Source organism: Argiope bruennichi, chromosome X2 (assembly GCF_947563725.1).
Source record: "Argiope bruennichi chromosome X2, qqArgBrue1.1, whole genome shotgun sequence".
Classification (NCBI taxonomy): Eukaryota; Metazoa; Arthropoda; class Arachnida; order Araneae; family Araneidae; genus Argiope; species Argiope bruennichi.
The window spans coordinates 51,338,078-51,481,380 of record NC_079163.1 but is presented as its reverse complement, the minus strand read 5'-3'; the positions used below and the strand labels follow the sequence as shown (position 1 = coordinate 51,481,380).

The 143,303-nt window shown below is 28.3% G+C and overlaps 1 protein-coding gene across 2 annotated transcripts; it reads right to left on the bottom strand.

Annotated features, from left to right (window-relative positions):
* Positions 1-23,363: 23,363 nt before the first annotated feature.
* LOC129960877 (uncharacterized) lies at positions 23,364-140,317 on the bottom strand. Of its 2 annotated transcripts, none has more exons than XM_056074587.1 (4): positions 139,929-140,317; positions 100,847-102,842; positions 47,089-47,164; positions 23,364-25,665 (listed from the first exon to the last, which is right to left on the bottom strand). In XM_056074587.1, the coding sequence occupies exons 2-4, from the start codon at positions 102,794-102,796 to the stop codon at positions 25,532-25,534; spliced, it is 2,160 nt and encodes a 719-aa protein (XP_055930562.1). In that variant the 5' UTR covers positions 102,797-102,842; positions 139,929-140,317; the 3' UTR covers positions 23,364-25,531. The 2 variants fall into 2 exon arrangements, with proteins under 2 accessions (XP_055930562.1, XP_055930561.1); XM_056074586.1 differs by lacking the exon at positions 139,929-140,317 and adding an exon at positions 119,995-120,179.
* Between the last annotated feature and the right edge of the window lie 2,986 nt (positions 140,318-143,303).

Sequence of the window (143,303 nt, the reverse complement as noted above, 5' to 3'; positions counted from 1 at the left end):
CATCACGATTGTTCTGTTAAAATATCAAGTCATTCTTACCAGTAGTTTTAAAATTATCGATTTTTGAAATTGCAACTTTAATTATAATCACCCTGTATTTTGAGAATCTGAGTAGCTTACAACCTTTTCAAGCAAAAAGGGCGTTGATTAAACGTATATATTATTAAAAATATATTAATTTGAAGGCAACATTTTGCGAGTACCAATTATTAACCACTCGCAGGGAGTTCTATAAAATTCCCATGTGTTATTGCAAGGAAACAAAAACAATATGAAAATAATAATAAAAAAGGACCACAAAAAATGGGAAAGGCATTTTAAGAAAGTGTTGAATGGAAAATGACGAAGATGACATGAAATGCGTAATGTATTACAATATTTGTTCAATATGGGATTCTCCAAGTCCTATCAAATGCTGTAGACGCAAGACAGCGTGATCCACAGTAGCACCTAATGTTTCCTGCTGATTTTCTAGGACATGTCTAGTAATGCTGCTTTTTAAAGCAACAACAGAGTTAGGTTTGTCCTTGTAACCGATCTTTTAAATATCCCCACAGCCAGAAATCGCAAGGATTCAAATCAGGTGAACATCTGCAAACTATACAATCCTCACTAAAAGTTCGGTGAAGCAGTTGTGTAACACAATGAACAACGTGAGGTGGTGCTCCATCTTGCATGAATGTTGTTGAATCGAGGCAGTTTCTGCCTTGCATCACATTACTCTCTAAAATTTGAGTATAACTAGTGCCTGTTGCGGTGCAGGGAACTAGCCTTCTTGGTGTAAGATTTTCGAAAAAAATAGAACAATAATAAAGTCAGCAGTCATACCACACCAAACTGTAACGAACGTTGAATGCAAGGGTTTCCCAAAAACAGTATGCGGGTTGGATTATCTCCATATTCTACGGTTATGGGTGCTGACTTGTCAGGATAAAGTAAATTGCGCTTCAACAGTCCACAAAATCTTTCGAATCCGTGATTCATCTTCATCAATTTTGGCAAGAATGAAGTTGGCAAAATCAATTCTTTGTTGTTAATCGCCTGGTTGCAAGTGCTGCAAAATTTTCATTTTATACGGATAGCGTCTTAAAATGTAGCTCAAGACTTTGCGTACGGTCGCCCATGGTTTTGATAAAGTTCTTGCTACACTCCTAGCGCTTACAGGTCGTTGATGCACTAACCCTGAATCAATTGCTTCCCTAATCTCTTCCACAACTTCCTGATTCACAGATCTTCTTCCTCTAGTTCCAGAGAGCACTCCGAGTTCTCCTGTAGATTCAAATTTATTAATCATTTTCTTTAAGCCATTCACAGACATCGGTCCTTTTCTCAAATGCTTCAGACGGTAATATTCTTTCAAAGCAGCACAATAATTGCTATTCTTTTGGTAATAACATTTTACTAACAGTACGTTCTACCTTTGACAAAGTCATGGCTATAGCTTAAAGGTACATGACCTTTATCATCATAATGATTTTAAAATTGAAGTGGTATTCATTTTGGCATAGTACAGAGCAAAAACAAAGTTTTAATAATCTACAGCACCATCCATCTATTGCAAAAAAATGAACTAATATTTTTTTGTGTGTAATTCATTTCCCCATGGCGTAAATAAACATATACCAAATTTCTTCAACATACGCCACGTAGTTTTTCTTTTACAGTCCTTCAAACACTTGCACTTTAATTATAACCACCCTGTATATACTTCTGCATTTTGAATTATTTACTTTTTTATGCAAGTATGTTACCTTATATTTGAATCAATTTTTTAAAGCTCTCTATTTTAAAAAGGTTATTTACGAAAAAAAAAAGAAAAAAAAAAGTGAGAAAAACATAAAATATCCTAGAGTGCATTTCTGTTATTGTTGGAAGCCAGTTTAAAAGTTGTGGAATTGGGGGGGGGGGTGAGGAAGAAGAAGATGCTATCGTTTTGATAGTATGATGTAAACAATTTCTGGAGAAATATGATAAATAATGTAAATAATTTTTATTTCATTTTCATGGTTTTATTGAAAAAAAAAAACTGTCTAACTGTATATATATATATATGAAAGAAGTTTTAACCTTTTGAGGAGCAATGCGAGATGTTAAAGTTTGAAAAATAATGAATAAAATAAGTAATTAACATTCCATTAAATTATTAATTGATTATAAATAATAAAAAAAGCTAAATAATCAAACGATATGCCTGATTGAATTTTGATCTTATTTTTTATATAGATTTAATGCCTAATTTTTTTTCATTAATGTTAAGCATTTTTGTTTTGGAAAATTAAAAAAAAAGCCTCTAAAGTCTGTTCCAATTTCATGAAAGCTTTCTGGAACTGTGGCGTAACTTGCATGGAATAGGCAAGGCAAATGCCCTATTCGTTATTACCAGAATCCGTGAAATTAAGGAACTAACTGGTTGCATATCAAGAAATATACGTGCTTTTTAAAGCTCTTATTCCACAGATTCTGAAAATGCTTTCAATCAAATGTCAGAGAATAGACGATCCTTTTTACAACTAGATAATCATTTGAAGCTATTTACCTCACACAAAATAATGTGCTTTTATGTCAAAAAGAGTTGATGACTTAAATGAAATTTATTTAGGGAAAAGTTCATTAAAACACTTTTTAAAGATTTCTGTCTCACTGGGGAAGGTGGATATATTTAAAAATCTGCAGATATTTTTAGAGAAAGGAAGATGATATACATGTTAACTCCATAGGTTACCTAAGAATTTTTTAATGGTATACATGGAGATAAAATGCTATAGCTTCCATATTAATACTGATTGGACATTGGCTACTTCTGAAATTCGTGACAAATAATAAGGAATTAAGTATTATTCCTATCATAGTGAGTACATGCAACTTAACTCACAAAGAGTAGGTAATAAAAATTGTTTTCGCTTAGAAAAAAAATTTTTATTTATGGAGTTACATTTTACTTTTATTAAGTAGAATTTTACTTTTTAATTGCCATTTGGAGAAATATATTTTTGTAGAAATAAAAAAGAATTATATTAAAGCGTTAGAATATTCTCTTCTTGTTAATATATGCTTCCAATAGATGACCTGGAGGTGAGTTAAAAAGATAACCTTTTGATATGAAGTCAGATCAGAAGATTGCTCCCATGTTCCAATGAGCTACCAAGTTTCAAGTTTACCATTGAGCCAAGTTTAAAAGAGCAAGGTACCGAAGGTAATGTTTTTTATTTGATAGAATGTAAAGAGTATCCATTCCAAATTATCAGTATTTAGCATTTCTGTATATAAAAGGGTAAAACATATCAGTTTTGTCATTATTATTGATATTTTGTATTTTTTCAATTAATTAAACCCTTTCGATGGTTTAGTTCAATTTTTTTTAAGTACGAGATCAATGGAAGACTTATTTGTTTTTGTTTTTTTCTAATAAATCAAATTTTTGCGAACATATTTTCATGAATTTCTTATTTTAACCCTTTTTTAAATGGTTAAAGTAATAGTGTACCACATTTTCTGAGCAAGCTGAGAACAATTTTATTTAAAATTGTTCTCAGTCTGTTCTAGCGGTCTGTTTTAATTTTTTTAAAAATTTTTTAATACATCCTTATGATGAATTTTAGATGGAAGAGTTGTCCTTATTTAATGCTTATTATGTAATCATCACAACTAATATTAAAAATGCTGCTTATTTTGTCGCTTGCTTTCCGTTGGCACATTACAGAGAAGACCTTTTGACTTAAAGTTTCCAAATTTGTCTTAAATATACTTTATAGGGCGAAATTGCGCATCCCGAAGCTATTTTTTGGAGGCTTAATTAAAATTTTAAAGAATTAAAAAATAAGCAAAATTTCGGAGGAGTTTTCATTAATAACTTCAGAAAATATTATCGCATGAAATTAATTTCTTACCATATTAAAACTCCAAAAACTATCTTTTTAATGATATAAATCTAATTCTTATATAATTTTACAGCAATTTTAACAAATTTTTAAAAATATTTTTTGATATGATTTGAAATTACAGTTTTCATAGCTGAAATTTAAATCAAATTTATTTCATTGTTTCATTAAATAATTAAAGCTCTTTCTTTTCTTCTGTTGCAAAAGATATTTATATTCTAAGCAACTTTTTTATTCAAGAATTTTGCTTTACTTTCAAGCTATGAAAATAAGAAAAGTGACTTTGTAGCTTACGAATAGTAAGATGTTTTTCACATTCTCTGTAGGATTTTAAAGGTAAAGTAATTTTCATTTTGAATTAAATTTGCTATCATTGCATTATTTAATAGATATTCATAGTTTCTAAAGCTATAGATATTTTTATCGCTACACTTTTATCAGAAAATGGCAATTCTCTTTAGTTTGTGAAGTAAAAGCTATATGTAGTTATTCATTTATGTTATTTATTTATAACATATAATTAGATTAAATATGAGATCAATTAATAAATACAGTTCCTGTAATAATCATTAGAATTATGCATCACTTTAATGGCTAAAAATCAATAGTTTATACAGATAAATTTTTTCGTCAAGAATTTAACTTTTTTAGATATTTTGCAAATTATTACAATACAATAATAGATATATAACAAAAATTGGATAACAATTTTTAAAAATTTGAGAACCTCTATTGTAGCTTCTTAATTTAGAGTCTGAAGAGGAGAAACCATAATGTGATATCAAACTTGATATATCCCTCAAAATGCTATATTTTAGAAAATTCAGCGAGGAAGTAATAAGTATTTGGAAGAGCCTAATAGATATTTCGTATTGCTATAAAATAAACTAAGTGAGAAGATGTCAGAACAGATTTCTTTTCTTAAAAAAAGAAATAGCTTGATATATCCCTCAAAATGCTATATTTTAGAAAATTCAGCGAGGAAGTAATAAGTATTTGGAAGAGCCTAATAGATATTTCGTATTGCTATAAAATAAACTAAGTGAGAAGATGTCAGAACAGATTTCTTTTCTTAAAAAAAGAAATAGCTACCTTAGGAAGGGGGTATGAGCAACAAAAATTGTGTTGTGATAAAAGATGAGGCGGATATAATTATTAGCAGTTACCCTAATAAATTTTTACTAATTCTTGAGGCTGAAATCAGCTTATTTTGTTGTATATTAGTATCATTAAAAATAAATAAACACGGAGAAAGAAACAGTGACAATTTTTTTGAATGCTTCCATTAAAAAAATATCAGCACTGCATTTATAAATGAATTTTTCGCTAATAATATAGTTCTGTATTAAGAGCAATTCAATTTGAGATTTTATAATCAGAAATATAAAATTAATATAATGTGCCATTTAATTGTTGTACAGTATTTGGTCATAAATAATTAATTATAAACTGTGTATTTTTGACAAGGAATGAAAGTTTATAAATTACATAGGAATTCGAAATATTTTTATGTACTGAAGTTTAGCATCCGTTTCTTAGTTTCTTTTTTAAAAAAGTAAGCATTATAACCTAATTTCAAAATGCTATTTTTGATTTTTTTTTATTATTTATTATTCATAAAGTTTTTTGTTAGTGCCCCATTTTTATATTTTAATCTTTGCAATGATTGTGATATTCATTCCTGAATTACTTCTGTAGATTTAATTCAATAAAAAAAACACCAATTAAAAATAAACTTGAATTTTATATCCAATTGCTGGCTTCAAATTTCATTTAAAAAATCAATGTTTATTGTTTTAAAAGTAAGCTCTTGAAATAGATTTTCCTATTCTTCAGTTTCATATGTTTCCATTTTTAAGATTAAGATCAAAGAGAGATCAAATCAAAAATTATCTTTTTCCTTTATTGAAAATATTTTCTGAAATCTGATGTTTGAGAAATATTTCTGTGATCAAAAAGTATTCGGAGTGCTTCATTTAAAATACATCTATAATATACATAGTCTTCAATCTTTTATCAAACATTTTACGACTTCTATAAACATCTGCTGACATTAAAAAATTTATTTCATTTTAATGTCTGAAACTAAATTTGTTTTTATTAATTAGTTATTTGTTTTTATTGATTAGTTAATTATTTTTACTATTTTATTTATTTTTATGTCTCTATTTTTTTATATTTGCAATTAGAGGCATTAACGAACAAGTTTCTTTGTGGAAAATGTCGTAAACAAACTATGGAAGAAAAGCTCAAGGAATTTGATGGATGATGAGGCAGTTTTTCAAAGCACTAATACTATTAGGAAATTTTTGAAAAAAAAAAAAAATCAAATATGGCTCTACAAGCTTCGTATTCATCTGACCTGGCGTTGTATGATTTTTCCTTTTCTCCGTAGTTGAAATTAACTCTTCGTTGCAACCGTTTTAAGTCTATTAATCAGGTTAAAAAAAAAAAAAATGGCTACGCACTCTGAAAGGGCTTCACAAAAACCACTTTAAGGCATATTTTGAAGATTGGAGAAAACGTTGGTTGAAGTGCATTGCAGTTGGAGGAGATTACTTTAAAGGAAATGTAATAAGTTTTGATCAATAAATTGATACTTTTCGTTTTATTCCAGTTTTCCGGGTACTTTTCTATCATGGCAGTATTTCTTTATCTAAATTTAAATTTTTTGATATATTTCTATTTACAAAATTCCTAAAACAATATGCCAGGAAAAAAAAAATTAAATTATTCGGATTTTTATTTGTAATTCATAAATAAGGCATCATTTAGCAACAATTTTTTCCAGGGTTCGATAGTAGTCATTAAAAAAATTAAACAAAATGGCATGAACACGTTATTTTATTACAAGTAGTACACGCCGTTGATATTGTAAGATGATATACATTACAATACTTATATAAATATTTATAAATCCAAATTGTACATATTCATTTGAAGTTATTGAATTCAGAGCATCTTGATGCTCAAAGAAACTAATTATGAAAAATAAATAGTACTTTAATTATAAAATTCAGTTATCTATACTTATAATAAAGCTCAATGTGTGTGTGTGTGTGTGTTGGAGCTCTACAGGCCAGGTCATTTGACATAAGCTATCAAATTTGGTACATGTATACCTTAGAGGTCGGGAATGTGCACCTGGGGTCCCTTTTTTTGAAATTTTAATTATTAATTAAAAACTAACTTTCTCGCCAAAAAAATCTTCCATTTTCCCCACCGCCAACTTTTCCGCCAAAAAAATCTTCCATTTTCCCCACCGCCAAATGAGTAAGGCTTCAATTTTTTTTTCTCCCAACAGTAATGAGGCTAGGGTTAACATTTTTCGGCGGATTATTTCAAACGATTCTGTTTATTTTCTTAATGTTTGATGCATTTAAAATTAAACATTGTTAATTAATCCATGTTTCAGATTCATTCTGAAGTACTTTTGAAGTAAAATAACACAGAATAAAGGAAATTAAAAATGTCTAATCTGCATAGCGTTACCCCAACTGGCGTAGAAAAATTCACGCATTTGCGTTACCGGAGCTGGCGAAGAAAATTCACGCATGCGCATTCTGATTGTTGCCATGACAACCGTTATCAACGGATGATTTAAATTATTTTTAGGTGAGTTGCATGCTTTTGTAAGTAAATTGTATTTATGTTGGTTATATTTTTTTTTTTTTGTATATGCTTATAGTTTTAAGTACACCGTTTTTTAAGTAGTTTTTTAAACCTGTTTTCGACCGATTATTTTAAACGATTCATTTTATTTTCTTAAAGTTTGATGCATTTAAAATTAAACATTGTTAATGAATCGATCTGTTCATGATGAATCTGAGAAAATTACGTTGACAAATTCTTGAGATATTACATAACTTAAGAAAGATATTCTTTAGTGCCCATAAAGTTTAAACGCTCAGTGACTCTATTATCAGTAATCATATTATTAAAAAGAATGCTTTGTTTCAGTAAAAAATATTATTATATTAATTGCAGTTTAGTCATTTCCATTTTAATTTTAAGCATAAATTCTACCGGAACTAACAGAAAATTAGAGAGATACATATTATGTTATGGCTGAAGGACTTTATATTATTATGAGTGAATTACATGACTATCAAAATTTGAAGCTTTAAAATATTTGATGAAGAAGCTATTAAAGTAGGAATTACATAAAATATTTAATTATTAAAATTTTAACGAGCATTGAGATTGGCAAACCGGCTGGTCGCCAAAGGCGGCTAGTTATTAATAAAATTTAATTAAAATGTACAAAAGAATTCGAAATTATGTTTAAAACTTAATGTCTGACAAATTGAAATGAGTATATATATGATATATACTGATTTCATAGGGTTCCAACTAGTTTAATTCGTTTCTGGATATTATAATTTTTTTCTCTGTTAGTGTTATTATGAGTATATGACAATTTACATTTCAGAATGATATATATGATATTTTTATTATAAGTAGATGAATAGAGAGTTATAATGACGTTTTTTAATTTGCTGAATATATTTAGTATTTCATAAGATACTAATTTCTCATTTTCAAAATAAAAGATCTTACAGTAATTTATTTGTTATTCAGCGATGTGTTGCAGTTGTTTAAACACTTTTTTCATAATTAGCTAAGTAAGATGCGCTATAATTTACATTAAGTTCATGCTTGAACGAAATGATTAATAATTTTAGTTAAATCTCATATTTTTAGTCAGCCATTTGGTTTGGTTTTAGTAGTTAAATATATAGGCTTAAATCATTATCTTCTTTAGTACAATTCGATGCATATTCATTCCCTTTATACATACAAATTTATTTCAAAGAGTGGCACATTTTTTTTTATCATCGTTTTTTTTTCTCTTTATTTTCAATTTATTTCTTCGTTATTTGTAGCAATTAATGCTTTCAGTGTACCAAAAATTTAATACGTTTAATTGTCATTACGAAATTGATAAAAATAATTTTATCGCTGAACCAACCTGTCATCGAAAGCGGCAAGATCCAATTAATTCAAGAATATTTTATAGATTAATGATTACTTTTTATTGCAGTTTTAATCACAGCTGCAGCTGTTGCAATATCCTATCTATAGTTTAATCAATTATGTTACCATAAATTACAAATCTAAATTGACTTCTGAGCTTAGCATGTTCTAACTATCCAAAGTACAAATTTAGTTCGTAGGTGATCTATTGGTAAGGTCTGTGTTTTTAACAGAAAAAAAGTACGGTTAATATTGTCGACTAACTGTACTCACCGTATGAATCAACGTTGAATCTGTTATTGTGGGTCATACGTTTTAAAGTTCGTGCGTTCCAGAAATTTTCAAGATGAACAAAGACTCAGAAGTTGCTCTTATCATTTCATCATGATTTAAAATTACAAAATCTATCCCGAAATAGCTCTCTTGTAGGCTCAAAATGGGACGTTATTAATTCAACTTAATTAAACCAAAGCATAAATAATCCAGCATTAAACAATCTTAATTTTACACAAACGAATGAAAACATAATTTAAACTAACTCTAAAGATGTAATCCGCTGTTATTTATACATAAAATTTTTTGTTTATACGTGCAAGAATTAAAAACAGTTACCTCTCTCTGTCCTATGATTTCAACAGTACCTGATTGATGTTTCCAATGTAAGAAATGTAAAAATTTATCAAAAGGGTATAAATGCAATAAAAAGTGAAAATATATTTCGTTAACTCAAAAATAAAAAATAAAGGAAATTCTGTAGTCCGAAATCGTAGCATGATAATGTTTTTGGCTTGATTCCTCGGTATTTATGTTATTTTTTAAAAATTCATCAGAATTTCAATAACCGAATCACACACGTAGAAAAATGCATTTAATATCGTTGCGTATCATATTGTATAAACGTAGGAATTAAAACAAAGACATGCATTGTTGTAAATTGTACTTAAATTAAAACATAAATTTTAGTAAAAGTTTTTAAAAAGTTTAATATTTTGATTAATTTTAATTAAAAATCTAATTAAAATTTTGAAAAATCCTTTCTTCGAAAGTTCTTACTGCTCAATAAATAAATACATACCGAATCTGGTAGCTTTAAAACAAAAGTTTGCCTTGTAAAATGATTTGAACAATTTTTTCCTCATGCATTTACCATTACGCAAGTCACAGATAATATACAGTCTATTTCGTGATTATCTAAATAAGTTTTAGAAATTCAGGAGAAGTGTATTTCAAAAAATAATAGAATAGTTATAGTCGTAAATGTAGAAACTATATTATCAAGCCAATAAAAATCTGATAAACCTGGTCTTTGAGATTCTATAACCAGAAATGATATGAAGTGAATTCAGGTTAACGAAAAGACCAATCTGTTACGAAATAACGGCTGCTCAACAGTTTTTCTCTGAAAATGAGTCTTAACTAAATCGGGGGGGGGGGACGCTATATATCCGAAGGCCCCATCCCACTATCTGATTTCGATCCTAATTAGTCGCTAATTGGCCAAAACACTAAATTATACGAATATTATCAACGTAACCTTATTCTAGAAATTCCCTTAAAACATTGTACACAATAAGTTTATTAGTACTTATTTTTGTTATTTAATTTATTAATGATTCTTCGTGTGATTAAATATTTACTTTATAAAAAAGTAATTTAAGTATTTGCCAGTATATCATTTATTCTTTAAATCCTTAGTAGATCAATCTGTGTAATATAATGAATATTAAAATGTGATGAATTATTTTTTCATGTATGACATTTGTTGCAAGATTCCGAAAATCGACCTTGTCCCAGGCTCCACCATTTTTCAGGTCAGCTGTAATCGTAACAAATATCGACCAACCCGAGTTACATGAAAAAGTGTACTATCTTGCATGATTATTGTATCTTGAATGCAAAGACATTCTTGAAATTCTGAGATCACAAAAAATGTTAGCATGTCACAATATCATTGCCCGCTAACAAATCAACTTTGAATCCTTGAAGAAGCAATTTACTCAAAGCGAAAACAAAAAAAAAAAAAAAAAAAAAAAAATCAAATTTTCCACAGTTTTTTTAAGCTATTTAAGGGTTTTTTCATTCTCGATTATCTGTCGAATCATTTGAATCTTTTGTTCATAAATTTGCTTTACTTTTTTTTAATATTTTCTTTTTTATGTTAATATTTTCTCGAATTTTATACGATTTTTCAGTTTAACCCTTTGCACACGGATGACTCCTCTCAAGCTTCATTCAAGATGGTGCATCATTTTAATGTTTTAATTATTTGGCTTTAAATTTTTATTGTTAAAAATATCTATAGAGTGGTAAGAAGATGCAGATTAATTTTTCGGGGAAATTCACTTTAAAACAATTATATATATTTATTTCCTGGAGCAATAAACAAGTTCTTGTATTAAGTGAATAATTACGCATCAAATTGTTTTTCCGAGTGCAGAGGGTTAATAAATACTCTTCAAATATTTGTTGTTCGAAATTCTTTCCATTTGGACCTATAGAATTTTTTACATAAGTCATTTGAGGTGGCGAAGTTTAATTTAAGCAACTAATATTTCATAAATATGAATTTAATTAAAAATATTTGGAATATGAGGAAATATAATCAAGAAATGAAATTATTTCTAAAAGCGAATTGCTGAGAAGTTAAGTGAAAAATCTATGCGTACATCAAATGGAATCTGTAATGATTATATTATTACTTAAAATGCTATAATTTGAAGCACTTCTAGACAGTTAAATGGTTAAAATATTTCATTAAAAATCTTCCCCCTTTTCATTTTATGTTTTCATGCATTTTTCTAAGGTCTGTTCAAGTCCTCTTTTCTTCACCCGACACAAACTAAACTACCTTGTCTCTGAGGGGTTACCGTGGCTGTCGGGTGTTGACCCTAATTCGCAGGGGTCATTTCCTGTACGACGCGGGAAGGGAAGACAAAGTGCTTGCTGATCTCTTCCAGTCTTCCGCGGACAGAAAACTCCACGAGATTAAATTTCCTGCTCTTACGCAGCCCATTCATTTTTTCGCCTCCCAAGAGAAACGCTGGGGAGCGTAAAATGGGGAGAAAAAAAAAATCTGCATTTTTCCAAGGTTTCTTTATCTGTTGTTATCTTGTGATGCGTGAATAACGGGAGTACAACATTTGGCAGAGTGAGCTCGTCTGGCGTTTGTACTTGGCGGTTTTAACCAGCAAAAAGGAAACTGGAAAGCAAGATAATTTTCTTTTTTCTGCGCTTGAGTCTTTTTTAGTTAAAATTTCTTTCTTTTCCCCATTTACGTACAAAACATTTCCGCAAGATGCCAAGTGTACAAATAAATAGGGAAAAAAAAAAGATCAATCATTATTTTTAATGAGGAAAATACTAATGATTTTTTTAACGAAGTTTCTAAAAGGTTTGACTCTCAGAATTATTTGGCTTTTCAATAGCAAAAACACTGGCAAAAGCTCACGTTTCCATTTAATCTGCAACCAAAATATAGTTGTAAGAAACAATCTTTGGAGTTGAAGCCCATATTTAATAACATTTATAGGCTCTTAGTATTAAATTTTTAATTTAATCCTTTGCATTCTGAAAAGTAATTCAATGCATAATTATCCACCTAATACAAAAACTTGCTTATTGCTCCAAAAAATAAATATATATAATTGTTTTAAGTTCAATTTGCAGGAAAAATTAATCTTAATCTTCTTACCACTCTGTTGGTATTTTAAACAATAATTAAAAATAAAATGGGGCACCTTCTTGAATGGTACCCCAAAGGAGATATTCAGATGAAAAGGGTTAATAAAAATAGTAAATCCTCATACCTTAAAAGCATTAAGATAGGAAAAGTATCTCGCATTTGAAGCCGGCTACTTTCCTTTAGTTTCTGGCCTACATATTTAAAATACAACGCAGCTATGCTTGTTATTTGTTTGTTAGAAAAATGAGCTTTATTTACTTTCAAATGAGAAATTAAAAGAAAATTATCTACAGCAAAATTCATCTTTCCGAGAAATCACTGTTAGGACCTAACTAAAGTAAATTCGAGATAGTTTACAAATAAGCTGCAGATCATACTATTTTGCAATTGGAATTGAAAGTTGTACCCACTAATGTGTGACGAAGTTTGATGATGGTGTCAGTCAGGTATCTTCATCTAACTACTTCTCAAAATTACGAAACTGTGTGCATTTTGTAGATAAATTAAACGGGATTTAATGTCTTGTACATTTTAAGTGTGGTATAACTACATGCACAATTAACCCCTTCACTGTTATGCATTCTTTAATTAGCAAATTTGATAACATCTTCCGTTTCGGGAATGTTTGCTCTACTGATTCAATTAAATATCTATACTATAGAATGTTTGAAGTTGTTTGTAAATCGTTTAATTTTTATATTGAATTAATACATCATTGAGCGATTTAATATCGGCTTATATTTTCGAGTAACGATAATTCGATGCCATTACGATGCATGGGAACGATGATTAAGAGATTCAAGAAAAAAACATAACAACATGTTTTATCATTATATTTTTGTTGAAAATAAAATATTCTGTTAAATGCTGCAAATGTATGGGTTGTTGTCATTTAAAATAAAACCAGTTTTTATCGGATCATTTCCTATTTTGAAATCTGTCACCTTTCATCGCAATTTATTTAAATCGATGCACCAATGTGTCTAGAAATCTGGAATATTTTGGATCTCCCTTTCAACTTATGAGTTTTAATAATTCTTTACTGATTGCAGTTAAAACTAAATGACGAGACATTACTGCTATTGAAATTCAATTTATAAAGTGACCGTTCTGAACCATTTCTTCACATCATTCAACAACTGTAAAATTTTCCAAGAAGCTTTCAGCAAAAAGCAAATAGAAGCTGTTCAGTTACGTAAGGCATTAAGTATTATTACTTGAAATTTTGAATATAAGTAAAGATGCAGAAAACTTGCAAATAGGAGTAAAATCAATACATTGCTATACTTCATTAGAAAAGAGAAATTGAATTTCATTGCCTCAAGAAAATAAATTCTTTTGTCTTTTCTTTTTTCTGATTTTACCTAATTGAATCACGGTGGTAAAAATTGCCTCCTAAAAGAGGAATCCTGTCCCAAGCAGCATGTATACCTTGTCATATTTCATTGTTTGTTTAAAGAAACATATCTGAGAGAATACCAGTTTGAATTCAACCTACAAATACTTAAATCAAATTGGTAATTTTTTGTCAGAAAAATACTTCTAATAAGAAGTTATCTGTTGACTACTCATGAATTGGATGTGTATTGTTATAGTCACGTGAGCGAAATTTATCATGACAGTTTTATTTTACTTCGTTTTGTAGATGGGTAAGCATGATTACGCTACTAAAGCAACGTTCACACTAGACCAGCTATTGTGCGCAATAGAAGGACACGCCTACCTAAGAAAAGTCACGTGATCACAATGGGACAACGGCAAATAGTTGCCCTGATGAGACAACTACTTTCAAATGTCCCATTGGGGTCACGTGATGTTCTTGAGGTAGGCGTGACCTTCCATTGCTCGCAATAGTTGGCGTTGTGTGAACGTATGCAGTAAGGAGGAACTGCAAACAGCCTTCTCTTTTCTCTGGTTGGAAGGTGTTGATTTATCAGAGGTTTTCGATACAATACGGAATCCATGCACTGTAAAGTGTTATAATGGTCTGCAGGCATGAACGAGAAATCTTACTGGCAAGCTTCCTGGTAAAAATTGACGAAATCACTTAATCCATCATAGATCCAACTATGTCATCACTCACGATGAGCTGTATTTCTATAAAAGCTCTGCTTAACGAGAAAATTGTTTACCTTAGAGCATAAAAGCAATCATGTTGTGATTTTCCAATGTTTATTCTACCCCTGCCACTACCAAATACTCTTTGCGAGAAGGAAAACCAAAATGTGAGAACTCGCATCTTAATGAGACAGTTCACTGTTTTGCTTTTGATTTTCTAGCTTGAGGCTGAGGTTTTTCGTCTTCTGTTAATTCCATAATACTCTGGTGAAATGTGTTTAATATAATCATAAAATTATGACTAAATTGTTGCCGACATCTACAACTCTTGTCAGTCTCTATTTCTGAAACTGATTGATAATTTTAGTGTTTAGAAGTTTTGACGAGGTCTGTTATTCAAGTGCAAGAAACCTCGGTAACCATTTCACGTTCTTTCACTACATGTGTCTGAAGAATCTTATGCGCACATGTATAGGGTCTTCGCATTGACGTTTGAAACCAATCGTTTTTATAGCCTTTTATTTGAATATAGATACTTTTGAATTTGAACCCATTTCCTCGAGTTGGCACTATTGTGATCTGATTACGTTTAATTATGGCATCCTTTTATCAAGCAAGTGAACTTATTTTTTGAGAGTTGTGTAGTTTAATTCTGTTCTCTATCATGGATTTCAGCATTTGACATCAATTTCTACTTTTGAGCATTTTATAGGATTTTAAAAGACCTTAAAGAAATTTGGACTTATTTTGGTTTCTCAAAACGTACGCTGTTGGTTTCTACATTATTTATTCCGAATCTGATTGTCTTCTTCATGGTAAGTGATTTTTATTGAAATATTTAAGTCTTTATTATTATTGAACTTTTGTATTATTGTAGCACTGCTAATATTATATATAAATATAAAATGTCACAAATAAAGTATCCAATAAAATATTTAGTAACAAAGTTAGGGAGGGCCTGAAAGATGACTGTTATGATGTTTTAAAATATAAGACAAAACGTGGATGATTACTGCATTGTTAAATATGGGAAAACGTTTTGATTGCAGTTCCAGTTGGATATGATCAGGTTTACTTTACTTCTTATTAGACGATATTACTGAACAATACAACATTGGTAACAACTAAGATTGTAAATTTAAAAGACCAAATCTCGATGAGGACATTATTACTCTGGATTTAAAAATTAGGATTTGGAGCTCGAAAATGCTTCCCCCGAGGAAAAAATGGCAGAAATGAAAAGATTATTGATTTTATAGAGATGAAGAGGAAAAAATCTCAAAATATTGTAAATCAAGCTTTATCTATACCTGTAAAATTAGCCCTTACTTTCTCGAAGTTAGTCACTCTGGTTGAGAGTAAGCCTCGAAAATGAAACAGATAAAAATCCGTATTGGCTTAACTGTTCCTCATGTGAATCATACCAACCATGTAATATTGGTTTTTGTAAATAAGGTTTATTTTTGTAATTTGCTCCAGGGAGCAAAAAATCGCAATTTTTATTAATGATATCAAACATATAGCATATTTTTTATCTTTACCTTTTGTTTAATACTCTTTACAAATAAGTCACATTTGTTTTGCTTCTGACTCTTTCTTTTCCTGAACTTGCATTATCTTTAATTTCTGGACATGAGTATATAATACATGTAAACAATAAAAGGGAAAGCACTCTGAACGCTTCTCTGAGGGATTCCTTGGGTAAGATGTAACATTTTTCCAAGAGGCAAAAAAAAATTTTTTATTAATAAAATTATATATCCATTTGGGTTACCTCGGAAAAAAAAATCAATCTATATCAAAAGTCTGAATTTTTTTTTCAACAATGAACTTTTCATTTCGCTTTGTTTTTCTGATAGTCTGATCTAGATAATAAGTCAGTAAAAAGTAAATAAGAGACCTTCTCTGCTGATTTGAAAATGCAGAAACTAAGTTATCAATGAATAAATTAAACATAATGCAACCGCTTAATGCACCTTTGGAGGACTCTTTTGCAGACTAATATCTGAAATAGTCATTTCCATTTTTCTAAGCTTGCTTACACGATAAACTAGGGATTCTATTTACTTTATCATATTGCCACGCAGCCAAATAGCTTTTGATGCAATTTTTGATTCCCTTTCAAATTATAAACATCTTTAAAATTAATATAAAATGTTATTATCTTCAGTATTAATAATTCAGCCTATTAATAATTAGTCTTTCCATAAACCTTTTCTAGTGAGAAAGTAGAAAATATTGTTAGTAATTATAAAGATATTTCGGATTTTTTAATGGCATATATTCTCAGCTCTTTTAAGACTATGAAGACTCAAATCCCATTGAAGACACATAAAATGATTTTCTTAATTGTTTCACGTCTGTGTTTCAAAGTCTCCACATAAATATTTTCCTGCAATTGAGGTTTATTCATTTTAATACACTCGATTCCAAATTCACTTTTTAAAATTAAATTTTGGAAACATTGAAACTATTTAAATTAAATTGAGCGTGCCTGTATTCTTTTTTCTCCTGTTTCTATATTTTTCGAACAAAAAAGTCGATTTCTCTGCTTTTTATTCACATCTGACTAAAAGCAACTGCTCTTGTTTTATTTGATGCTAAATTTCTGCCATTAAATCGACTCTCTTGGAACTAGTTCATTTTATTAATTTATTTTGTTGACAAAAATTTATAAGGTCTTAAACTGTCATTTATGTAATTAATATTAGAGAAAAAAATTAACCTTTTTTTCCCTTCGATTATCCTGAAGAAAGCACCTTTCAGCACTGTTCAGGAAATATTAAAAATTTATTGTAAAGCTATGTTTGTTTCGCAAAAACTATATTATTCGCGTTGTCTGCTTGAATAAGCGCCATCTGTCGTTTGTAAACACTATTACAAGTGCGGTGTTTTCTCTCGCACAATTCATTTTTACGGATTATAATTTACTACGGATTATTTTGTTTGTCATAAAGTTTAATTACATCCCTTCGTCAGAATTTGAGTAAATATAGCTTCAATACTACTATGAGAGTTTTTTTAAATGTTATTTCGACTTTTATGCTTATTTCGCTCTTCATTATTAAAGATCAATTCACATGAAACACATTCACATGATCAATTCACATTTATTGTACTACTCAGTCTTCTTAAATGGATAACATGAAATCTGTACAGTCGGATAGAATACGAATGATCGGACAGCCGGATTACTAAACTGGCAACCTAGACAATTGCCTATAGGACTTTCAACTTTTGGGGGGTATTCCGAAGCCCCTAGACTTTAGACTGTAGAAGCCTCTAGAGCAGTATTTTCAGAATAATTTAATTTCGTACTTCTATTGAATTTACAGAGCCTTTGCACTCGAACTTATTGTAATTAAAATCAAGTATCATTTAAATTGTGGAACATTATTCCAAGATCATTTCTAATTAAATGATCTTTTGTAAATCTTATACTAAGTTACTTTGTAATTCTAAAGGGTATATTCTTTATAATTAAAAAAAAATGCCTGATCCTATTATTAGATAGAATTTAGACTGTGTTAACGAGTGTTGTTGTCTTTCAATGTTTTTTTTATAACTTTAAAAATTATTTGTGTGATATCTGAAACCAAATCTTTTGAAAGTGATCCATAATTTATTGTTTTACTATTTCATTTTATCAAAGTTTTCTGTTTAAAACTACTTATATAGAGATTAAACCAAAGTCATTATATATGACCTTGAAAGTTTGGAAGGGGAAAAGGGGCCTCAAGACTTTTGTTGCCTTAAAGTCCATAGAATCCGGTCTCGTTGATCAGTACTAGATTGACATTAAAAAATATAAGCAGAATTATTTAAGTTTCCTTTTTCTGAATAATATTCTTTGAAGATTATTGTATTGTAGAAATTTAATTACAAATTATTTGAATTTTTGATGATGATAACCGAAAGTAATATCGCACAAAAATTATTCATAAGCATCTCCAAATTTGCGCAGTTACATTTTCAATCATTTTATTTTAAATGACATGCAATTCTCTTCCTTCAATTTTAACAAATTTTTAAAATTATTTTTGAACATGATTTACAACAATGCTTTCTATTGTTTTAATAAGTCTAACCTAATTCATTGTTTCATCGAATTTTTTAAATGCTTTTTTTTTCTCTGTTAAATCCGATAAATATATCTCAAATAATTTTTAAAATTAAGAATTTTAATTTTCGTTGAAGCTTACGTTTGTAATTTCCAATTTCTTTTTTCGAGCCTTTTGAGGTCGTTCGTGCCTCCAGCTTACCAAAAATTAAATACATTTCACAAATAAATTATATGATAGGCAAACATCTGGCTGCCAATGACTGCAAGTTTTACTATCAGAATTAATTTCACTTAAATTCCAGACATCAATGAAATCTCTATTTCATTATTCAAAACTTTATAAATATCAATACAGTATTGTATTGGTGCCAAAAATATTACCTTTACGAAATAAACTAAGTAAAAAACATTGTATGAGTTTAAATCAGTGATAAACTTCATGATGATTCTGTTACACATTTACAGAGCATCTGGTCTTTCCTACAAAAAAGAAAAATTATATGTCACCTCAAAACAGTTTTATGATGGAAAATTCTACCATGCAAATAGATAGATGATTTTGAAAAAATAGATAGAAAAACGATAGGTTGATGGCGCTAATTCCAGATTTCATGATGAAAGTAATGTTACTTTTTATCCAAACTACAATAATTTTTTACGAGTTTCTGAAATTTATTATCCTGCACATGTTAAAGAAAATAAGATTCTAAAATGATTTGCCAGTTCAGGTAATTTTTCTTTAATTATTTCCAATTAAATTCACTATTTTTATAAAATCTATATTTGAATTGGTCACTTGAGGTCCGAAAGCAACTGAAACCATCTATACATTAGTAATTCCATCAAACTAATGGCATTACTGTCTTTTGGAGGAGCTCGGTTTTCGAGCGGGATATATGCTGAGTTAATACATTTAAACGTGAATCTTTGCAATTAATGTGATTTCAATTTTGTCGGTTGATTAATCCATTTTTCAAGATTAGTTATTATTTACTTCAGAAATAGATATATTGTAAAAGTTGAGATCCTGTGATTATTGAATTTTTAAAAATTAATGTGAAACTGAAATATCGAGTCTTTTAAAAGTTCCTGTTTTTGCAAAAGCCTGTTGATGGATAATATAAACTTGCGGTCCTATCGCTAATATCCTGATTATTTGAGTCGGTATACTATACTACTACTATCATCAGCTTGAGGTGATTGACCAAAATGTTGAGCTTTTTTTAATTAAAACTCAACAGAAAGAAATTTAGCTAACCATTCCCCACAAGTGAATTATATTAAGTATCAATGCCATAAAATATTTGTTTAAACCATCAGCAAGTTTTTTTCTTAATGGAAAAAAAATGATTTTAATACGGAGTTCCAAGGAAAAGTTTCAACACCATGCATGCAATTTGAATTGAATTAACTTAAATGGAAATTCAAATTGCGCATTGCATATGTGAAGGTCAAACGTCCTTCTTTTGCTATAATGTGGATGTTGGACGGAATGTCTATCATGTCATTTTACCACAATTCGAATTTACGAGGATTATCTCGAAACTCTACTCGCGTAACTTCAGAATATAGTATTTGTCTAGCTAAAATAAAAATATTTACAATTGGATACCTTTCCCTAAAAGAAATAGGTCAATAACATTTGAAATTTCAATTATACTTCTTTCGAATTCCCCTCCTTTCTGAGCATTGCTTATTTACGAATCACTGCCATTAATGAACTTTTGTTTTTGTTTAAAGTTCCTGCTCGAGTGAATAATGTTCAGTTTCCCTTGGGGAAAAAAGAGCGGTGGAAAGTATTTTTTTTTCTTCCATCTTTTCTTTTATGTCTGTTTCTTTTAAAATAGAGACAATTTAAGCGTGACGCTTACAAACAGTCGGCTGACACCTGAAGCTCCATCTAGGTTTTTTGAAGGATGTGCACTAAATTCCTCACTCAGCATGTCTGCTTGATACTCCCTCTCTTTTTAAAATCGAAGGCGCTTGAATGAAACACAAACTGTTTTCTGTGGCTTTCAGCCAAGTCTTCTTTCAGGTTTTTAACTAACCGTCTCTGTCAACTTCGCACAGTTTTGATGTGATGACTGACAAGAAATACAGGTCATAGGGTTCATGGAGGCGATAGATATTCTTCAAAAAACTCTCTAATAAAAAAAAAGGACTTGAGACTTCAAAGGAAAAGAAAAATGATCATTTGTCACCTAATTATTTTAACTCTCATTAATGAGACTGGTAAATAAAAACCTTTGAAATCAACGTCACTGTCAAGTTTCAAATTTCAATTATCACTTTGAAAGCACACGAAATGAAGAATAAATGAAAAAAAAATACGTTTGTAAAAGATGGAGATAGTTTCTTTTATTTGTTTGCCCAGAAAATTTGAATTAATGGAATGCGATGATTTTTTTTTTTAAATCTTTTAGTGCCACTACTCTTACTTCTAAATATTAGATGTCTTTTCGAGTTTCAGTGTTCATGACACATTTCACTTTGAAGTGCACAAATATTTACATTAAAGACATCGTCACTGGCAATCAAATTACATTAGATGAAAAAAATTGAAGCTTTCAAGTATGAGCTTCAACTTATTGGCAAGGTCAAGAGAAGTTAGTAGAATTTAAGCAAAATTATAAAAACAGACGATGATTTATTGTTTTTACTCTAATGAGATTTAACTGTCCTTTTTCTTTTACTTAAAATTTTTTTTCAAATTTTTATATATTTATCACCATTTTATTTTTATAACAATAATTAAAAGAAAAAAATAAATTAACTGGCTGCTGCACCAAATATGTAAGATAACAATGCTCCATAAACTAATTTTCTTGAAAAATTTCCCAAGCTTTGGAAAGTATATATATGTTTTCTAGTTTCTTTTTAATTATCATTTAGAAGATTCATCGGGTAAATTTAATTAAACAAAAATAAAAGTATTATAAAAATACAAAGGAATTCTTTAAAAAAAATGTTGTCTTCATAACATGATATTTTCCTACTTTAATGCAGTATTTTCTCAAACTGAGGGTTGCAGTCCTATTAAGGAATACTTAAAAAAAGTTAGGTTTGAAAGATTTCAGTTGGAGGAATGTTCAATAAGTAAAATTAATTCACAAATGAGGCGTAATTTAAAAGATCACATTACAGTTTTATGAATAATAATGAATTGAATTTTGCATTCAGCAACCAGCAGTTAATATATATAATAATATAATATGCAATATACAGTGCTGCGAATGGGAAAAGTTTCAGGAGATCGGCTTTAATCCATATCATTGTGCCTCGTTTTATAAGATTGGCACAGCTTGGCCAGTATTGGCCCTTGCGCCATAAAGAAGTAATCAATCAATCAGTTGTTTTATAAGAAACAGGACCTTCTTATTCAGTGGACTGTAGCATATATAATGGCGCCGTTGATCCAAGAACGCCTATAAATTTATTATACTGTTATTATTATAATTTTGCAAAAAAAAAATTATTTCATTATAATTTTAAATATGTTAGAAATAAAAATATGAACAGGACTTGTATTGGACAACCATAAATTTTATAATGTTACTTAAATATGTCTATCAGTTCAAAAAAAAATATTTATACAGAGTCAATTAGAAAATTCTAAACCATGTGGGTAAAAAAATCATCTGCATATCAATTTTATATGATTAATGATAAAGCAGAAAACTATATGCTGATAAACAATATTATAAAGTGTTAAATTTAGTTTTTAAATCATATGCAGAGCGTTTCATTAAAGAATTATACTTTATAACTGCTAATCATGTATACGATCACTAGTGGTGGAAGGTGGTTTGCAAAATCGTATTTTGAAAACAGCAGGTTTGTACAATTGTGACGTTATTCAGAGAACTGCCAAATTACACAGTTTGCCAAGAGCACTCACATTTGTTGACTGCCTTGATGTCAAGAGTTCTTGGGGTTTTGCGTATATACAAAAAAATAAACGCTAGTCATGATTATAATAGCGTATCTCTAATGTTTAGGATACGCAAAATACTATAAAAGGCAGGACCTTGTTGTTTACAAAATTTTGTCTGGATTATTATTGTTGAAGTAATGAACTCAGTTATTTATCTACTGAGATTTTAGCTTATCTATGCCGTTCTATTTGTATATATGTCATTTTGCATTGTGTATGCCATAATTTTCGCCATTACAATATTTGCATGTATATATAATATAGCGACGCCAACTCTACATTTATACTACATGAATTAAAATAGAAATATGATTCCACATTATTACTAATTAAATTTTGATTAAATGTTTTAAATTTGGATTTTTAAAACTATTTTTTGTAAAATACTGTTGACAGTAGGAAATGTGACTTCTATTACGAATTTTTCTGCATGGTCTCATTTCGAGCTGCAATCCATATTCGAAAAATTATACATTTCACAAAAATGGAACAACATTTCACAGTTACAATGTTGCAGTATTTTGTTTAAAAAGATATTGTGAGAGAGAAGGGATATATAGTCAAGATATATTCTTTATTGATTCCATAATAGTATCACGAAACGTATGCTTTTTTACAGCAAAATATTTTACTTGTGTTAAAGACATACAAACATAATGAATCGTTAGTATATTTTAGTAAAACAAAAAAAAATTTCTTACTACGCAATTTTTGAAACATTAATCCCATTACACCACATTTGATAATACAATAATGATAACAATATATACATATAAAAATGTTTAAGAAAAACACAAAATAGTTGCGAATAGAAATAAATGATATTTATAATATAAACAATTACATGTGCTCGTACATTTTATTTATAGCACATTTACGTTAAATACAATAATCATTTCAAAAGATTCTCAATCATGAAAAAAATAAAATTTTTTAGTTCAAAGTTCTAAGAATTATATATTGTAAAAAGATATTTTTCAATCATTAATAGCATATCTCAACAACACTTAGTGCATTCGGAGTTCATTTATAGCAATCTAGACAAATCCTTGATACAATCAAATGATGAGATATATTCAGAGTGTCTTATTAAAGGTGTTGTTTACATCTTAAAAGGTGCGGTTTATACAATTGCTGTTTACATCTGCAGTTTCAAACATATACATAAACAGTTTCTAAAATAGATGTTTATACATTTATTTCAAAAAAATATAATCAATTTTTAGGTTAATTGTGTAAATACTATTAACCTCGTAGCATTAAAATACGTATAATCAATGAATTGCCATATAAAATATATCTTTACAAACCATTTATCAACATTGCACATAAGTTTTTATAAGTGTATTATAAGCTCGATCTTGAAATTGATAAAGTACATTTCGAAATTGTTTTTATACAAAGTCATATTTTGTGTATGTATGCGAATATGTTTATTTATGTAAGTCTTTATTTTCTAAAAATCAACTGATATAATTCTTAATTGGAAATCTGCATTACGGACCGGTGTTTTTGTTATTTAAAAACCAATTGCACAGAAAGCATTTCAGTGGAACGTGTTTTTTTTTTTTTTTGGGGGGGGGGAGGGTTTTTTTTTAAAAAAAAGGTGAGCATATTTCTTCACATTAAAAATGGAAAATTACTAAATTGAAATTTTTTTTAAAAAATTTTGTTGCAATTTTGCAACTCAATGATAAACTGTGTATTGTCTGAAAATATTTTTTTTTCTGATTATAAGGTCTAAATATTAAATAGATTGAAGGAATGAAAATTTTGCATAATACTTCTGATAAAAATTACATTGATTTGAAATTTCAAAGAATTAAGAATGGAGGGAAAAGGAAAGAAATTCCTAATTCTGTCATCGTTTTATGAACTTTCAGCTTCAAATATTGTATTTTCGTAAATCATTTTTATACCATTTTCTTATTAAGAATATTTGCTCGAAACAAAAATAGGATATTTGAATTGGTTTTTAAATTCTGCTGCTTACACAAAAAAATTTGGTATATACCTTGCTTGATTCCGAGAAACTGAAATTTTCTATAATAATTGAATCTAGTATAGAAAAACTACAGTAGAGTAAACTATAGTTTTAGGTACAATGTATTTCTGGAAATATTCTTGGAAATTTCATAGTTTTATTTTATTGGTGTCTTTCTAATTTGCTATATATCTTAGCGTAAAAATGTAGGTAACATGATTAACTGAGAGCAAGGCATTTTGCTCTGACTGTGATGTTATCAGCAGCTGTCAGTTTTTATTTTATATTACATCTGATTATTATGCGCTACTCCTTTCTTTTTTTTTACCACAAACAATGTACAAATCATGCTATACGATAGTAGTTTTATGAAGTGCAGTAATTGAATGGATCAGATATTGCATGGATAATACACATACCCAGTAATTTCTACTTCACCAATTAAATTGTTTTCATACTACTTTACTATCTTACATGTCTTTTAACAGCATTCATTACTTAAACATCTCGACAGTATTTAATAAGCTACGTATGATCGCGTCACCGACGACTGACAAATTAAGTGCTTCTAAGCATCTTGGGATTATAAAAAGAACTCAATGAAATGAAACATTTCAAATATTTAAAATAAAACTTTGTTACGCAGAGTGCAAGTTTCTGCTGAGAAAAGCTAAATGCTTGTCAAACATGTCAATAACATTTTTTTAAAAAATTAAGGAAAATATACCAAATTATTTAACTGTTGCTTGTGATACATTGCAGAACTTTCTTAATTAACTCACCTTGTTCCTGACTATAGTGTTCATGGGCTTTGTGCTACATACTTCAAAGCTATAAAGGAACTGGCAAAATATAATATCAACAAAATTTGCTTATTTTCGAGTATTCTGTTTAATTTATAACTTATTTCAAAATATTCATTTTAGATGTTTTATTATTATAAATTTAAGAATTATTATTCTAAATTAGAGGCATCCGCATCCATAGTGACAGCAGACAGAAGAGAACTAGTATCTGGGTTGATGCTCTGGACAATTAGTGAAAGGCAATCTAAACTGGAGACATTTGTTGTGGATGTATCCGAAGTCTCTGAAAAATAAATCAATAAATAAGTAAATAAATAATTGAAATTTTGTTTTACTAATACCAAAGAAATTGAGATTTTTAGTTTGAGACTATATACATACTAACAATATAATCGAGACGAATATATTTTAGCGCACTTTTCTAAACCCAAAATAGAAATTATTTTTTATAGCAGTAATTTTATAGTTCACATAATAATAAGTAGTGTTGGTATAAATGATAAATCTGAAAGTTGTACTAATATTTATTTATTTATTTTCTCTTTGAAATTAGAAAAAATACAATTTCATCCCTGTAAAACTGCTCGCAGTCTGAAAAAATTATGCTTTGTAGAAAGTTCTTTGTTTAAAAAGTAAGCCAAAAAAATGTATTAATTGAATGCTGTAAAATTAATAGAACAAATTAATTTATTTCCTGCTGCCTTTTTTCAACACTATTGCTCTTAAAATATGATTTTTAATTGCCTACAATTCTGATTTGAAAATTAACAAATTCGATTGCAAGTACTTAGCTAAAAATTGTTTACATTTCTATTACTTTTTAGCATTTTATTCTCTTATAATAAAGAATTTGCTTACAAAAAAAGAGACCTTCTTTAATTATTCTATATTAAAAACCAACTTATTTTTTTTTATGTTTCAAAAATGAAATAAAACTTATTCTTATGGTTAGATATGGCGAAAAGGACTGATTCAAAGTTAGGATATTCGAGTACTTCATTAGATGCCTGAAATTAACGAAGAATTCCTGAAAAACAAAAGTTAAAAAAAAAAAAAAACTATTTCTGTTGCTAACAACAGCGACTTCTAGAAAAGTGAAAAGTCCGACTTCCAAAATTACTACTTATGACTTAAATGTATTATAGAGTAGAAATCAATTGGAGGTGATTTCAGAGATCGTAGACACAAGATGGCAACCATTTTCACCTTCCCTTATTGACATCTTGTTCTTCTTTCCCCGACAACCGACTTATACCAATTATGCTTTTTTCTTTTGCAATGCGCAACAAATCATGGCATATATATATTTTTTTTACTTTGCATAAAGAATTATTATGTAGTAGTTAAAGATTTACTAAAGAAAAACGGAAAATATAGAATTGGCATAACGAGAACAGTTGGAACTCTTTTATTTTTGCTACAGTCATGCCTAGATGGGTGCGAAACGTTTGAGAATCCCCCAATCCCTCTTCTTCCCTCGTCGGAACCCTCCAGTCGTGACCTCCGAGAGATAGTTCTAGTTCCCTCAACCATTTTGTCTGAGATGGGGGTGGGGATTGTTGTGAGTCTAGATGGATAAAGGTATACATCATCTTTGAATCTTGATGAAGACAGATATACTGAATTGCTTTTTGAAATTTCTCTGGTCAGTGTTTCATAGTTGGGCATTATTTCACCCTAAAAAACGGAGTTAGTTACGTTTCAGCCAAAACCAAAATATTTCCCATTAAATAAAGTCGAAACATATTGATAATTATAATGCTATTTAGAAAGAATAAAAATAAATGCGAACATGGTTGATTTTCAGAGTAGTTAGTCACAGGAATCCGTAATCTCCAACCTTAATGCTGTTTTAAAATGAATTTATAGGTTTGGTTTTAATAAGTACGATGTCTCGTGTCACTAGATTTTTTTTTTAAATTACTATTTGAAATTTATTGTAGTCGAATGATTATTATTAAGTGTAAACGGACTTTGAAAAGATAAGTTATCATTATTTGATCTCATTTATTTAATTCAATAAAAAATGGATTTAAAATATTAAATTCTTATTTTTGATTTAAACCATAAAATGTGGTGTTTTAATGATGACACGTGCAGTTGACATACTTTGAAAAAAGTATGCAAAAGGGGATGGATTTGATTACTGAATAAATGAAAGTTTTTTTTCTCTATTTTTTTCTTATTTACTTTTAAAAAAAACAAGCATAAAAAACTATGATGAGCAGTTATTTTAAAAGACATTTTAAATAATATAATAATATTTAGAGGGGATACAAATTCTGAAATTATTTTTGTGATTTTTTTTTTTTAAGAAGCTCATAAAATTTCATACTGGAAAAACATTTCGACATTTATTATAGATCATTCCCCACAAGAATCATTCCATTTAATTATAAGAACTAATGCGATTTTTGGAAAAGAAAAAAAAAATAATTCTGCAATAGATTAACCTGATAAATGTGATGTCCGAGCACAGTTCAAGCATTAAATAACCATATTCCTGAACTAATAAGCAGACGAATTGATAGAATCAACGTAGGTAAATTAAATCATTCGCAAATGTTATAATTCAATCCAAAAATTACATGGAATCCACAAACATTAAATGCTCCATGGAGTCTTCATTGAATCAATACATCAACATACTTAACAACTCAAAGATGTCATCTAATTAGATAGCAAACTCCGCAGTTAAGGTGTTAACTGACATAATTATAAAGAATTTAAATATTGGTTACTGATAATGATGCGCGTTTTTAAACGTATAAGTTCTGTAGTTCAATATACAAAATAAATGATCAGAACTAATTTTGATGATCAATAATTCTTCTCGGGGTGTCTAATTTTCTAACGTCATGGCTTCGGAATGGAAAAATATGCCGAGAGATCCGATATGCCTAAAGAACTACTGAGTATGTGGGAGTAAAGCACGTCACATTTTAGACTGTGGGAGGATGAAGTATTAAATTCTATCAAAACAGATATTCTGGCGAAGATACACATAAGTGTTTTTTCCCTTTTCAAGACATCAGGAGATGAGACCCCTGATTCTTTGAGCCCACACATAAGGTAACCTATTTTGGTCTCTTCTAATTTATTTAGCCGCCCCATGAGAACACAATGCCGCTAGGAAGTTAAACTACCTGAAGGAATTACGCATTTGTTCAGAAAAAAGGGAAATCCCAATGATTTTTTTTTTTTTTTTGGAAAAAAATTTGTTAGTATTACTGTAAGGTCGACAGAAATATGTTAAATTCGTCGCACAGAGTAAAATATTCTTATGCTGATGTGGCGAGGAAGTTTGAAAAAGGGGATGCCTGCTAATATGTCATCTGACCACAATTCAAAAGTGCGAATTATGTCCCAAAATATCCTTAATGTGGCTTCCAAAAGGGACATGCATCTAATAAAGATAAGCGCAACATTATGATGTATGTTATGAATATTAAACGTAATCAATGAATATTTTTGAAACTATTTAAATAGATTTGTGACAATTATATATGGTTTCAAATAGTTCTCTGCTTGCGCTGTGTGTTAGATGTTTAGTAAGTGTAGTTTTCACTTTGAATCATTTTATGAATAGATAAAATGTTTCAATGAATAAATTAAAGCTAGCTGTGATCTAAATGTTAAAAGCTTTTATACAGATCGCGTCGAATTGAATGTAATCTCCATATAATCAAGCATATTCTTTTACTAAATCCCTGTTTTGGATTAAATTTTATAATCAGCCGAACTACTTCAAGCTGCAGTATGCTGCTGCATTAATTTATGATATACAAATTCTGGAAAGTGAAAATTATTTCAGGAGGTAAATATTTATCTGTTTTTGTATATAACTTAGATTATTTGCATTTCCTTAGCTACTTATTGAAGCATGAAAATATCATTGTTACCTTGACTCTCGAACATTTACATCTATTGCCCAAGTGATACATATGTTTGATTTATGTATTTATTTACTTTGGTATCTCTGACTTCGGGCACACCGATCCAATTTTCGATGCAATATATTATTAAAAGAGTTCTTTAAATATTTAGCAGTCCGTTGAAGATATTATTTAACATTTTAAGTCTTTTTCTGATTGTTACGAATTGTAAATACCAAATTTGATATCTACTTCAGTGGATTAGGATATTCTTTTCTAAAAGCAGCCCCCCCCTTTTTTATATATAAAGTGTGGCTACTATAATTGCTTTATCACTTTTTCTGGTGATACACCAATTGCGAATCACTTCTTCTTTCGGTTTGAATTTGAATTAGATGCCGTCTGTCAAAAAATTAATCGATTGAATAAACTTTCTGCCTAAAAGAAAATGCGATTAAGAAAGACTAGAATTGGCCGTCTTTTGTCCAAAAACTAGAACTTTCCAACCGAAATTTTAGCAGAATGATTTCGTTATTTCTTAAAAGGAAAAGTTAGTGTATTATTTTATGTATCAACAAGAAAAAAAAATCTTCTCTATACATTGAAAATGTTGTTCAATGTAGACATAAAACTGAAATCTGTCATAGTAATACTTAAGTAAAATATTATTTAATCGCACTAAAGGCCGTAATGATTTATTAACTAATCTCGGTTTCGGGATCATATGATTGTAGGCTCTAAAATGTTATGAAATTCCGTCGTGTTTTTATATCTGATGAACATTGAAAATACCGATATGTTTCAAATAGCTTCACGTTGCTTGTGATATAAACATTTCAAGAATTAAGTAAAAGCTGAAGGGTTATTAGGTAACGGTTAAGAAGTCAGATCTGTTTCCAAATAACCATCGTGAAGTTTCAGAAAAAAACAGGAACATTAATTCAGCAAATCATATTAATAGAACTAAAAGGGTTACATTGTTTAGTTTTCAATTAACTTCAAATTTCCTCGGAGCATAATAAGTATCTAAGAAAATCAATTTCCTTAAAGGGTTCTTAGTTCTTAAATTGGGTAAAATGTGAAAGTTCCTCAAAATATTCATGTGAAAATGAAAGTTGTGTTTTCCAGTACGATGTTATTCATAAAGATTAAAAAGATATTTTCTGATTTTTAAAATATTAAAAGGAGAATATTTTTCGTTGATATATTTGTACGAAAAATTTAAAATATTTAGTATGCCTCTCGTATAAAAAAAATACAAATTATTTTACTTCCTTGTATAAATTATATTGCCAGCATTCCTCAAAAATTTCGGAAAATTTAGACTAGTTTGGAAGATTGTAGTAGTATTTGCATAGAAATATTCCATAGAGGATTTTTCTAAAATTGAAAAACAGTTTTGCTTTAAACATTAATAAAAATTACCTTTCTGATTTCATTCCTCTTAAATCGTGCTTTGAACGTTTTTAAAGAAAATTAAAATGAAGGAGAATTTAAACAAATTCCTGTGAAATTAACAACACTGCAGTTATTCAAAATAAGTATTGTTATTAACTAATATCTTCTATTTTAATAGAAACTTTTATCATTTTAAATTTAATATTTCATTTATTATTTTACGCCAATAAATGAAGAGAAAATCTTTTATCAGTCAAAGTGAAAACAAAAATGGTTCACTTTACTAAGCCATGAAAGAACCTGCTTCATTAAAAATGGCCTCAAATGGAAATTTCAAATGTATAGAACATTTAGTTTCGAGAGAAAATAGCGCCTATGTTTTGTTCAGAATATTTCGTAAATGAAAAGTGACGCTCCAAGGATTAATGTGAATAACTGAAGGGCATAGTTGGAATAGTTGCGAGTAACTAAGCGAGACGCCTACAACGGCACTGATGCAAAGATAGATCCAAAAGTTCCGATGCCACCGTTTCTTATAGAGGTGTGGGGGGCTATGTGAGGGAAAAGACAGCACTGCCTTCAAAGCTTGCCGTCAGTTATGATGCGAAAATGCATGACGCTTCCACACAAGGAGCTCTATCAAGAGTACAAGGAACTACGGTTAATATAGAGTAAAACTTTTGAATTATGTCTTTCTAGATGGGGAAAAAAAAAAAAAAAAAAAACTGCCCCAAAGTTCTGGATAATATAATAATCTTAGAAAAAGTAATGCCGTATTCTTTGGCGAAACAAATGAATTTACCTCATAAGAGAAAACATATGTTTAATTCGCTTTCACAAATGTTCCGCACAAAATAAAGCGTTTTATTATGTCCTGTAATGGGGAACTTGGCCTTTCCAAATCCAGCCCAGATAATATTAGTACTTTTCCATTGTTCAGCACTACGCATTATGTATGTTTTTAATACTTTAGCCGTATAAAGAATTCATATTTTCCCTCTGTTTATCCGAGATCGTTCTTTTCTCTTTTTGCAAATTTGTACTTTTTGGAACTGTTCAGTTATACTGTAATTTAATAGGTACAATTAGCATCTTATTTGCTTAGATATCCATTTAAAGTATTTCCTTTCACCGTTTATGTTATGTTTCATGCATTTTTATATATTTTGAAAATCATTTACACATATATACTTTTTCATTTATACATATCTATACACATATGTACTTTCTATAAGTTTTCGGATATATTCTACTATAGTTTTAATGCATGCACTTGGTATCTATTTTGCTTAGATATTCAGTTCGAGTATTCCTCTTCATTATTCTTGTACTCAGTACACTCTCGCCGACCTTTCATCTCAAGCCCAAACGGATGCAATTATTAGGAAAATTTTTCAAAATGCTATTCCGCTACAGGCACATGCCTATTCTTCATCCCCAAATCCAAGAATATTCTACAAACAAGAATTTCTTAAATCTTTCCACTGTCGACCTTTTATAGAGTAGTACACATTTTCGCTACCTCTTTTCTGTAAAATATAACCTTGAACCAAAAGTTCAAAAACGACGAGATGGTGCTGATGAACGGTAATTATAAAATAATTATTTGAAAAACTATAAAGAAATCTGTCATAGTGATATCAAGTCTTTAACTGTTTTTGCATACAAATTTCGAAGAATTTGCAAGAAAATACAGTGTATTAACACCCAATTTCACTCCTATAATGCTTCGTGAGAATGTAGAATTAGTTACGTCAGTCCATTTCATTGATAATTCTTCAAAAATGCTACTTTCTTTTTATCTATTCGACGATAATATTCACAGCATTAAGAAGTATTTTTTTTTTCTTTTTTGTTAAACTTTATCTTTACATGACGATTTACATGAATATAAAATTCAAAATGTAATCAATGTAAATAGATATTTTTATACAATAATTGATCTAGATATTTGATATTAGGATAAAATTAGTTGAAAAATAGTTATTGGTTTAATTTATTTTTCATGATCTTCGTGCTTTCAATTTTAGATTAATGTTTGGCTATGTATGACAGTTATGCCTTATTAAAGGCTTTCTATAGATTTTGGATTTCGTGACGTTTCGTTGCAACACGTAAATTTATAATATTAATAAAACATTTTCTAGATGACAAATTTTCTCAAATACGTTAGTACATTTATGGGAGCAGAAATTGCACCTTTTGTTATACTTATATGTTAATAAATTATTTATTTTATAGTAAAATGTTCTTACTGAAATAAAAGGGAAAATTATTTACAAAGGAAATTCTACATAGAGTTAAGTATTTTACTTTTGCATAACAAAAAATTGCATTATTCATCATGTGTTCAAAACCAATTCTTTTCAGTTCAGAACCGCTCAAGTACGCCATGAAAAGGAAATTCACAAAAAATAAATGCAGAGAACATAATACGATAATGATTTTTATTATTTATTTATGCATATGGTTAAATAAATTCTATAGGAGCTGCAAAAATTATAGATATACTATGATTCATTATAAGAATATATAAATATAACAAGAAGAATATACACTTGATCAATGTAAATGTTAAAAAATACCCCCCCCCCATATTTTTGATGTCATACTTTTACCTTTTTTTCGCGCATTAGCAATTTTGCAAGTAGTAATTTTCTGCTGTAGCATTGAAGGGAATTTTAATGTAACCAAAACACAAATAAAAAATTTTTGTCGAGATATAGAAAAGTTAGAACAAATGAAAAGGCAAACATAATGAAATGATGAACAGTGGTGCCATCTCTATTTTCTTTATCGAGTGCATATCTTCTATTTTCATTGTTAATTAGTGAATGCAAAAATTACGCAGTAAATATATGATCCTCTTCTCCCCCTTTCATTAAGTCATAATTTTTGAGATGGCCTTTTTTTTTATAAAAAAAATTGAGGTAATCTTTTATAAACGGGGACTCAAATGCATAACATGGAGCGCTCAAGATGAAGGAGTTAAGTTTTGTGTGATAATTGGATAAAAAACAGATTTAAAAAACAAATACCCAATACTTCAAAAAATATTAAAATCAATCATCGCACAAAATGTATTTAAAGAGAAAACACTATTTTTTTTTTGTCAATTTATTTCTGTATAATTTTTTAAGGTGATGAAACACTTTAAAAATTAAATGTTTCTGTTATTATTTTACAAATACTTAGCATCAAAGATTTTCAAATCCCTCGATAAGCAAAATAAAGTATAATGAAATTAATTATAAAAAACAAAAAGAGACTCATTTGTATAACCTGATGTGTTAACTGACTCCACACATGTGCTTTCATATGTTTTATTATTTAAGGTCATTTGAAACTACGGAAAACTCTTAAAAAGCTGAAAATAATCAAACTACGAAGCAAACTTTAAAGATAATTACAGCCCATCATGATCCATTTACGAAAAGTTTGAATAAATGCTATAGATATTTTTCAAAAGAAGTTTAGGAAAGATCACAATGCAACGTAAAAAAAACTATTTGATTTTTTTTTTTTTTTTTTTGCTTTAAACTATGAAGAATTATTACAAAAAAGTTCGTTCATAGATTAAGTAGTTAAAATTCTGATTTTTTGTGAGTTAAAAAGAAGTAAAACAAATACATACTTTCAAATCATTCAAGCAGAAAAAAACTGCCAGATAAAACTTGATATTTAAGTATGAATCGAGAAAAAGCTGAGAAGACACTCAAACAAAAGAAAACATTATTAAGTTGTCACGAAGCATTGATTAAATGTTAATATGAAAAAAACAGATTAATAAATACAAAATGTACGTATATTTAACAAAACAAATGGAACTTTAAAATATTTTCTAAATTCAACTAAAGTTTTATATTATAAAAAGTGTATTTGAAATAACGTTCTCAAAAACCTCTGACATCAAAATATATGAAACGGAACCAGCAAATTTTGAATAACTGAAATTTCTTATAATAAGCGTCTGTACCAGTCGATGAAAGCATTCAATGAATGGTCAGCATACATTCTTTATTATAATCAATGATTGTATGTTCTTTGTTTTTTTACATGTTTGGAACTTCTAAAATAGATATTAAAAACTTATAAGAGGCGTTTTAAAAAAAAGAAGGGATAATATTTTAGAGATTTATACTTTTTTTTCCCATGCTATTTTCAAACCCTCCTGTATTAGCTACCACCTTAATATCTTATTATGTATTTAAAGACAAAGAACTCAAACTGTCACCAAGCTTTTAACCCTTATCGTGGCAAGATTGCTTTTTTGAAGGAAAAAAAAATGTATATAGGTAGCTTCTTTACGCTATAAAAAACATAAAAAAAATTTTAAAAATTAAAAAAAAATCATGTAATAAAATTAAGTTAAAAATTATTTTATAGTGGTAGTATATTTTTATAAAGTTGTATGTATGGTATACTATACAAAATGAACATAAGGGTTAACAACGATTCTCAAATCAAAGTGCAAAGAACGGCTTTTAAAGGTAGAACATATGATTCCAGGATTTACAATATCTATTTATCACTGAATATTTCTTTGCTTTTTTCACCGAATAAATTACATATTTTGTTTTTCAAAGATGTTCATTTTATTAGTGAAATTTAAATTTATGCATAAAGATTAACTAAAAATAATTTATGTTCGTGGATATGCACCTAGACAAATTTTGCTCAAATTGCATGATCAATTTGGAAGAGAAAGGGATTAAAAACTTTAAAACATGATCAATTTAGAAAGTCGATATGTGTGGTGTGATGTGATGTATTTTTTTTACTTTATTTGGAATTACTTTTATTCATTTTAAATGTGTATAATTGAAAACTACTGGTCTTAAGTAACAAGTAAACATTGAACAGAATATTTAAAAAAAAGAATATCTGAAAGGTTCATTTGTAAGAAATTTCATCACATGCAATAAAAATAATCCCAAACACTCGTTTCATCTAATTTCAAAAAGCATCTGAAGGTTACACATTAAATGAATTAATTATGAGGATGAAACTTTGAGAAGACACATCTAAGTCTAGACATACAAAATTCTTTAAAGCTGTAATTAATATGTTTAATTAATTGAAGTGCGATTTATGGATCAGAAGTATGGACTGTAAAACATGGCAAGTGCTGTCTGGGTTACATTAACTATTAGAGTCAAAACATGTTTATGTCTGGTTTTTCGAAACCCCGAATGAACTTCACGCCCTTTTGATGGTAGGTTTAACTAGGCGCTAACTTTAATATTTCTTCGCATTTCAATATGCACATGGGACATAATTCAACTATTAAAATTCTGACATCTTTGGAACATCAAAACCGGTGTAAAAAAAAAACCTTGGAATGCTAAGCTGGATTTTGCTTTGATAATTCATTCGAAAGTATATGCTCAATTTGAATATTATTATTATCTTGTCGTTTAAATGCTGATGCTATTATTGAGAGAATTGGAAAAAAATTTACAGCAGATTTTAAAAAAATTTACAGCAGATTTGATTAACAACATAATAATAGTAATAATTATACAACTAAAATCCACTTAAAATGTAGTTTACTTTTTGGAATTGATATGATTAAGCGATATATTACTAGTTTCAGACATCTTGGTTATTTTGTTTGCTTTCTTTTACTTTTATAAAATGGTAATTGAAATAAAGATGGTTGGATATTGCACTCAAAATTATTTGATATATAATTGGTCATGAGTAAATAAATTAAGACGAACATATTTCCTGTAAATGTTACGAACATATGAAGAATGATAAAGACAAAATACAGATATTTTTTAAAGATATTGATTTTTTCTAAAAACGAAGGAAATGGTTATTTATTAAAAAATTGCAGTCATAAAACTCGAAGCACCACACACACACAAGTCTATATGTTGATATTATTTGCAATACTTTAATGATTTTGTATTTTAGTTGAAACAAGGTAGACATACTTTAGAATAAATTTTATGAAGGAGAATTTCTCAAATTAATTTTTGCTAAATTGTAAACAATATAATTAATCTTTTTTCCTAATCTAATTATTTCAATCTTTTACATAAAAATTGAGGAGGGGGGGAATGGGACAATCCGACACATTTTGTTCAAAAATTAAGATAATTAGTGAAAAGCCAGGATTGTTCCAGTTAATCTAGAGCCTTTGTTCTGTTTAGTTAATTAGGATAGAGTATCAAAAGTAAATTATTTTTATTCATACCCTTTCGTTATAAGTATTTAATGATGATCAGTGTGAGAAGTGAGAAAGGGCTGGAAAAATATTATAGTGTCTAGTTTTGGATCTTACTGTCTATCTAAAGGGCAATGATGGTCTCTTCCTGAATATTAATATTTTTTAACGGCTCAAAGAATATTTATCTTATAAAGATAAGATATTTCGGAAAGTAAACAGGTATAATAGCCACTAGCAATGTTGCAAAATAATGTGCCGTCAAATTTTTGGGATGGATTTCCTTACCGACTTGGCTATTCCACATTTTCTCACGCGTTCCCTCAGAAGATAACTCTCAGTCGGTTCCCGGGAATGGAACACTTCCCCTTTATCTTTGCCGAAAATGGGGATTACGGTCTTGCAACGCGTGCACTTCCAGTCCCCCTCAGAAAACACACATTCCCTCCCCTCTCACCTCCGCCTTTTTTTTTTCCACTCCGCCCCCTTGTCACTTCCTTAACGATGTACTGACAGTGGTTCTAAAAGTATCAACAAATCTTGTCCCTCTTTGGTGACATTTGTTAATCCAAATTACATGAAGAGTTTGCAGTTATTAGGAAACAATCATATTGCGACAATGAAAATAAAAAAAAATCACATTCATTTTATCATATATATTGAAATGAAGTGGAAAAGAATACTTGGCATGCTTTAGTTGGAATGCACTTTTAAACATTTTCAATATATGCAAGCAAGGAAAACGAGTTTTAAGTTCTAGTGGATATCGACTTACCTATTCCGTCATATAGTATGTTGATCTAAAGTTTTAAGATATATATTTGATGATGGTGATGATGCTATTAAAAAAAATTATAAACGAAGGATGGAGTTTTATTCCGATCCAAAATCTGTTATCGGAATTTATGTGAGCTGGAATTTGAAGTTTAAGAGCGTTAGTAATTTTATTAAAAATTTAAAGTTAACTTAATTCACTCACTTAATTCAAGTAATAAAACCAAATAAAGTAAATGATGAATAAACATTAGGGTCCAAATAAAGAATAAGCGGATTAGAGCTACGAGAGCATCGAAAATCCATAGTACATGTTGAGCTGAAGTACATTAAAAATTGTTTTCGAAGTCCAAACGTTCTCACGTTTATATGGTATAAGGCACGAAATCAAATATCACCTTGTCATATAATCATAACTCAAAATTAAGAGGTCTATTCCGGAATAGTTCTTGTACGTCTTCAAAATGGAATGACAATCTAACAAACCAGATGAAAAATTAAGTTTTTTTTAACCTGAATTTTGTTTATACTATTACATTAAAATAAGCAAGAAATATAAAATGATAAAGGCAAGGTAAAAGTAAGTTAAACAAATTTACGAATAGATTTAATTAAAAATTCTTTTAAAGGCAATTTAATGAAGACAATTCTTAAAAACACTTTTATTAGTGTGCTACGAAGTAAATTTTTCTAATTGTTTTCTACTTTTAGTCTTTAATTTATAATCTTTATTACCAACTCAAAACTAGTCAGTGACAAAAACTAGTTATAATAAATGAAAGTGCATAAAAAGAAATTGCATCAAATTTTAGCGTTACCTGAACTGTAAAATAATATTTAAGGTACATAAATTATGTATATTATTTCGATGATAATGTTCTATTTTTGTTTCAGATATTTAAATTTTTGTTTAATTTTTCATAAGTATTTGGGGCTTTTTAACGGAGGCTCCTTGCAATATGTTAAAACTTTTGGGGAAAATAATTTTACTGTGATAATATTGGTATTTTATCAAAATTAACTACTTTAAATCTTGCAGAAAAAAATTCCAAAGTGTTACATATTAGATATTCATAAATATTATATTTATGTGTTACATTACAGTCCAATTACATATTCATAAAATATTGCTTTTCGTTAAACTTCCATTTCATATTTAACTATTGCTTTATGATTTTTTAAGATAATTGGATAAAAATTTGTAGTGGCCGCTCGCTCATGCAACTTTTTCGTGATTCATACATTGTTAGAAGTACTTCAAACGTTATCATCTTCAACGACACTGGTGCATATGCCTAAAAGTTCTATAAATTAGAATTTTTTACACAGAAAAAAAATATTTTCGTAAAAAATTTGGGTGAATTAGTTTAATTTTTTCCTCCCCTAAATATTGCTGTAAAGTGATAAGCAAAATACATACAATCCAGCAAATAAACAAATAATAAAAGTTTTCATTTTAAAAATATTTTTGCCTGAGGTGGCTTGCATTTGAGACTTTGTATATATGGATAGCTTCGGACATATATTTTGCTCTTTTCATGCAAACGAAGAAGGCATTCTTATTAGAGTATATGAATTAATTTAGGAGAAAACAAATAAAATGCAAGACCAACGTCATGAAATATGATATAGACCAGCCGTTATCATCTTGTCGCAAACCAATAACAAAAAAAAAAGTCAGCAAAGAAGCGTTTCAAAGATATTTACGAACTAAACTCCATTAATAATTATTTTAAGCTAGAATCGTTTTTAGTAATTTATCATATAATTTAAGATTTTTTTGAAGCAGAATATTCATTTCAGTACAGAGACTAGGAAAGGTGCTTTATCTTTAAAGCAGTTTTCAGTCTTATTTTACTTTCAGAAAAACTCAAATTTCATATGAAATCAAGCGCATAATATGCGGATTGTTAAAAATTATTTAAGAATGAGCATTCCAGAATGTTTTTAATTGGGTAGCTAGCTGTATGGTAATCAAGGAAAAAATCTTTTTTCGTAACAGTAGATTAAAATAAAAGTGCAGAATTAGATGGTTTAAAATAAGAATAAATGATTGCCAAGAAACAAATGGGGACTGAAAATCACTATTGTAGTGGAAATTATATATATAAAAAAGAAATTTTTCAGATAATCCCAAGCTTTAAAAAAATGTGTAGATAAAAAATTTAATTTTTTTTTTTTTTTTTGTGATTTCGTAAAATACATGGTGACTTTGTTGTACACTTCATGCTAAATTATTTCGCACTCTAGCAGCGATACGAGATGCAGCTAGAATTAAACTGTGAAATTATATATAATCAACAGATTCTTTGTGTGTGTGTGTGTGTGTGTTGATTTAAAAAACTCGAATCAAGTGAGATTCTTTGCATTTTGCTTCTGATTCATGTTTTATTTTATTGTAACCTGAATATAGTGTTATTAACTGCATTGATATTTTAAGGAGAAAAAAATTCATATAAACTACTTTAACATAACAAGCACCCTCAAGAATATTACCCGAGATAAAAAGTTGAATTTCGACATTAGGAAATATCATCTAAATAAATTACAGAAATGTTGTAATTCAGAGGATTAAAATATCATGTGCCGTACGTTATCCGAAATGGAAAATAACCCATTAGACTTAACATTGGTATTTTGTTCTCTGTTTCTTCCCCGCATCCACGTAAGACAATTCTGATACACTAGCTCTTTGCTGTTATTTACTTTTTCAATAGAAAAGATCAATTCTAAGAAAGTTCAAGGACTCTTGTGAGTATTTTCTACATTCAAATAGAAATTGAATTTTCTCAATTGTCTCATGATGCCAAACAAATCAAATGACTAATTGTTTTCCGAACTATGATAATGAAACGTTATTCATGATATCCTCTGACCTGTGATCCTGCTGTTTTCAAGGGTTCAACTAGAAGAGCGGATCTAAAGCATATATCTAAAGATGACATAGGGATTCAACTGAAGAATCCTACCATTGTTCAAAAGTACGCAGACCCTTCAGCAACCTGTAAATAAATGAAATGCTTCCATTGCTGTAAGGTCGCAAGAGGATGAGATAAAGACAAATTGGATATTAATCTCTTCCTTAAAGAAGGATCTGACGTTATTAATAGTGTTCTCTACGGCGGAGTGACAAAGAAGTAGCGAAAGATGCCAAAGGTACTTTAAGGGCGCTTTGATACCGGCAGGATTGGCAACCTCCCAGTGGTACAGAGATTTTTCTTCTTCTTTTCCTTCATCTCTTCTTTTTTTCCCCCTCCTACTCTTTTTTTTCTCTCTCTCTCTCTCTTTCACCCGGGCTTAGCGCATCCTACAAGACGGCACATGAAAGTTAATGACAAAGCTTGAAATTCCAAGATTCGGTTGATGTTCACAACCCCATCTTTCGGTCCCTTTTCGTTAAGGGAGCTGCTTAACAGTAAACAAATCTATTAATTTGAAGAATATATCAATCTGACGAGAATAGCGTGCTTCGAATCACAAACAGGATTTTTCAAAATCAAATGTAGGTTTGTTTATTTAAGATGTTTATTTGAAGCTCGTTCCATGTTCATTCGTTTTCGAAAAAAACAACATTGATGCATTGATGAAAAATGGTGCCTGGAGTTTATGGTGCAAAAGGAAAGCATAAATAGCTGTCCAAAAGGCGTTTTGTGGATGAAAGTTGTCAGCATTGCGTTAAAGAGGCGTTTAGGTTTTTAAAAGGATGTTTATCTCTGTATTTAAGAAAAGCAAGAATTGTAATATTTTCTTATGAAATAATAACTTGAAAAGTATATTTATTTGGAACATAAAGTAAAGTAGTTTATAGCAGATGCTTAATTCTACCTAAAGGTTGTTTGTTCTTCTCTCAAGGGAAAGAAACTGTGTATTTTAATGAAACAGAAACATAATTATATTGTGACTTAACAAAACTGAAAGAAGATACATTTTATTAAGCGTCACTAAATTCTGAAGGTAACATCTTACGAAAATATAAGATAGAAAATAAAATGACAGACATTCTATCATTTAATGTTTATTTAAATTTATCTGGTCTGTTACAAATTTAAGATTAAACTGTTGTGCTTCCTTAAGATTAAAGTAGATACCTCTTATTAAATAGCTTTTAGGGATAACTAGTTTTATTTTCTGGCTAAAATTAGATTTTCCTCAATTTGTATCTGTCAATTAATATTTTTATCACAAGCTCAAAGTGGCAGTATTTGGATAGATTTGATATATTTTGCACTTACAAATACTATATGAATCATTGTTTAAATATGGAATGACAAACGGTAATTCTTAATAGATGTTGATCCTCTTCAGTGAATTGGAAAAAAAGTGCGATATATATGTTTCCTTTATATAAAGTAGTCTGTGGTAGAAATAAAGATTGGCACACTGTCTGATTCATCTGTTTAATTACAGCTTCTTAAACTAGGGATCCTAAGCAGGCGACCACTTATACGAATTTTGGGGTAGCAGAAATATTATTAGTCAAATTCTTCAATAATATTTAACAAAAATAATTCAGAAAGTCGCACTGATTGAAAGAAAGAATTCTGTATTTAAGAAATGCAAGAATTGTAATATTTTTCGCATTTAAATAAAACTTACATATGATATATTTAAAACTTACACATGATATATTTAAAGAAGATTAGTTCTTTTTTAATCCATGTTTCAACATGTTTTTATTTCTGCGCATACCTGGGATCAGAACAAATTTCAAACTGATAAAAAGATAGATACTATTCTACGAAGCATCTTGTTTAACAGTTGTAAAAATAGTTACAATATATAATAGGACTAAAGATCCAGTTCATTAAGGCTATAATCAATTTCTATTAATCAAAGTCTGTTCACTTGTAGAAAGAAAGGTACTCACCGAAATAGCATAATCGCTGTTGCATGCAAGAGAAAAACAATTAATTCAGATCAAAAGAAAAAAAAAGGATACCTTCAACAAAATCATTTATTTCTCGGAAAAAAATTAGCAGAAGCATTTGTTTCTATTTTAGTAATACAGGAAAAAAAGAAGTTGGTGGTATAAAGATAGTTGACCAAAGCACTGAGCTCCAGGAACTTCGTTTTAAATTTAAAAAAGAAAAGTATCTAATGAAAGCAGATTCATCACCTTCGCACTGCATCTGTTGTACGAGAAAAATTAGATTTTCAGCCTTCATAAAATAACGAATGAAAAATCTTGTCTGGAGAGGAAAGTCTTCCCGATTTTTAACACTATTCATCTTCCGCTTTAAAAGTTAATCTGGATCGCTAACATGCTTAGGGAAACATTAGATGTTTAAAAGAAGAAGAAAAAAAAAAAAAACATAGCAAAATGAAATGAGTTGATGAAAATGCAGAGCAAGAGCCAAATGTTTCAATTTACCCAGCTACCCTTTTCTCCGCATTTTAAGTAATTCAACATGTTTTAAAAATAAGGAAGTTATTGGATATGAAGATATGTATGTGTAAAGCGAGAGATACAAAGAGATCATATAGTTCTCTCTATTCTAAAGGAAGAATGAGTTTAAATATTATTAAGCGATCTGAGACATTAAATTAAATTCAACGAATGTAACATTTATTCTTGTATACTGGTATTTAATGCTTCATGCTTGGAATTTTGTATTTGATTTTTAACAAGTTTCCTGATGAGCTAGAAATTTGGAATTTTGTACATTTATGTATTCTCGATGATATTAGACTATTTAAATATTTTCAGAATTAACTCTTTAGTTAATCGACCAATTTAATTAAATTTTGATATCACAGCAATAATAGTGAATTTGAGAAAAATTGAAACTGAAATAATTTTCAAAATAGACAACTTTTTTTCCGATACTAAAAAAAAATCTATAAAATTATATTAATTATCGAAACCAAATAAACATAATAATGAATAAATGGATATCTTCCTCAGTTGTTTAATGTAGTTTCGGAAGTTACTTTTAGAGATTTTATCTCTTTTTTTAATTTTACCCGTTAAATTTTAAATTAATTAATTTTACCCTTTTTATTTTTATTTCTAATAATAATTGAGCGAATGTTTGCGTGTGTGTAATTCCATCTGGTGGAAAACTTCACAACAGACCGTTGAGTTTAGAAATATCACATTAAGTACGTGCATACTTTTGAGTCTGACAATGTGCAACTTTCATTAATTTAGAATTAAGCAGAATTTTTGATTATAGAATCAAGCATTTCTCTGGAGGAGGTGACACCTGAATATATCCTCACAAGAAAAATACTATAACAGCATCTTGAAATTGAGAATTTTACCACACAGGCATTATTGTATTACTTTCATGAAGAAGAAGAAGCAAGCTATTGTTCTAAACAGATTTTCGCGTCATTTCCCTTTTAATATTGAAGTTTAGGTTTTAAAAGAAATTACAGTCTAGTAATTATTCTAGATTTACATGCATAAGACTTCCAATATAGTACTAGTCGAATGCAAGAAACTGAGATTTCAAATATTTTGTTACAAGAGCTTTGAAGATTACAGATTTAGGATATCTAATTGAAATGAAAATCAATACTCCTATTCAGCTGGTCATCGAAAGTGAATAGTACATAATTTTAAAACAGCAGCATTTCATATATATTACTTTATGTAATGAAAAAACTGAGATCATAGCTTAAAGTTTTCACAAACTGTCAGTCTGATTTCACAGTGTATAACAATTAACAAATCAAGCCAGTTAAAATAGTTATTATACAATTTATTCATTTTGACAAGAGCAAAGTGTGAAAAATGAGAAATATTAATGGAAACTCTTGGAAAAAACCGCCATATTTTCCAGTTAAAAGTGTTTTTTTTAAATGCTCTTTTTGCAAAAATATTTGAGAACACTCAGAACCGGGTTGAAATAAAAGAAAAAAATTAACAAAGAAAGGGAGGATATTATAGCAGAGGTAGATTTTACTAGCATCAGTAGTCTCTGTGGCTCAGTTGGTAGAATATCAAACAGATAGTTTATTTGTGGATCGTATCTCGGTCACAGTATAAGTGTACCATTTCAATTTAAATTGTTTTTTCTTATTCTAGAAAATTCTAGATCTTTCTTTAAAATTCTGAATAAGTTTTCTAGAATATTTATTAAATGTATAAACTCTGAGCATCGCAAGTTCTCTTATAAGTTGCTACGAAATGATAAATTTAATTTATTGTTAAATTGTGTTTTATGATTCCTTGCTTCTTCAGGACAATATTACAAAAATAATAAAATGTGATGATTAAAAGGGTAATAGATATGGTAATAGATTAAAAGGGTATAGATATTGGATAGTATGTAGTGGATTAAACATAATCTTAAATGTGTATATCATCCCAAATGACATTTAATCACTTTTGCGAAGTAATAATGAATCATGGACTATGCTGGTTAGAAGGTAATTCGGGTGGAATGCTATTCCCCTTCTGTTAAGTACAATATAGAAAATGCTATTATAGAGTGTGGAATGTGACCTATTCACTGATTGGTCCCAACGGAAAGTTAAAATAATCGTACCAAATTAAACAAAAGTAAAACTGTCTATTCTTATAACTTCGATTTCAAATAAAGTTAAAAAAAAATATTAAAACCGAGTGTTCTTTCTAGATAAAGCTTATACAACTTGATAACAGCTTCAAAAGTTACAAAAGCTTCTTTCTAGAAGCTTTTGTAGAACCTGACCTACAGGAGTAAATTTTTTTCTGTTAAACTTCTCTTTTTAAAGTCATATCCTGAAGGGATTAAAAGAAATATTATCTAACTGGTTATATGAATGTGTTATTTCTCAAATATTGGCAAAATTATATTGAAATTATAAACGATTTTCTTGAAAGTTTTTTAAAAATTAATTCAAAACACACATTGAAAGAAGAGGATAACGCATTTCTTAGAGAATATGCGAGAAAATTTTGTAGACACCATTCCCACTGGTATAAAAGTAACTTAGATTATGCTCGATATGTTTAAATAGACTATGGACAGGGTGTACTCATTTGGAGAAAATAATTAGAGATGGTCTCAAATTTAGAGGTCTTTTAAAAAAAATGACCGATATTCAATTTAATCCCGTTGAATGTACAGTGTGATATCGCAGTCATTTATATAAAGAGTTTCTTAAATTATTTCTCTGCAGAAAATATGTTTTAATTCAATACTGCCTTTGATTTCTTAAAGGGGCAAATACAAGCAGATTTCAATGAAGTGCTATGTAGTTCATTCCCCTTGAATTTCGATGAGATTTCTACCGGTAAATACATTGGTTTCTTTGCTCCATTGCTTTATATTCTAAGCAACAAGTTCGCTAAGCAGAGCTTCTAGATTAAAAAGCCAAAATAACGCAGAATTTCTTTACAAATATGGTCGAACTTCGATTATCAAACAGTTGAGTTTTAACAAAAGATTAGTTACTAGAGAAGTAGTTTTAACTAAAATAAGTTCCATTAATATAATTGAATAATACTTATATATAAAGACAGTGAAGACAGGAAACGAAATCAATTTAATAAATAGGAGCAAAAGACTGTGTCTCATATTCAGATACCACCTCATTAAAGTAAAGCGTTCAAATGTGGTTTCGAACACAATTTCGTTTTAAGTGATTCCTAAGTTTTTCTTTTCGTTCACCAATTTATCTTCATATATCATTAGCCAAACCTTCATTTGTTTTTGTTTTTTTTCAGAATAATCAACAGTTGTAAGCAAAAATAAATTAGTAAAGGGACTTAAATAAAAAGATTTCATTAAGAGATTTTTTAGATGAGTATTTTAAACCAGTTTACTTTAAGTTATTATTAGTGCTTCATTTCCGAAATACAAAATAAGGCAAAAAAATTTTTTGGGCGGAAATATGTCTAAAAATTTTCCCAACCGAAAAAGGACCAAAAGAGATGGCGATATCAACTTATGCTCAAATCACAGAGAAACGATATATAGAACTCTACTCGAGGAATATTTATAATTTAAAAAAAATATGCATGGATAACTTAATTGTTTGTAAAGGCTATTAGAGTTATATAAATGTAATTATAAAAATTATTGATGAAAATAAATTCCCTGAAAGACCATCAGGGAATTTAAGGACAAATAAAAATTTCTAATTCAAAAAGTTTTGAAAAACGATCAATATGGCAATATTAAGCCTCTATTACAAAAGTTTAGATATTTTCGTCGACTGGCGCTATAATGAGCATAATGCTATGATTATCAAGAGAGTGTCTGTTATTACATCTAAAAACTGGTCATTATATTTTTAAAAAAATGTTTATTCTAACACGACTCAAAAATGTACGGCGATATGTCAGAAAAGAACAAACATTTCAAGTCATCGCCTCTTTTTGTTTAGAAATGCTATAGCTTGTTGAGTGAGAAATTAAAAAAAAAAAAAAAAAAAAAAAAACGCTGTCTATTCCAGGAAATAAAGTTTAATTTATAAAGTGAAAAAAAAAACAGTTTTTTTAAACAGAAAACATTAAACTAAAAGAGAACACAAACGGAGCATCATTTACCTGCAATTGAAGAAAAATTACTTCTTTCCGAAAAATGTTGATAATGTTCGCTGAGATACGGTGGACTATTCACTGCCTGCAAGATAAAAAAAAAGTAATATAGCAGATTGTAAAAACAATAAGATAATAAGCAATTGTTATTAATTAAATTTCACGGTTTCATCAATTGTGCCTAAATCGAAAACTTTCATTTAAACCCATTAGTAAAACTTACGAAATGTTTGGTAATCATGATAGTTAAAATATGAATAAAATATTGTCTAATCCAATAATCTTGACAAAACCGAACCTACTTTTATAGTATTAATTAATGTTTATGGTATTTAGGGAAACTCAATTGTTTGAACTATCTCAATCAAAATTATTTAAATATTGATTTTCAACAATAAATAGCGTATTACTAATTAATATTTTAATCACTAAATCGTATATATATTGACGATTTATAGTCAAAGTTTGAATAGAAAGTTAGGAAATTCGTTTTCGAAATCCAAAAAAAAAAAAAAAAAAAAAAAAAAATTGTATGCATTTAAGTTACATATTTAATAATGAGGTGTATTGTGAGCAATATTATAAATAATTCTATTTCCATTATAGGCCGATTACGGACATCAATTTATGATTTAATAATCAAAACTATTAATTAGTAATTATTAAACTTTCGTTTAAAATGGCTTTTAACTAAGTAAAATTGAGCATTTGGATATAAATACTAATATTTAGGGATTTTAGCTGTTGTAATTATCTCCGGATACCAACAAAGCGATACATAATTGAGGTTTATTTTATTTCTTTCATTAGTTTTGAAAATTAAATTTATAGCAAAAAATTATCTTCATATCTTGGTATAATTTATGAAATGGAATTAAATTGTATTTAAACAATGGGATTGTGAAAGGAACCCCATTTCTTTATTTGGTATAGAAGTTTTAGAATCCTTACGGGAATCAATGAAGTTTTGAAACAATATGTGATATGACCATTACGTTCCGGAATACTACATACGCTTCCAATCAGATTTATGATTTTTTGGATTATTTCAGGAAAAAATTCTTTAAAATAATACTAAAATAAAACAGACAAATCTCTAATCATAAAAGTTGCTTATTTTACAGCTTCATCAATTGTAGTCATATCTTTACTTATTGCTCAAAAATTTATTCATTGCAATGCTTTTTCTCTCGTAAAACATTTCAAAGCAAATAATTCAATAAAACATTCAAAGCAAAATTTTATCGACAGAAAGAAAAAAAAAGTTTAGGAATTCTTGAGAGTTTAAGGAGGAAAAATGTATTAATAATTATAAAAGGATTTTCGTTAGTAAATATGCCAAGATTTTGTTTATTAAATGAAAATACATTTTTTTTTCATAATACTCTTTAGACATTTATTTTATTTAATGCCGATAATTTTCTATTTATAACAACAATTTAAAAATATATTTTGACCAAATTCAATAAATAAGAAATTTAACAAGTTAAAAATGCAACCTCGTGAAAATCAGTCTTGTCCAAAATCGTAATATTCTCTATGTATTATTTGTTCATTTAAACTCATTTCAATTTTCAATCGAATCTCGCTTTCACTGAGGTAATATTTGTTAAAAGATCTTTAAAAAGAACTTTTTCATTTTAAGAGCTGACAAATAACAAAGAAAATGGAGCAAAACAGATTTTCAATTTATGAGTATTAATTAATATATTAGAACCACTACTTAAAATTAGCGAAAAACGAAGAATTTTTTAGGTAATATTTCTCAGTTCTAATATCACTAATTTTGGGCCAAACTAAAGCCTTTTTTCTCTCATTGAACTCCATATGTAATACGAAGCATTGATTATATTGTCTGATTATTCGATTCATGGGCATCTTTTTAGTATTTCTTAATCAGACATATAGACGATGCTTGTTTTTTCCTTCTTTCGAAATAAAAATTTAAAAAAAAAGAAGCTCGAATAATCAAAATCTTCTAAATACCACAAAACTTCTGCACCAAGAATGACATGGCAATTAAATCAATTTGATCTTTAAGAATAATTCTATTGACACCATTGTTCCCTCTTTACGCAGCCTCAGTTCATTGCAATATCAATGTTCTTTTCTTTAAGCTTAAGTTGGTGAGAAACAGAATATTTTTTGTGCGAGCTCAATTCATATTGCTTGTGCAACTGCTTTGGAGTGAGACAGCCTAGATAAGCCTTGTCGAAAGCGGAACCTTAGTGTCTCACGTGTATGGATGGCGATAAATCCTAAATGTGACACTTGGTGGGAGATAGGCTAAGAGGCAGTTGTCAACAGACAGCCGCAATGAAAGGATGTGATAACAACTTCAGTGCGTAACGGATACAACCACCATATGCCACGCTATGCATGATTCAAGCGAACCATGACATACTGTTTAAGCGGTGTTTCTTCAGATTTAAAGTTCAGCCAAAGGATATTACTTATGAATGTTTACTTTTTACGCAGAAACAAAGCATAGACACGCAAATGTAAAATAGTTATTTTAGCTTCAACATGATAAAATACTGTAAAGTGAAAGAAATACTTTTAATTTTGATCGTTTTTGTGATAAATTAGTTGTTTGAAGGCTTAGAGTTACACTGACGTAGACGGGAGAGGGGGTAATTATGGCGTAGATACCCAGGATGACAATCTTAGGGGGCGTCACGGAGGAAAACACTAATGTGTCTAATGTAATGTTTTAAGTCAAATATAATGTGGGGGCTTAAAATAGTACCAAAACTCGGGTGCTACTTACCCTCGCTATACTATTGAATAGTTACATTAAGTGGAAACATTTCAACACTGTAGTTTTCTAAATGATAATGACAGATTTTTCCCGGTTACTCAACGCGTATGCTCAATGTGCATTTGTAATAATTTAAAAATATTCTTCTGGATTTATCAACAAATTTCTTTGATAAATATCAAGAGGGACAATAGAAACTAGTGATATAAATAGAGAGAGAAAACATTAGTAAAATTTTATAAAATTGCAATTAATTTGTATTGCATTAACTATCATTAAAGGTTGTTTTAAAAAGTTTACGGCACAGAAAGAATCGGAACCTCATTTGATAATCAAAGAAACAAACAGTACCAAAATAACCAATATATTGATTTTAAACGAGACTTGAATTTAACTGAATTTAAAATGAAACAAAATTCAAATATGAATAATAGTTGTGATTTTGTAGCAATATGCAACAAATTCTATTAATATAAATATACATATTTAGCGGAGAAATATATCTGTCTTGCATGTAACAGTTATAAATGAAAAAAAATGTATACTTTTTGAAATTTTAGAAATTAAGCTGAAAAGGAATTAGCTGACTGCTGCCGAAATGATAATGACATCATGTATTCATCGAAAAATGTTAAAAATTTTAAATTACCTCAAAAACGTTATTGAAAGGAACAATATTACTTCAATACACATGTTTCAATATATATAAAAAAATTCCAATTATTATTTTTCATTAATTTAGTTCCAAAGTTCTAATGAAGTAAATCGTAGCAATATTTCATCATTGTCTAAAAAATGATATTAAAAGATTAATTATCTCTAATAAGTCTTTCGAATTTAACATGCTTTTCAATCCATATTGGAGACTACAGCATTTTATTATTAATATTACCATAAGAATTATATTGAAAGAATTCAATAACGACTAAAGTTTTGAAAATTTTTACGGTCTTAGATAGAACTGCTTAATTATGTCTTGCTTAAAACTCTAGGCTTGTATATTGACTTTCTTAATACTGATTCCAGAATTTTAAAAAAGATAATTCATACTTTAGATTAATTATCTCATATATTCATGAAATAATGAATCTAAAGTATTAAGGATTAAGTATTATTGATTTCCAGGAACAAAACTATTCATTTACAAGAATTGATTTATCATGAACTTTTAACAGGATTTTTATTAAAAGGCTTGTTTTTTCATTGATCTCTATGTTGATATATTATAATGTTTTGATATAATATAAATATAAAGGGGAATTGTAATTTTAGTGTAGGTGTTTGGCTCTCGATTATAAAGAAAGCGCTTAATCCAAATACAACAATTCCTTACATATTACTTAAACATAGGAAATCGATTATATATATTAATTTACATATTACATTAGTTAGGAAAAGTAGTGCTTACGTCCAAATTTAGACAAATATTTCACAAATCACAAATATTTTGATAAATGTCCCCATGGTCATTGAAATTTTTATCTAATATTTTTAACTACGTAACTGTTAACTGATTTATTACCTTCTATTTACCCCCATAACTTTGAGGACACGTGAGAGATAATCAAGTATGCTTGTGTTTCACTTTTATGGTTTTTCAAAAAAGTTGGAAATAGTGATCTTTCCCCAATTAACTTTTGAAAATTTGTACTTTTACATCTTATTTACATTTTTTGTTGAAATATATATACACAACTTTGAGACTAATTAATTAATAGCTAAGGCGAATAAAATGGGAGTTTCTTTATTGGGTCGTAATTTGAATTGAACAGGTTAGACTTCATAAAAGTTATGATAGCATTTGAATCTGATCAGGAAAAAAAAGTTTTAAACAAGTTTGATAAAGAATTTATCAATTATTTGTACTTAAAATACTTTCGGACACTTCTATTCCAGATGAACCTAGAAAGAATGCAAAACATCTAGATGTTACAGTTTTGATCTAGCTTCTAAATGAGAGGGAGAAGTGATCTAAATTGCGTTCAGTAACAACTCAAACTGACAATATGGAGTGTATTACTTAAAATATTCTCAGATATGATCCTTATATATTTAAAAGTAATTAATATATTTGACCAGAACTTAGATTAATAACTATTAATCAATATTTTATGTGACGAAATCGTTTATTTTTAAAATAAAAATGATTTAATTTTTGAACTTTTTTGAAATTTTCAAAATATAGAGTTCAAACTATCAATATGTGAAAATATAACTTTGATTTTTTTTTATGTATTGGTCATTAACTACAGAATAACATAACTAACAATTAAATGTATCATGAGTTTATATATTAGGATTTTATTATTGATTTTATACCAATTTAGAATTGTAGAAGTTCAGAGTTTCTATCCGTTTGTGGCGTTCCTTTAATTCATGGACGGAAAGGTCAATCTCTTGCTTATGGTTACTCACAGACAATTGGTTTCTTTTCCTTTTGGAACCTGTTCTGAACTAATCAGAAAATTTTAATAATTCAATTGCCAGAATTGTCATTAATTAGAAAATTATCCTTTAAACTTCTTCAAATCTACGCCTTTATCTGCAAGACATTAATTTAAACTGAGAAATAGTTACTAATTTCTTGTTTTGCTTGTAAAATCCTTATTTAAAATAATTAACTAAAAATGTTATATGTTTGTTACTTTTTCCAAGCATATAATAACTAAGCATATTTTCAATAATTTAATATTAACTTTTTAAAGCTTTTACATTTTGAATTTAGTTTATCCTTTACGAATAAAGTATACAGTTTTGTTTTCAAGATTGAGTTAATTTTTTTTAGAGTTTTTTCACTCGACTCTAAAAACTGTATAGAACATTTAACTTAGAGTTGCTTGCTTACTTATGCTCTGCTGTGTCGTCATTTTTCCTTTTTTTCTGCTGCAAGATGCGTAATTTATTCCAAATTAAATTAGCGAGGTGCATTTACTTGATTATGTATTAATTCCGTGGGCAATGTCAATTTTTAAATGCATATTAAGAAAATTTAGGAAGTTAAGCTGTTAACGGGAAATTAGCAGAACTTTTATTGCCAACCACGATTTGTTTGTTCTTTGTTCACGATATTTTTGCTTTTCGTTTTTATTTATTTATTTTTGCATTTTAAATTTTCCCTCCTCTCTGCCCGCCCATTTATGTCTTAGCTGCAAATGAATAGCTAATCCTAGTGTTTCAAAAAAAAAAAAAAAAAAAGAGTTACTATTCTCTTCGCATATAATAACCCTATCAGCGAGCGCGTCCTTGCTCTACAGATGAAATCCTACACTCGACTCAGTTAAATAACTCTGTTGAGTATTCCTCCAGAAGTTAAGTCAGAGCTGCGTAACGGAGGAAGCTCGGATGACAAGATTATGGCTACTGATGGCCTACCGGAAGTTGAAGTTCAGTTTGGGAACGAAACAGTTTGAACATTACTTGCATTACAAGAGGACGATTGTGTTGCTAGGTTACATGTTATTGCTTTGCTTCGTGAACATATTTGTTGTTGTTGTCGTATTTATGGAACAAAAAGTATGGGAAGGCGTAGAAATCCAGAGCAAAGTACAGAATGGATGAAAGAAAAACTGTTTCTTCTACGAATCTCTATGTATCATTTGCTGTGAAAATATGTGAAAAGGAAAAGGGACAAAATGTGCGAAAAAAAAGTTTTAGATATAAGATTGTGTAGAAAAGGAGTATTTTTGAGATATAGAGACGTTTTGCCTTATTTATTCCAGCACTTATAGAGCATAATATTTTGGGTTCGGGAAGTTACGGTTGTGCAGGAACAGATAAAGTCTTTCTTCACATAAATCTGTCGTTTGTAGAACTATAGCATACAGTTTCTTTCTTGCATCTATCTCCATTGTTTATAGCTACTTTTTCATTGGTGAAGATGAAATCGTCTTTACTTTCTTCCTTCCTTTCCCTTTTTTTATTAAGTTATAGTATTGCAAGTATCAAATAAATAAGAGATTGAATCCATCAATTTGTAAGTTTTGGAATACAGTGGAGTAAATAAATGCTTCAGAATATCAGGATTATGAAATTCGATGCAAATTTTCATTATTAAATCCAGAGTACAGATTTAACCAATATTACAAATTCATCCTCACATTATACTCTTCAAATGTGCCTTGCCAAATTAAATTTGTAATCCACTACAATCTTTCAGAATGATGAAGATAACATGCAACGGATGTCAGATGACTTGCATAGTTACATTTATAGTATGATTATTACGTCACATTAATTCATGCAATTGAGCTTGCTTAAGCTAATGGTATGTCGAGTAAGAATAAAATGGAAATGTAAAGCAACTTTAACTACAGCACTTGAGTTAATGATGGTGCCTTACGAATGTGTTCCAGACTAATCAATCATCTGTAATGAAAGTGGAATTCAACTCAACGAGTAAATACCTACTAGAGACATAAAAGGGCTTAAGTCTCTAAAATCTATGCGTTGTTGTTAAGTATAAGAGGAAATATAAAAGCTCTTTCTTGATGAATTATAAAGGAATAATTTACTTTTAATCTCTTTCAAAATAATCTTGGAATCAAAAAGCAGAACTAAGTTATAACATATAATTCACCATGCTGTTAGGATAATTCAAAACATTTTTTAAAAAAATATATCTCTTCAAAAATGTAGATGTTATCCGGATTTTATAAGAGCTACAAAGATTGTAGTAATTTTCTTCTAAGGTTTTAACTAACTTCAATAAAATAATTTATTTATCATAGGTGTTTAAATTCATTGTTCTAATTTATTTATCATAATAATTATTTACAAAAGTTTAATTTCAAAATCAACAATAGAGCGATTAAGAATAGACTAAAACATGTGATAAACAATATAATAACAGGGAAAATGTCTGTAATGTAGATTAATAGTATTGCTTAGAGAATAAATACAAAGATATTATACTTTGGAGAACATGTAAAGTCACATATTAAAATCATATTTAAATAACTTATCTTTCTTCTTTGATTATTTCATTACAAAAATTTTAATAGGCTACAGAAGAATAGAGCTCTGAAATTATTAATGATTACTCTCAAAATTAATAAACATTTACACAAGTTTAAGTAAAAAATAATTTTCTCATACTACCTATAATTGAAAAAATGTACTCTTACGTTTCTTTCTTAAGTTCTCTTGCGTTTACAAGTTTCTTTTCAAAATAAAAAGAAAATATTTAAACAAGTGCCTTATCCTAATCTCCTCTAACTATTTATCTCATATTATAAGAAATAAGGATACACTAAAAACAAAAACAAAAAAAATCTTGCTGACACAAGAAAAGACTTCATTACAGAATATCAGAAAATGCTTTAAAAAGTTAGTATCGCTATTTGAAGATTATATTAAACGGAAATAACAAATATTTCTAAGTTGAAAAATATTTTTTTTTTTCGGTATCGAGCTGGGTACCTAAACGAAACACCGACTAAGATAAAATAAATAGCCATAAAAACTAATATTTTGATATCAAGATTTTTTACAATGGTTTCAAGACTAATTTTCTATCAAATTTAGACTAATTAAGAATCACCGTTTACAGAGAAAAGTAAATTTAGTTATTTTATTATGAGTACAAACTCTAATTTGTAAAAGATCAATTATAAAATATAAAAAGTTAAATGTCATTTGCCAGGCGGAGATGCGCAGAATTTTCATCTCATATGCGAATGCTTATCATCTCAATCGGATGAATATAAAGCGAATTCAAACAAAAGAAAATTTTATCAGAGGAGACAAATCCATGAGATTATTTCCATTCCCATTGCATTAGTTTATATCTTAATTGTTTCTGGTTATTTAAAAAATTCTTTAACAACTATTATTCAGTCGATACCTATACATTAGATGCAATAATTTAATGATGTATTATAATAAAAAAAGGAAGAAATGTTATATATCAAGAAAATATCGTATCAAAAGGATACAAGAACTAGAATTGGGAAAAATCTGAGGAAGAATTAAAAAAGAAAAGTAGAATGTTAAAATGTATGAAAACAATATCTTGTATATACATGTTTTTTCCATTCCTAACATATAAGAACGCAACTTAAATTTCCGCCATTTCTTATATGTTTTTTTAATAAGAAAGATACTATACAAGTATAAAACTGTGATGGATTCTGTATACATGAATGGTTCTATCGTTCACGTGTCCTGAAAAATGCTTAAACTTATTTTAACTTTTATACAGATAACTTTATTAATCATTTAAATGCATGTCATTGGAGCTAGAATTATTGATACAATTAATGAAAATTTAAGAAATTATTTTCTAATTAAGGTGGGAAATATTGATAAAAGTAAAACAAATGTAACATTCTGGCTAGAATCCTAAAGTTTTATATTACAAAGCGATTTCTATTAAAATGATGAATTAAAATTAAAAAAACAAACATTAAGTACAAAAAATTAAGCGCAATAATTTCCATACACATAATTGAAAACAGCATCGGCAATTTCATTAATATTAATATTGTAATCAATGTGAGAAATGATTGAGTTTTTGTTATCTTTTCTACGAGAAATCATTGTTTCTTTATTTTGCCCCTTTTCCCACTTCCCTCTAGGTATAATTTGTTTGTTTATATTTTCTTTGTTTGCAACAGAATAAAATACAAACTGTTATTAATTATAGAAATTAAATGAAATAAAATGCTATCCATAGTTATCTGTCATAACACCAAACATTTTCTGATTAAAAGATGGTTAAATTTTCTTTAAATTATTTTTTGCATTCGTAAAAGATCTATGCAATAATCATTTTTTGGAAGCAGAAGAAATAAGTGAACAGCCGCATTTTTAGTGTATATCAGTTTCTGCAATTTATTGCAACTTCATCATCTTGTACACATTAAAATTAATAGAAATAACTCCCTTTCAATAAGGTATTCTTTTTTCTTTTTTTTTCCTAATTATGCATAAAAAGTTTTGAAATTATATAGTATCTCGAAATAATTTGATAATAAATCGTGAAAAATGCGCAAGTAATCGTTGCAGAGTTTTAATTCTATATCAGTAAGATGAATGCTTTTATGTTATTATTATATTAAATACTTCTTGCAGAAGCATTTACAATTCAATATATATATATATTTCTGATGAATAATTGCAGTTTTTCTCTCATTTAAAGAATTGAATTAACTGTTAAAACAGAAATTTATTTCCTAGATATATTTTAATAAATTTAAAATAGCCAACATTTTCAACCAAAAATTGAAACAACATACTCTGATATAAGTACCATAAACATTTGATATCGCAATGTGGGCAAAACGACCTTAATTTACAAAATGACTAAAAATATTAGTACTTCCTAACAAGCGAAACTAAAAACTAAGGAGTTAACAAACTAATTTTATAAATATCAACTGTAATATAACTTTTATCATTAGACTAAGTCGTCCGCTTCACTGGAAATTGTTTGCATCGCAGTAGCTGAAACATTTAAATTTTTTGTTGAATATTTCTACGCAGTACTTTAAATATCAAAAAGTGTGCTTGACATTAGCATTCATTTAAAACTTCAAGAATCAATAGATGTATATCTGGTTGAAATGGCAGTCTGCATTACCTTTAGCGGTCGGTGTCAATTCATAAGATTCTTGAAAGAACATTTATTTTTATTTAGAAATTGAAAGTTTTCTAAACAAGAATTTAAAATTAAAAAAAAAAGAAAAAAGAAAAAAAAATTTCCCTGAGGAATAAAACTACGAAGTAAAACAAACGACACAAAAACTGTTGATATGAATTAAGTCTCTTTTCAGCCACAAATCGATGAGCTATTTTGAATCAGACAGAAAAAATACGTTTCTAGATTGTAGCAGGAAATAAAAATTTATAAATAAGAAATATCTGCACTGTTGCGAAAATTTGATATCACATATTTTTACACAATTTTAGATTGGTCACATAGATCAAAAATTAAATATTTAGTTTCACAAAATAATGAGTACAATTTCCTAAGAAAATATCTAGATAATTCCATTTAATTGCGAGTTATAAAAATTAAATCTTCCAAAGTAGTTCATGGGTTAATATCAGTCTTCTGAAGCCAGCCAGTGTTGAAATACTAAATGCTAAAAATTGGCTACGTGAAACCTTTATGCATTACTTACTAGATAAAAGATTTCGAAATGTGGTAAGATTCCCAGGTTTTATTTTCATTATGAAATTTTGAATCTTCTGGAGAATAGAAGTACCAATTATTTTCAGAAAAATCACTATAGGGTTGTAGAAAGATGACACAATGCAAGAGGTTTTCACTCTTTCATGAACGACATTATGCCTTTAAGAAAGTCATAGATCTTTCTAGAGAAAAGACGGGTAATATTGCAAATTGCCCACTTTCTATGTAAAAATTTGAAGTTAAAATGAGATGAATGAGCATATTCTGCAAACTGAAGAAGTAATTTATGATCTCCCATGATGACATTAAATGTTACACTGCTGGCTGTAGCACTGTCATTTTCTTGCTTAGTGACACTTTGCAACTTGATGCTGGGCATGTTATTGGCAGATTAGTAAGTACACATTTTTATACGATTGCTTTAATAAAATGGATTTTCCAGAATCTTCACGTTTTCTGTAAAACAAAACAAATGGAAGAAATTGAATTATTTAACAGCGTGAATTCTATAATTAAAGGACATAGTATACCATTATTAAAAAATCCTAAATAGAGTGGGAGAAAAAAGCTGTCCAGGCTTAAAAAAGGATTTATTGAAAGGTTAAAGTCTTTAGATTATAACATTTAAAAGAGATGAGATAGCAAAATAGCAGTAACTGAAATTTCGAAGTTAGTTTCATACAACAGGAACTTAGCAAATACAAGTATATTCCATTTGTCTTTGTCTACTTTTAGACATCTGCCGGACTGAAAGAGGTAGTGTAAAATGCTTTGAGGTAAGCTATGGTATTGAGTTACTGAACATAAAGGACTTCTTTTACATTTTAAAATTACATTTAGAATGAAAAGGGATGTGATTTATTAGAAGGAAGGCATGCCAAAAGATTATAAAGGTTCCTTTGATTACAAATCTTAGGTTTACTGAAGCTAAAATACTTGTTAGTAGGAAAGCGAAAGGGAATGAGAGGTTGCCAACTATATGATAATGTGGTTTTATCGTCTTTGCTCATCCGACGAACTGTCTTTGCTTTCATCAAGATGGACTAAAATCACTGAGGTAGTAAAGATAAATGGTTTCTTGTGGAAGATATCGATCCACTCAGGCACGTTTAGCTTCCAAGAAATGAAACAAACATTAATATTTTACTTTTGCACCCACCCCATGATGTTCAGATCATCTATAAGTTCTTATTCTCTCAGGACACTGCATCGCGATTTAAAATGAACTTAGAGACTTTCTTTTAACTATCTGACATTTTAAAAGTTTAAGATCTTAATATCTACAGAATACATTAATGTATTCTTTCTGTTCATATATGGTTTAATTCAAATATTTGGAATAGATTATCAAATGAAATAATTCATCAGTTCCCATTCGGTGTTTTCTTCCTAATTGTAGCTTAACAGTTAAGAGTGGGAAATAATAATAAATAGCACCTTTAATGCAGAGTAAAAAAAGGAGAAAAAATACCCTTGAAAGACATAGGCATTATAAAATTAGTGATTATTTTAGAGTTCAAAAGACTAGTGATTGAACTGAAGTTCTGAAACAACAGTTGAAGCATTGAAATCATATGGATGCTAAATTTCGCCATATAAGAGTAGATATTTCAAATCTTTTATAGCAATGTGGATTTTTGTAAATTGTAATGTGTTTTTGTAGAATACTTTGAAATTAAAATGTTTCATGGAAATAGAAAAGTATTCTTTTATTTTTTCAAATCTTCATATTTTTAATTGAATCTTCACAGATTTTTTAGTCTGACACTCGATCAAAAATTCACTTAGAATGAAATAGGATGTAATTTGTTTGAAGAAAGACAGATCAAAATATTATAAAGGTTCCTCTAATTAGAGAAATGAAGAATAGATATATCCTTTTTTCTTAGATTTTCTTCTAGTATTTTCTCAAAGTAAAAAGAATTTCAACATCTACATCTGGAAATTTTGTTTACTGCCTCAAAATGAAATATTCATTGTAAAATCAATCTCAGTATAAAAACCTGTGATATTGGTTGTTTCTTTTGCCACTGGACAATCTGAAGTATTGTTCTCAGTGTTGTTAATTTACATTACTAATTACTAAAAGTTTAATAACAATCTTAGAGTCTCACAGTAATAACAAAAAACGTACAAATACGTAAAAAAATTAATAAGACATATTTCATTTTTCAACATAAAAATGCGAAAAAATTTCAATGGAAATCCACTAATTGCATAGAAGCAAAAATAGTAAAAGAATAGGATGAAACACTGTGACATGATTACTAAAACACTCGTGTAAATGTACATAATTTATATCAAAATGCATTTTATGCAATTCATATTGTATTAAGGAGACTTTGTACGTACGACTTTGTGATCGTAAACTGTCAGGGAAAATTTATTTTTTAATATATGTTAAGCAGGGTGCATAGAAATGTTTTTAAACTTATGTAAATATTTATTTTTTTCATATTTTTCTGTCTTTACTATTTTGAGTTTGCAGCATGCAAGAACAGTGTAAGATAAATTTTCCTGAAAATCAGGCAACACAATGCATAAATTATTAAAGCTTTAAATGAATTCTAATGAGAAACTGAATTGATCCTGAATTTTAGAAGATGATATACGTTTGACACAATGCGAGATTCCTAGTAAAAATTTAAATTCGTTGAAATATATATAGATATATATTAACAAAGGATTGTACATCTTTATAGATTCACAAAATAATTTATCCATCCAAGCACATTCTATAAAGTAATGAATAAATAACTTCTCAAAATCTCTGCTTATTATAATGTCGAAGAACTTGATGACTTAACAGAAATGCTGAAATTAATTCAACTATTTAAAATTATCCTTAATGATTTTCTTAATCTGAAAAATACAATAGCCAGTATGGTAGTAGTTGAAGTTCCAAATAAAAATAATTTGTAATTGAAGATGCACTCGGATCCCACCCGACTCTAGAATCAATATGAGCCAGAACCTCCAGAAAGATCAAGAATTACTCTCACTTAGGAAAGAAAAAAATTATTTTCTGACAAAATGAAAAAAAAAAAAAAATACCTTTCCCTCTACGAACCCTGTCACTATAGCGACAGTTTGAAAAAGTAACCTTCTTTTTCCTCCTCTTTCCTGTAAACGTAAGCATTGATTTATTTGTAAAACAGAAAAATTTATTTTACATCTTTTCCTAACAGATTCATCCTGTTAAAGCTTATTTCTTTAAATATATTTTTTCAGTTTTTATCATTAATTTCTTGATATAATATATGCGACGTTTTTTTTTCCCGACATAGCACAGAAATGAAGATCAATATTTCTTCAGTCCAGAGTCCCCCCCCCCCGTAGTTCAAATAATGAGTCAAATATAATTGATAATAATCAGTTTTGAAATTAAAAAAAGAATAAATTAGGATTATATTCTAGTATAGATACTTTCTTCAAACTAGAATTGGCATTTCATAGCAGCTATGGCAACGGCAGAAAAATTTTAAAAATTTTCGAAGCCATTTTTAGTAGATTATTATAAGAATTATATAAAACTGACAAACGAGAATTGAAATATAGGAATTACTAATCACTTAAAAGTGAAAACAAACCGATTTCAAACTTCATAATAATTATTAGAACTGAGACGGACATTCGCAACTGCGAAGTAAAACTAATTTGATGCCTCTTTTGATTGATTATTATATATTAGATTACTGAATATTGAGATTATTAAATAAATAGACGAAAATGAAAAGAAAAAAAAAAGATGCCAAACTCCCCGATTTTTACGGCGGAATCTCAAAAGGATAAAAAATCGAAAGGAGCGTCGTCTTTGTCACTTCGCCATAAAATTGACAAGAACTTCTGTCTTCTTGTTTCCTCAGCGGCACCTTTTGAGAACAAGATTAAGTAAAGAAAACAGAGTTTAGAAATCGGAAGTTGAATATTGACAAAACCGTACTATCCATCAAGTCAAATAATCCTTCTTTGAATCGTTAATCTTTATTTACTTACTATTTCTCAAAATAAGTTTGCAGTTTATAATTAATGTTTAACCAAGAATTGGTAGAAATAAAACTGCACGTGAGTTAAGACAGGTATCTGATTACTTGGATCATATTCTTTTTAATATAATTTGACAGTGATAATTAAATGAAATAATCTTTATTTGAACCATTAGTTTAATAATCAATTATTTTGTTTTTCTTCACACTCCGATAATTGCTTATATAAAGCATTATCGAGAATAGGCATTATAATTTTGAGCCGTAATCGGATGACTAAGTCGAGACTTGAACGTATACGTTACTCTAAAAATATTCACACCACAGAAACTTGAACACATTTCATGGAAATCCAACCTGCACAAGGGCTTAATTTATAACAGATCTGGTTGCACATATGTCAGATAATAAAACTAGGTCTCTGCCAAAAAACCACCATTGTATTCTATAAATGTATGGAATATTTTGTACCAACAATTTTTGAACAATTCTGGCGACTCCTTTACGGGCAGAAAAAAATTTCGAGACTTGAAAAACATAAAATAAGAACAAAAAAAAAACTTCATTAATCATAAAGAAAATTTTTATAGGATAATTTGAGTAGTAAAGTAGCAAAATCGTAATGAAATGATTTAAATATTTAATTTTCTTAACTGTTTTTTTGATAAAAGAATAACACTCAGTGGAATGAAATAGAGAAATTTGAAACTCTCCTCTATATTGTTCATAAACTAAAGCAACATTTTTTCAAAATATTCATTGCTTGATTGTTATATTTCTTGATGTAAAACATTTCGATGGAACAAAACAATCATTAATGAAAAACTAAAAATTAATTGGTAAAATTTATTCAACTTTCCGTCTGTTAAATTACACTTTTATAAATTCATAGCTGTCTAAACTACATCTACTGAATTGTCATTTAACTGGGCAAAAGGAAATATTTTAAGAAAATTTTAATGAAACGAGAAAAGCACTTATAAAAAACACTATTTAGACACCCTTCTCGTTTCAAACATCAGAATTAATAAATATTTTCTTTAACGAATTATTTAAGAATTCTTCTATAGGATTAGTTAGGGCCGCGATGGCCTATTGGTAAGGTCTCGGCTCGTGAGCCGTAGGGTTTCAGGTTCGAGACCCGATTCCTCCGAAGAGCCGTCGTGTTAGGGGGTCTGTTGCACGTTAAATCCATCGGGGCCAAACGTCCTCCAGCTGGTGTGGTATGGAGAAGGGGATGCCAGCTTAGGTGTCGTCCTCGTCATCTGACCGCGGTTCAAAATTACGAGGTCCGTCCCAAAATAGCCCTAGTGTTGCTTTAAAACGGGACGTTAATATAATTACCTAAACCTATAGGATTAGTTGAGCTAACTCGGAATGAATTCCACACCTCATTGAAATGGATAGTATGACATGAAGAATTGGTCTAAATTTTGCACTTACCAAAAGAGGTACATTTATCAATGATTTATTTCCAAAATAATTTATTAATTAATCAGCCTCGCCAACAAGAACATTATCAATTACTCCGGTATGTTGTCACTTATCTTAGATAATATGAATTAACTAGTAACAAGCATTTCAACCTCTGATAACAATAACAAATTTATTTCAATGCAATATAATTGAAATGATATGAAACTACTGTATATTGCATCAGAATGCATTTTACTCCTGTCCTGAATTACCACAAAATACTGTTCTTTACCGTTTCTTTTCAAAAATATTTTCTATTTTATGGAATGTCGTATATAAGCTAACATAATTATTTAATGCCCTCAGTTTCGTGTAATTTATAATCGTTCTATTTCCAATTCAGTTGGGAAAAGGAGAAAATGTAACTTTATGAAAAATAGAAATTACTGAAAATTGGCATATTAGAAGAAAATACTTAAGACTTGAAAAACTTATTAATATTAGAAAAAACTATTAATTCAGTTTAGTAATAGAAAGCTGAACCACTTGAAGTAGAGTTTCCAATCCATAACTGAACTCTTCCTTGGTCTTTCACCTGAAAAACCAAGAACTTTGTTCCTACCATCAACTTCAATGATAACTTCTGGGAATAGCTTTTATTCGACAATTATAAATAGCAAACTAATCATTCAACACCAAAACTAATCTTGATTCAGCTATATTGATGCTTCTCAAACTTGTTGTATCTAGTTCAGCAATATTAACTCAATCAGTCTGACAGATATATGAATAATTGGGTCTTCATTTTTGTATCTTCAACGTTATTAAAAGATGCACATTAAAATATTTATCAAAACATAAATATTTGTTGAAAAGTCAGGCACAGATGATTCGAGAATAGTTACTTCCTGAATTTCCGCAAGCTACATTTCTTGTTGAAAAGAGTCAATATCGTTACTTTCAGATTCCTTCATCCATATTGCATTTTCTTCCTTTTTTTAATACACGATGTCAAATGGCTTCAAACCCATATTAGATACCAATTTTCATTCATGAAAATCAATATGTATGTAAAGCAGATGATAAATAGTTATTTTTTGTTTTAGTTATTAATTTGTTCTAAAGGAATAAATATTATTAACTATAATTTAACACAATCACGTCCTTACATTCAAAACTATTTCCTATATCATATAATAATTATTTCTAAAAAAATACAGGTTTTTATTATAATAAAAGCATGTTCTTAATTACCTAGTGATGGAAATTTTCAGGATTAACTGGGGAAATTCATTTTAATTCTCAGGAAGAATTCCAAAAAACAAAAACAAAAAATGAAGTTTTCTTGTTATCTTTGTAGCCTACAAATCCAGGAAATGAAGAATTTATCAATTTACCTTGCATATAATTGTGAGTGCAGAGAACGGACAATGAAACTTTTGAATGTTTTGATTTGACTTTTTCAGAACACATTTACAACTAAATTTTAACAAAATGCAATATAATGGCAATGCACAGAACGGGAAAGTGTTTTACTCCTTTCTCTAGAATATCTTAACCAAAGCACAAGATTTCCAGTTCGCCACCTCACTGTAATCAGCTGTCCCCAGTTTCCCAATCCGACCCTGTCAGATTATAAACTTTTTATTTCATCCATTAAGGAATGAATATCAGTTCAAAATATCTATTTAATTTTATGAGAATAGGTGTGTGTATGAAAATCTCATTTTTCTCAAAAAGGTTTAATAAAAATAAGTATTAGGTAATCAGAAGTTAAGAGAACTTCTCATCAAATGAAATCTAAATTCTATGTTAAGGAAACATGAAAGGAAGTGCAAGGCTTTCTACTCAATTACAAGGAAGTGCAAGGCTTTCTACTCAATTAAAAGCATTGTTTAAATTTTTTCTTTTGTCAATAATTTTGACTCAACTTTTAAATCTAAAATTTACAACTCTACAAATCGCTACTTATTGCAAACATTTTATTAAATACGAATTCAGATCTATATTCGTTTCAAAATTGTAAAATAAAAGCGTTTTCTGATGAGGTATTTTACGTTACAAGTCTAAATTTTGACATTACAAAAGTATTAGCAGTTAAAGTTTTACAGTTTAAAGAAATTAGTTAAGAAAACCTAACTAATTTCTAATATTTCAGGGAATTCATCGAAATACTCTAAGATATTTTCTTTCCGTTTGTCCTGAAATAAGTTTGCTGTTCTTAGAATTTGGTAAGAATGATATTTTGACATTTTATTTTGCAACTAAAAGGGATTTTTTTAAAAATTTACCCTAATTTTCTTAGCTCACGTAAGGAAATCCGACATCTTTGAACATTTTTTTTTTCTTGAATTTTCGAAAATAAATTGTGTATTCCCTTAGGAGATAAATTGTCAGCCATCAAGGGAGAAGAGTTAAGCTGAGGAAGACAGCCAAGAACATGTTTTGCTTTAGAAAGATATTCTTAGGTATATAAATGTGCTTGAAGACGCGGTGAAAAAATGACGCTCACTGTGCGAGAAGTTCATGTCAAACCATCAGGTCAGGAGGAACAGCGATACTTCACCTTTGACCTCCTCATGACAGTTTGACATCCAACTGACACAGCGACGACGCTGCTTAAGCTGGCTGAGAACACAGAAGAAAGTAAAGTTTTGGCGACCCTACAGCGCTCCAATTACCAATTATTTGCAAAAAATACGCCCTCTTGAATCATGAAAGAAACACTTCATTAGTTTTCCTTCTTGTAACTAGAATCAGGCTTAGGTAAAATGCGACATCAACTCAATGATTCTTTGCTTACTTCATGAATCATTCAAGAATTCAGCTCAGGTTTCGAAGGTTTCTTGCATGTGTTTTCTTTGCCGTCCATCATATTTTTATATTTCTTTTAGTTCCAACATTACCTTAATCCTCAGTCTAAAAATTTTAAAGGAGATTCAAACCTCTAGCACGGACATCGTTGCATGATGACTTAGGTTTCATTCGTCTGTTTTTGTATCATTTTTAAATAGTCATTCTTAATTATAGTAACAATAGTGTGTAGGCAAAAAAAAAAAAAAAAAAAAAAAAAAAAAAATGTATAGGATAACGTTGCAACGAGAGTGTGCGTAAAAGCAATAGCACAATGATGAAAAATGCTGTAAAATAAATTTAAAAATAAGTTTCAAAATGTATTGTGATTATAGAAATAATTACACGAATATAAAAATTGTATTACTGAAAGGCAAATTTTTAAATTCAGAGTGGTGTAAAAATGTTTTTCCTGCGGTGTTACTGGGGGGGGTTAAAATTTAAGTTTTTAATTAAAAATGATTAAAATTTTGAAAAATTCTTTGTTATTGGGCCCCTACTCGCTAAGAAATAATTACATGTCAAATGTAGTAATTCTGGTTCAAAAGTCTTCCCAGTAAAGCGTTTTAAACAATTATTTCATCATGTGTATCGCTTCACGCAATTTAGAGATAGCATCCAGCCTAGTGCTTGAATATCATGTCAGAAAATTCTAGAAATCAGCAGCAGTTTATATTTTAAAGTAGTGGTATAGATACAGTTCTACCTTTGAAAAATAAACAAAAGCATAAGTAAAATCGGAAGACAACAAAAGAATTTCAGTTATTAACTAACAATAGTTGTAGTTTCAAAAGAGTTAACGACAGTTGACAATTGTTATTTTTTTTTTTTTTTTTTTTTTTTCGAAATACTGAAAATTTCAATTGAGTAGTGAATGAAAATGGTAATTTCTTTTACAAGTTTTCTTTCACATTGATTTAGGTTATATATAGAACTTCATTAGAACAGAGAATCTTAAAATGCTATCCTTCGCTATCACTTTTAAGAGGGGAAAAATATACCTAATTCTATTTTTAAAATAAAATACAGATACCAATAAGTAAATGAAGCATTTATTAATTATAAATAAAAATATATTAAATATAAAATATTTTTTCAAAAAATTTCCGCTCTTTATTTAAGTTAGTGATTTTTTTCTCAGTGTCTTCTAAAAGATATGAAAGAAAGTGATGGAAGAAGGTATGAGAACTCTACGTCATTACACCGGGAAGCTTCTTCCCACAGTTTGCGAGGTTCTATGATAGGAAATTCCAGTTTCTGCATCGAATTTAGCAAGAGAACGACGTGCTGAAATATCTAACAATGAAATGACAAAAGGTGAAAAAACTCTAAGGTGCTTTTAATCTGTATGAAAATGTGGGACAAAAAAGAAAAATAATTCTCCTTGTAATCAATACAAGTTGTTTTTAAAATCTCTAGACGAATAACAGTAGTTAGGCATACAGGAGAAGGTCATTCTTAGAATGATTATGAAATCGCAAATGCAAAAAGTGGCCAGTATAGGAGTCTTATATAATATTCAAAGAAACGGAATGAAATTTTGGATGCAATATTTTAATGAATGCGTTCAACAATGATTGCAAAAAACCCGGCAGGGCACGAATAGTTAAGATTACAATGCCAAAAGTTCGAAAATTTCAAATGACAAGAAAGCGGTAAGAAGAGAGAAAATAAAAAAAAAAAAAAATGAAAACAATTAATAAAAATAAAGAAAAGAATACTCTATTGTGGACGCTGATTGTGATGATCACTTTGGGTCCAATACAAAGCGATCACTTCATCTTAATGACCAGTACATCTAATATGCTTTAAAAATAATAAAATTCTATTTACAAAAGTAGAAGGAAAACAGATCATACAACGTCATTCGTATTATTTATTCGTTTTAATTAAAATCGATAAAATAAACCAAGTTGAAATATATGCATACATGTTTAATTTTTTATACTTTCTCAAGTCATCAAGCATTCGTTGAACAAATCCTTCATATGAATAATGCTTAGTAAAATATTCAGCACAGAATTGGACTGTTCTTCTTAAGGGTCGAAGGGCTTGGAAAAGTTCGGGGGCTGTTGGTGGTTTCTCTTCTGGCTCCTCTTCATTATTATTGTCTTCATGTTTTAGACCGTCATCTCTTTCATTCATCCAAGCATGATAAATTGTTCTTTCTGTGGTTTTTTTATTAATTGTCTCTCAGTTTACGTCAGCTTTGAGCCAAGCCTCATAATCTCTTTCGAAAAGGTCTGTTAACTTTTTAATGAATCTTGGTAATCCTCTTTATTGAAACTAATAAAATCACCATGCATAATCACCTGGACATAGAAACTGATCACTACAAGCGAATTATTAATCATAAGAATCGACGGATTATCTTTATATTTAGATATGGAAAATCCATTTCTCGCTTTTTTCGTATACAACCGATTGATCTCTACATCTTTGATCGTTACAAGCGACGACTCCTGTATTATTTATATTCACAAATTTTCCATGTGCGTTCAGAATCATTATGTATGAATGGCTTTATATAACAGTAAAGTTTTATTTTTATTATCGCATTGTGGATTCACTGACAAAGTTGTCACATATGCAATACTGAACCCAGGTTCTGTAAAATAAATGACTTTTTTATGTTTCTGACCTATCCTTAAAGTTCGTGCAATGATTTTAGAAGCATCCTGTATAAGAAAAACACGTTGGATTTCTCATAAAAGAATTTTCACCCGTTTTCTAGAATAATTTCGGGCTCTTTTTGGTACTCTTCAGATTTTTTTTCACATTAACATCTTAAATACTCAAATGAGTTTTTATAAATGTTTTCGAGACTTTAAAATCCACATTTCGTTTAATTCATAGAAATAATTTAAAAAACGAAATAAATTGAAAAAAATGCTGATTATGTGGAGTTCGCCATCTTCATAAATAATTTGTGCAAGCAATTTAAAAACAATTTTGTGTTTTCCCCTATTTTTCGTATTTATACAATTTCAACAAAGATTTACCCTTCCCTCAACGTAGCATGATGGAAGGCTTCTTATATAATGAATTTTTTTCTTCAGTTTCATTTATTATCGAAAAGCGATTTTGAGACTGCCTTTTATGCAGTCAAGAAATAAAGTTTCCACACAGAAAAGTAACATTTCTGGCAAAAGACTACAATAAACAAATTTATGGGTCATACTTAAATACTATCAGCGATATAATGATCATGCCTGTAAGAAGTAATAAAAACGCCATCCAAAATTTTAACTTAATTCTATAGTTGAAATTGACATAAGGAAAAAGAAATTGTATACATGTTTCGACACAGTTTTAGTTTGAAGATTACAATTTATTGTAAAAATGTTGACGGTGAGAAATCTCGGAATTTTGCACTCAGTAGACCGAAATTAATTTGAATAGTATTTTTTACTACAAGTGACAGCAAGTACCGGATGATCAAGATGCCTGTAGAGGTTTCAATGATCGAATCTTAAAACAGTTTGAGGGGTAATCATTTGATATAAATGATGATTTGGGGCGGAGCATAAAAAATGCAAGATAAATTATTATTTATAGTCCTTAATTCCCCCAAAATTCAATTGTATTAGTTTCCATTGGTAACATTGTGTAGGGAATCTGCAAAAACATTAAGATCCTGTCTTTGAGGGGGGAAGGAGGGAAATCTCGTACATTTTTGTTTGACTTAGCAACATGTCCCTTTGTAAATCTAGTAAAGGCTTTCACGATTGAGATTTTTGGAGAAGATATCACTAACAAGAGCTGCAAGATTCCGAAACCCACTCGATTACCAGATTTAATTCAAACAAAATTCTGGTTAAAGAGATATTTGAAATTGCGGGTGTATCGATCACGCTCTTCTTCTAAGTCAGAATTTAAATATGCAATTCACCATAAGGTATTCCCATATATTCTGATATCACTGCCTTTGTAACATGTCTGCAATGTGTTGTACCCTACGGAGGAGGCTAAGTCAAACATTTGTTGTTCTAATGAAAAATGTTAACATTGTCATTCAATACTGTAATTTAATTTTTTGTACCTATTCATTTTTATCAATATCCCCAACAAATGATTTTCTACATTAATCATTAGGATCTACTAGGATCTTTCAAACGATCGTATTCGTAATTTGGTATTTCATGACGTAATGGCAAAGATTGTTTTGAGCTTTTGCATTTCGTAATTAGTTAATTTTCTATGGATATTTTTAATGAAGATTTTATAAGAATGTTTTCACAATCCACTTTTTTTACTCAATTAAAAAAACGCCCATCAATAACTGAAAGTATGGAGAAATTATTCTTTGAGAGAAATAAATACAATAACTATAATACGTTGGAAAATTAATTAAATGAAATCAAAATTGACTTAATGAAAATATAAAATATTGAACAAAAAAAAATCACTTTGTAAATATAGTATGAATAGTTTCAATAGAAATCGGTTTCTCAGAAATTTTGTATCTCGGATTCTTTACTAAAAACTGTTTTAAAGATTTATTTTTGATAATAAATAAGTGCAAAATTAGTTTTGCATTAATAAGTAATAAGTGCAAGATTAGTGAAGTATTAGTTTTGTCCTAGTGCACTAGCTGCCATAGCTATCAGTGTTGATTTTCAGTTTCTGAGTTATTGATTCTAAAAGAAATAATGAATGAATAATGTGATCTTACACAAATTTGCATGATGAATTGTTGTTTTTTTAATTTTATCTTAAGGAAAGAAATGTAACGTTATGCTTTTATTTATTTATAAGTATAAAGCCCACTTTTAGACACAAAATAGAAATACTTGAGTATGTTATACATTGCAAATAAAAAGAAAAAAAAAATAACTGAATTGTAAAGCAGTTTGGATGATTATTAAGCTATCATTTGTAAATAAATATTTTGATTTATAATTACTTGGAATTGTAAGGTGGTTGGTTACCTTACGGTATGCCCTGGTTTGATGACTTTGAAAATACAACATAATATGAAATCTCAACAGAATTGTTACCATTTAAATCATCAAATTGAAAGTGTCTCTAGAAGCTATGTTTCTTTTTAAAATCTTAAAGCGTTTTCACAAAGTACTTTTTTGTCCAGTTCTAATGTGTTAATGAATTGAAAATTAAATTTATGCGTCACTTGATTAAAGCATTTTTCTGAAAGCAAAATCTTTCATAGTTTGTTTTCCAATATTAATACTATACATTAAAATATTTCATTAAATTAATCGGAAACGTTAAATTAAATCAATTAACAACCAAACTGAATTGAAGAAAAATTAATTTAAGGAAAGAAAGCGTTGCAACGAATTAATTTTGTCAGGAGTTTCTAGAAGATTTCAGTTTATATATTAGTATATTATTAAGGTAAAATAAAATGTCAAATTAATCTATTAGGTTTCCAATTTCTTCGAAGTATCCATTAGCAGAAATTCCAATCTACAGAAATCTGAAAACGTTGCATTTCTTAGTTTGCCTCTTAAACATTTCTATAAACACAACCAAACTTCTACCCTTAACAATATCATGTTGATACCTACTAATAAATGAATATAAATAGCAGCTGTGGAATGTATTTTATGAAATCATTCTTTTCGTAAAGAGGGCCAAATGAAAACAATATCTGCAAATAATTAGTAAATTTAAGATTATTGAAGCAAAGACGATCTTAGTGGTTTGCGACTAAGCCAATTTCAGGACCACAGTGTAGTAGCCACTCGATTCCATCGTTGCGCATTAAATTCATTATGGATCAAACGCATACGTTGCGCTTTGGAAGTTTGGAGACATGAAGGGACGTTGGTTCAGATCTCGTTCTCCTCATCTCAACATGGACAAATATTACCGAGATTGGACGAATATTACGGAGATTTCTCAAAATAAAACCATTGTGTAGTTTCAAAGTGTCGTTAATATAATAAACTAAAAAATCAGAATAATGTGAAAAAAATTCCTGATCATTAAAAGTTAAAGATTGATGCAAAATCATCTGTTCATGTTGATACAGCGTACCTAGAAGATGTAAAGAACTATCAGAAAGGCAGGTAATTTGAATTCATAAGTGCAATTTGAACAAATTCAAACATAAATATAAAGATCGTATCTCATATTACATTAAATTATTCGGGAAAAATCATCATATCTTCCAGAAAAAGTAGTCTTAGAAATTGCTATATTTTTCACTTCAAAATTATATGCATATTGATTGCTATTGGAAGTAAAAGTAAACGAAAATTTTTACATCAGTATTTAAAATCAAATTTGGAAAAGTTAACTGAATCAATAAACTGACTCAAAACTGAATGTAAATTAATTTCGTATTTATAAACATATTATGTAAATACTAAAATACTTTAATAAAATACGATTTCTAAGAAAAAGATTGTGTATATTCTTTTTTTTTTTCCTTTTATAATTAGGATCATTTTATTATTATTTCACAATAATTATTTCTAATCACAAATCAGTAGCAGAATCAAAAGGATTTTCAGAAATGTAGTGTATGTTATCAGTAAACGCAGCAAAATTTTCTGTAAATTTATCCTGCTTATAAAAAGGGTAATTTTCAAAAATTTTCTGTACATTTATCCTGCTTATAAGAAGGGTAATTTTCAAATGAATGAAGAGAAATCATGCTCACATATAACATATGAAGTGCACAATACCAATTTAATTTTGATAATCCATAATGTACTTTACAGAAAAGAAAAGGAGAAAGACAGGATGTCATGGCACAGCATGAAAAAGTATGCAATCATATGTAAAAGGCATAAGCTGTCACGAGACACCACATCACAATTATAATGACAAATAATATGCCTCCATTGTCGGTTGGATGTCTTATTCCCTAAAAAACATAATAATGATAACTAAAGTAACAAAAAGTATTTAATGCTTTTTAATCATATTAATATTTTTAAATTAGGAACTACAACATTACTTGCACAATAAAATGTTATGAAAAGAACGTGTATATTCTCTGACATTTATAAAGTGATTTTTACAATTTTATGTCTAAAATAGATGAACATGCTTATTGAGTTTAAAGTATTTAGCTTAAAGTACTATTGGTTTTGTTCGAAATTCACTTCCCCTGTTGAGTCGATTGTCAGAATTTTACACAATTTTTGAATTTTTGAAAATGACCGATGCTTACATAATTTTTTAATTACATGATTTACATGATTTTTATAAGTTATATGATTTTTAAAAATTTAAAAGGGTGCTTCATCATTAGTCAAAATTATTGTTTCAAAAATGTTAATTCATAAACATGTACAAATATTTTCTTATTTATAAAACTTTTTCAGCTTGAAACAAGACCCAATAAAGTAATTTCTGTAGTCATTGCCTTTATCCAAATAAGTCCATTTTTAAAAAAATGGGCCTTTGTAATCGTTTCTAATAAAATTTCAAAATATTTAAAGTGTTCACTTTCGTGCATGAACTTAAATAATTTAATTTTTCAAATAGTAAATTTCATGTCTAATCATATATTACTCGGGTATATTGATGAAAATATTCAATATTCTTGAATAAAAATCTTCTTAAATTTCAGGCTTAGTTGATTAGTTAAGTGTTTTGATTTGAAGCTGCAATTATGATACTTTAGACGAATCTCGTAATTTTGAAAAATATACTTTAAATAGCGCCTCTCTGGCAAAACGTCCATTCCATACAAGAAGAGAACATTCGACTCTGATGTATTTAGCGTACCCCAAGCCCATGTACATGGTGGATCATTAGGAAGATGAGTCTCGAACTCAAGACGGTATATTCGTAAACCAAAATTCTGCTACCATGATATTACGATGATTTTAAGTCAATCATTTGAGAGTTTATTTTAAATACTTTTAAAGTAGGTGAACATTGAAAAGTCGATTTTTTTTTTATTTTTTTTTTTGCGAAAGAATGTTTTTTTTTTAAATTTTATTTAATATTCTTAATGTTTGAATAATTTTCGTTATAAAACCTTTTGTATTATTTTTCTAATTCCATCTTGCAAGATGTTACATTGATTTTTATATTTGCTTTTATATACTATGTTACATCTTTAAATGCTATTTTCTCAAAATCTAATCTTTAGTAGAATTTTCTTTCAAAAAACTCATAAATTAAAATCTAATGCATATTTTTTGTTTAAATTTAATGTAACAATTTCTGAATATGTTATGTAGTTTCTTAACTAAAGAATAAATAATCCATTCATTTAGAAATATTTTATAGTTGCTTTTATGCTTCACAATGCGAAAAAATGATTAAATTTTTTTATGTTATTTATCAGTATTTAAAGCCAATATTTCATGAGTGGATAAAAATATAGTCTATTTTTTAATTTAGGATCAAGGAAATATATTTTTTCAGCTTGCTGCAAAATTTGAAGCAAATCACTTGATAAACTTCTAAACTAAATGATTTTTGGTTTATAAATCTTTTTAACCAAAAAACGCTCTTTTTTTTAAAAAAAAGTTTGTCATTTAAGAATTTTTTTTATTTTATAAATGTGTTTTTTCAATCTTTTTTATGCAAAAATTCAAAAATAAAACTTTTTAGGGCGTTTTTACAAAAAAAAAAAAAAAAATACTCTGCACAAGAGTCACATACCTTAAGTTTAAAATTGAATGTTACTCAGGTATTGCTTGAACAATTGGTTGTTTTCGTAGATTAGTTCACAATTTTAAAAAGTTGAGTAAATCAAAATTATACAGTTTTTTTTTCTTTCTTTTTTTTAAGAATACCAATTATCATTTTGAAAGTTTGAAACTTGAAGGTAGCAATCGAAATGAGAGTCACCTGTATAAATAGCTATGAAAGTAAAGATGTAATCTAATATTCTTATATAAATAATATAATATAATAAAGTCTTTATAAAGAGAAAAAAAACGATTTCCGTTCCTCTCCTCGAAGGAGAAAATAAATAAACACACCTCGAGTTTTTGTATATTTTGAATTCCCAGAGATTGGAGGCAGACGGTAACATTATTAAAGTGGATGTCACTTGAACCGCGGTAACTCAAGATGTCACTTCTCATTAAAAGAGACTCATATATAACTTCGAGCGCACCACAAATCGAAAAAGCTAAGAAAAATTAGAAATTATTCTGTACTAGTATTTGATGCGTATTAGAAAGCGCAGAAACATTTTTCATTTCGTATCGCTTTTTCTAGTCGAGTATTGAAGTTGGATTAAAAATGAAAACATTCAATAATTTTGGAATGTTTCTTTTTAATCTATCTATATCACAGTGAAAAGAGTTTTATGCAATCAAAAATTTTTTTGTTTAATTTTATTTCATAATTTAAGATTTTAAAGCAACAATTTTTCTCATAATTTTCTGAAAGACTTTTTGCTTTGATAAATTGGTATAATTTTAACATTCAGTTATTCAAATGTATGTCTGCAATTAAGGATTTTAGGTTTAAACTTAAAAATTCTATTATTTTTTAAGTAACAAATCAAAACCTACCATGATGAAGCTTTATTATATCTTTTATAATATCATCTATATCAATATTTGAATGAAATTTTTTCCTCTTTTAATAATAAAATCGAACGAAATCTAAATGCGCAAACATGTATGCGTGTTTGCTCGCACATATGTGATGGCACTCAGTAGGGCCTACCATTTGACCTATAGTTACTAAATTCGGCTCAAATATACTTTAGCAAGAACTCTTTAGAAATTTTAATTAGAATTTTTATTAATATTTAGTTTTAATGCATAGTTATGCAAAATTTGGGCGATTTCTGTAAATAACTTCCGAAAATATTATCTTACAAAAATATTTTTTACTCCATCTGAAAATTCAAGACACAATATTTGAAATAATATTAATTTGTCACAGTTTTTTTTCTTAATTTTAACAAATTTTTAAAAATATTTCTGAGTACATTTTGCATTAAAACTTTTTATTGTTGATATTTGTCTTACTTAGGAATTGCACTTTACTCAGAAACTATGAAATGGTAATGAGTGTTCTTATAGCTTACTAGCTGGATAGAATTTTCCTGTTTTTCATTAATGAAAATTAATAATTTTAATAAATTGTACAAAAACTTCAGTGAATTTTTACTTCTATTTCAGTGTTTGTGAACAAAATTTTAACTATGCGTCATATGTGAAAAAAATAAGAATTTGTTTATTATTAACACTCAACGAAATCCCAACGAATCATTATCAAATTAAACAAATACTTTTTAAATAACTTACTTTTATTGTAAAAGCTAATTTTATATAAAATATTATAGTACACAAAATTTTTCTAACGTATACGATTTTATTAAAAGAATAAACTTCAGAATTATTTTAAAACCAATAAAAAAACGTTGCCTAAATGTATTTAAAAAAGCAAATATCAAAGAATAAAAGTAGAATAATTTTAAGACTCACCGTTGCCTAGCAACGGGGATTTATAGATTTCCTTATTTCAAAATCATCTGCATCTATTCAATTACATATTAATTTTTGAAAAATTAATAAAAATTAAAGAAGAATTGTACTGAAATGAAAATAATATCATTAAAAAGATAAAATTTGGAATTTTAAGATGATATAAAAATATTTCTGGTCGGATAATTTTCTTTAAAGTACTACAGAAAAACAGAAAAAATTCAGTTAATTTTTAATTAAATAAGAATCTAAACAAATTTTACAATTTGAAAGCATGACAGAATTCTTTCTCTTTCCTTAAGAAAATCTTTTTTTTTTTTCTTTTCTTTTTCGCTTTTTAATCCTTACTATTTTTATACACTTTAAATTTCAGGCTTCTTTTCCTAGGAATAAGTTTTAATCTCTTTTCTTAACTAATAAGTGAGCAAAGTTTGAATGAATTCAGCTCATTTATTTATGAGGACAGTTAGAATAGACATACATAACCGCAATGTATAACTTATGGTGTACAGATAACATAATTTATTAAGTATAATATAATTTTAATTTCTGGATTATATTTATTATGTAATATGTTATCTGTACGTGAATTATGTTGTTGATTACCATAATTTCTAAATCTATATACATATGTGTATTTGCAAATTTCAGAAGAAAATGCTAATTTTCCTTATTTTAAGAGTAAAAATTTCTATGGCTTTTAGATTTTGTTATAGATTTATATATTATGTCTAGTTGAAACATGTGTTTTCTAATCAGATAAATTATAAAATTACTGTAATAAACATTAGAATCATCTATGACTTTAATAATTAAAAAAAACTTGATTATATCTCAGATTTTTTTAGCCAAGAGCTTTACAACTTATTTATGTAATAGTTTTTTTCCTCCTGTGCATATGATAATTAACATTCCAGAATTAAACTTGCCATGCAATGCCTGGTAATTTTTCTAACGTTTGCAGTAAAAATGTTTGTAGCAATTATTTTGCTAGGCGTTTATATGTTTTAACTAACTTAAATATTTACCACTTAATTATTAGCTAAATAATGAGCGATTTTTTTAATTGATCTTCCTTAAAGCTCTTATTTTTTTAAAGTTATTGGACCAAAACTTTTTTAACCGTTGAATATAAGGGTGTAACTAATTAACTTCTTTACATAAAAAACATTCAGGGTGTTTATAGTTTTGATTTATGCACCAAAATTAATATTTCAACCATTAAAGTATTTTTATGGATTTTTCTTTTATATTAAAAATCTTTTTTTTTTCTATTGATGCATTAATGTTTTTTATACTAAAAATGAAATAAATTTCATAATTAAATTAAAATTGATTCACTAAACTAAATCAATGTAATTAATTTGATAGACGAAATAGTTTATCTCTCTCGTCCGTCAATATTGAATAGAAAGATCTCTGTTATACAAATGGAAAATAAATGGGGTTTTATAATTGCTAGGACTAGTAAATTTGTGGATTTTTTTTAATTTAAAAAAACGTATAAAATAATTTTACATAATTCAGAAGACATGTAGATTTCTGTTTTAACTTGTGATAAAAATTCATTTTTAATACTCATCTCAAAAATATGTCCATGTTTAGAAGCGCATTAATAGTTCTAATCCAGAAACGGTACTATAATACTCTAAACGAAAAAAAAAGATTAAATTACCGTAATCGCATAATATCATTTAAAACTGAAAAGTAAATTGCCATTATTTATTCTCATTAAATGATTTCGTATCGTTCATCTAACAAAAAGAATCACAATACGAAATTTTCTTTTTATATATATTTCTCCCGGAAACAATGTCATAATTTCAGTCTCAATATTTACCGCTTGAAGCAGATAAACAACGAATAAGACAAATATGCAAACATCAAAGCTACTTTTGTAAAATTACAGTTCTTCGTATTGCGAAAGTTTTTTTCATGAAAACTATATGATTCCAAATTTTGCTGAAGTTTTTTTTTTAAATGAAAACAATCGAATTATGTTTTTCATTCGGGACACAGGATGCTTTTCATTTCCTTAAATAAGAAATAAGAATCAATTTATAAATATTGATTTAATTTTTCTATCTTAATATGAGAATAATGAAACATCTTCTCGATAATAAGGGAGAAAAAAAATTTTGTTTAGTAAAATTATTAAAAAAATTAAAATTAAAAAAAATTTGCTTAATAAAATTATTAAAAAAATTAAAATTAAAAAAAATTATTTTTTCTTTAATAAATTTGATAAAACAATAAAATTTTTCAGATTTTTGTTTTAAATAATTTATTATAGTTGAAAAATGTTAATATTTTATGTTATATTTCATTAATTTTTATTTGCTAATCCTAAGTTAGTTAAGGCAGATTAAATGATTAAACTTAGTTTTATTTCATTGAACATCATGAGTATTAAGTTAAAAAGTTAGTGCTACAACTAAATTTTACTATTTCAAAAAATTTGAGTCTGTACCATTATTTTTGGCCATTCTGACGGTTTAAAAATTTTAATAGGCTTTGTTAATCCGCTTACTTCAATGTCAAAAACTGGGTAGGAGCTGATATGTGTTCTTGAACACTTTAAAGGAATCATCCCGCTAATTTTTGCTGCAGATAATGCTTTTCTGTTGTGTTTATATATATATATAAAAAGAACGGAAAGTAAAATATACAATGAAAATGTCGATGCCTTTAACAAATCGACAAATTGGAAATAGACACTTTCAGAGTACCCTTAGATCCTACACTTCATGCCTTTTAAAATTTAAATATCAGTAAACATCCCTGCTTATCAAGAAAAAAGAAGCAAATCAAGATTCAATTGCGAAAAATGGTTAGATTGATATCAAAATCACACACATAAAACAAAGGATGCTTTCTACAAAAGCAAACATTTTGTTAAAAAAAAATTGCATTAACTTTGATTGTATTTCATGAATTACTTATGAATAGTCAAGGTCATTTAGTGAAGAAATGAAACCACTCCCTTACTCGGTAAGAAACATAAAGTTTGAATAAAATACATTAGATATTAAGTTTACAAATATTTTTCTTTAAAGATAATCCAACTGAAGATAAATATTTTTGTTTATGAATCAGGACTTAATACTAATTTTAAAATTGCAAATTTAAAGTTATAAGTCAAAAATGTGAGAAAGGCATGCATATATGCCTGTGTAGTGTTGGGTGTCATACTCCAGATGATATTAAATGATGCAAAATTTTCTTACCAGATCAAATCAATGAATTTTTTTGAGGGTAGAGGGAGTATGGAAAAAATTATGAATGGTGAGAGTTTGGAATCTTCCTCCTTCCCACACGCAGGGGGTAAGGGTACGTTCTCCTGCTACAATGTCATCTGGATCTGTTTCATGAGGTTTCAATTAAGGACGCATCGCAGTAGCAGTGTTTCCAAAATCACGCATCGACGAACCGTGACTTTCTTTGACCTCCGAGGCCATTTGTCACGAGATTCGGTCACGAGATGCGTAGTTGATGATGTATGTGGCGACACCAGAGCTTCTGACAGGCTTTAGAGTTGCCCCATTAACACAAGCATCTCTTTTCCGGATTCATTAATGATTATATGAGTGATAGGCTGAGTCCCTAAAAACATATTAGACACACGTAGCGCTTAATGAAGCAATATAATCAGTGACAGTTAAGATACGCTTATGTCTAAATGATGTCGGAGAATCATTAATTATTTATATCTCCTTTTTTGCAGTAGAAATTTGTAATTTTAAAGAATGAAGAACATTCGACGATTTTGGAATAAATCTAGATAACAAATCATGGCTACAATTTACACGAACTAAAGATTGCCATAATCTATTTATTCTTGAAAATTCGGAGATCCAACAAAAGAATGGAGCTAAACAAAAACCGCAACATGAATTCTTAAGAAAATGAAATCGATTCCATGAGAAACATAGGGTGAAATGATTCGAGAGAAGAAAATTTAATATAATATATTCCTTACCCGTTTTAAAATCATTCTAACATTGCAGTTTGTAAAATTTTATTAATTGGGCGATAAGATATAAGCTGAAATTTTCTCTTTGAAGAAAATAAATGCCTGTAATTCATCTAGATTTGATTCATACGCAATTTACGAATTTTTAGTTGCATTGTTTGGGATCCTTTCCATTTTCTTTTGAACAGACAAATCAAAAACCATTTTTTTCCTCCTATAATCATTACGGCGCAACAAATCTTGGATCATTAAAAATGTTCTTATGAAATGGCTAATTGATGAAACATGCTTCCTGAATAATAATAATAATTTTCAGATGTATACAACTCAATGCTCAGATATAGTTTTGGGAGGTGTCAATAGAAATTTGTAGAAGTTTAATCTAAAGCATTATAAACGTATGCAAATATGATTGACAAATTAATCATCTACAACTAACATCTATCAAAATATACTAAAGCTTCGACCTATTTATTAATCTTTTCTCACATTTTCATAAGAGCAATTATCATTAAAGTTAAATGCTATATCCAGAGTTAATTCGGCATCTTAAAATGTTTAAGAATTTTATTTCTATTTTTAGAGGGATCATTTGTAAGCAGTGCTGAAAAATTTAAACTCTTTTCTTAGTAATTATTTTTATTAATTTAAATGTTTATATTAATTAAATTCATCAATTGGATCTTTGCCTTCCTTTCTTAGTATCTTATCAAATGTTCGAGTCTCTGTTTTCGTGTTTTTTAATATCAGTTTTATGATTCTTCGACTTAACATCCTTTTACATTTTACCTCTATTTGAAGGAAAAGAAAAAAAAAACATTAATAAAGAAAAACGCTATAGGCGTAGAATTAATAAATAATTTGGATTCAATTGCAGCAGCGTCAAATAATTAATTATTATTACTCAATAAGTTAGAGCATCTTTTCATACAGGTTACTTAAATAATTTTCTGCTGTACTGTTGTTTAATTTGTAAATGTCATTTACTATACGAAATGCTGGGATATTTGAAATATTGTGGCAGTAAAATGTACACATTAAATACTTTATGCAGTTAGGATTCATTTCTATCAAAAAATAAATATATCTCCAAAAGAATTGTCACCTTCTGTTCTTACGTTTTAAAACTATAAAATCGTATACTTTTAAAATACTGATACTTTTTAAATGTGCTTTAGAACAGAAATTTTTTTTAAAAAATGTAGTTTGTTGTTCTGAGATGCGTATTGGGATTTATTTGAAGTAGTTTATTTTACTCGGAATATAAGTTATATTATGTATGTTGTCTTTTGTTAGCACTGAAAATTTATAATTAAAATTCATCGTAACTGAACAAGTATCTTTAACTTTTTAGACCATCAAGGCGCATGAATAATGATAAGTTTAATCTTTCAAAATAATCCAAATTATTAAATTCGATTTTATGAAAATATTTATTTTATTAAAAATATTTTTTTTTAAACTCATTGCAAAATTTTCAGAATTGACAAAAATTGAATAAGAAATTTATTTCTTTTATATCATCAATCAAAAGCATTGTCATCAAACTTGTTTATCTTTTTTTTAAAAAAATAAACCCTCTTTGACAAATAACTCTTTTATCTTACTATTATTTAATAGCTCACCGAAAGAAACTTGATTTAAAAAATATTCCTCATTAATCAACATTAATCAATTCAATTCAACTAAGCGACCTTGAACTCAAAAACAGTCAAAATAAGTGGTTAAAAACAAAAGTAACATCTGCGTTTTCCACTTGATAATGCACAACACTTAAATAAATAAGACACTCGTTTTGAACAAAACTGAAGCTTGAGAAGTAATCTGCTGACCTTAAACTCCTCTGCGCTTTGCAAGAAACTTTCTTTCACAATGAGCAAACTAGATTTTAAAAGAAGCATAAAGAATGGAAACAAAGAGCTTTTTCAACAGCTTCTGGTATTGGTTTCAAGAATATCTCCTGCAGAAACACGATGTTTATCGCAGAGCTTCAACTGAGACGAGCTTGAGCCTCTGATACAGCAGTCGATGGCAATTCGTAGATATACCGTTGTCTTATCAGTGCGGCTATCTTCCAAGAAGTTCACTAATCTTTGAGGGTCGGCATATATCTATTTGTAGGAGATAGGTTATTTTTACTCACATGATTCGAAACAAGAAGTTGACAAATGCAGAAGTCAGATTTCTTTTGCTGATTGTAAATTAATATTGCTCCTGGTTTATAAGCCAAAATATTACTATCTGGCTGAATAAACAACTTCTTGGGAACGATTTAGTGTAAAGTTTGAAAACGCTGACACAATAAAAAGAAACCTGGAGATAATTCTATTAATATGATAATTCATTCATATCTTTGAATTTGAATATAATTACCCGAAAATAAAGGTGAATGTGCGACATGGAAGTTATCTACATTAATTTTCATGATATATTGTACGTCAGATGAAGATTCTTGGTGAGATTTGTGCTCAAGATTGATTATATATTTCATAGGGTAAATGGCCTAGAAGTTAATCTACTAATAAGTGAAGATATAAAAGAAGAAAGAATTCTAATTTTTTTAGACAAATAAATATCCGTATGTATATTAATTTCAGCCGTGATTATCTTTGTGAGATGATGATTTAACACCCTCACTGAAAAATAGCAAAATAATTTCACTAAGGAATTAATTTTATAAAGATGAAACTAAAATCTGATTGATTAAAATATTACATAAAATTGTTTCCTTCTATAATAAAAATTTAGAGGTCTGATTTCTTTTAGTTCTGACATTTTTTGAAGTAAGAACCAGGAATGGCTGTTTAATATTCTAGGTAAAATATTTTGTTGATTATAGGCGACTTTCCAAATTATGATATTTCAGGAATGTTACAATTGAATATAAGTTACATAACATAACGTAAAAAATATTATTTTAAAAAAAGCTTCAAAATATTATTTAAATAAACCTTTGTAATTCATTTGTAAGAAATGAGGTGCCATAGTTAAAGAAAACAGATTCGAAGGGAATTATATTTGTTTATCTAAAAACTTATACGATGATACTTGTAAATTTATACGATTGGCGAATGAAAATAAAAATGTAATCTATCTATTATGAAAAGTTTAGACAAATGCCTCCACACAAAGCTTTTGAGCATAAATTTGAAACCGATTTTCAAATTTAATATTGCTAATAAAAATTATCAAATTTGGTTACAATTAACTGCATATCTTTGGTTATGTGTAAATGTGGCTACTTTTTGTTTAAAGTATTAAAACTATTTCAAATAACAATTTTTTTTGAAATAGTAAACTGAACTACTCAATAAGAAATAACAAAATATGTACACACGCAAATTCTAATGGTCAGTTTTAAAGTGCATGTATGTGAAAACAAAATCGAAAAGAATGATTTCATAATCATTCCTCGCATGTGAGACATCTTTTTAGATGTCTGCCATGCATTTGCAGAAGTTGCATTTAATTATTATCTCACAGGAAGCATTTTTGAATTTTTAAAAACATTGTCCCCAGATAAATTTGTGAGATGTCATTCTGTACAAGCTTTTATTCCCTTTTAATTTAAATACCAAATCCTCCCAAAATGTCAATGTACTGATATTTCATAATCAATTAAAACATATGGTAACATTTCTTAACTCGAATAAATTTATAACAATACAGAATTTTAGAAGTTAAGATAAATTATTTCATTCAAGTTAATTAACGCTTAAGAGTTTCAATTTTTTCGTTGTGACAATTGATTATTTAAGATAAAGCTTTCAGGAAAGGGTGCTTTTCTTTAAGATTCAAAACAGATAATCTGCAACTTTCAGTAACTGACAATATCTTGCATTAGTATTAATTACGTGTTTATAAATGTGAATATTCAAAATTTAGATACAATTTTGGGATACCTTGCGGCCTCATCTTTCAACATAGTTGCACATATTTAAAAATTTGCAGAAGTTGCATTTGAGCTGCAATAATCCACTCAGAAAAAAAGTGTAAACTTCAAATCCTTCATTTGTTGGTGAAAGACTTGCTATTTTATCCCCGACTACAGCAGATTTACGAGACATCGGTATTCGAGCAGGAAGTGAAATGAATTTGCCCATGGGTGGTCCAAAACGTCTGTCATGATTTAAATTTAGAATAACGCCCATGGCAGCTTAATGCAGGGAGCCTTGTTATTAACCTCGTTTTATTTCATATTAACGGCTGGTGTCTAATTTCGGAAATTTTATAACAAAATGCAATATTTTACAAGAAAATAATTTTAAAACCGAATATCCCATGTTACATTTGTCATTGCATTGTGAAAATCTTATTGAAACATTGATTGAAACAGTTTTCCAATATTCTCTACCAAACTCTAGAGCAGATAAGGTTTTGAAAACATTGAGTAAAGCCTACCTTTAATGTTAAACCTAATTTTATCATTTATTATATTTCAAATAAAGTTGAGCTATGTATTCTAATTTCCGAGTAATTTATTATTGAAAATTCATAGGGAAATTAATAATATTTATAATTAATACCATATATAAGTTTTTAAAAAATTGTTAGAAAAAGAAGTATTTTGACTTCCACAGAAAGTTTATAATTTTTTTTTTAATTTATCATTATTAATAACTCTATAGTAGCAGTAATAAAAATGTCCAGTTTCAAAAATTCGTTCAAATGATCTATAGTAGTTTAGTTGTTAAAGTTGACTAGTTAACAATACATACTTCCAAATTTGAAATGAATTTAAAAATTAGAAATTTCATAAATTCAAAGAAAACTACATGTGAAATTTTAGAAATTTTCCAAGTGGCTTAATTTTGTAGCCTTAAAATGTTTGGTTTATATAGACCCTATTATATTTTTGAGTCTTTTTGATAAGCAGATTAATTATTTATTTTAATTTTTGTGCTTTTTACTTGTGAAATATTACTTTAATTGCATTATGGGCTTTTTACAAGTGAAGATATTTACCTTGTGTATCAAGCAGATATTTCAGAAAGGCACACATTAGAGTATGAAATTATTATATCGTAACTATCTAAAAATCAAACTGAATATTTCAAAACAAACTTTTAACATTTTGCCCTTCCTTTCTGACATTATTAACATTAGTTCAGTTTCTTGTAGATAAATAGAATGCTTAAAATCATATATAAACTGAATAATTTTTTAAATAAAAGGTTAATATTAAAGTAATAAAATAAAAACTTTAATAAACCAAAAAGATAATTTCAAATAAAAAAAACTGATATTATAAAAGAGTAAAACTACTTCTCTCGTTTTACTTGATTAGAGTAGCTATGTACTTAGCACTGTTTTATAAATTATCTTCCACACACACACCTTTCCCCATGAAACTGGAAAATGCAGTTGGTTTATGACTTTAATGAAGTGTGGACCATCAGCCAACTGGATTAACCTATTTTTCAATTTCATTAAAATTTCCATTCTACGAACTAATTTAATTATAACTATGAATGCAATTACAATACTTTTCTATATAAACTATATGGATATATTATAGTAATTACTCTTGCAAAAATATCGAGATTACAATGGTTGATTGCAATAATATTTATAAATGGAAATTTATTTATCTTCCTTATTTTTGCATGCATTTGTTACAAATGTCGCAATTAATCATTCAGATAATTCTGCCTAAATATTTGATATTAATATTATTGATGATTCAAATGTTCACATTTTAATGAGGCATAAACTCAATACATGATCAGTGATAAAAATGAAATTTTATGCAATTTTGGGATGTGCACTGAAAAGTAAGTATAACTATACTTTATTCTCATAACTAACTATATTCCCATCATTCTCCAATATTAAGGTGTTTCAGTTATCTTTCAATAAATATAGAATTACTGAACTTAGATTATCATTAAATTACAACCTTCTAAACAGTACGAATTTGAGCTTGTTTCCGAAATTGTATTACCCAGATTATTTTTCACTTAATACTACACTTTTGACTTTTGACTTAGACTAGAACAAATATTTTTCGAAATATTTGAACTATTTGAGTTACTGAAAAAAATATTTTTTGATTTAACTCTTAACCCAATAATAATAAGTAATTTTAGAATTAAAACATATACTAAAATATGAAAAAGAAAAATGTTTCTCTTGAAACTCAGGCATAAATTTAAACTTTTTGAAAAATTGTAATTTACAAATGAAAACAAGGGTGCGAAATTATTGTCATTCTCGAAGTAAATTTGAAACCAAATCTTAATTATTTGAAAAGTTAGGGTGGGGGGAATCTTCTATAAAATATGCGACAAGTTGGGAAAAAAATTTCAATAAAATATGTGTTTAGTGTGGTAGACAAATAAACCAGGCAAGTTCAACTGAGATATTTTTTTCCTTTTCCTCCTCCTTTTCACCTCTTATTTGAAGACACAAATAGACCTTTCTTTTCTATTTTTTTTTCGAAGGATGAAAGTTTCTCGCAGGGGCTTTCCTTAGACACAGTGAAATACCACACATTTTTTTGGCAATGATAGTATGAAAGAGAAGATGCTGCAAGTAACTCATAAAATACACGCAGAATACACCCCTCTTGTTTTTTTTAATCCATAATTCAAATTATAATTTGACAAAAAGAATTAGGGAGCAATGCTCCCTTATGAACAACGCTAAGAAAATACAGCGATAAGCTAATCATCTCCATCTGGAAATGCTGAAGTCTTATTACACTATATACACAGACATCTGATTCCCACCTTCTCACCATTCCCACGACCAACGAAGGGAGAGTAAATAATTTTAAATTAACTCACATTCTTTTGACTCAATGAATTAGACATGCATCGCAAAACAAACAGCAAAATGTTTGTGATCTTATAGAGTAAGAGTAAATAAAGTATAAGATTAAAAAAAATATTTAACCATAAAAAGAAATCTGCATGGTATAACGAAAAAATATTTGTTTTGCTGCTTAGATTTATTACCAATAATTCAAAATTTTCAATTAAAAAAAACAATTTTTATGGGCACATTCACTTTTTAAAGATCATTGAATTCTTTAATCATATAATTATATTAAGCGAATGGAAGAGCTTTCCCGATTAAGAAATATATTTGCATTTTTTGTGTATTTACATATAATTTAGTGCAATTACGTTGTATATAAGTGAAATCATAGCAATTACTTCATTTTACAGAGATATTCATTTTTAATTCATAAATATTAATACATTTAAAATCAGCAATAAATAATTTAATCAATCAATTTAAATCAAATACAATCAATCTCACCGACTCATTCATGTAAACAGAAATATATCCTTCATTTTAATATAGATATTGAATTATTTTCAATATTCTTATCTTTTCATTAAAGGTATTTTAAAGAAAAGAACATGTGATACTATCGAAAATACAAGTTATTTATTATATTACTAAACAGGCAACAGTCTGAAATGTATTTAAAAATCAAACCACTTCGGGTAAAAATGGCTTCAAAAATGTTTGAAAGAACTCAAACAAATCTCAAAATAAGCCTGGAACTTTTTTTAAAGATGATTAAAACTTCAAAACATATCTGATATTTTTTCAAAAAATTTATCACTCATTCTCTCTCCCTGTATATATGTATATATATAATCAATTTTATTTTAACATAGATGGAAATACGACATAGTATATTTCTGATCACAGCGACTAATATGCGAAAGGTTTCCAAATAAATAAATATTTTAACAAATAAGTTAAATTACAACTTATTGATTGCGATGTGTAATTGATAGCACGACAAATGGATCGTTTACTCAATGTGCCCTTGCTGTCTGCGCGATTAGAATAAGCTCACTTTGCAAATTCCAGCCAGACGGCACGGTTTTGATCAAATAAAATGAGTAAACTATTTCCTCATAGCAATATTTCCATAATAATTTGCAAAACAAATCGTTTACAAGGGCATTTTTACATACAGGATCAATCGTTTTGCTTTAGATCACAAAACGAATAAACGGCTCGTTGAACTTGAGAGGCCAAAGTTGAAATGAATCATTTAAAAAGGTTAGTAGAGAACGTTGACTATTTCTTTACTTTTAGATTGCATTTAATTAAAGTCAAACGATTCTACAGATAAATTAACGTTCTATGACGGATGGTAGTGTAGTTAATTATTATCAATGTCTAATTTATTTTTCCTTTATTCATCGAATAAATGTTTCGAAGTATGAGAATTAAACAATTTATTAGATTTTTTTATACTACTAATTAGAAAATTTTTATACTATAGCAATTAACCTTGAATTCTTGATTTTTGAGAAAGAATTCTGATAAATAAATACCATCTATAAAAGAAATGAATACATGGCATTTCATAAAATTTACATAAAAGAACATGCTATTACGAGGAAGTATTATCAGAAAAGTTATAGAAACTAATCAATAAAATTTGATTGATGAAATCGTAAATGCATATGTAACTAGAAAAAACAATTTTTAAAAAAAGAGGTAAATAGATTATGCAAAAAAGGCGTGAATATAATTTATAAAAAAATTTCACCCTAATATGATCTTCAGACTATAAATTGCAGAAAATATACTAATTAATATGATATAAAGATATGCTTTATTATTTAGGAAGCGAAAATTACACACACACACATATATAATACGAAATATTTCAGTTAAAAAAATGGAAATATATTAAAAGGACCGTATTTCTCCTACTAACAGGGAATGAATAAAAAAATTTTTGAAGCTGAAAATACTTTTCATCGTTGAAAAAAAAAAAGTTAGAAGAGGGAGCTTAATCTCTTCAACAGCTGACAGTGAAGAATCGTGGTATAAATTACTGAGAAATGAAACACCTGAAAATCCTTAGTCGTTATCTTTAATTCAACCAAGGATGCATATTCATGAGCTAGAATTGCTTTTAATACTGAGATGGAATTCCAAATCGAATCATAAATTATTTTTTTTGCAGTAGAATGCATTCATGATCTAGAGAAGCAGACAAACAATTAGGAAAACTATTTGAATAAAAATTCAGCAAAATTTGTCAGAAACTTTATTAAATTAGATTTTTAGTCATTATGTTTATGTTTCTTTAATTTTCTTCAGTAAATGTGTGACATTAAAAAAGAAAAGGAGTTTTTTTCATTTTACATATATAAGAGCTATAACTGTAATAACTTTATTGGTGAGAACAGATTAGATAATTATAGTTAAGAAATTCGAATGGAAGCCGGTAAACTATTTTTTTTTAACTAAAATCGACTGACAAAAGATTATCAGAAAAATCAAGCAGATTAAAATACTTATTAAGTTATGTAAGAAATTGAATTAAGTTTATTTTTTAATTAATATAAATGATTAATTTCTTTTATCTTTCTTTCGATTATACATTAATTACTATAAATTAAGGTTCAAAAATTCTATATACAAAATTAAGGAGTCGCGATTCCTTCCCTCCTTTTTACTGTTATCTCTCATTTGGTCTCGAACAAAAAATTAATGCATAAACTTATAACAAATGAGGAAATTTTAAAGCAGATGAAAACATTGTTCATTATTACTCTACTTCATGAGTTCATATCAAATACTACGCGAAAACAGCAGTTTTATTATGAATAAATAGAGAAATATAAAAAATTTATTTGTTTGTTATCAAAAGTGTTTTTAATAAATCATGTAGAGAATCACAAATATTCAAAATGTTTTGATAGAAAAGGAAACAACATCCAATGTAAAATAATAATTAAAAAAACTGTCAGCCAATAAGTTTTCAGAGTTAAAAAATATTTTACATTCGTTTTTGATGTTTTTAAGTACTGCTAGATTGAACTGGATTCTGCTAAGGCATTAATAACAAAATTAATGCGTTATTTTTACAAGACGATGTTTACATAGAGCAAATGAATTTCTGTTGGGTTAGAATGAATGACCTATTTCTCATACAGATTAATAAGTGGTTGTCTGCACTTGTAGTTCTTTTCCCTATACATTGCTGTCTGAAACTACAATTATGTTATACTATTTGATGATCAGATATTAAAATGTTGTAGGATCTTTTCGTATTCATCTTTTTCTAAATTTTTATATCCAATAAATGTTCTGTCTTAATGAACCAGATTAAGATTTTATTGAAAGGTGAAACAATTTTCTAGTGCACTAAGGCGAATAACGCCAAAATTTGAAAATATATATATATATTTTTTTTTCTTCTCTTTCTTTGGCGTTTCAACTGAAAATGAAAATAAAGACTATTTCAAAACAATAATATTAAAAAAACGTGTTATAGCATCCAAATTATGGTTTAATACGTATCACATTGCTAATTTATTTAGTTGCTCTTTGTATTTTATTGATAATTTTGAATGGAAGTTTTATTTCATTCTTTAAGCAATTTTGATTTCAGCAATATAAACCAAACAACCGCATTTTTTAACCATATTGCCTGACAGAAATAACAAAGTTATAATGAACATACAAATTATTGTCTTAAAATATGCAAGGCTCTTTTGATGGTTTAATCCAATAGCGCTTCGTTTCCACTTTTTTTATTATTATTATTATTATTATTCCTCTGACGGATGTATTTAACAGGCACACAATCCAAAAGAATCCAAGAGTCATGCTTTATAGACTAAATGTACTGGATGATTAAATCTTTAATTATTTTTACTCGATAGTTACTAGTTTAAATCAAATCCCCCTTTATTAAGTAGCATAGCACATCCTCGACCACACATAGGTTCATCTCTAGTTCCTTTTTAACTTCTGACCCTGTATATTCTCCAAAGGAGAGATGGAGGTGTAAGAAATTTTTTATTCTTCTTCCGTAGCTCTCATTTGGCAAGTTAACTTAGTCTTGGATAGATTTAGAGCGACAGCCATGGAACCTTTCAAAACAAAGCATTTCGAGTCTTCAGTTAAACTGCAAATGGTTTTAATATCGCACGACTCTTCTCGAGGAATTTAAACTTTATTATAACAATAAGTAAACACATATAAACTAATGCAGAACTGTAAAGAGATGGTGGTGATGTAATAAATTCTGTCTTGAAAAACATCGAAGTCCTTTTAGGCCTATTTTTAAAGCAACATTGAATTTCTCATTTAATAGCAATTTTATATTTTTTATAGGATTGTCCTGTTTTCTTTATTTAAGTTAATTTCTTAAGTTAACCACCACTTTTTTTTTCTAGAAGCTCACTTCTGTCATTAATAATTGTGTCTTTTATTTATGACCTTTATAAAATCCTTAACGCCAGCCGCTAAGTATAATAATCATTTAGCTAAAACGCTCAATGGTTAATCATTTAATTGCTAATTCATTAATTACAAATTATTGGTTTTTAGTTACGCTTATTTCCATCAAAACTTAAATCTACATATTTTATTACGTTGCAGATAGTAATAATGGGCCGCAATTGTCTGATGGAAAAAAGACTCAATTGATATTTGCAACGAGAAAAAAAATAATTGTTTCGAATAAAAGAACTTTTCTCGTCAAAATCAATAAAAAAAAATCGTACAGATGTAAAGAGTTACTTCCTTTTATTAAAAACATAAATATGTACATTTAAGATAGTAAAGCTATGTTTTCTGTTCTGTTCCTGTACCCATCTATCTTTAAAAAAAAAAATGCAAATTATACTCTAGTCTAATTTGTTCTCTCGATATAAACATATAATCATTAAAAAGACTCATTTAAATGACTTTTAGTCTTGTTTATTAGTCTTGTAAATTAGGGAAGCTGTGCATGAATTGAGTTCCATGTTAGTTTCATCAATTATTTATTTAATTAAAAAGTCTGTAAAACGATACTGCAAAAAAAAGAGAGTGAGAGAGAGAGAGAAAGTTCCAAATGTCATTCTAGCTTCGTCTTGGGCTGAATCTGCATTTAGTTATGGAGTCATTAATTAAGAAAAATATCTTCAGATACCGTACGACCATTTTAAAAATTAAATTTCTAAAATAAAATTCGTTCTCTTGCTTATATTGAAGAAAATAACTAAGCCTCAGATATCATGTTGCGTTTTTGAAATTTGTCACAAAGTTTTAAAATAAAATTTGCTTACTCACACATATTGATCTCTAAAATTCATTTATCCAGTTAATAAAGGTTTTTAGGCTAAAAATAATAAAGCATAATTCAAACAATATTTTTGTGTTTTTATGTCTCTTATAGCATTATGATAAGTGTGTGCTTTTCTTATCAACCGAATTGGATAATCGCTTAAATGTAAAAGTGAAAAATCACGAAAAATATTCTTTACTTTATTTTCCCTAGTAATAAAATTATATTTATTTATTTCCGAATTTTTACTTTGAGCTCATGAGTAAAATAGTTTTTCGCCATTTCTGTTACAGAGAAAAATGCATTTTTAGTATCATGGTAGTTCTTTTCTGTACTTATACAAACATTTTTTTTTTCAAACCTAGTTACCATAATGCATGATCATGACTACTAGAAATGTTCCTTTTCTTTTTTTTTCTCCCCCCCCCCTTTCAGACGTCATTCGATGACACTACGTGAATAAGACAATTACATACGCGAACACATTTGTGAAGAATAAATGTCTGTGCAAAAAATATAGAAGAACCATTTGCAAGGAAAAACCCGAGAAACAAAGTGGCTATGATCGCAACATCTAGCGAATCCTGTGAGTTTGCCGATTTATCACGCCCCAAAATATATCACAGCTCCCGTTGTATCAAGAGGCAAGGAAGAAGGAAAAGAGTGGCGAATTAGTAACGGGGCCAAAAATAACGAACATCAGCGGTAGTAGAGAGGGGCACATACAGAAGCTAATGGGAATTTATTTCTGCTGCGCTAGCAAAACAAACACGGCCAGACTCAATTACCAAAAAACATTTTTAAGTCCGACAGTCATCTTGTGCAACAAAAGTTTTTGCAATTTCCAAGATGATATTTGAGGCCAAATTGGACAGCCTGATGAAGTGTTGAGTTTTACGGTGTTGTTAAAATCACGAATGCATAAGCAAAATCCTAACTTAATACTATGCGTGCGAATGGTAAACTTCTGGTACATTTGTGTGCTTTTCTTGATAAAATTGATCATTTCAAAAATGTGTTTAGTTATTGGTTGTTATCTTCTATAATACAGAAATTGGCACTGTTACAGAATAATCAGTACGAAGCATCGTTCACTTGTTGTTTACGAAGCATTGGCTTGATTTAGTAACATCGATATTCCAGTAAGAAAAATGTATTTTTTTATCTTTTTTTTTAACTTTTACACATAGTGTTTATTTTTCTCAAGGGGACATGTCAAACAGAGAACACTAATTCAAAAACCTTAAAGTACAGCTATATTACTTATTTTATTATTTCTACTACCAATATATAATATTCAAGTCAAAATTTTATAGATTTTAAACTATAAGATGTAAAATCTTTAAAATATAACCAGTTTTTAAAAAAAATGAAATTCAGGAAATCAAAGTGTTGGATAACTTATTCAAACTTATTTTAAAAAAATGTAATATGAATCTTGTTTAAAAAGCAGTAAAAAAAACTTCAAAGAATATCAAAACTGAACATAAATCAAATTAAAATATAAGATAAATGAGATGCAGATAACTTTTTTCTTTATTTTTGGATGCCCTCGTATACTTCATGTTATCTTTATGCATATAGAAAAAGGAACATAAGTTTATATAAAATATAACATTGAGTTTATTAAAATTAATTCTCGATCGAAATTGTTGCTCATTAATTTGACAGTTTACAATGATGAACTTCTTTTCATAATATCTTACTATAAAGAAATGTCGAAAACGCAGGCAATGACGAAAAAAAGTAATAAATAATTCCAAGTAAGTAAAAACTATGGTTAAAATGCTAACTGCTGTAACCGCAACTCCTTCTATGACTAATTGTTTAAGAAAAAGCGATGCATATATTTCTAAGCCATAGCGTTTTTATATTCAACTCATAAGCTGATTTTAACCTAATTAAGTACTACTCTTATGAAATCGGATAAAAAACACTTGCAGTATCAGTGTTGGTCGTATATACGTAAACATTTCCTCTGGAATTTGGCTACATATAATTAGCCATGAAAAAAGCATGGAGTTTCCAGAATTCATATTAGCGTTTTTAAGCTAATAAATTTTAATTTAAACAATATCAAGAAAAGGCAAAATAAATACTCTTTGGCCCAGGCACTTAATAGTTTCTTTTTTCTAAAAAAAAATGTGCTGATTTTATCTTCAGCAAAAAAGACATTCCTCTGATGTCAAAAAATCAAAATTAATATAGTTCATCAAAATTCTTCAATGATCGAAGAAAAGTTTTGGGATGGCACTTATTAAAAATTGGTATTTTTTTGAGAAAAATTTTGACAGGTGATATTAATTTGGGTTTAAAATTATGCTTGTATTATTCTATGAATTGAATGTTTCAAACCGTTCAAAGGAAATATGATCAATGTCCTTTTCATGTTGTTATGTAGTTCAAATTTATTAAGTAAGGCCAGTGTAATAACCATCCGTGTAATTATACTTGTTATTTCGTCCTCTTTTTTTATTTTTATGCCGTAGAGTAAGAGATAAAATGGAACAAATGCGTCTAGAGTTTCTATGTACTTGCTATTTTGATGAATTTGGTACGTATTTTGAAACGAGATTTTCTAAATATGTGATAATATCTCCAATTTTTCAATTTTATATATAGATAAACGACCAATGGAAACTTGGATAAAATAATATCTCTCAAGATATTCAAACCTACCAAATTTTTTCTAAAAGTGAAACATATAAATATTTTCGAAATTTAAGAAGTGGATAAGGAGAGGTGTATAGTAACGCACAATGAGCTATAGGGGAAATATATAATAAACTTGTAATGGAAATACCTGTTTCTTATGAATACTTCAAAAATGGAGCTAATACTTTGGATTTTGAGCTCTTTATCCAGAAAAATTTTGCAAATGATTATGTAAATGCTTATTTTTAGGGATATAGGTTTCCCAGTGAGTGGTCATACGTACTGTAATATTTAAATTTTAACTTTTGCTTCATATTTCAATGTATAAATTATTGTTTAAAAAGTTTTAAGGTCTAAAAATTTAAATTAGTTACTACATCTGATAGTTTTCTTTTATAAAATGGTCTTGTTTATTAAAACATTTTCTTTACTGAAAGAAATGGTTCTGATCGAAAAAAAGTACTGAATGAATTTGTGGAACTTGAGTTATTATACCAAAATCCTATAACACGTGATTTTTTTTTATTGCTCTAGGTGATATAAGTGTAGTTTCCTTATGACTAATATTAAATATATATCTATTATTATTTTAGGAATTTTAAAAGACTGAAAAAAGAGGAGACCTCATTTTTTAACCCTTAATCGGCAAATTTAGAAAAGTTGTAGTAAAATAATTTGATGGTGCTCATACTAAGTAAGTAGGATATGTATTATATATTTGCGGATTATTAGAATTTTTTTAATTAATTACTTAATTTTTAGAAATTAATTTTAATTGCTGCCAAGAAATCTGTGTACGATGATATGCCCACCAAACTCATGTAAATTACTTAGAGTTGCAGATCTCCTATTAAACCCAATTAAAACACATTAATTCTGAGCAATAGCGCCATGAAAAGGGATAATATTTGATCCAAGATTTTATCCAAGGATAAATTATTAAACAGTGATTATTGAAACAACCCCGAAATGTTAAAATAGTATATTTAGAACTCTTTATAGGCCAGCGTTTCCACTTGGAAAGAACGAATCGAAAATTCCTTCAAAAATTAAATTTTCTTCGTATTGATTTGAAAGAATGCTTATTTATTAATTGAATGATTGGTTCATTTTTTGACACACAAATCATATTTCAGACACTAAATGGCTTTTTTTACATTTTAAAGTGTGATCAATATAAAAATTCGTTCAAGATTGAAAAACATTCCAAAATGTCAGAAATCAATAGACATAGTTATAAAAAGTCCATGTTACTACTAATATATAAAATATAATAACATAAATAAGAAATTTATTTGCTATTATACATCAAACTTCATTGTGTCCAAATGGGAACATTGGCCAGTTAGAGTTATTTAACAAAAGATGTCATTTCTCTTGCTGGGAGTTTCCATTAGAAATGAAAAGGAAAGAAGAATTTGCTGTATTTCAGAAAAGAATATCTCCTTCTGTTGTAGAAAAGAAAATCCTTTGTTTTTGACAAAAAAAGTTTTTTATCAGGTTTGGGCATTTGATTTTAAATGTGTCCATTTTTTTATCACTGGGATGATAATGCAGCGATTGTTTCTTCCAGTTATTACTTTCTTTTCTTCTTAAACAAAATTATATCAATTAATAATATATTTTAACGGATCATTTGGGACCTCGGTGTGTTTTTAGTGCTTTTGTAATAGCGTGTTTCGTTTTAATTATTTAGGTATTTGCATTTTTTATACTTAATACAGTTTTGAACTTTATAATTTTGCATTTTTTGCTGTTACATTTTTATGTGTGTTTTAATTTATTTTATGGATAGTGTTCTCTGTGTGTTTTTGACTCATGCACTGTGTAAATGGTATCATATCTGTAGAGTGCTTACTTAAAATAAATATATAATATAAATATATAAAAAGCATTATTGTGCACAAAAGAAAAAAGAGCGCTTACAACAATTAATTTTGATTTATAGATATAATTCTGATATCAATGGAGTTGATCAGCAGAATAAACTATTGAGTAGTTACTGTCAGAGCTTCGCAATAAGAAATGTTAGAGTAATTTACTCGTAAATGTACTAGATATGGCTGCTGTTGCCGGATGGCTATTATATGCAACAATTCATAAAAAATACAATCAACTCATTTGCCTGCAGTTTCGTCAAGAAATCACAATCCCCCCTATTAAGAATTAGAGCAATAAAAAGGATATGTGTCGACCCATTTCAGAATAAACGGTTGTGTATTTCAGCGGAAAGGTAAGGGCTTTACTTTACAGCAATAACTTAAGGTATATTTGCATACCATGCATGAAAAAATCTACAGAGCATTAATTGTAAACACAAAGGATAGTATTTGTTTGACTTAAACATCAGAAATAATACTAAAGTTTAAATTTCTGCATTTTTTTTTTTTTTTTGTGCACAAATATATTTTTTATTTATTCAAATTTAGGAATTTTCAAATAAATTAATATCTGCACTAAATTAAAAAATTTTTTTTCATTATTTTACTTGTCATTTAGTTTGCTCAACACATAACTCCATTTTCCAGTCTAGCATAGTGAGCTTAATCAGAAGTAGCCACTGTCCCGAATTAGGAGCATAATAATCTGAATCCGTATTCGATCTGTAAAGGGTTGACTATCATAATTTCGAATTCTGTAGAGAATATATCTTATTGGGAGAATCTTAGCGCAATAAAAATAAAATTTCTGACTTTTAATCTAAAGAAATTAATTTTTATTGCCTGCAAGAACTGAGGTTTTAAATTCTCCCATATGTCAAATTTATTTTTGATTTCTCGGAGAAATCTAAATGATAAAAATACCTTTATAATTTAAAAAAATATATTTTATATATATATATATATATATATATATAAAATAATATATAATATATATATATATATATAACATGAAGAAAATAGAAAACATTTATTATTTCAGTTGAAAACTAAGCCTTATTCTTGTTTAGTAATGTTAATAAGCTCTTTGTTTATTTAAAAAATTGTTAATACTTATTTATCAACATGAAAAAATTTACAGAGAAATAACTATAAATCACATAAAAAATTACCTGTAAAAATTTAAATAGCTTTTCTGTAAAAAAGAGCAGAGAATTTACTTATATTTTAAAAATTAAATTTAATATTTATAATAGTAATGGTATCAATTCGAGACTACATAAAATTTTAATAATTAAAAATTTAGCAAGATGTATCTAGTTGTTCAAAAAGCAGACAATCTTTGAGGAATAGCGGGAAAATATTGTTTTATTGTCTATCTAGTGTCAACCAATCATAATATGTTAAAACATAAAATGGATCATAAACATAAATAAAAGCTATGATGAATCTTTGACTTCACTTTTATAATTACATTTGTACCAAATAACGATTTCTTTCAATTTCCAGTTGAAAATACAGATAAATCAAGTTATTTGCTTTATTTGCAATTACTCGATGAAATAGTGCATTTCATAACATATATTAAGAGGGTAATTAATCAATTTATCAATAAAGTTCTAAAAGAGTTCATTTGTCTTGTCATTTACATATCGTCATTGTTATATCAAAATGTATGCCAAATTTTTCAACATCTTATACCAATACAAAACGCGTATAAATTAATATATATACACGTATTTTATAAAAAAAAAAAAGATAAAATATTATGCTCAGTAAAAATTATTTTTATATTTATGATCATCAAAAGAAATCTGTATAATCTAATCCAAAGAATATATATATATCAACATATATATCAATATTATATTTTAGCGGGTTTTAAAGAATACCCTGCAATACACTTACAACAATATTCTGAATTAAATATTCCAGTCAAAATCTAGGCTTAATAAGGAATTTATTTTACACCTACGTGAAACATAAGAATGAAAATCAAAACTTTGATTTATAAAGAAATTTAATAGCGCATTGTAATAAATCAGAATTATATATTTATTTGCGCCCTTTGTACTCTTGGAATTATATAAACTGAATTCAAAATATAAAAACATACTATTCAAAATCATATCGATATATAAATTTTGTTGAAGTGCTTTACATTTTAATATTCAATAGATTTAATTTCGATAGAATAAGATGTAAATGTATTGTTCTAAATAACAAATTTTGAGATTTTTCCTTAATAAACGAAAAAAAAAATTGAATGAAACTTTTGTTTAATCTATGCGCATGTCTATAAAATTAAAAGTTATTCAAATAACGATATAACAGTGTTTAATGTAAAAATTAGATCATTAAATGGGCGACTACATAAAAATGTTGAACTCATTCGTTGTAATTTAATCTGTACGAAATCATTAAATATTTATCATTTCCATAAATCATAAAAATTATTAGTTTGTGAAGTAAAAGCTATCGAAACTGTTGGTATGAATTACTAAATAATTATTTTGAAATTAACTAAATATTTATGATATATTGTCACTAATTCAGGTTGGCAGTGGCTTTTATATTAGATAATATTTGTTGTATATAAAATAAAATTTTTAAAAATAATATTTTTTTTTCTTTGAAAACAGCATTTGCGACAAATTTGAAATTCCGTATTTGAGTTAAAAATGAATGATGATAAAAAGAATCTTGCGAAAGGCTTAACTTTTTTCTAATAGCATGTAAAATGCTGTTAAATGGAATTTTCAATAGTATAGTGACATCCTTAGTGTTATTAAAAAAACAAAGAAACACAGAAATAGAAAAATATTAATAATAATAATAATTCGGTGTTTCCCTAAATTTTTATTTTTTATACTACTCTTTTTTTCTTACAATGCCCAGAAAATGAAGTTCCTTTGTCTAAAATAAGGCTCTAGAATGCAGTTTCAGATTCGTGAATATAATGTTGAAGTCATTGGAACAAAAGTTTGTCGCATAAACTAAATTTTAGAATGCTAGAAAAAATTAAATTTTAAACTGAATTCTCAAGGAAGAAAGAAATCACAGAAAATCAAGAATTTTAAAAGATAGAAGAATGATATAAAATAATTCGGCATTTGAATTATTTTAATAACATAGATTGTGATTTTGTAAATTATACGTACTTTTAAAATTTCTGAAGGTCGCATCTAATGACCAACTAATTTTTGATGAAAATAATAAACTTGTTTTTAATAAATCAACATATATTTTATCACCTGAACATAGTAAACCGGTCTTCAAACAAAGATAACTAATTTTAATATTTGTTGGCTACTAAATAAAATGAGTTCAAGAAAGTAGTTTAAGCAGAAATTAATAAATATTGTGAATGTAACAAATCAAAAAATTTAAGAAGGCATAATCATGTGTGAAGCAATCGTTTCTGATTTTACACAGATAAGATGCGTGCATTTATTTGTTTTAGAAAGCTTAAAAGTTATTATTAAATCATACCTAAATAACAGATAATTATTTATGCGTGTAAATTATATTTATCAGTAAAATAACAGTTTGCAGAAAAGGCTTTAAAAACTTATATCTATAATTTTTGTAATAAATTTTATAATCTATATTTTTCAATTTGTTAATCAAATAAACGCATATTTATTAAAAAGAATCTTGAAGAAAAAGTGTCGGACTTACCCCATAGTCACTTCCTCCACTGTCACAATCTCTCTCCCTAATATTCGAGGAAACATGAAGTATATCTTCTAAGCTTTCAATATACTCGATAGCATTTTTTAAGATATCCACCTTAGCCAATCTTTGATTTGGATCTCTGGTAGAGACACGTTTCAGAGCCTCATAGGCTTCATTGACTTTTCTCAGCCGTCTCCTCTCTCTCATCGTGGCAGCTTGTCGTCGGTCAACTGTCACAGATTTTCTTTTACAAGCTTTACAAGCCCACAGCAAGCATCGACGTTGGTGATTATTTTGGCCTGGCACGAAAACGTGAGGTACATGTTGATCATCGCTGTCGGCAGTAGCACGACGGAGATCAACAGGAGTATCATTCTCCGAAGTAGCCGTGGATGGAGATGGAGAAACACTGTATGGAGATGCCGTAGAAGAACAGGCCTTTTCCCCGTCAGATCCTCCTTCACTTCCTCCGTCAACTTGGGTCTTAATCTTAGGGCAGAAAGTTTCACTACTAGAGCCATCTTTCGCACCGTAACAGTAGGGTTTAAAAATCGCTCCACGGTTGAAATTCTTTTTAACTGACTTTATATTAGAAATCTTTGAACTTTTCCCACTGTGTCTGTCAGTCAGAAAATTTTCATGGAAATGCTTGCTATCTTTTTCTTCTTTAAGATTATGGATAATTACTTCAGATACATTTTTTTCTGATCTTTCATATTGATTTGATGAAAGCATAGTTTCCTTGGACGATGCTAATATTTGTGAATCTGTCACGTGTGATTTTGATTGAACAAAAGCATTTCTTGCATTCAAGCAAGGAGAATCATTTTTTTGTAAAGGGTTCTGTATTCGTTCCTTTGTAGAATAATTACAAGATGTTGTCGAGTTCAAGTGTTCTGAATTATGATTAAAATTATAAATTTCTCTTTTAAAATAAATCTGTTTTTGTTCTTCTCTACATATATCATAGTTATCTTTTTCTTCATTTTGGAGTCCTTTTAGCTCACAGTCGTTTTGAGAATCAAATGGTAAAACACTACTGTTGTTGATTGTACTGCCATTAAATTGATTTGAAACAGACCTTGGGAGATTTTCATAATTATTCATTGTTTGCTCTGCTTTGAACGGAAAACCATCCGAATTTGCATCACTTTTAACTAAATAATTTGTGGACCTTCTAAAACCAGAAAAGGAATCTGCTACATGTAAAAGACGACTGTCACAGTTTTGGACAGACGTTTTATTTTGCAAATCTTCAGATTTATCTGGGAAGGTAGAATTCATTGTGGTTAAATTACATTGGTCACCAGAATTAGCAGAAAGTGGGAGTGAATGAGTACAACCTCTTTCGTAAATCTCCGATGATTTTGAGGCACTATCAGAATATAAGGAATGAGATAATCCATAAGCATTACATTCTACAGAATACATTTTTTCTGGATTTTTGCCATTATAAAACTGATTAAGCTCGCTGTGATTTTTTTCTTGATCCCCTTCGTAATATGAGCTAGAGGAAGAATGGTAATGCAATTTAAAGTTCGAACAATATTGTTCGTAATAACCGTTTCCATTAACAGGAAAATGAGACCTTGGAAAATATGATTGTCCTGAATGGAGAGGATATGTATTTCTGGAAAACTTTGACTGCTCTAAAGCTCTATATACTCCAAGTGACTGCACATCGTCTTTAATTTGATCTGAAGAACAGAAAATTCTACTTACATCAGCAGAATATCTTTCAGATGAAGACACGAATTCTGATTTTGATTTATTAGTATGAGCGGCGCGAATAATTTCACTTTGGACGTTCTCATTTTGAGCTGCTGCTGATGGTGGACTTTGTCCACTGGGCGGTGACAGAGGAAATGAGCTTGTTGGAGTGTACATGGGTGCTGCTTCTGAAGCTGACGACTCTTTTTCACTGCAGAGGTAATTGCGCATCTCTGCAACCATGGCCTCAGATTTGTCTTGAAAGTGATGAGTGTATCAATGTCTGAAACTAAAAGTAAAAAGGCTGATTGAAATCTTGATATTGAAAGGTGCCAGTAATTTAAATTAAAATTTTAGAAAAGTACGATATGAATAAAACCAGCATTATTAGTAAAGCATGAATGCACTTAATTATCGAAAAAGCAACTAGTATTTTTAATTTATTATATTGCTACCTATAATATTTTTCCATAAATATTTACAAACGCAAAATTATTCAGAAATCATTCATTTTTCACATTTGCTTTTGGTCTCGGTACAAAACAGTAATCTGTCTTTTTAATTTTTTAAACCTAATTCATCTTACAAATTTTGGTTTAATAATTTAGAAGGCGCAAAAAATATATCCAAAAATATTATTTTATAAATAAAAAGATCTAGCAGAAAAATACTTTTTTTTGTCTAAAATTTGCACGTATTTGTATTAAATATATCAAACAAACTATTGCACGTATGTTGTTATTTTATACTTAATTATTTTTATGATCCTTTGAAAACTAGCAATAACATCGTCCGATTTGTAATGTACTTTTTCACTTTAAATGGGAAATCTCTATAAATGCATAGAACTGTGCATAAATGTGTAGAATTGAAAATTTATTGATGTAAGAATCATAGTTATCATTCCTTTCTCTCAAAGTGCCAAATTTATCTATTATTAATGCTAATATTTGAGTTTTATTAATTTTTTTTAATTATTCTTAAATTTTAGAATTTTAATCTTAAATTCTTTTCGTATATATTTAGGTAATTAATATTTTCTGAAGTATTTACCTCAGTCATTCTATTGACATTATATAATTTTTTAATACAAAAATCTAGAATGAAAGACATTTTGTATGCATTCTTTTAAATATCTTTAAATATGGTATGGAAAATACTGATATAAGCTTATAAAACTTCGGTTGAGTTAATTGTGGTTGATTATTTGAGAAGTAAAACAGAATAGTGAAAAAAGACCAAAGAAAGTTATTTTTGAATTGACCAATCTTAAGTTAAATTACCAGAAAATATTTCAAATCGTCAGTTTAAAAAAAAATCAAGCATATATAACTAAAAGTAGAACTAAGAAGTTTTGTTTATATGTAGTTGTTTGGAAAGCATCCATAAATAGTTGTACATTTTATTTCATTAATATTTTCACCGATAATTTCCCTTTTATTAACCTATATATTTTTATATTGTTTTTGTGCATCTGAAATTACATTTAGGTTCAAAACGAAAATAAACTTCAGTTTTTATTTACTTTTATATTACAGCAATGAATTTATCCAAAAAATATCAAATAGTTTAATAGTAAAGCTTTAATCAAGTAACTAACTTATATGTAAAAACGAGAATACTTTTTTTTGTTAGATTCACCGCTTGACAAACATCCTTATTTTCCGTTGACTGATATGGATTCCTTTTCAAAATCCTGTAGCCAAAGACACTACCTCTTTATCTCAGATTCTTTCCAATTTTAAACTTAAACCTTTAATCATCCTGTAACGTTAGTGAAATGAATGTCGATCTAAGCAACAAACCATAGCGTTATAAAAGCCAAGTTTCCGGTTCAACACTTGTAAATCATTAATTATGGAGTAATGAATTGAATACGGCCATGAGAAACGTCAGATGATGTTACGTTAAAAAAGTTCCGCAGGACAGTTAAACATGCAGTAGTTTAGAACTGTCTTCCGAGACATTTTAGAATGCGCTCCTAAGCAGAAATTTGACCTCATCTCTTTAACTTCGTAAAAATGAATGGAAGCGAGTTCAGACGTGCCAAATTTCCGGATTTAGGTGGGAGACTGTGGATTACAGTCTTCGCTCCCACTTTCCGGATTTAGTCCGCATTCTTTCTAAAAGAAACGTTTAACACTAGATAAATACTCAGCACTATGATTTAAGTGGATGTCTCAAGTGCTATCGATGCAGGCGCCAAACTTGGCACGTCTAGAAACTGAATCGATAAAAAAAAATTCTTCATCAATTCGGGATTTATTTTTATTGTCTTTACATTTCAGATTGTTGTAAAAAATACAACAGTACAAAACTAGGTTAAAATGAATTCATCATTTATTTAATTAAAAAAAACTCCATAACAGAATTTCGAAAATTACTTCAATAAATACAGAAAATATATTGATGTATTCTGATTTTAAGCCTCTTTTTAAGTACACAAAATGGAAATATAAGCATAGCGATGTTCAATGAAAAATACAATGAATGATGCTACATTCTCAAATGTATATTATTAATCTTAGATAAATAACTGATTCTTTAGATAAAGATTGTGTACTAAAATTTGGTACAGTGACAAGCCTTTGTTATTCATGGGGTTGACAAGGAGGCGTTAATTACTCCCAGTGTATTTTTCAAATGCAGGGTTATTCTAATGTCTGTAGACAAGCTTGAAGTATAAGCCAGGCATGATAAACAAGTCATTTTTACAGTAGAACATAAGGACACGAACTTAAAGAGCTACAGCTAAACAGGATTCTTTACCAGTGATTGATGTAAAAGAAATGGCGTGAAAAAGAAATATAATGGAATATTGATTCACAATAATACAACACAGTTTTATAAATAACACTGCAAGTCATATGCAGTGTGAGAAGTACAATGACAAATAGCACGCAGTATCAACAACAAATTCATGGAGTACTTTAAAAAGTATTCAAAGGACTTACTGTCTAAACCTATACGTCCTCTACATGTTGTTATTCACATGTGTTATTGTGAATTTGTATTCTACCTCACCTGTGTAGAATTGGAAAATTCTACCACACTTGTGTTATACACTTAATCTAGTATATTCATTTACTGGCAAAGAGCCCTTGTGGCGATCAGTGTTTGCGCTTAAGATTTGGAGTGTTTGTATTAAAAACCTTTAAAGATATGCTTCAGAAATTCCCAATTACAGATTCACCCATTCTTCAGGAATTTGTGTTTGTTTATTGAGAGAATTGCTCCATTCTATAGTAAATAATACGTCACATTCTTCAAAAATAGTAAGCTTAAATTCGCTATTCAACCAATGTTAAAAATAATACTGTTCTAAGAAACAACAATTCAATAATAAAATGCATAATCTTATTAAAATACGATAAATGGTTTAATTTTAGGAAAGTATTAATCTCAAGAATTCTGTTAATCTTCATGTAATGCAAATTCTTTGTGACTTAAGACTGCTATAAAATGGTAGCAGTTAGTGGGATTTTTCGTCAAAGGCCCATAATATATTCCTTTGTGTTTTAAAAAACGGCAAAGCAAGAATTCAGAGAAAAGAAGAAGAATTGTTTGTTTTTGAAGTAATGCGAAAAACCCGGTATATTTTTGCATTCGATCTCACAACATAATCTACTATAGTAAATAAAGATAAAGCAAAAAGATTCAAACAAGCCATTCTGAAATATTTCGCATTTGCATATTAAAACTTTGGTGAACAAATAAGGAAAGCATGCATGATTAAAAAGCTTTTTATGTCATATCCTATTACTAGTGAGTGAAATCTCGAAATAACCTTTAAAAATAGGATTTTTGACAGACAAACGTAAAATTTCTTATTTCTTAAAAAATTTCTTCATAATATGTATTGCCTTCACATATAAGGTAACAAAATAAAGGGCAGTTTATTTTATAACACAAATAAGATCATACCTCGCAGATGGTGAAAAAAATGAGACAACAGCATATATTTGTCCCATTGGGATAAGTACTTGTACTGTCGGGACCACGTTTTTACTTTTTCTAATAAATTTTCTCTTGGTGAAAGGCCCAAAAGAAAAAAGTTAATGAATTCATAAATCACAGTTTTGAAGACATAACAATATTTTCAAACTGCTTGATTTGACTTGATGGTAGCAAGTACGTACTACTGATTAGCATAGTAATTTAGCTTTTTTAAAAATTTCTAACTTCTTTACAAATGCAGGATAGCCACAAACTCTTTTCCTGATTATAAAAAATTACAGTAAATTGCTTTTTATTATTTGAAATATGGTTGTTTCGATATATTGTAAAGATGTTTATAAAGTTTTTTGATGAAACCACTTACGTCAGTAAATTTCAAGTGAGCATTCTTGGTAACTCGAAAAAAATAAAATTGTTATTCCATTTCTCGCCAAGTATTGTCCAACCTTTCACCTATTATTTTAGACTTAAGTTAGGGATCCTGACAAATATTGAAAGTTTCGATATCTTAAACAAGCATTGCAAACCATTTGTCCTTTATGTAACCCCAAAATTTACATTGAAAGTAAAGGTCAATTTGAATTCGTGGAACCAAAGAACATATTGCAGTTTTTCCTTCATTGACTCCATTTTGATAACAATCGAATGTAAAATCATTATTTCTGCAATAGTTGCGCTATCTATCAGACCAAAAATAAATTTAAGAACACTTCATAATCATCCTATATAGCAATCAAATTACAATTACAAAGCTATATTCAAAAGATCTTTAAAGTTCTTACTATTATCTTTTAAAATTTAAGTTATTATTATAAAATTAATTTCATTTTGGGTAACATATTTGTTCTCTATTTCAATATGAAATTCTTGGCTATCTTTCAGGGAAAATTTAACTCAAAAAGTTTTGAAAGGATTATATTATCGCAGGAAAAAATAAGAAATTGAATGAATGCAATTGTCATAACAATTCAAGATTTTTTGTAAAATAATTATTTTAGCTGTTTCTCAAAATACCGGAGGGAAATAATTTGAATGAAATAAAAAAAATTCATTAATAACTACTTTGCTGTAAATGTTTTATCTTTGAAATGCAAAATTCTTCGCTTATGGCTGAAAATCAAGAATTTATAAAATGAAGAAAAGAAATTATTTTAATGAAAATTTTTTCAATGTTTTCTCGTAATGTTATTGCAAAATGTAACATTAACCCTAAAGGATCAATAGAAAATTAGGATGATTGAACTATCAAAGATTTCTCAAAAACATATAAGATTAAAAAGTACTTCGATGAAAATGAAGAAATGTTTGATATATTTTAAGATTTCTGGGCAGCCACCTTTTGGAAATAATAACACTTATACATTAAAAATTATTAAATTTCTTGAATTAATTTTTAAAGTAAGAAATTTCATTATGATTTGATCAATACGTTAGTTGCCATAAGACTCACCGACGAATGTTTTAAATGGTAGACAGTACGATTTATATCACTTGTTTCACCCGTGAGTCCTGGCAACTGGTTGGTTTTTAAAAATTTGTATTCATTTTTTACTTTTTATTTTATTTTATTTGTTGGTGTAATTATGCATCAAAAATACAGATATTCTTAGTATAAAAAAACGGATGCAACTCCACGAAATGGTACAGGAAAGAGGTATATTTTCCCAAGTATAATTAGCATTGGTAACTAACATGATGATTAAAATACTGGTTGGGCAGAATATGACACAAAAATGTTCGAAATGGGTAAGAATCTACACAGTAAAATAGTATTCTAAAATCTGAACAACTATCTGAGTTAAAACACTTATTTAAAATGATTTTTTTTAATAAATAGAGTAAGAATGCAAGTATCTGTGTTCAAAACGATTTAGAGAAGTTATAAAAAAAGCAAAATGTTGGAAATATGTATTTCAGAACATGGGGGATAGAATAAAGCAAAAAGAACAAAAAAAGTTGAAAAAAGAAGCATCCCGTAAACTTTCGAAAATGCTGAGCTTAATTTCATAGAACCATGCACTAAAAATTATGGAAGATTCTTCGCTATTTTTTACAAAGATAAAGTCTGTTAATTTTTGTTTATTTAAAATGCTCATAATTCTTTGTCAAAAAATATTAATTTTTCGCCGTAGAACTTTATCTTTTATGCATGAATTGCATCCATCCGTGGGCTTTTATGATCAAATCTTGCTCGCTTTTTTCAGTTCTTAATTATCATGAATTGCGAATATGACTATCGACATAGGTAATGGTAATTTACTTAACATCTCCTATCGCTCATTTTTGAAAATCTTTTTTATTCATTCGATTTCCCCGTGTTCTGAAAGGCATACCATCAAGATTTATCGTTGTCATGGCCATTTTTATCTTACTCCCTTTATCTTTAGTGCTCTGAATATGAATTCTTTAATTCTAACCACCCGGTATTTCATTTGATTGAGTTAATTGAAATATTACTACATTACAGTGTCATCCTTATCAGTCAAGCATTTTAGGAATTTGGAAGTAACTATGTCATTTTATTCAATGTTCTCTTGCTGCAATAGATCTGAACTAGGCAGTTTATCGGTCGGATCTACCGCAAATAAAAGGAAAGACATTTAGTTATCTTCTAAGGCCGTTATACAGTTATCTTTTAGTATAAAAAATACAAGGAAAAGGATCGTTTCGAAGTGGCACAATCACAGATTGTAATAAATGCTCTCTTTTCTATCTTCCTTACCGCGAAAACAAAATCGTGAGAAAAAAAAATTAAAACCTCCCTAGAAATGTCGACTATTATCTTTTCTTGTCTCTTTTATTAGTATAGGAAACATTTATAGAGCTGTACTCCAGCTTTAACGGCAAGGTAATAGATTCAAGAAATAGCAATGTGAAAAAGCCTTTTACCTAAAAGTGACATAGAACAAGAACCACGGCAATTCCATTTTATCTACAGCCAATTATAGAATGTTCTATCTCAATTTAATCTATAAGGAAAAATATTTTAGCAATCAAGTTTTCCAAGTTACTTAATTAGATTTATTTCAGTTATTCAATTTTGGGTGGCCTTTTCTTTTTACCATTAAGAAAGCAGCTGCAAAATGTCCTGGTTTTTAATGAATTGTCTAAGTAAGGAAGAATTTTTAGTATCTCATACAGTCTTTTTAAATTTATTCCTGATGAAAATTTTCTTCAGTTCTTTAATTTTTCGTCAGCACACGCATAAAGTATTTTAACATCCAAATGAAAGCCACCCACATTGCAAATAGAATTATACTGCTAAAGAAAGTTTTCATTTGTAAATTTCTCTTTTTTTTAGACATTTTTTCACATAAATGTTAATATATTTTTTTTAATTTTCATGGGAGAATCAAAGCACATTGCTTATTGAAAATAAGTAGCTGTTTCAATATAATTGCTACATCAATTATTCAAATTATTATTCACAAAGCAGTATATCAAGATCCCAATTTGGTATTTATTATTCACATTGAGTAAAACTAAAACTGAGTAAACATTAATTAAAAAATATTAAAAGGAATCTAATCTAATGAAGAGATTTATATAAGATTCACACACTCATAAAAATAGAAAAAGGAAGGGAAGACTCGATTTTTTTTTCTTCGTGCATTTACAATATATTTTCAAATGATATCAATTCACATTTGATTAATGAAATTTATCTTTTCAAAATTCTTTATAATCCATTTAATTTAAAAGAGGAAGGTCGCTATGATATGATATTAGAGATTAAAATTATGGAAAAGCAGAGGCATATGATGTTCTTTTAACCTTTATGGGGGGTCAAATATCCTCATGTTAATGTGGTATAAAAGTGAGGATAGTGGGTTTCCATCTTCCTCGTCATCTGAACTTAATTCAACATTATGGGATCCGTTTTGAAAGAGTCATCGTATAACTTCAAAATGAGACGTTAGCCTAGCATTCAGAAAAAAGTTAAAAGTATAATTTCTCCAGAAATGTGCAAAAAGGAAACTAATGATTTTCAACAAGCTTCCTCTAAACACAAATTGAGAGCATTGATAATAGTTAAAAACAGGACAATTTATTAAAAGGGCAATTTTTAGTATTATCATTTGCAGGTGAATTTTATTTTTCTCATATAAATATTTTAAAGTTTTGCAATCACCTAGATTGAATTATTAGAATTTAATTTGAAAATAAGATATGACAAAATTCTGAAACTAATCAATGGGATTCAATAATAAAGATGAAATATTCTATCAACAAGAATCTTCATTGAAATAATGTACTTAAGATAATAATTGGTTAGCGCTGATTCATATCAGTCATCCGAAATATGGGTTATACAGCTTTAAGTCTTTGATATGAAGCTGAAGAGTTACCAACTAAACACTCTTAATGTTTATTTAAAGAAATTCTATCATTATACTTTAGATGGATCAAAATACAAACATTTGAATCTACATGAATATAAGTTATTCTAATGAAATAAAGTGTGGAATCTTCTGTACAGGAGAATAGCGAATGGGATTGTAACACAGTGTAAGGCAAAACGCAGGTTCATTTATCATGAGAATGTACTATCATGAGAATTGAATCCATTGCATGAGTTGGATATCATTATTCAGAATACAAAATATCGTATATTAAAATTCCGTTAGATTGAAATCTACCAGTTGGTACCCGTTATATCGCCAACAGATGCCAAATTGCCAATGATATCTTGTTTTCAAGCATTTGCAAGTTATCCTCTGTTCATATAAAAGGGTATCAACAAGTAAATTTCATCCAAATGAAATTTTTAATATAAGATCGTTTACACATTGAACGAAGATATACTATTTTTCAGTGCATTACTTAATCAAGAAACGTGAAGTTTAATTAAAAAGGTGAATATATAATTAAATACAGCGAAAAGACTTTTATCCATGGATATTAAACTTTAATAAGCTTATAGCTCATTTATATTTTGCATGAAATGAATAGCTTGGAAAGCAAAATTATTTTATTATTGCTTTAGCAAATATTTAATAATGTTTGAAATAATTTTCATTTATTCTTCAGAATTTTGGAGTTGGTTGAATTTCGGTAATTTAATGTTTTTGTAATAATTTTCTTTGATTTATACAGTACATTACATGGAAATTCATTTTTGAAAATGGGTCAAATTAAATAGCATATTTTTGCCACATGTAATTTCAACGATTGTTTTTTTTTTTTTTTTTTTTTTTTCAAATTTTGTGCAAGATTTTTTTTTTTTTTTTTTGCAACATGTCTTTGTCAATGAACGCGAGCCAAATGACTTCGAAACAAATCTTGTTTTTTCATCCGCGAAGAAGGAATTGAACCCTGTCCCTTTGGGCGTAGGATGTCTTGGAGTGAATCCACGAACAGACGATGCATCATTTTTCGTCAGAGAAGGATGGCTTTTGATCAGAAACCTACCCATCCTTCAGCAAAAAGTCAAATCAATATAATCAAATGAGTCGAAAACTAGGTTTCTGTATTGAGTCGGAGCCATTTCATCAAAAGCAATAGGGGTGAAGACAACTGTGTCATTTTTCAAACTCTTTTTTTGCAGCAACTTCCCCCAAATGATATAAGTAAAATTAGATTTGAAAGGAAACTTCGGTATATTTCAGATGAGGAATTGTTTTATTTGTTTTTTTTAAAAACACGCTAATTCCACTTGTATCACGAATTGAATTCCTGGTCTACTTTTTCCTTCCTTCCAAAAATTTATCATGATGTTCTTATATATTATAAAAATCATTTTCTGACATTTTAGTGAATTGAAAAATAGTATGAAATTATTAGAAATTGGGCAACAAATTATATGCAAGATATTTATTAACGAATTCAATGCTGCTTGATGCAATGATTTTTATGCAATGCAATGATTTTTATTAACGAATGCTGGTTTTCAACCCAGCTTGACATAAATTTGGATTTGTTAAACTTTGAAGCTCAAGACCTGAAAAATGCAGTGAGAACCTAGTCCATAATGCAATTTCTTAAAAAACTTAATGAGATTATAAGTAAGAAAACATTTAATTTGAAAAATTACTGAAACCTGCGTTACATTTTTTGGTTTATTCCTTATATATGCAATCTTGATTAGCAATCATTCAATCGCCACCTATTTATGCTTAACAAAGGCATGATCTTATTTTCGATTTTTTTTTTTCATCTTTTTTATGAAAATTTTTATTGTAATTTAGCAGAACGAGTCTAAACAGCTAAGTATTAAAACTAGTAAATCATGTAATTTGTAAATTTAAATTCAAAGTATAAGTTTTTTCGATGCCCGACTATATTCAAGATGCAGAGCACATCGATCGAGAAGTGGAATTTAAGAAAAAGTACACGAACTGTAACTCTCAAATCTGATTTTTTTCTAGCACGTTTTCTAGCTCTATAATATAAATCTATTTTAAAAAGAAAATTTATGCAAACATTAAACTCTAAAAGTAAGAAAATATTTTCTATTAAATAAGTAATATATCATCACTTTACTGGTGGTGAAAATTTCTGCACTAGAAATAAAATTGCCAATAAAAATTACCATGCTATCTTAGAAGCATATTTAGACAGAATAATACAGTAGAAAAACAGTGCATGACTTTCCTCAGAATACAATTTTAAAACGAATAGTTTTAAAAAAATTTGAGAAATATTATGTTGGAGGGGGGGGGATTATTTTAAATGAGAATTTTCATGAAAAGGGAAAAAAACCTATGGAGGCACAAGTAATAATATTTAGATGGTTATGTAAAAACTCCCATGCGGTTCAAACAAACAACATCAGAATATTATATATTGCTAAAATGTCTTCAATGATATTTCCGAAATCATGATTCTGATCCCTGAAATTAAAAAGAAGAAAGGAACTTTTCTATATTTTACAAGGATGGAAGATTCATATCGAATAAAATTTGGCAAAAACAAAACAAAAGCTATCGTATAAGTGTACAGGTACGAGAGTCTCATTGCGATATGTAAATATGCAAAAGTTCTGAACTTCTGTTTATGAATAAAGAAATGGGGATAAAATTTTAAATGGAAAAGATAAAGTTTTGACTAATGAATATTTTTGATGAATATAAATCTGAGTATATGAGTTTAATAATTAATATTTTTATTATTATTTAAATCGACAAATATAAAGTACGCTATCGGAATTTTTATTTTTATCGAAATTGAAAAGTATGAGTTTGTTTGACAACAAAATAGGTTATTTAAATATATATCCAGAAGATTAAATAAATGAGTAATGAATTACTAAAGTGAATAATGAATACCTTTAAGGAATAAATAGTTATTTCAAAATATATATCCAGTAATTTATAAATATTGGTTCAGAAAAGAATTCTGAAATCAAGCGATTCACGCCAAAAACTTCTTAAACCTTTCTTGACGCATACAGGTTAAATGGAATTCAAATTTAAAATATCGCGTTATTGTATTCTAAAAATAAAAACATTATACGGATGTACTAAAACTTCTATCTATTCCTTAAAAAAATGTTTTTAACATTTTTTTTATTTATTGTAATCAAGGAATTATTGCACGCATATAAAATCAAGATAAGTCATAACAAGTGGGAATGATTGAACTTTTATTACTTACAGATAAATATCCAAATTCGTTTCAAAATTATTATTTGATAAGTAATTGTACATCATAAATGTAAAATGAGAAAATTTTGATTTAATATCCATGACATCCGTATATTCTCAACTTCTGCAATAAAAATTAATAAAACCTTTGTTTCTTTAAACCGAGGCGATTCAGTAGGAACTAAATCATTATCTTACTATTAAAAACGGCACATTCATTAAATTATAATATCAATTTTATTCAACAAATTTTAATTTTTCTTATGTTTACAAGTTAAATATATTTAGTAACTGCAAAACCTAACTTTTAAATACTTTTATTTATTTATTTATTTCTGAAATTCAGGATATATTATATTTTCCTCTTCATTCATTTTGTTTCTGAACTAATTATATAAAAATTATCTTAAACTTTTATACGCAGTTATTAGATTTAGTTTATTTAATAGATTTATTATTCTTACATTTTGTTTAGATAGAATATAGAAGCCATTTTGCGTCAGATCTTCAAATGAACCCTCATATAATTCCTATAAATACTACCTATTTCATATAAAAAGCAGACATCTTTCATGCATAAATCTAATAATGCATACATTGTATGTCAAATTATCACAATCATTCAGTATAAAAAGATAAATTTTTGGTAAATTGCATATTACTACAAAGCAAAGATAAGATTGCTTCTATTTCCACCATTAGTATAGATTTTACTTATGAGAACGGAATCAGTGTTTTGATAAATAATAAAAAAAATACTACCATGTTATCTTATAAGGAAAACTTATAAAATTATAGAATGATTTTTTATTAATATAACATAAACTCCGCGATCAAGAAGTAATGAAGAAAATAATAAAAAAATCGTTTTGATGCTTGAAAAGTTTTCTCATTTTCAACATTGCTAGTAATAGCATAGAATGATGTTTATAACTTCATAATAATCTTAGTTTAAAATGCAATTTGAAATATTTCTCTGTACGTGTATTAAATGAAATTTATTCAACTAAAAACTCTGAAACCTTTGCTAGTGGAGGTAAGGAACTTTAGCATTTATCGACATAAATTAAATCTGACCGACTGAGTCAGTTTTCATTGAAACACGTTTCGTGTAAATTTCTAACCGCAGGCAAAGAAATATAATTCTTCCCGTAAATGTCGACAACTGCGTAACACTAGTTGGTTAGCAAGATGATTAATACATGAATCAGAAAGAATAAAAATACAGATGATTATCGGAATTTTATGTAGGGGGAGACAAGTAGAAGTTTTATCCTTTGTGCAATTTTATGTAATAATAAAAGAGTATCACGTTTTATCCCTCCAGATTCAATACCTGGAAGCAAAATATTCAGACGAAATATAAATAATGTATTGATAGCAAATAATTATATTCCAAGGTTCGTTAGTGGAACTGAATAATCCAAGAGGCAGATTCAGTCATGCTTCGCGAAAAATTATTCAGTATATTCCCTAGGGGATAATGATGTTAAAAAATTTTAAATATTTCTTTCAAATTTAGATAGATTTTGACAAGGAATTTAAGAGCAATAACAATTTTCATTTTGTTTGGTTGGATTTATATCAGTTTTGAAATTGAACGAAGACTATTTTTTTAAAGGGACTCGTCATTTCGAGCTTTGAGAAAATGACGAGACAATAATTAGAATTAACGGGAGAAAATAGGGAAAAAACATTTCAAATTCCTTGGGTAATACGATTAGAAAGTGATTGGAAATTTCAAGCTACATTCGATTCTTTAGCTGATTTGAGCTTTTGATGAAATTACGTATGTACCGAATTGTCGTCCTAAAATGGAAAATTAAAAATTTTAAACATTTATGTAACAAGCTATTTAAGAGTGAAGCTGGAAATTTTTGACTGATGCATTTATTTAAATGTGACTTCTTGAGATTTGCTATAATAATAAATTAGTATCTTTATTATTACATACTATAAGAACATTGGCAATTAAATGTATGAGATTCGAAGTCAGAATCAAATCCGCAAGATTCGTGTTAAAATCTTACGAAGAAAGTATTACTTCCTTTTTCACTAAAATAGTTAAGTGAGCACTCGATTTGATCTTTTCGTAAATGATGAATAATATTCTTAAAATATAAATTCAGCAGATGGATAAAAAATTTAATAAAATCTATCATCTTATTCCCAGTAATAAAATTTAATAGCATTCTTTCTTTAAATTAGAGGGAATTTACTTCACTTAAAGCTGAAAACTGTTTATATAATTTTCTTCCTGTAAATCATCTGAATTTTCTCGCTTGAAGTTTGTGTAGAAGACTGATTTAAAATGCGCATTGATTAAATATCATATAAATAAGCGCAAAACATTCATCATTCGGTTTTTAACTGTATCAGCAATTAAATAAAAAGGAAAAGCGTAAAAGACGCAAACAAAATCAAAACGACTGTCCTCTTTTTAAAGTTGAGATTATCTTTCCGTTTTTCAAATATCTAAAATGAGTAATGTTAAAATTAAGGGCTTATATTTAACCCATTCACTGCCAGAGAAATTTACAGGGGCTTAATTTTACAGAAGTTTCCTACGATATAGATCGTAAGCAGCAGTGAATGGGTTAAATTTAAGCATAAATTTTTTAAAAAATAACTAAAATCAAACTGAAATTACCTCCAAAAGTGGGTAAACTGTAAACACTTCAAAACTTGGTATGCAGCTTTTTTAACAACTACTGATAATTTGATTGTAGAATTTTCAGCAGATATCCGAATACTAAGTTATTTAAAATTCACTTTAAATTTCTCTTTTAATTTAACTACTTCGAAAAAAACACCACGGTTATAACTAATATCATTTTTAAATGGAATAAATTTAATTATATAAAATATACTCTCTTAAATTAATAAGAAAGGAATATCAAAGATCGCAGAGGAAAATTATCTGCTGGATTTTTTAGCAGACTCTTGTCACTTAAAAGAATAAATGAGACCTCAACTGTTCTTTGGAGTGTGCGAATTCTTTATTTCTTCTATTGAGTAATTTATAAGTTAATACTTCAAATCAAAAGAGTCATTCAATTAATTGTTAAAAATTTCATAAAGGTCTGTAGCAGCTTGCACGTGTTCTCTAATGAAGAGATGTACCTTGAAAAATAGCGCATTAGCTTTGGTACTTAAACAAGTCGCTGAAACTTTTTGAACTTTTTCTTTCTTTAACAATTGCATCCAAGACGCAGGAGTTGTGACAATCTAAATAAGTAGCTGAAGCGTTTTTCTTAGCGACTTCTCGTAATATCAGGTTTCTTTTTGCACAGCATTTTGTCTTTTTCTCGCATCTTCGCATTCAGAACCCGGTTTATCCATCATTTTCCCAGTGTGTCTGTTAGCAACAAATAGACCAATTGCTTTTCTCTCTTCCCTCCTTCAGAAGTAGGAATTTCCCTTGCAACTATACTTTTTTTTTTTTTTTTTTTTTTGCTATTAGTAAAATCTTGCTTTTAGCCATAATGGATGATTGACATTCTGACCTTGCATTTGGTTATATAAGTATTAAAAATAATGATAACATTACTGCATTTTTATTTATAGAACTCAATGTATGAATAGGCTATTTCGTTCTTATATGATCCTGTGGCGTTCTACAAATATTGAAAATAATTTAAGTATTGGTCAGCTTTTAAATCAAAGACAAAATAGTTTGTCTTTAAATCCTTTAAGCGGCCGAGTGGTCCTTTACATTTTTTCATAAACTATTCGTCAGGAGATAATTCATGTTTACATGTGTATTTTCCTAAATTTTTGTGGACGAAAAATTCGGCAAATTTAATCGAATACAAAAAAAAGGTTCAAATAATTTCGAATAATAATAATTAATAAAAGTTAATTCTTTCATCTTCCTTATTAGATGTTAATTACTTTATCACAGTTATGCAGAAGTTCTGAAGAATTATTTTGTAGTTTTTATTTTATTGTAATGATAACAGTTCAAAATAACTTTTCGGACATTTTTAGATGCTTTGCATTAATTTAACATTTTAAAATACACTTTTTCAACTAAATTTTAATAAGACAAGCGAATTTTCACAAAACGCCATGCTTTTGGAAATCATAAATTGTCACTTTCCACAGGAGTTTCTTCGAAATTGAGCTATTAAAGAGCAAAATCGTAAATTCAATTATTCAAACTTTTTTAATTTGAGTTTATTTGTACTTTCCATCTACTCTTAGAATTCCTTTTGAATACGAATTCGACGTATTTAAGTGGAAAAGAATATTTTAAAAAACGCTGATTTTTAGCATATAAATAATTTCTGAATTCCTTTTTTCGTTTTTCTATTCCATTAGATAAGAGTAATTTCAAATGATGTTTAGTTTAAAAACTTGATCATCTAAGTAAACATTTTTTAAAGCTTTTCTCTTTTAAACTGAAAGCTTATATAGTTAATTTATTTGAATATGGAAACTTTATGTAAATTCATTGCATTTCTAGTATTGCTAATCATGTTTTATATTAAAATTTTAATGAAAGGGAATCACAAACAGTTGATTTACGTTAGTTCCAAATTTATCATTCAGAAACAAAACAATTTTATATGCCAAATCAGTTGCTATAACTATGTCGTATATTTAAAAAAGTTTTTTGTTGCAATTTTATTTGCAACCAGAAAGTAATTAAGAATTACCGAATATATTTCAGAAAAAGTGATATGTTTAGAAATATGCACAAGAATGCATGAAGTGACTTAAATTATCATTAATTATTCGGAAAAAGGTTTACAGTCCGTTTTAAATTTTACCGACACATAATAATCAGACACATTAAAATATTCTCAGTTGCGAATGCATTTTAAATGATACAATAATAAAGCCTATGTAAATACTATTTGATTGATTTAATTTAAAGTGAAATAATAGTTGATTAATTTCACAGTTTATATTTTTGGTTTTTATGCATATTTTATGGTGATGAGATTTAACTAGTAAATGCTTTATAAATTATAAAGTAAAACCTGTTTAATCTCTGGAAGGAAAAACAACAATTTCAATAGGGATATTAAATGGGTAAACGATACTTAATAGGTAAAGATAAATTTTAAGGCATTTATTGAAAATGTCACATTAGCAAGATATTTTTTCGGACAAATTTTTTCAATATCTGAAAGGTCAAAATGCTGATTCAATAATTAAATGCTAAAAACAGCAGAGAATCAACTTGCATATCGTATATAGCAAAGAACATAAATTTTAATTCAACAGTCTATGTACCTTATAAACAACTGAAAAATAATTAGATTAAATTAAATAGTCTACTACTAATAAATTCATTCTTAATAATAGTAAACTGAATCTATTAAATGTGCATGCCAATTACATTTTGCGAAGAACTATTTCATTGTACAATTTTTTTTTCACACTCAGAACTATCAAAAATTTATTTCATATTATATAAATTATTCATAATAGTTCAAAAATAAGTTATTTTCACAACAAAAATATTTCAAAGAAACCTATATACTGCAATGTCACATAGCATTCAAATAATTATAAGATTCTTATACCGTACTTACATTTGAAAACATTTGATAGAAATCAATTCTACATATATTTTTTATAAATATATAAACAAAGAAAAAAAAGAAATCCGGCAACCTCTAAAAGAACCCCAACAAACAAAAATAGAAAAAGCACCAATAAAAAATAAAAAATGTTAAACTTTATAACTTCAGAAAAAGAAGCAAACTTAAGTTAATATCATGTAGGCTCACCTGCTTTATTAAGATAGTTATCCTTTAAAATAAGCAGACCCAAAGAGCAAAATCCAAATAAAAAATTCGACTTACTTGATAAGCCTATACAATATATCACTAAACAGAATGGTTCTGAAAATAGAACGATGAATCTCAAAAAGCATGCTCTCACCTGATAAAATCACTTGCTACTGTTCCTAAATTAGATGTCTTCCCTGTCATAATCCATCAAAAACGACAAGGGAGATATTGCAAGGTATGTTCTCAACCGAATTCTACTGCTGTCCCAGTCAGTAGCTGCAAAGGAACCCCCGGTTCTTCAAAGAGAAGTTGATTCCCCTGCCTCTGTTCGGTATGCACGGGACTAACTTCGGATATTCATTGGATGAATTTGCGCGGGATCTCATAGTCCCATCCCGTGCACGACATCGAAGTGCGCAAGCGCAGAAGAGGATGTTTCTGATTGGAAAGACAGGGTTGGTAGTGGAGAGCAGCTGAAAAAGTTTCTCTCATCCCAGCATCCAGGAATGCTGGAGCGAATACCTCTGAATCAACAAGCGTTTGCTAACTCGCTGTAGATTATCGGAAATGTTTGCCTTTAAGTATTCATTCAGTTCATACAAACAACGATTAAACTTGTATTCGTCAATTTAAAAACTGCACCTTAAAAGTGTAAAATTTTAACATCTTAGACATGTTTTCAAATATTTCAAGTTGAAAAATCAGTAAAACAATATATTTGTAGTGAGAAATTGAGTTGTGTTAATGATAATGATTGTTTCCGGAAAAGAAAGAAATATAAATTTAGTATGTCTCATTAAAGGTATAAAATAGATTTAAGCAAAAAAGAATGAAAGTTAATCAGTCACTAATTTCTTCCATGCTTTCCTTTTATGTATTTTATATTTATATAAAGAAAACGGAAATTTTATTTTAAAATAATAAAATTGGTGATAAGGGCAGAATTATGGACATGATGTTTCCATTAAAAGAAAATAGCATTATGTATGTCATTTCGAAAACTTTATTATATTAACCCATTAGTTGAGCGCCTAACAGGTATTGTGCCAAAAAAAAAAAAAAAAGGTTCTAATATTTTGTTTTAAAGTTAAATATGGTGAACACAAAATAATATTTAAGGTAAAATCTTGATATTTTAATTTTAGATTTTTCTGTCGTAATGAAAATCTGCAAGTAACGCTTGCGTACACTTCAAGAAAGGAACATTTTAGAGATGCATAAATAAAATAGTTTTAATTGTATACACACTAAATAAATTTCAGTATAGAGTTTTATATATTATTTTCATTAATTATATTCATCGACAGATACAAAACGTAAAATTTTCAGTGTGTATTGCAGAGGAATGGGAAAACAGGATCTTTAATTAATTTGATTAATTACTGATAATTGTTACGTATGATAATTTATTAGTTAAATAATTACATAAATCTTATTTTGCAGGTCATCATGAAAAAAAAAAAGAACATTAATTATTTATGAAAAAATAAATCTGTTTAGCTCAAAACAGTCCTTAAATTTCATTAGTATGAAATTATTTAGTTCTTTTGATAATCAGTTCAAAAATCATTTTTTAGTACTGATTTTCAAATTTGAAAAATACGAGTTTGTTCTTTCTATTATACTATAAAATGTAAAAAGTAATGTATAAAGATGCAAAAATATAACGCAAGTGTAACGTAATGCATATATATTTGTACTATCCCAGACAAGTGCTGCTTGCCATCCGCTTAAACCGTTCGTGAATTGGATCCAGATACTTTTTTTAGAATTCAAGTTGGTTTTAAGTCTTTTTCTTGTATATATTTACTTTTATATTTTATTTATTTATTTATTATTTAATTTTGTAATAAATATTCGGTTTCGTCTAGTATATCGTTGATATGAAAGTATAGATCCTCTAATATATTGATATTTCTTAAACTATTTATGAGAAGTTTTATTTTCAATTATTTTTTCTTTGAATTCCTCTTTTGATTAGAATTTCCAAATCAAATTATTTGTTCACAAAGCCATTCTTCCATAAACAATCAATAATAACAGAAGTTTGTTTGAAAGTGTTTCACATTTTTGCCATCTTTGGTTAAGATAGTCAGCATGAAGTTTAATACAATTTAGTGGTTCAATCAGACTAAAATTAATCAAATAAAAACCACTTGCTTTTCATAGGTTATATTCGAATTTATCTTAGAGAAAATAAAACCCCAAATGAGTTTGATTGTGTTAGATTAAGTACATAGGAAATATTCACTTTAAACTTCTTATTGTGTGGACAACCGATCCATGTCTTCTTTTCAATAAATACAAGACCTAAACAAGCATTCATTTTTCAACTGAGAAATAAATTAAAGTAATAAAATCAAAGAATAAAAAATATATTTGCCTCACCTTTAAAGCATTCAACACTATGAATTTTCAAAGTCGCTTTTGGCTACCATGTCGAAAAATTGATTTGACTCAAATCGACTCTGTTCGTCTGACCTAATCCAGATAGATCTATTCGTATAGAGTGTTTTAGCAAATACGTAATGTATCAAAAAATAAATTTGAACGAAACGCTCAGTCAGTATAGTGCTTTAATTTGAAGTGGAGAGTGAGATTACTGCATTTATATGTTTCCTTTCGTATAATCTAAAATCAAATTAGTCTCGAAATCTGAGAAAATCACGAAATTTCTCAGCTTTTGGAGCCAGTTTAAAAAATAATTTCTTTCTTACATTTCAGCTGTTCCTTGAGTGTTTAAAATTTCAACCTAGAATCTGTAATAAGAAATGCGTAAAAAGAAAGCCGAATTATTTATAACAACCCAATTAATTGCTTCCCTTACCTTTTCAAGTGGGAAAGATAAGGGAAAAAGAACTTTTTCAATGATCCTAATACTCTAAGGTTAAGGAAAGGTTAGAGGTACTCTTACTGTTGGAAGATAAGAATGGGAATGATAAATGCATGATGGAAGCTTCATGAATGAGGTAACGAACCTGGAAAATGTAGTTGAAACTGGTGGAAGTATATAAACCTTTGAATCTACTTCCATTCATGTTAAAACAATCAAATACATTTATCAGGTGATTTATCAAGTGATTACAGTAATAAAAGTAGTTCTTTCAAAATTAACTATTAATTGAAGCTCAGAAATCTGTCTTGCTTTTTTAATATAATTAAACAATTTTCTTATTCAGTATTTTAATTAATAGCAATAATTTTCAAGGAATTTATTTTTAACAATCTAGCGGTGCTAAAAAATAATATATGCAGTGCTTTTAAAGATAGTAAAGATAAAAAGTGATTTAAAACGTTTTCGCATTTTGATTTAAAACTTGCTGGATTGGCTAGTTTTAAATCAAAATGTATAGCTAGTATAGACTTCGGGGTTTATTCATGCTATAGCCAAATTTAGTTATATAGAGCTAAACGTATGGTGAATGATTTTGGAATTAAATAAGGATTACGTTAATTTGACCTCGTGATTGTGAGCCGCGATCAGTCAAATTAATAAGACTTTACCACACTATAATCTGTAGACTTCCTCCATAAATTAACCTTTGATTCAATTGGCCAAGCATAATTCATACGACTGAATTAACACGTATTCAGAGCGACATACATTTTGAAATCTTTGATGAAATCGAGTCTAGAGTCTACGATCCTCTTAATTCACACCGAAAATTGAACATTAGGCCACTGAGGCTAAATAAACATTCGAAGAATTTTTTTTAATATGTGACTATGCTCAGGATAAGTTTTTTGAAAAATGCTATAAAATTGTAATATTTTTGAATATTTACTTAAAACAGATTGAAAGGAACATGAGTGAAAACAAAATATACCAGTTAAATGTCAAAAGTATTTTAAAAATTGGAAAAAATGTGAAATTTTTTGGCTGAAAAGAGGTATAAAGTGAAAAACCTTCTAATTTAAATGTTTATCAAAGAATATGCTAAAAATCTTTCAGGTAGCTTATTAAATAAATTTGCTAATTCCTGAGTTAAAAACAAAGATCTTCTTCCATCCATTTGTTAAATATTGAGGTTAAATTGATAAATAACATAAAATGTTCTTTTTTTTTACATTTTGGAGCATTAAAATAATTATAGATTTCTTTTAAATGAACAGATGACTTATTCTCTTGTTCAGGTATTGCAGAACATATTGAGAAATTATTATACGCAATTTGAAGAAAAAGCACGTATTAGATTTTAATTTGCGATGTTTTTCGTAAGAAAATTATGTCAAAATTTATAATTTGAGAAAGTAGCATTTAAAATTTTTGCATAGCATTAAAACATGTATTATGTAAATATAAAAATCAATGTAACTTCCCAAAGAATAAACTGAAACGAAATTAAAAATGAAGAGAATGATCAGAAATTAAGTGTATTAAATAAATAAAATTCGGCTGAGGTTTGTTTGTTTTTCAAAAAAAAATGATGTTGAATTGAAAATATGCATATATTTAAAGCATCGAATGATCAAAGATTACGTCATTAGTTTTGAATAATTATTATCAATTACTCTAAACCCAAGAATTGTGCAATAAATTATGTTTTTAAATCATGTCATAGCATTACAAAAAATTCTAATTTTTTTTAATTAATATTTTGACCACGTCAAGCTTATAAGCACATTCTTTTCGAATTGTACAGTATCAAAATTTTATTTAAGAATTTGATTTGTATATCGTTTAGAATAAGCTGACATGTTAATAAATATTCTCAGAATATGCTCACTTCTTATGGTACATAAATAGAACTAGAACAGTCAGAATACAGGAACGGTACAAGAGAACAATCATTACTTTTTTTTTTTTTTGAACTTGTAGGTAAACTGCAGAATATATTGAAAGAATAAAAGCTAGAATGTCTTTTCTGTGATGCAGCTCATGATCGATCTGGAAATACACATTAGGTATTCACTTTTAGTGATCGGTAGACCGAGCAGACTAATGAAGAAAAATCAATAAAACAAAGTAGTACTTCATGTACTTCCTTTTTTAAAACCTAATAAAATGAAAAAAAACGCTATTCCACGAGCGCCACTTGCCCTAACTGTACCTCTACTCAAATTTTTGGCATTTAAATGTTCCAAAAATATATCATAAATGTATTTCATGACTAATTTAATTATAATAAATAATTATTTTCAAACTATTAATTATTTGTATGTTGTCGGGGAATTAGTCTTGTAAGACTGAAAGACGAGAAATAACAGAAAATGAAGAATCAATAACATAACCTGAAATTAAATGTACCTAACTCATATTGGAAACAAATTTTCATATTATTATTTAAATTTTAGTAAATAAAAGTCAAAACAAATGAAGTTATTTTTAGCTTAATATTAAACTTAATTAAATGGACGCTATAGGAAGTGAAATCAATAAAATCAAATATTAAAGAACTTCTCATAATCAAATTTGGATTGGTCACCAAAGTTATAGTTATTGGTAGAATTTTTAGTGAAGTAAATAAATAGTTACTACATAATAGTTACTGCATAAATAGTTAGTTTAAAATAAATTTACTACTTCTCAATAAAACTGAGAGTATTGGTACCATTTTTTTAATTAAAAAAGATATTTGGATGAATATTTCTTCTGTTAAATTTCTAAATGTAAATTTTTTTAACTAAAATTTTCTATTTTTCAATTCCTCGAACTAGATGAATTATACGTTCTATTAAAAGTAAGAATTATAGTTTACAATACAGAGAAGCATTCGTTTAGTGTAAAATTCATGCGAATATCTTAAACAGTAGAGAATGTTTAGTTTGTAAACATAAATTTCAGTGCGAAAATTAAATGATGAAATGCAAGAATAGTTTTAATTATCATTTCAAAGCATGAAAATTTCTAAATTTACCATCAGCAAGGCAGCTTTATTACCATTATTACATTTAACTATAAAATTACCTTTAATTATAACCCCCTCCTTCAACATTTCTGCGAAATTACAGGGGTAGCACATGCATTCATCATTCAAACGACATGCCACGCCATATGAATAATGGGATCTACCTTGAATTCAAATATAAAAACAAATTATTCTCCTAAAAGTTGAATTTACGCCTTTTTCACTTTTAGAAGTATGAAATTTGCATACGCTACTAACATTCCTTTACTAAACTAAAAGATAACATTAAAAAAATCACTTAATCACAAATTTGTTTAAAACTATACAAAACTTATTGATAATTTTTATTCAGGATAGTTAAATTTAATCAATCTGCCAATTGCTATACATATTTTATAAATTATCCCAAAAATTTTAATATGTAGGTTTCAAATAAAATTCACAAAGAGTTCTAAATAAATAACATTTTACAATGAAATATACATTATATGAAAGAATAGAGAGTAAAAAATTGTCGTTATTGAATAAAAATATTTTATCTGAAATGCATGCAATAATTACGAGTAACAAGAATAAGGGAGTATAAAATCAAAAAAAGGAAACTACATGGTTTTTGAAATTGGTAAAATAAGACTATATTGAAAAAATTGGTACATTATTATAATATTTGAAATTATTTTTTGGAAATATCAGAGGAAAGATCGTTTAATGAAAATATATATTTGAAATTTGTCTCCAGGAATAAATGCATAATATTTTATTTAAGGTTATTACAAGGTTAACATTCCGAATATGAAATAACTTTTCAATTGGAAAATCAGCTTCTGGAAAAAGTCCTTTAGTTCCTTGTGTATTTCGTGCAATTCAATATCTGATACAATTTTATTGGTTGAGGGACAGATGTAATAGACTGCCTATGAAGTATTTGAGATAAATTTATAGATTCTGGAAAAATCCCCCACACATTTATTAGGAACAGCGAAAATATCGCACCATTTCCTGAACACTCTTGCAATCTAGTCACAAGTCCATAGAAATGTCAAATTTCAAGAGGAATAGTATGCAATTTTATCTCCAATTTACAACACTTCTTTTTCTTCTAAAGATAAAAAAATATCGAGAGTCAGATCTTTAAATGATTTCATAATGTACAAGATGAGATATAGACAAGACGACGACGGAAACGTTAAGTCACCACACAAGACTTTTCTTCTGTCCGCAATAGTCTCGGAAACAAGGAATATCTAGAACGTTATTAACCGCAATTTATTTGACATGACGAATACTCATTTTGTGATTTCCTACTCCCTCCACACTGAAAAAATGACCAAGTGATTCTGGAGCATTCGAAGCACTGCACAGTGTTTTTAACATTTGCTGTATCCAAGAATTTGAAAGTAAGAACTTACTAAGCGGCAACGAAAATTATTTCTTGTCCACTTTTGACACACAAATTACTTTTTTAAATGGATCACTGATGAAAATTTTCAAAGCGAAGAAATATATATATATATATATATATATATAGTGTTTCATGTCTTTGTTTTTGGATTGGTATTTTGCATAAAAGTTGGTTAAAATGATTTTAAATAAAAAAATTTTTATTAGAACACGCGAGTTTATCCAATTATTATTCTAGAAAGAATTTATTCAGAAACGAGAAATCTGTTCTTAAATTCGAACAACTCCTGTTTTCAGTTTTCAAATGGGATGACTAATGAGGAGCTTTAAAACTACGTTAAAGCCCATCTCGCTTCACTGGCAGCAACTTTTTTTAAGAGGTTATAGGGTATCTGATCCACTGATATGACAAATACCTAAATAACGAAAGCAACTATAACGAAATGTATCCATGATAATGCATTATTTTTGCTAATAAAGTCATTTTGTTCTCTACATTTGTGTTTTTTATGATCCATCAGATCTTGAGAAAAAAAACCGTTTTAAAAAAATAAATGGCCTTATTATTTATTCATTGGTTAGACATGGAATTATCACAAAGAAACAAAATATAACAAACTAGGAAATCTAAAAAATCAATTGCTGCAAAAAGGAAACAATTAGATAAATAAAATGTCACTTCATTCCTTTAATTATCAGTAAAATTTGAATCGGAATAAACAAATCGAAAGGCGCTAGGGCATTCGCTGAACTGTCCTAATGCTCTAACCTTGTTTAAAATTGATGTTTTCATTTTCTTAAACAATTTCACTGACTAATGATCAAAACATTTGATGAAAATAACAATTCATAGCAATTTAATTTGTTGTTTTGGTTTCTTAGTCGACTGACCAAAAAAAGTTGACCAAATGCGACATCTAATTCAATTGTCGCCAATTATTCTGACAAATATAGTATAAACAGACTTAATGGAAGACAATAGAAACAGTTGCTCGATATACTTCAGATGTAACTGTTATTAACCTTGGTCGTGCAAATGGGTTATCGCTTACATCGGCCTTTTATAGTAACTTTAAGCCAGCGATATAATAACTTTATACTATATAATATATAATAACTATACTGTAATAGAATTAAAATTTTTTAATTCCTACTCTCTGCATCTCCCTTCGAAAACGGTGAAGATTTCTGCCAACGAAATTCTCAATTTTTCGCCGACGGGGGGGAGGGACAATTGTCCTCCCTCGCTCTCTAGTGTCGCCCCCCCCCTCCTTTCTGAAATCAAAAAGGGATAACAGAAATAGTTTGATTTTTTTCATTAAAAATCATTTCTGTAAACTGCTCTTAGCTTGATAAAATGCGATATACATCATATGATAAAGCTAAAAATTAATTGTAAAATAATTTCTTATTCATATCTATAATGATAAACGAAGAACTAAAATAAATAACGAAACATCTAAAAATATCTAAAATGAATTTTTATAAACATCTAAAAAGTGAATTTTTATATCAATTTATTAATTATATAAAAATTTTGTAAATTAATTCGTAGATACGGGATATTTGACAATTTACTGATCTATAATAGTTTGAAATTTGATTGTTTTTTAACTTAAGTTTTAAACAAAAATCACGAACTATCTAAATTGTCTTTTCATTGCCTTTTAATAAAATCACTATATACAATAAAGCATGCTATCTAAATTATTGAAAGAATATTTACTTAATACAGAACAATAAAAAAAAAATATTTAAATAAGTGCCTAAAGTAAATAGCACAAGGACACAGAAATCTGAAATCTACTTTCAAAAAAATTGAAAAACGTTGAATGGCTTTCAAAAGTTGCATTAAATAGTTCGAAACAGATTAAGAGACGTGACTTACAACTCCGGATTATTTATCTTTTAAGTAAGAATATATACATATTTAAATAATTTTGTATGTACTTACTACATGTGTTCTTTATTTCATTAAATAATATACTCGATATAAATACATCCTTGCGTGCCATTTTAATGTCTTCCATCATTACAAAGATTCTTTGTAATAAACGGACACTTTAAATGATAAATAATTTCTGAAGAACCGTCTTTATGACTAAGCAATTCAGAACATTATTTCTATTTAGGCTGCAGGATTAAATTAATTTGTGTGAGTCTAATTTATAGCCTCAGCTGTTTATCTCGTAACTATTAAAGTTTTTAATTTGTTACGCTCAATTCACATGGAGTTAAAATTTATGTGACCGTTAAACGCTACTTTATCTTTTCATAAACTATATTTCAAGTAGTTATATCAGATCAGAAATAAAATGCTAATTCATTCTTGCCATATTTTGTATTGTGAGAAGAAGAAAATATTATCTTTAAGCAGTTTCATAATGTTTTTGGTTTAGTTTTTGATATTTCTTAACATCTGAAGTACAACGCTAAAAGGATCTGAAATCCATTTTAACTTACCAATTTAAGTTTCCTTTCCATTTCCATAATAAAGCCATCTAAAAGTTTTTAGTTATGAAGAATTATATATTTCTCATTTATTCACAATGCTGATAAAAAAAATCATCTAGTTAACTTTTTCGATTACTTTCAATTCCCCCTCAGGTTTTCATAATGAAATGAATTGCAGTTGTGCAATGAATAGAGTCAATTCACTTGGTGTCACAATTACTTTACAAATGTAACTTGCATGTTATTTAACATTGAACTTCAAGTTATTTTACTCTAAATAATGATATCAAATCCTTTTTCCTCCTGAATGATGAACAATAAATTCAAAAATAAAATTGGTTTGGCACTTTTGACTTTCATTGAGTGACATGACTGATATGTTTCTTTTCAAACATAATATGTATGCATCATTAATACATCATAATAGCCACCTTTGGCAACATGTTTGTTCCCCAGAATGCTGATTTTTCTGTCTATTAACTATTAATACGAAATACATTCATTAAAATTTCACCTTATTATTTGATGAGACTGAAACACACATATTAAATGGAATCAGTCTTCAACAACTTACTGCTCGGGCAAATCAAAATGTATATATGTTCCCATTAAAGTATATAACTCAATTATTTCACATAATTTTTAGTTATTTCATGAAATATATTAAATGAAATCATAGAGCTGATATATAAATGGAGGAAGCTAGTCGCTTGTTTCTAGTTCAAACAAGTGTACGCAACATGAGCCATGTGCCTTGGGAGAAATCTGGCCTTTTTTGGAGCCATATCGCAAATCTTAGCATACTCAAAAACTGCCGCGCAACATTTTGCTTCCCGGCATTGCGTCCGATCGGTTTTCATTTCCGGTAAACATTTCCTAAACTAATATATATATATATATATATATATATATATATATATATATATATATATATATATTCATTCTTTGAAAACTAAGCAAACTGGTTTCGAAAATAATGTTTTCTTTTTTACATTAGTAGCCGAGTTTGTTGATTTAAATTATGTTTAGTTTTTTTACTTTGTTTTTGTGCCTTAATTAAAAGTGATTATTTTCCCTCTTTAAGTAAACATTTGATTTCTTTTCCTTACCTAAAAACATCTTAGCATTTTACATTACATGTTCAAATACTTTATATCATTATCACAAACAGATAAAAAAAAACTTTTATAAAAAAAGATTATAAAAGTGACATAAGTCTTTTTTTTTCAAGATACTGTGCATATGCATATATCAATATTATCCATGTTATTGGAAATTATAGAATCTTAAACTATATATTATAGACGTCTTTTACAATTTTATTTATTATTGCAGTTATTTTTTAAAGTTTAAAACTGGTAGGAAACCTTTTCTAAAAACATTTATCTGTTGATTCTTTGTATAAAAAGAAATACCCGTAAAAACTATTTTAGTATCCCAGTTTAAAAAAAAAATAGAAGAGTTGAGCAGAGATTACTTAATTATTTTCGAAAAGAGATAAAATCCTTAATTATCCTAATTCTAAATATTTATTCTGAAGAATGTTCATTTTAGTAATTTTAGTGAATGGAGTCGTACAACAAATTTTTTTAAAAAGAAATTCAATTAATCTTTTGTTAATCTAACTCGGTCAAAGCTACTTTATTGTAATTTATTATTTGTATGAAGATGCAAATCTAATTTTAGGCAGTTATTTTTATAAAAATTAAAATTAGTTAACAATTGTACATATATTCTTGTAAATTTATAAACATCTGGGTGAGTAAAATATTTAAATCAATTTCTTTAAAAATAAAAATTCACAATTCTTGCCCAATAGATTTTTATTAAAACAATTTCTGATGAAAAGAATTAAAAGATTTTCTATTCTTTATTCTATTTTCTTTACAGAATGAAAATTTTAGAAAAAATAGCTTAGGGCATAGATGAGAAATAAAATTTGTATCAAATAGCAAGATCTTGACTCTTATTTTGTCAAGGTTTTACATTCATTGGGAAATGGTATATAATTCTAAATTATGATATAAACATTAGACAAAAAACATATATTACGCTTTTTTTTTTTTGATAAAGCATCGTTAAGGAAAATTGTGCTATAAGGTAAACATGCCATAAAAAATTGTTTTGCAAAATTTAGATTGGATTTAATATCGTTGACGATATAATACAATTATAATATTTATGGTAAAAAATGAACAACATATTGGAAATAATAAGGAACTTTATTTGCACTAAAATAAATACACAATTATTAATCGGTCAATAATATTTATGTAAACACTTGTATTGGCGAGAAAAAATCACGCCAAGCTTGCAGCTAAGCACTTGCAACACATTCGAGATTAAAATAAAACAAGTAGCAAAATATGATGCAGTTACATCAGTTTAAATGAAACTTAATAACAAGTTAAATAAATTTAATACAATAACTAAATCAAAGGTTACGAAAGGTTACTAAACCGAGGTTACGAAATTTCAAATTGACTTAAAATGGATATAAACAGAATATGTTTATTGTACATACCTATGAAATGATACAGGACTATCCTTAGAAGCTTTTTCTTTGTATCCAATTGCATAGCAATAGTTAACCATGGCATAAATAAGCTTTAAAATCCAACAGTTAAAAGCGAGTTAAATCTGCCATTGAAATATAATGGGGAACGGAGAATGCGGTTACAGTGAACACAAATTCTGTCCCCAGGTCACGTGATTTTATCTTGTCCTATACCAAAGTAGGGTTGCACTCCCTCTATCAGTATCTCAGTTCTATGAATGAAATAATGGATTTTATGTTTTAATAATGCAAATCATATCGATTATTTGTCTAGCGACAGTTTAGCCTAGTTCCGCGATGGTTTAAAACTTTCTGGTTGACTCCAGGATCTTGATTTCGTTTACATTTCTTACTGAATGGAGAATTCGGTAACACGGCAATAGCTTTTTCGAACATTTCTTATAATACAATAATATGCACTAATAATTCTGATAATACTTACTAATTTCTAATAATAATTTCGCACGATGTTTTGTTCACATTTGTCTGTTGTCATTCGACAATAAATAATAAAATCGATTTCTGTGCTACGTACGTTAGCGTATTATATATACAGATGTATATGTAGGTTTACTGGTATTACGTTTAGGCATGAATTTGCAATATATAAACTAAATTTAATGTATCTGACATGTGTTTAATACGTAATATGAACCGTAGTATTTTTTTATTGTATTACTTATTAACTTTATTAAAGACAAATAAATCCCTAATCGTCATATTCATAATTTGATGCAAGTGGAAACTTGAAGAATCTTTTATCTTTAAGCAGTACTCAACATGCAATGATCACAATATTAGAAACACCCTGCATCGCAGTACTAATCATGTATAGCGGCTTCTTCTTCTAATGACAGCAGATAAGGCATGGCTTCAGCTTCTAGACATGGGTTCTAGACTAGTGAAACTGTTGAAGAGAAATATTAGACAAACTAACAAAATGGTATCCTCTGTCAGATTGGATGATGGTGTTTCGGAGTACTGGGCATATTTTCCTATTTCATCCTCCAAATGCGCCACACAAGATCCGATTGTCAGAGTGATGGGTAGGAACTTTGAACTGTCAAACCAAACGTTTTTCACTTATCAAAAGTTTATTGTCAATGCTTTCATAGCTTATAATTTTCTTTTTCAAAATCGATATCAAAGGTATCTTTGACTATAAAATCCAATTCACTGCCTTCTGTAGAACACGGATACTGTTTTCGATTATCCTTAGTTGTATCGAATTGTTATTTGTTGCGTTCTAATTTTTCAGTTCTAGCTCACAATGCACATCTTTCAACTGGCACCTCTTTCGTTTAGAAACAATTTCCACACACTATTCCGCTTTTCGCTCTAAGCTTTTAGATTTTGTAGACTTTCTTTAACCCGTTCAGGATTATGATCACGTATACGTGATCACTTGACCTTCCCTTCACGGCCCATGATATCCTACATGAGACGAACCTTTTCCACTCCAGGAGCCCACGATCGTGAAATTGTGATTTCAAATGGAACGTTTTATTTAAATTTTTAAATGGCACTAGATGGCGGTTGAAGTTCGTTATAATTTTGAAGTATATCTCACAAAGTGTTGGCCTTCAATACACGCTTTCGGTTTTGAGCTCTCTCTCTCTCTCTCTTTTTTTTTTTTTTTTTTTTTTTCATTTTTTGTTTGGTCCGGGGTATTTAAGCATGTAAGCATTTCCACGTGTTCGGCACTTTCGAGAGGATTGGCCATTTAAGGGGCCATGATTTATTTTGCTCTGGGTCTTTGTTTATACTTTGATTCAGTGGAGAAAGGATGAAATGCTTATTCCATTCTTTCCCTACTCAATCCCACTTTCCCATCCATCCTTTCCTGGGGGAAAGGTTGGATGGTTTATGTAGGAGGAATAAATTTGTCGTTAGCAGTTTCGGGATCACTACATAGTATTTTGTATGTTTTTGATGAGTTCTATTTTGCCTCCCCATTACAAAAAGAGTGAACCACTTAACAGTTGAACTGTATGGTAATTGACCTTCATATGCGGGAAGGCATTGCTTTATGTTCTACGTTTCTAGATTTGATAGATTTATTGGTATAAATAGGCGGCTCTCTAAAAGTGCACGTGTGATTTAAAGAGGCTCGGGCATTTTTGTGGATTGCTTTGATTTTTTTTCGTTAGGAGAATATGGGAAAGTGCGTTCAGATGACTATTGCTGGGTTAAGAGTGAAATATTATAAAATTTTTATATTTATAACTTTGTTTTCGTGGGTATAGTTAAAAGTTGAGTGTTTTGCTTATTTCATTCATTTCTATTAATGTTATAGTCTTTATATTGATACATATTAAGTAGTTGCATATTACAAATGTTACTTATAAAATTGAAATCATTATATTAAAATGAAGATTTTATATGAATTTTTTCGTAAAATTAGCTTTAATTGCGAAAACTGCGCGGGCCCGTGGTCAGTAAGGTCCAGTAAGGACGATTCGTTCTCCATGCGCACTGGTCCTGAAGGGGTTAAAGACTCATGTCATTGTTGTGTCATAAAAGCCAATAACGTTAACAATTTCAGGGATAGCTGCTACCGGCTCTTCAGATTTCTGCGATCATGCCATGTTAAAGATCAATCACATAGCTTGGATTCCTCATGAAGAGGCGGGTTTTACTGGAGATAAACCCTGAATTCGAATTCTAATGTCAGCGTATGTGCTGCAGGAACAAATTTGAGTAAAAAGTGCTCCTTTTATTTTGAACATTCAGAAATAACACCTTCAAAATGGGAATATTTCTTAGACAGAATAGAACAAGTTAATAGGCCTAAATGGGAATTAGAGTATGAAAAAAAATAAGGTGAATATATGAAAAGTGTAGAAAATTTTCTTATCACAAAAAATGTTTTTTTTTTTTTTAAACTATCTAAAAACTATTTTATTAAGATCGATAAAGATACCTAGAGGGGAATTTTACATTTTATTTTCTATTCGAGTTTTATGCCTCAGTTTTTATTCATGTTATTTTCTTTTGGAGGAGAAAGAAAACTTTGAACGCTTTATGACCTGTATTTTCTAATACCGTTTATATTCTAGATTTCTTCTGAACAGTATTATTTAAATTGAAACCAAGAAAAAACATATTATAGATTATGTACTAGAATTCAGAAATGGCATGGTGGGAAAGCACAAAACAGATGTTGAAAGTTATGGCTTGTAATCAGTGGCTATGCTCGTGGACAACATTATTCAGAACTTGTAGATCGATGCGCGTATTAGCAACGAGCTACTCGTTGCTGGCGAATTAATAACTGGAGATATTCACTCCCTTCAAAACATAAAAAGAAGATGAGGCATAAGGGCATATTTTCGAGCTTTCACTGTTTTTACTGAAATAATAAAAAAATTCAAGAATAATTACTGACGATAAAACGATACTGACTTAAACGGCTTACAATTTTCAGCTATTATGTCAGTTTTATGTATAATATTTAGTTAATATCTAAAATAACAAGTATTTCACTGTTATTCGAAATTTTAGCTTGCTATCAAGTGTCTAATTCATATATTACCCCTGAAGCATTTCTATAATATCAAATAAAAATGTAACTCAATTGAAATTATCTTTTGATGAGAAACGTGTACTCAGTTTAATTTATTTTCCCTTTATTACATTTTTTTTGGCAATTGTACTTTCTGAGATATTTCATTTGGTTACAAATTGCAATTCTATCTCATGAGATATATTACACAAAATATTCTGTCGCAAGTAATAAATAGAAAGTAAGTGAAACTGATAGGCACACTAATACTAATGTATCAATAAAATTTTCAACAGTGAATAATGTATAATAAATGATATTTTACATTTCGACCTTGGAAGTTACAATTCAAAATTATCTATCCAACTAAAATCTCTTCGAATTCCGACAGGCACTGTAAAAGGCTCTATAACTTTCAGTTTCCAAAAATATCTGACAAATAAAGTGAAAAAAGAAAACCAAAATAAACTTTACATAAAAGTAATCTCATAATATACATAATTAAAGCTAAAATGTATTATACTTAATATGTAAACGTAACTTTCACTATACATCATAAAAATTGAATGATTCATTTTCTAAATTACGACTGAATGAAACTGGAATGACATCAAATGAATCATCTTGCATTTCTCAATCTGTTAATAATTTTATCTAATACTCGTGCATGAGAATTTTTATTGCATGAATGGAAATAATGATGAAATGTTTATTTAAATCTAGGGTGCGTAATAAATACAGAAAGATTCATTACATTTAGGTAATACCTTTTAGGATTTCTTCATTTTAACTGTAGAGACTCAATGAAATGACTCAGAACACAGGTGTCAAGCAAAAAATCTTAATTTTGCATTCTATTAGAATTTGTTGTATAAGAATAAAATGCCTTCTCAGGTATCTGTTGATCATAGCTTGCCATTGCTTTCAAAATAAATGAGTTGTTATCATGACGCAGTAAATTTAAAGACCACGTCAAAGCATAATGTCAACTAGGAAATAAATTCAAGAGCACCAAGTCCACTGGGAGCTATCAGACCGCCCAACGGTGTCAAATAACACGTTGCTTCACTGAGCTTTGGAGTGAAAAACCGATAAACACTGGCATCGAATTTCAGACTGGTACCTGGAAGATACCACGTATTACCCATAAATCGAGAATGCTGATCAGAATTGTCTCAAATGTTGAATCTTCCGAAGAAATCTCGATTGAGAGAAGTCTGCTTTTTTCATTTTTCTCTCTGATTTTGCTATGCTATGAAAAACAAATAATTTAAAGAGTACTACAAAAAAAGAGCAATGAAGAACTTTTATGTAGCAGTGATGCAGCAAGGGGTCACGAAAGAGGTAGCAAAGTCTAGAATACTTGCCCACAAAAAGAAAAATAATTTTAAGAATATGTAAGTAGACAAGAAGTTAAAAATTGTGATGCTACCAGCATCATTTATCCTTGCGGCACCATTATTTTTCTTATTCTAAATTTCCGATTGCTATGTGTGAAAATGATCCACTCCTTTCAGATTTTAGCTCATCCCGTCAATAATGTTTTTGCATTTGTCACCAGCAATTATTAATTTACTTTTCTCGTGAAAAAAATTGGGTTTTTTGACATTAAATCTCGATTCACCTGTATATGATGCAAAAGAGTCCATGACTTCATTCTTCAGATTATTATGTAATTTCAAAGTGCCATGATGGTTAGTCCGAGATGGATTTCGAAATTTTGAGTTGTATTTACATATAGGGAACGCCTGCTGAGGCAATACTCATCAACAAGAATATGAGAAAAATTCATATACGCATATTGCATATAATTAAAGCTGCCTGATGATAATTAAAGCTGCCAATAAAGTGATATGGATATGCAATATCCATATCACTTTATTGGCAGCTTTAATTATCATCAGGCCGTCATTCACTACTGATATCAATAGAAGAAACTCTCGCATGCTGAAACCATGCCTATGTCAAATTACATACTAAATACTACGGAACTCACATTTTCAAAATTCTATTCACTCTACATGAGAATGATTTTAATGCTCGTAAGTTTAACGAATGCTGTTTTAGTAAGTTCCTGTCCAATGGGGTAAATTTGGATATTTTATCTCTTGGTATTGTGCGGATTGATGGATTATTTGCCATAAAACCTATTATTTAAAACACACATACAAAGGAAGTTAAAATCGTGGAATAATCAAAATTGTGCAAGGAAGTAAACATTATTTTTTATACTATTGTAAAGTATGTTTCTACTATATACTATTGACTGAAATTTATGAAATGAGAATAAAAATAATAGGTTATTTGCATGTTATTCAAATATACATTCCACTGCTTTTTTATATTTTTGCTTGCTCAGAAGATTTTAAATTACATATGTTTCTTTAAGAAATAATGTTACATTACAATTTCAATTTTAATATTTACAACTGGAGAATCTTATATCAGAGAGTTGTGTAACAGTGATAAACCTAATTAAGATTATTTCAAACTCTTATTTTGCAAAATTCCAGTTTTTCAGTATGGAGGCAGTTTTCTTCTAATTGAACGATATACTAATGAAAATTATGTACTAGTAAATAAAAACAATATAAACAATATTCACTCGTTGACTTATCTCGATAAAACTAACCTTATATTCTTATTTTTTTCTTTTTCTAATGATCAAGAATTGAATCGCTGAATTTTATCCATGTTAATTAACACTTTATTTCTTAAGAATTGATAAGTCATAAATAACATTTTATTAAAAAAACAGACTTTAAATAAAACTTCCACCTCATTCCATGGTTATGAAATTTTCCAGTTTATAATAATAATAATTATTATTATTTATGAAGGACTGCAACTCCATTTAAAAGCTTCAATTTTATGTATACCGTGAGGTAATGCATTCGGAATATCTATGCCCCTTAAAAAAGCAATTTTTTTTCAACATTTCTTGATTAAAAAAGTATGTTTTCTCTATGACCGTCCTGCACTTAACGAAAACAATACGAAATTTTAAAGAATGTTAAGTTATAAAAAAAGAAATAAAAAACAGAAAATTCGCATAAAAAATTCAAAAGCATTGAAATTCAATCGAATGTGATCATAAAGAAACCTTTGTGACTAAGAAAGACGCTTATTAACTCTCAAAAACTTTTCTAAAAATTCATTAAGACGCAAGAGAAAGGAAAAATTATTGCTTTTTGTGGTCAAATATTGTTAGTAAGATAATTGTAATATATTTGAAATATCCTATTTCCTTATTAAGTGTTCTCGAATTAATTATTACAAGAATTTATATATTAAATTAGATCTCCAGATGCTTAAAAGTATGTTACAAAAATAACTATAAAAAATCAATTATAAATTGAAATTTCCATCAAATTTCATTTTAATCAATCAAATTTTAGTGAAATTAATAAATTCTTTTGCTATAGAAAAGCCCTTCCAAGAATGACAAACGACATAACCTAAACAGGCCTTAACCCTTTACATTCTTAAATACAAGTTACATAATTACACATGTGTAAGAATTCATTTTGGTGTTTAGGAAGTTAAAATACCTATTTATGGATTTGCATAAAAAAAATAATAAATGTTAAGGGCTTTTTTTTTTTTTTGCTATTATATGGCTTTTATAATAAACTCTATTCATCACGCAGAAAGATGAATTAGACTCGACACATCAATAACAAGAATTAATATGACTTTGATATAGGATTTTTAACAGAAAATTTTCAATGTTCTCGAAATCGGATTGATTGATTGGAGTTTTTCCAGCCTTGATTTGCCTTGAACTTTAATGAAGTAGCTTTATACACGTCTACTACTAGATCAACTACCACTTGATCGTTTGTCATCTGCCAACATATCTATCAAGTATAATCCATCGGAAATAGAAAAAAAACTGTGATTCATAATAGATGGATATTCTTTAATGTGATGCGTAATATATTTGTTTTAAAAAAATATGAAAATGACCCTTTTTTACAAAGCCACACCATAAACAACTAATTCATAAGACACATTCCATTTTCTCTAAAAAAAATACATAAGAAAAATAAGAATCATCAATAGTGTTTTGCCTTGAAGTATCAAACTAACTAAATCATTTCTAATTTTTTAATATGGTAGATCAAGAAGTGAAATGAAAATAATCTTAGATATAACATTAAAGATTTATTTGATAAATCTATAGCCAGAGAAGAACCACTTTAAAAATCATTATTTAAAATATATAATTTCAATAAAATGATATAATTATAAGGTCAGAATATAATTTTCTTTTACCCTTTTGATGTATACAGTTTTAAAAAGTGAAATAAACTCACCATTATTTTACTTTGCGTCCTAAAAGTTAGGCGCCCATGGCATTGGGCATCCTTTACCCTCACCGTAGCTTCAACGACACTATAGTTTATTAATGTCGCAAATGAGAAAAATTATTTGTACTTTTCTGGATCAGAATAAGAATGATAATTCTTTTTCTTCAAATTCCAGGTTCTATGATGTTACAAATATTAATTATCAGTTGAGATCAGAACATTTGGAAGTATTATAAAATATATTCTTGGAGATTGAATAGGTCTCCTCATTTCTGTCAATATTTATTCAGGCTAGTGATGCAACTTGTAACCAATATGTCCAGTAACGATGGCTACAACTTTCTGTGAGATCGCTTAACATGACGCTATAGACACTGTTCACATCACTGAGTAGCATCAATCATCTTTACCATCACTCACAGTAGCAGCTGACAGAAGGAAGAAGGGAAAAAAGTGGCTACGCAGAGGCAGTGCGGTTATGGTAAGATCGAAATCTTTCCACACAGAAAAGAAAAGGTCTGATTGCAGTAACCCCGCTCGGGATATGACGACGGATTAGGTTGCAAATGAGAAAGTTGCTGTTGGTGACTTACACATCTTCCGGTCGTTTTGCTGCGATTTTTTAAATATTTTTTTAACTGCGTTTATCAGCTATGTCTTAATGCCATCCAATTATAATTTTAAAATCGTGAGATCTTCCTATTTAGCCTACGCAACACATTTGTAGTTAAATTATAAAGGAAGTTTATTTAATTCACACCTTTTATACAAAGTATTTTTTTAATTTTTAACCTTTTATACAAAGTATTTTTTAATAAAATGAATGCATAAATTCACTTAAAAAAATTTCTATATATCTACTAATTATTTAACCTTTAATGGGCCTTTGAATTTCGTTCGAAAGTTTTTTAACTATTAAACTGATATTTTATGTTCCTTATTTAGTTTATTATTTAGTTTCTTTGCATTATGTTTTATCACTTATCACAAATATACTACATCAGGGATTCAAGAAAAAAAATTTCGCAACTTCTTTTCAGGTGCAAGAAAATTGCTCAACCCTATTTATGCTCGATGTATTTTTTTACAATCCCATATGGGGTTATAGTTAAAAAAGTAAAATGAATAAACGAAGCAATAATTTTCGGTTTAAAAAAACCTTCAGCGAAATTTTTTACACTAAAAATTAAATTAGCTACATTTATTTCTGAATTTTTTGTGAAATTTTTTACACCAAAGTATCTTATCAAATTAGTTTAGCTTACTTATATTTAAAAGTTCAGTAAAATCTCTAGCTGAAAATATTTCCGATACTTCAAAACTTAATTAAGTGGTGTTATTTGCAATTGTATATCTCAGTTTAAGAAGTCTGAATGCAGTTTTCGAATTCCACGATGTTTTGAATTAGGCCGTCACTATCCATTACTTATCTTTTCATAATATATGATCCCTCTTATACCAGAGGCTTGAATGTGCAATTTTTAAAAATTTGAATGTGCTAATTTCATTTATTGGTATAACTGTTTTCTCAATTACTTGGAAACTGTTCTCTTAATTATGTTGTAAATGTCTGTATAACTGTTGTTTACTATGTTTTAAATTTCACATTTGTCTAACGTGCATGACAAGAACAAAGCATTTCACAAAGATATACAGTTTCACGTTTCTTGCAAAACTGAGATTGCAAAACAAGTGATACAATCAGATGATTAACTGAAAAGGTGAAAATTTACATATTCATATTTCTGGCATTAGAGAGAGGATAAATTCCATAAGTATATCGGGAATATACCGATACCTCAGGAGTATACAGATATAAAAGTCTAGTTTAGATAGCATTCTAGATAATCAGATATTCTCTTTCCCAAGTTTTAGAAAGAAACCGAATCAATATAGAGAAAAAAATTATTTCACTAAGCAACTTAAGAGTTGACGAATTGCTTTTCTTTTCTATGATTATCAGTAGGAAAAGACCTTTTTTAATGTACCCTGTTTGCTTTTGGAGTTGAAAATGCCTTCAGTCCCAATGTCTTTCTATTTCCCATTCACACTTTAGTTGAAAACGCTTTAAGTGTCATCAGGGAATAATCATCAGCCTTGTGACTCTTTGATTTATTATTACGTAAGGATACATTTAGTTCGTTATGTGAGACGTTTCGTTTATGCATATTTTAAGATAAATAAAATGAAATTTTATTTTAAAATATAATGAAACATTTTTTGATTACTTGAATTTATATTATTTAAATACTTTTTCCATTATATAATTATTTAACAAATATATTTAATGCCCAGTATTCTTAAAATTCCTGCAATAGGTATATATCTCAACAAAGAAAAAATCATTTATTGAAGTTCGAACGTTGACCCTTTCGTTCCTAATGGATATATACGGCCTGGAGATCAAACTTCATTCTTTATTGGGTAAATAAGTCCTACTTTTACATGAGTTATCGGAGGAAGAATCATTTTTACATGGGATTTAAAATTTTAGGGGTAAATTATCTTTTCCAGAAAGCTGGGCAAATGATTCATTTTTTATTAATCATCTCATATATTCCCTCCTACAGATGAACTAAAGGATTCATACGAAGGTACTACAACTTCTTAAAATTGAAGATAATTTATTTTTTTTGCAACATTAACATAAACAAAAAATGACACTTAAATTAATTTAAAAATTCATAAAACATAAACAGACAAAATTCCCAATAAAATGCCTATAGAGAAAAAGTTTGAAATAGGAACGTTCTTGTTCGCTATGAATCATTTATTACGGAGAAAAACCTGTTTAGAGGGAAAAAAATCGAAATTCTAACAAAGATCCTTCTAAAATTCTTGCTGGTAAAATTTTTATATGTTTGAAATATCGAACATTTATTTGTGTAATTCATTCCCCATTAATGGGTGATAGTTCATAGAATTTCAGTGGAATTATCCCTTAACCTTCATACTTGTACGTCATAAATTATATCTTTTCAAACTTATAAGCTAAAATTAAATCATTTTAAAACATTATAATTTAACATAAAAATTTTAAATGAACCATAAAATTTTACTAATTTTATGTATTCTTAATTGAATCATTTGGATGAAACTTCCTTAAAAAAATTGTGCCATCTAATTAGATAGGACAGAAAATAAAACAGTTAATCGACATCTTAACCATTGATGGCTATTGACAAAACTTCGTTCCTGCACTTTTGCCAAGAAGCGAATTGCTATTTATATTCAACGTTATACAATGTAATTCAAAGCTGTAATTCGTTAATTTAAATATTTCTTTAATAAAGTAAGAAATTGCTTGAGAAAATTGAGACTTTATTTTTACATTGTCCATGCAAGATGTTGAATTATTACAGAATTCCAAAAATGTTATCA

Coding starts and splice junctions, on each gene's coding strand:
- LOC129960877 (XM_056074587.1), bottom strand. CDS start 102,796: ATGGTTGCAGAGATGCGCAATTACCTCTGCAGTGAAAAAGAGTCGTCA. Junction 47,165..100,846: donor GTGGAGGAAGTGACTATGGG/GTAAGTCCGACA, acceptor TTTATCTTGCAG/GCAGTGAATAGTCCACCGTA. Junction 25,666..47,088: donor TAATTTTTCTTCAATTGCAG/GTAAATGATGCT, acceptor TTTATTTTTCAG/AGACTTCGGATACATCCACA.